Source organism: Capra hircus, chromosome 25 (assembly GCF_001704415.2).
Source record: "Capra hircus breed San Clemente chromosome 25, ASM170441v1, whole genome shotgun sequence".
NCBI lineage: Eukaryota > Metazoa > Chordata > Mammalia > Artiodactyla > Bovidae > Capra > Capra hircus.
In genome coordinates this window covers 13,588,186-13,731,968 of record NC_030832.1, presented here as the reverse complement: position 1 = coordinate 13,731,968, position 143,783 = coordinate 13,588,186, and the positions used below count along the sequence as shown (strand labels likewise).

At 43.7% G+C, this 143,783-nt stretch overlaps 3 protein-coding genes and 1 long non-coding RNA gene across 9 annotated transcripts; 1 reads left to right on the top strand and 3 right to left on the bottom strand.

Moving 5' to 3' along the window:
- On the bottom strand, positions 41,561-48,116 carry MPV17L (MPV17 mitochondrial inner membrane protein like). 2 transcript variants are annotated; one of them, XM_005697521.3, is made up of 4 exons: positions 47,722-48,116; positions 44,021-44,091; positions 42,527-42,556; positions 41,561-42,445 (listed from the first exon to the last, which is right to left on the bottom strand). In XM_005697521.3, exons 1-4 carry the CDS (start codon positions 48,029-48,031, stop codon positions 42,266-42,268), a joined length of 591 nt encoding a protein of 196 aa, XP_005697578.3. In that variant the 5' UTR covers positions 48,032-48,116; the 3' UTR covers positions 41,561-42,265. The 2 variants fall into 2 exon arrangements, with proteins under 2 accessions (XP_005697578.3, XP_017896555.1); XM_018041066.1 differs by lacking the exon at positions 44,021-44,091.
- Positions 63,892-73,085, bottom strand: LOC108633921. Of its 2 annotated transcripts, none has more exons than XR_001917292.1 (3): positions 73,018-73,085; positions 71,617-71,830; positions 63,892-65,852 (listed from the first exon to the last, which is right to left on the bottom strand). It is a non-coding gene; the product is annotated as an uncharacterized LOC108633921 (long non-coding RNA). The 2 variants fall into 2 exon arrangements; XR_001917293.1 differs by having other exon boundaries at positions 71,634-71,830.
- On the top strand, positions 73,251-128,120 carry PDXDC1 (pyridoxal dependent decarboxylase domain containing 1). Of its 2 annotated transcripts, XM_018040591.1 has the most exons (24): positions 73,251-73,451; positions 75,308-75,365; positions 91,197-91,270; positions 91,778-91,843; positions 94,309-94,389; positions 96,313-96,459; positions 97,866-98,055; positions 100,426-100,494; positions 102,076-102,154; positions 106,573-106,657; positions 107,714-107,762; positions 107,902-108,003; positions 108,865-108,990; positions 112,144-112,194; positions 117,064-117,127; positions 118,304-118,392; positions 119,464-119,569; positions 122,137-122,308; positions 122,891-123,009; positions 123,288-123,409; positions 124,533-124,625; positions 124,713-124,809; positions 125,558-125,662; positions 126,335-126,655. In XM_018040591.1, exons 3-24 carry the CDS (start codon positions 91,221-91,223, stop codon positions 126,586-126,588), a joined length of 2,316 nt encoding a protein of 771 aa, XP_017896080.1. In that variant the 5' UTR covers positions 73,251-73,451; positions 75,308-75,365; positions 91,197-91,220; the 3' UTR covers positions 126,589-126,655. The 2 variants fall into 2 exon arrangements, with proteins under 2 accessions (XP_017896080.1, XP_017896079.1); XM_018040590.1 differs by lacking the exon at positions 75,308-75,365 and having other exon boundaries at positions 73,319-73,451; positions 126,335-128,120.
- NTAN1 (N-terminal asparagine amidase) lies at positions 128,465-143,404 on the bottom strand. 3 transcript variants are annotated; one of them, XM_018040592.1, is made up of 10 exons: positions 143,223-143,404; positions 136,235-136,337; positions 136,093-136,158; positions 135,700-135,808; positions 133,892-133,965; positions 132,664-132,717; positions 132,071-132,124; positions 130,752-130,849; positions 129,209-129,322; positions 128,465-128,814 (listed from the first exon to the last, which is right to left on the bottom strand). In XM_018040592.1, the coding sequence occupies exons 1-10, from the start codon at positions 143,301-143,303 to the stop codon at positions 128,635-128,637; spliced, it is 933 nt and encodes a 310-aa protein (XP_017896081.1). In that variant the 5' UTR covers positions 143,304-143,404; the 3' UTR covers positions 128,465-128,634. The 3 variants fall into 3 exon arrangements, with proteins under 3 accessions (XP_017896081.1, XP_017896082.1, XP_017896083.1); XM_018040593.1 differs by lacking the exon at positions 136,235-136,337 and having other exon boundaries at positions 143,223-143,354; XM_018040594.1 differs by lacking the exons at positions 136,093-136,158; positions 136,235-136,337 and having other exon boundaries at positions 143,223-143,353.

Below are 143,783 nucleotides of genomic sequence, written 5' to 3'. Positions count from 1 at the left end.
GTGAGGAGTATGCTCAGCAAATCGATGAGATGCACCCAAAACTGCAACATCTGCAGCTGGCATCGATCAACAGAAAGGGCCCAGATCTTCTCCATGGCAATGCCCGACCACACATCGCCCTACCAACACTTCAAAAATTGAACGAGTTGGACTATGAAGTGTTGCCTCATCCGTCGTATTCACCTGAGCTCTTGCAAACCAACTGCAACTTCTTCAACCATCTCAACAACTTTTAGCAAGGAAAATGCTTCCACAACCAACCAGAGGAAGAAAATGTCTTCCAAGAGTTCTTCAGATCCCAAAGCACAGATTTCTATGCTACAGGAATAGACAAATTTATTTCTCATTGGCAAATATGTGTTGATTGTAATGGTATCCATTTTGATTAATAAAGATGTGTTTGAGCCTAATTATAATGATATAAAATTCACCATTCAAAACCACAATTACTTTTATACCAACCTCGTAGAAAATCAAGGAGTAGTAGAGAGGATGTGTAACTGACAAGCTGATTCCTTTGGGGGAAAGAACTATTAAAGAAGGTAAACCATCTGAGACTCATCAAACAAAGCATTCATGAGTAATAAGAAGAAAAGGGAGGTGTAATACGAATACAGAGAGATTTTGAAAACTTAGTGGAAATGGGTGATTCTCAGGTATTCCCCAGCAGTCCAGTGGTTAGGACTCCGTGGATTCACTGCTGAGGACCGGGCTTCAACCCCTGCTCAGGGAACTAAGATCCCACATTCCATGGGGCAACTCAGCCCATGTGCCACTGAAGCCTGGGCGCCACAACTAGAGAGTCCATGCATGGCAACGAAAGACCCACATGAGACAACTAAGGCCCCACACAGTCCAACAAATTCTCTCTCAAAAAGTAAACCATCAAAGTGCAATTAAGAAATACAAACGCAAACCGATAACCACTGCAAAACCTGAATTGTTAATGTAGAAACTAATTTTTCTCCTCAGTCCCACAAAGGCAACAGGGTCAAATCATTTACTGGTGAGTTTTACCAAATAACAGATCATCCTTATTTTATAAAAATTGTTTCATACCTCATCTTATGAGGACAGTATGACCTTGATATTAAAGCCAGATTAAAATGCTATGCTAAAAAATCCCAAAGTGATCTCACCTAGCTATAAGAATTCTAAATAAAAATACATCATGAACAAATAGGGTTTATTCCCAAAATGGAGTAATGACTGATAGAAAAAATCTGTTGATATGATATATCATATTAACAGATCAAAGGAGAAAGCTGTTTGATCATCTGAATGAATATAGAAAAAGCATCTGAAAAATTAGCAGTCACATGCTTGTTCTTGTGCTTAGCAAATGAAGAATAGAAGACCATTTCCTTAACTTTCTAAAAAATAACTATCATAAATCAATAGCAACCATCACAATTACTGTTGAACCTCTAATAGCATCCTTATTAAGGTCAGGGACAAAAGAAGGATGCTTATAATCCCCACTTCTGAGAGGTCCTAGCTTGGCACAAAATAAGAAAATAAATGAGGTATAAGAACTGAAACATGAAACAAAGCTTCTTTTTCAGACAGTATAATTATCTATATAAAAATGCAAGCAAATCCACAAAGAAGCTATTAAAATGAATAACAGCAGGTTTAGGGGACACAAGACAAACAGTAAAGCATAGTCGTTGTCTGTAATTATTAATCAAACTTAAAATATAATCATAATACCAAAAACATCATTGAGAGGAAAATTACTATTTCATGTAACCAGAGACAATTAACTTTTTTTATCTGGTACTGTTAAGCAAAATAAAAATGAACTGAAAATAAATGAAGAGATAGGTATGCCACGTTCAAGGTTACAAAAGATTAGGTATCAAAGAGATGACAATTCTCTTCCGTGCCATTCGGTTGAAATCTCATTAGGGGATAGGATTTTAAAATAAACTTCGACTTCTAGATTGGCTACAGTGCCCTGGAACAATATAATAGAAAGCAACTTTTATTTTAATCCTTATCACTTCGTAATTTTGGCCCCATCCTTTTCTGGCCATCTTTGTTAATAAATATCACAATGTAAAAAATAAAACATAAACTTTGACAAGCTGACCCTAAAATTATGTGAAAAAATGAAGGGCGAAGAATAGGCAAGGCAATGACAAAGAACATGGGACAGAGAGCATTTAATTCCCAGGTAGTTGAACCTTTTTAAAAAAAATCATTTACTTGTTTGGCTGTGCTGGGCCTCCATTGCTGCACTCGGGCTTGCTCTAGTTGCAGTGAGCAGGGGCTAGTCTCTAATAGCATTGTGTGGGCTGCTCTTGTTGCGGAGCATGGGCTAGGTAGTTGTGCACAGGCTGAGTTGCCCCATGTCATGTGGGATCTTCCCGGACCAGTGATTGAACCCATATTCCCTGCATTGGCAAGCAGATTCTTAACCACTGGACCATCAGGGAAGTCCCAGTTAAATTTAAATTATTGTCTTAAGGCCTAAAAAGAAAATTGAGAGCCCCCATCTGGACCCGCACATATTTGGAAAGTTGATACATGACAGAGGAGGCATTACAAATCAATACAAAAACGATGAATAAATGGTGCTAAGATATTTGCCTACGCAAATGGAAAACTAAAATAAATATCACATTTCTTCCCCGGGTGGCTCAGATTGTAAAGAATCTGCCTGCAATGCAGGAGATCTGGGTAGGATCCCTGGGTGGGGAAGATCCCCTGGAGAAGGAAATGGCAGCCCACTCCAGTATTCTTGCATGGGGAGTCCCACGGACAGAGGAGCCTGATGGGATACTGTCCATGGGGTCACAAAGAGTCAAACACGTCTGAGTGATTAACACTTTCACTTTCATAATTCCCATCACACATACGGAGAAATTCCAGGTTGATTAAGGACCAAAATGAGAAAAGCAAAATTTTTTAAATTTATAATGTAGAAGAATACCTTGATTATTTTGCAACGGAAGAATATATTAAGACTCCCCCCCCCAAAAAAAACACAAACCTTAAAGAAAAATATTAATAATTTGACTATGTTAAAAGTTTTTGAGGTGAAATTCACAAAACATAAAATTAATCATTTTAAAGCAACCAAGTCAAGGTATCTTACCTTCACAGTGTGGTATAACCACCACCTCTATCTAGTTATAAAACACCACATGACCTTTAAGAAAACCGCCATGTCCTTTAAGCAGTTACCCCACTTTCCCCACTCCCTTCAGTCTCTGGAAAGTACCAGTCCTTTCTTTTTCCATGAACTTACTTTTTCTGGGTAATTCACATAGCATCATACATGTGACCTTTTGTATCTGGCTTCTTTTACTTAGCCTGCTACTTTTGAGGTTCATCCAAGTTGTAGCCAGTATCAGCGCTTCACTCTTTTTCATGGCTGAATAATATATCATTGTATGAATGAATATATCTTAATTTGTTTATCCATTCATCCATTGATGGATGTTTGGGTTTCTCCACCTTTTGGCTACTGTGAACAGTATCCATGTGAACATTTGTATACAAGTATCTGTTTGGGTATCTGTTTTCAATTCTTTAGGGTATATACTGAAGAGTGGAATTACTGTGCCATGTGGTAAATTGCATGTTTAACTTGTTAAGTACCCTCGAAACTGTTTGCCGTGGTGGTTGAACTATTTTCCATTCCCACCAGCAATGTATGAGCGATCCTACATCTCCACATTCTCACTAACACTTTTATACTTCGTTTTTGAGATTATAACCACAACAGTGGGAAAGGTCAAACTGCTACCAACAAAATGGATGAATCTTACAGGCTTAACATTAAACAAAAGAAGTCAGATGCAGAAGAATTCATACGAAATGATTCCATTCATATAAAGTTCAGAAACAGGTGAAACTTATCTTCATTGATAAATGTCACAATAGTACTTACTTTTGGGGTGGTACTGAATGGGAAACTAAATGAAGGGGAGCTTATTGAAATGTTAGAAATGTATCATCTGGTCGATGGTGTACTGTGATGTGTGTACGAATACATAGACTTGGGGGAGGGGGAGGAAGAAATGACATTTAAGATATATGCCCTTTACTGTGTGAAAATTATAACTTAATACAAAAAACTAAATAAAAGTTTTGGGGAACTTTGTCATGTTACGCTCTTTACTCTTCTGTAGGTTGAAATAGTTCATGATTTAAAAAAAAAAAGAAAGAAAGAAAGAAAAGAAAAGCTAGCCAGACCTATTGGACTCCATAATTCAACCCCTGAGAATTTAACCTAAGAGATATATGATTTTTCCAGTAGTCATGTATGGTCGTGAGAGTTGGACCATAAAGAAGGCTGAGTACCTTCTTTTGAACTGTGGTGTTGGAGAAGATTCTTGAGAGTCTCTTGGACTGCAAGGAAATCAAACCAGTCAATCCTAAAGGAAATCAACCCTGAATCCTCATTGGAAGGACTGCTGCTGAAGTTGAAGCTCCAATACTTTGGCCACGTGATGCAAAGAGCCAGCTCTTTGGAAAAGACCCTGATGCTGGGAAAGACAGGCAGGAGAAGGAGATGACAGAGAATGAGACGGTTGGATGGCATCACCAACTCAATGGACATGAGTTTGAGCAAGCTCTGGGAGATGATGAAGGACAGGGAAGCCTGGCGTGCTGCAGTCCATGGGGTCACAAAGTGTATGAAACGACTGAGTGACTGAACCACAACAGCAACAAAAAATACCAGTAAGATATTTCTGACAATTTATGTAAAATGTGGGAAAACTAGGACAAGTCTAATATCCTACAAAAAGACATGGCTAAATAAATTATGGAATGCATGCAATGGAATATGGTATACTTTAAAAAAATGATATTCACAGAGAGTTTGAAATGTCATGGCAAAAAACTATTATAACACAATGTTAATCAGCATTAGAGGAAAATCAGAATACAAGTTGTAATAGAAAGGATGCACTGTTATTCTTGATCTTTGGTTAAAGCTAAGAGTACACTGTGGTCTTGATCATACTAGTATTTCATAAAAGGGGTATAAATAAAATGAAACAAATACTTTGATCCCAATTTTTTAATGTGTTCATATACACACACATATATACATGTCTAATAAAACACTGAAATGACATATACCACACTGTTGATACTATCTAAGAACATCCAGGTAACAAATAATGTTTTCTTTGAATTCTCCAATACCACTACAAGATATATGTATTACTTTTATAATCAGGGGGAAAATCAATATGTTTCTAATTCATGAAAAATAAAAAGGAATAAATGCATGAATATGTTAACAGGGGTTGTTTCTAAGAGTTGAGATTTGTAGGAGATGTCTTTCTTCTTAATTTTCTGAATTTTCTAACCACCATACACTCAGTTAGTGTATAGGCGGTTGGAAAATTCAGAAAACTCATACTGTGCATTTTATCATTCAAAAAGAAATAAATTCCGTCCCTAAGACTGTGTGAGTAATGCAATTCTGTAATCTTAGAGGACAAAACCGTCTGTGCCACAGTGGTGCCTAGAAGCCTGTCTGTTTGCATTAGTTCAGGGTGATAATGCTTCAAGTTCAATAACTGGCTGAAGTAACCATCTGCATGGAATTAAGTGGCTATTCCAGCCCTGGCTTCTCATCCTGGCTTTGTGCCTTGCTCTGCTGGGAATGCCAAAGACTCAGAGGGATGCTAGATGATTACAAAGAGCCAGGGCGGCAGGGGCCAATGCAGCATACTTTTGCAACTGTCATTTAGGTTGATTGAAAGAGAAAATAATGCAATATCATCTCGATAATCTGATACTTTATCCAGCATGTTGACAGCTTCAAATGTTCAAGACACTGAGCTTATGGTTTTCAAAAATACAGGCTTTGAAATCTGGAGGATCTCAGCTCAAGCCCTAGCTCAACCACCTGCCAGCTGTCCGACCCTGTGTGACATGCCACAATCTCTCTAAGCGTCACTTTCTTCATCTTTAAAATTCTAATGACGTTATCGAACCCATGATGATGTTGTGATGACAGTACAACGTTGTTATTATTGTTATTATTATTGGATTGTGCTGGCTGATGTTTTGAGCCCTGTTATCTTGGGTATTTACCGAATGAAGTGTCCAAGCCCAAAGTGGAAACCTATCAAAACGACACTTGAGTGGAGAAACTGGAACCCTCATACGCTGTTGGTGCATATTACAATGGTGCAGCCACTTTGGAAGACAGTCTGGCAGTTTCTCAAAAGGATGAACGCAGTTATCACATGACCCAGCAATTCCACTCCTGGCTATAGACCCATGATAAGTGACAGATACATCCACGCAAAAACTTGTTTGAGGGCTTTCCTGGTGGTCCAGTGGTAAAGAATTCATCTGTCAATGTAGGAGACACACGTTCAATCCCTGATTAGGGAAGATCTCCCATATGCTAAGCCCATGAGCCACAACAATTTAGCCTGTGCTCTAGAGCCCAGGAGCCACAACTTAGCCCATGTGTCACAACTACTGAAGCTGGTACACATAGAGGCTGAGCTTCTCAACGAGAGAAGCCCCCAAAATGAGAAGCCCACGCACCACAGCTGGAGAGTAGCCCCCGCTTGCCGCAACTAGAAAAAGCCTGTGCAACAATGAAGACCCAGCACAGCCAAAAGTGAATGAATGAATAAAATTGTAAAAAACAACAAAAAAAAAACTCGTTTGAACAAATGTTCACGGCAGCATTATTTACAATAGCCCGAAACAGTGAAAACAACCCCAATGTCCATCAACTGATGAATGATAAATAAAATGTGGTGTATTCCTGCAGGTGGAATGATATTTGGTAATAAAAAGGGATGAAGCACTGATACGTGCTGCAACATGGATAAATCTTGAAAACATTATGCTAAGTGAAAGAAAGCACCCATAACACACCATAAATTATATAATGCCATTTATATAAGTTGTCTAGAATCTATATCTACAGAGAAAACACTATCCGTAGCAAATCTATAGAGAAATAAAGTAGGTTTGTGGTTGCTTAAGGCTGGGGGCGAGGGAGAATAGGTGAAGATAATGACTGCTGAAGAGTACAGGGTTTCTTTGTAGGTGAAAATATTCTAAAACTGTGATGTTAACAGGACTTTCCTAGCAGTCCAGTGGTTAAGATTCCAAGCTTCCAATGCAGGGGGCAAGGGTTCGACTCTCAAGGGTCAGGAAACTATGATTCCACATGCTGCCAAAAATAATTTAAAAAAAAATTTTTTTAATAAACCTTATGGGATGGGGAAGTCTGGAAGAAGAATGGGAGCCATCTGGTCTATTCCAAGCCCTGGAAGGTCGAGAGCGTGTTTTACCAAGGATGGCAGCATTTTAAAACAAACATTGCATTATTTCAAAGAAGTTCCATTTTTCACTGTGTTCTAGTGTGCTAAGTTGCTTCAGTTGTGTCCAACTCTTTGCAGCCCTATGGACTGTAGCCCACCAAGCGCCTCTGTCCGTGGGGATTCTCCAGGCCAGAACACGAGTGGGTTGCCATGCCCTCCTCCAGGGGGTCTTCCCCACTCAGGGATTGAACCCACACATCTTAGTCTCCTGCACTGGGAGGCAGGGGTCTTTACCACTAGCCCCACCTGGGAAGCCCTCCATTTCTCACACTAAAACAAAAAGTACTCTTGCATAAAAAATAGAAGGGTATTATTTGCAAGAATTCAGAGAATACATGCTACATATTTCATATAACTTGTAATACAAATTTACATGTCATAAGTGTATAACTTTTAAGTATATGATTTATTTGAATTTAATAGATATTAATGTATTTTACATTACTGGGGCAAGAGTAAGGAAATTTCTAGACAATTTAATCCTAAAATAATTGTTTTTTGCATAGTTTTAAACTAGTTCTACAACTGAAGAGCTATTTCACAACATATAAGACATGTTTTGTCATTTAAAAATGTATCCAGAGTAACTATAGTAAAGGCTACTTGGCAGTCTTTTAGATGAGCTTCAATATTACTTATGGTGGAAGAATAGTGTTTGAGAAAATATTTGAGAAAACCAACCTTAAAGCAAGAGAGAAAAGTTTACTATTCATAAAAGTTTGATAATCTTTACTTAATAACGTGTTACCCTGTACTGTAGAGAATATACAGCATGTATTCTCTGAATATTTGCAAATAATACCCTTCCAATTTTTATGCAAACCAAACAATAATAATAAAATTGTTACAATGGTTGCATAACTCTAAGAATATACTAAAAACAACTGAATTATGTAAGCTATTATCCAAAGAAATGACATTGAGTGGGATTTAACCATTTAAATCACAACACATTCAGTTCAGTTCAGTTCAGTCGCTCAGTCGTGTCTGACTCTTTGCGACCCCATGGACTGCAGCACGCCAGGCTTCCCTGTCCATCAACAACTCCCAGAGCTTGCTCAAACTCATGTCCATTGAGTCGGTGATGCCATCCAACCATCTCATCCTCTATCATCCCCTTCTCCTCCTGCCTTCAATCTTTCCCAGCATCAGGGTCTTTTCCAATGAGCCAGTTCTTTGAGCCAGCATCAGGTAGCCAAAGGATTGGAGTTTCAGCTTCAGCATCAGTCCTTCCAATGAATATTCAGGACTGATTGCCTTTGGGATTGATTGATTTGATCTCCTTGCAGTCCAAGAGACTCTCGAGAGTCTTCTCCAACACCACAGTTCAGAAGCATCAATTCTTCGGTGCTCAGCTTTCTTTATAGTCCAGCTCTCACATCCATACCTGACTACTGGAAAAAACCACAGCTTTGACTAGACGGACCTTTGTCAGCAAAGTAGTGTCTCTGCTTTTTTAATATGCTCTCTAGGTTGGTCATAGCTTTTCTTCCAACAAGCAAGCGTCTTTTAATTTTATGGCTGCAGTATTTTGGACCCCAAGAAAATAAAGCCTGTCATTGTTTCCCTTGTTTCTACATCTATTTGCCATGAACACACACATTGTCATGAGGTTAATGAAATGACTAAGGCCAGCCTGTGCAGCCAACCAGTGGAGAATTCCGGGGATTTGGCCACACAATCCAGATCTGCCCTGGTCCTACCTGATATTTGGCCTTACCCGACAGTGTTTGCCTTTTCCAGCCTGTCTGGGTTTTCTTCACATTCTTTTCCATGATGTTACAGGACCGTGACTATAGTTCTGTGCTGTACAACATGACCTTGTTGTTTATCCATCCTATACGTAATAGTTAGCATCTGCTACTCCCAGATGCTAACTCCCACTCCATCCATCCCCAGTCAGCTTGTGTACTGATGGACATCACTTGAGGTCCTTCGGCAACTGGAATTTCCAAAACAATGACAGTGATTCCAGGACAGTGATTCCCCCAGTTAGTGGCTTAATTACAGGCGCCTGATTCAGAAAGGCTGGGCGGACACCTTCCCACCTGCAACATCCCACCCCTTCAACACTTCTGTGTCCCACTTACTCTCTACTTTGGCCAGCATTATTCTGGGGTTTTAGTGAATTAGCTGTTTTACTACTAGCATATAGGTTATATGCCAGGAGGACAATAGCTATACTTCTGCATCTGGCGGAGAGAATAAAAGTTTCAATTGTACAAATGAATACGTGAAAGAACATTAGGAGGATCATTTCCTGTTCCCATGATATGTCTTTCATTCCATTTCAAATCATGGAGAAAGTGGGAAGACATGGGCATGGAGATGCTTTCATATTGTTTAAACTCTTTTCATTCACAGAAAATGGGTTCCCCCCAATAGCCCCAGTTTCTCCTAATGGATCAGTCTTTATTAAAGCATATCATTTATCAGCCTTGTCTCTCTTGGATTCCTGGAAAACATTCAGAAAATCAGAAATACTTCAAGGAAAGAAATTACTAGCCATTTACCATAACCGGTATGGTGCTATGCCTTGTATTCCGGCTGAATCATATCCTGTTGGTCACACACTGTGATTATAGAATCAGCGGAAGAGCCAGAGAGGAATGGATCTGTGTTCCAGAGAAAAGAAACTCTCCCAGGGTCTCAAAGAAATAAAAGAGTTGCTTCTAGAATGTGAGAAATCTGGAAACTGTGATTTTCATGAGAAGAAATAAGATTCAGAAAAGAAAGTGCTAGAGGGCTTTTCTGGTGGTCTAGTGGTTAAGAATCTACCTGCCAATGCAGGGGATACAGGTTTGATCCTTGAGCCAGGAAGATTCAACATGCCAAAGGGCAACTCAGCCCGTGAACACCAAGTACTGAAGCCCACACTCCGCAACCACTGAAGCCGAGTGTCTAGAGCCCACGCGCTGCAACAACAGAACCCACCGCAGTGAAAAGGCCGTGCACTGTAACAAAGACTCAGCACAGACGAAAATAAATTATTCTTTTTTAAGAAGAGAAAAGAAAGTTCTAGAGGTTAAGGCCATAGCTGGAAGTCAGGCTGCCTGAGTGAAGATCCTGACTCCAGGTTTGGTAGCTACTTACATTAAACCAACTACAGAAGCACTCCAAGAGACTGTTTGCTTTCCTATAAAATAGGGTTAATTATGAAACATGCTTAGCACAGGACATGGCATGGAATAAATATTCAATAAAGTCATTTATTACTATTAATGTTATTGTTGTCATTACCTGAAGTTAAAAGTTGGCTTCCGTGTAGTGCTGTGTTCATTAAAATATCAAGATCATCCTTACATAAATGCTAGAATATGCAGCTCTAGGTAGTCATTACATTTGTCATAATAATATTCCTAAGTTTACAGACTCCTTCCAGGGATATCAGTGTTAATCAGTATTAACACTTTCCTACACTGATGGCTGGGGCTTCCCCAGCGCTCAGAGGTAAAGAATCCACCAGCCAATGCAAGAGACGTGGGTTTGATCTCTGGCTTGAGAAGATCTCCTGGAGAAGAAAATGGCAACCTACTCCAGTGTTCTTACTGGGAAAATCCCATGGACAGAGGAGCCTGGTGGGCTATAGTCCATCCATAAGGTCACACGACTAAGAGTTAGACAAGCAACTGAGCACACACCCACCCAAACACACATACACACAAATTGATGGTTAGCAAATATCTTGGAGTTCCACAGATGAGGAGCCTCAGAAAGCACTAAAAGAAATTCACAAAGAAGAGCTGGAAAATGCAACAGTTAGACCACATTGCACAACTCCTGCACAGCCCAGGAGCTACCCCATGCCAGCTGTTTGGCAAAGCAGCTGTCACTTACACAAGCAAGGCAGATTCCCAGGCAGAATCAGACACCTCATCAAGCAGAGCTGGGATTAGCACCGCTCCTTCTCTCATCAAAACTGGGGTATTTTATTGGCTTGTTCCATTTGTATATTTCTTTTCTTTTTGATTTGTTCCATTTGTAACATCTGTGATCAGTATCTTAAGATGGCATCATTGGGACTTCCCTGGTGGTCTGAGATTCTGTGCTTCCAGTGCTGGGGGCCCAGGTTTAATCCCTGGTTGGGAACCTGGATCCCACATGATGCGACTGAAGATCCTACATGCCACAACAAAGGTCAAAGATCCCACATGTTGCAACTAAGAGCCAATGCAGCTAAATTAATTAACTAATTATGTTTTTAAAAAGAGGATATCACTTTCATAAAGCAAATCTGGGATTTTAGTGTTTCATTTCTATAACAAAATTATATGTCATGAATTTCTAATACACATAAACACAAGACACACTTGAGACATGTCAGTGGGCAAGTAAAGAATATTACCTGTAGGGTAGAGTGGTGAGAAACATCAACAACCTCAGATATTCAGATGATACCACTCTAATGGCAGAAAGTGAAGAGGAAGTAAAAAGCCTCTTGATGAGGGTGAAGGAGCAGAGTGAAAGAGCCGGCTTAAAACTAAGTATTAAAAAACTAAGATCATGGCATCTGGCCCCAATACTTCATGGCAAATAAAGGGAAAAAGATGGAAGTAGTGACAGATTTCCTCTTCTTGAGCTCCAAAATCTCTGTGGACAGTGACTGCAACCATAAAATCAGAAGAGGATTGCTTCTTGGCAGAAAAGCAATGACAAACCTAGACAGCGTGTTGAAAAGCAGAGACATTATTCTGCCAGCAAAGGTCCATATGGTCAAGGCTATGATCTTCCCAGACATCACGTATGGTTGCGAGAGCTGGACCATAAAGAAAGCAGAGAATCAAAGAACTGATGTCTTCAAACTGTGGTGCTGGCGAAGACTCCTGAAAGTCCCTTGGACAGCTAGGAGATCAAAGCCCAGTCAATTTTAAGGGAGATCAACCCTGAATTTTCACTGGAAGGACTGATGCTGAAGCTGAAGCTCCAGGATTTTTGTCATTTTATGCGAACAGACGACTTATTGGAAAAGTCCCTGATGCTGGGAAAGATTGAGGGCAGAAGGAGAAGAGGGCATCAGAGGATGAGATGGCTGAATGGCAACACCAACGTAATGAACATGAACTTGGGCAAACCCCGGGAGACAGTGAGGGACATGGTGGCCTGGTGTACAGTCCATGGGGTCACAAAGAGTTGGACACGACTGGGTAACTGAACAACAACAGAGTAATAAGAAACTTGAGTGCTGTCATCCTAGCTCCACCACTTACTAGCTACATGACCTTGGGCAAGTGCTGCTAAGTCGCTTTGGTCGTGTACGACTCTTTGTGACCCATGGACTGTAGCCCACCAGGCTCCTCTGTCCATGGGATTCTCCAGGCAAGAATACTGGAGTGGGTTGCCATGCCCACCACCAGGGGATCTTCCCAGCCCAGGGACTGAACCCACGTCTCTTGCGTCTCCTGTATGGACAGGCAGGTTCTTTACCACTAGAGCCACTTATTCCCTCTTTATTCTGCTGGAAATGCTCTACGATCCCCGACAGCCTTTTTTGCTCATGTCCAATAGCTTCTTTCTAGTTGTCACCCTATTTAATCTCTCCAAAAATATATAACGTTGTGGAGCAGACCCTACTCAAACTCTCTCCCCACCCAGCTTTCAGGACCTGCTCCCTCATGGTCTCTCTGGTTCCCATTCCTGCTGTTCCAGCCCCCTACTTCTGGTCTCCTTTATAGGCTGTTTCCCCATCCCGAGCTCCCTTAGTTACGGTTCCCAATGTTTATTCCTTTGAATCTCACTCTTCACCTCTTCCCAGTTAAACCTGTCTTTTGTTCAGTCTCCATCTCCAGCCCCCTAACTTCTCCCTTATATTTCTACCCTCCTCTTGGAAATACCAAGCGGTCTTGGGAAAATAGATAAAAGAGGGAAATGGATTTGGAAGAGAAAATAGAGTTCAAGAGAGTTCCAGAAAGCATGCTGTGTATTCCTTTTAAAGGAGGTTTGCTGTTGTTGTTTAGTTGATAAGTCCTGTCCGAATCCTTTGCAACCCCACGGACTGTAGCCCACTGGGCTCTTCTGTCCATGGGATTTCCCAGGAAAGAATACTAGAGTAGGTTGCCAGTTCCTTCTCCAAGGGATCTTCCCAACCCAGGGATCAAACCCACATCTCCTGCATTGGCATGCTGGTGGATTCTTTACTACTGAGCCACTAGCAAAGCTGTACTGGGGGAAGGAGGAGTCTGAAAAAAAATTCACTGAAATGTGTTGGAACTCCCTCTCCACTTCTGTTTTGAGAGCAGACATTTATTGAGTGGTATTATGTATTAAATTAAAAGACACTTGCTCCTTGGAAGAAAAGCTATGACCAACCTAGGGAGCATACTAAAAAGCAAACACATTACTTTGCCGACAAAAGTCCGTCTAGTCAAAGCTGTGGTTTTCCAGTAGTCATGTATGGATGTGAGAGTTGGACTATAAAGAAAGCTGAGCACCAAAGAATTGATGCTTTTGAACTGTGGTGTAGGAAAAGACTCTTGAGAGTCTCTTGGACTGCAAGGAAATCAAACCAATCAATCCCAAAGGAAATCAGTCCTGAATATTCATTGGAAGGACTGATGCTCGAGCTGAAACTCCAATCCTTTGGTCACCTGATGTGAAGAACTGACTCATTGGAAAAGACCCTGATGCTGGGAAAGATTAAGGCAGGAGGAGAAGGGGACGACAGAGGATGAGATGGTTGGATGACATCACTGACTCAATGGACATGAGTTTGAGTAAGCTCCGGGAGTTGTTGATGGACAGGGAAGCCTGGCATGCTGCAGTCCATGGGGTCGCAAAGAGTCAGACACGACTGAGCGACTGAACTGAACTGAACTGACGTACCAAGCACTTTAAAAGACTCACCCTTAACTTTATACTCTGAACAGTGTCCTGTGAGATCAGAGCTTGCAGCTACAGAGAGGTTGTAGCTTGCTAGTAAGTGGTGGATCCTGCATTCAATCTCAGTTGGCCAGTCAGAGTCCAAGGACTTAACCACAATTCCACATCCCCTCTCAAAGCCTTCCTTTCTTCTCCAGGAATCCATAGCAATAGCTGGGAGAGGGGATTTATAACCTCCAACCAAAGAAGTTCAAAACCAGACTTGCTGTATTTCCCCCCAAACCCCCACCTCAATTATAAATCTCAGATTTAGCCTCAATACCTTACTCTTGAGGGTTTTCCTGGTGGCTTAGACAGTAAAGAATCTGTCAGCAGTGCAAGAGACCTGGATTCAATCCCTGCGTCAGGAAAATTTCCTGCAGAAGGGAATGGCAACCCGCTCCTGTATTCTTGCCTGGGAAATCCCACGGACAGAGGAGCCTGGCGGGCTATAGTCCACTGGATCGCAAAGACTCAGACATGACTGAGCGACTAACACATACACCTTACTCTTGAGTACTCCACACTCTTTCACACATAGTCAATCAACAAATCCTGAAGATTCTACCCCGGAAATCTCTCCCAAATCCAATTTCCCCTTCATCCTCACTGCCTTGCTCTAGCTCTAGGCTGCATTGCCTTTTTCCTTGACTATTGCAAAAAAAAAAAAACATCTTTTCTGGGTTTTTCCCCACTGGAGATCATTATCCACATTGCTTCTAAAATTATCTTTAAAACACACACACACAATACCACTCTTATGCTTAAAAACCTCTAGTGGATTTCTGTTGCCTGCAGAGTAATTTATATAGCAATCTCCTTGGTTTTGAGGACAATCAGGTTATTCCCAACTTCTGAGATTATGAAGAAAACTGTGAGGAGAGACTTGGAGTTACAGTTCTATGTTGTTCAGTCGCTCAGATGTGTCTGACTCTTTGCTACCCATGGACTGCAGCATACGAGGCTTCCCTGTCCTTCACCATCTCCTGGAGTTTGCACAAACTCATGTCCATTGAGTCGGTGATGCCATCCAACCACCTCATCCTCTGTAGATGTCATTTATTCCCTTAGGATGAATTCCTTAAAGTGAAACTGCCAAATCAAAGGATATGCACATTGTCAAAAGCATTTGATACCTGTCATTAAGCTGCTCTCCAAAAATGTCATACTTAAGTTATACTCACCAGAAGTGTGTACTACAACTTACTAGAATTCACATGTTTTCACAGAGTAGAAATGTGTTCTGTTCATTTTCAAATCATCAGAGCTGGAATACTGAATGGCACATGGTACTCAGCAAATGTTTGCTGAATGAATGAATGAACTGAATAAACAGAAAAGTCCATTAAATGCTCCCTGATGTATGTCTAGTTTAAACTAAATATATCACAACTGCTAGATGCTATCTAAACCTGTTTCATGTAGGATTGATCCAATAGCATCCTTGTCACATGGGACTGATATTTATGGGATGCTCGACAATTGTACTTCATCCAAGGAACAAATCCTTCCATCCCATTCATATACATTACATATATCCAGACTCGATCTTTATTTCTTCAATTTTCTATCATCACTTATGCAGGTTAGATGCTATCTGGAAAGGAGTTACCCTAAATGGTAAAATGAGTTAAAAGGATGCTGAAAGTTCACAGGGGCATCCCTGGTGGCTCAGTGGTAAAGAATCCACCTGCCAATGCAGGAGACTAGGGGTTTGACCCCTAGGTCGGAAGATTCTGTGGAGAAGGGAATGGCAACCCACTCCAGCATTCTTGCCTGGGAAATCCCATGGACAGTGGAGCCTGGCAGACTATAGTCCATAAGGTCGCAAAGGAGTCAGACCCGACTTAGCAACTAAACAACAAATAAAATTTCACAAATTTGTATTTCCAGATGGGTACACTCAACCCTCTGTGCTTGTGGGTTCTGCAGATTCAACCAACCGCGGAATAAATATACTTGGCGGAAAAAGTTCCCCAAGGTCCCAAAGAGCAAAATGTATACTTGCTGCTCAGTGGCAACTATTTACACTGTATTTACAGCTATTTCCATATTATTTATATTGTGTTAGGTATTAAAAGTAATCTAGAGATTATTTAAAGTATACAGGAGGATGTGCATAGGTTATAAGGAAATCCTGCACCATTTTTTATAGAGGACTTGAGCATCTGCAGATGTTGGTATCCAGGGCATTCTAGAACCAATAGCCCAGGGATAGTGAGGGATGGGGCTTCCCAGGTGGTGCTAATGGTAAAGAACCAGACTGCCAATGCAGGAGACACCAGAAACGTGGGTTTGATCCCTGGTTCAGGAAGATCCCCTGGAGAAGAGAATGGCAACCCGCTCCAGTATTCTTGGCTGGAGAATCCCCTGGACAGAGAAGCCTGGAAGGCTACAATCTACAGGGTCACAAAGAGTCGGACACGACTGAAGGGACCGGACACAGAGACAGCATGGGATGCATCCCTCTGTTATACAGCTCCACGAGAATAAATGTCTCCAAAGCACCTCAATTTAAATCCCTTCCGTGGGTGGTTACAGTTTTGTTCCAGCCAGTCAGCCAAACCAGAAAATGTGTATTGTGTCCTATAGATCTTGCTGATGTTACCTAGGAATATCTAAATTTATTAACCTAGACTATCCCTTCCTCTCTACTTCTACTCCCATTGAACTAATTTGGACTCAAATGATTGCTACCCTTGGACAATTATTTTCATCACTGATTTTTAGCAGACTGAGAAACAGTATTACTCCTGAAAGGCCATTTGATGGTCCTGGGGAGAATGGAACAGAGGAGTGGAAAGTGAAAGTGTTAGTCACTCAGTCGTGTCCAACTCTTTGCAACCCTATGGACCATAGCCTGCCAGGCTCCTCTGTCCATGGAATTCTCCAGGCAAGAATACTGGAGTGTGTAGCCATTCCCTTCTCAACCAAGGGATCTTCCCAACCAAGGGATCAAACTGGGGTCTCCTGCACTGCAGGGAGATTCTTTACTGTGTGAGCCACCAGGGAGGAGTGGAAGTGGCATAAAATTAGAGGTAGAGATATCAGTTGGGAAAGTCTAATTGTAAAATACACAAATACTTCCCAAATTTTAATGTGTGTAAAATCCAGATGGTCCAGGGTGAGGGTCTGAGAGTCTTAGATGTTCCCAAGTGATGTCAAGGTCCTGGGACCACACTTTGAGTAGCAAGACTTTACATGAGAGAGAATGAGGGCTTGAAACAACAGCAGCAGAATCAATAGGAAGACATTAAAGAGAGATATTAGAGAGACAAGACTTGTTGACTGAGCTACCGAAGCAACTTGAGCATGAGGCAGCCACACTGAGTTGACATAGCTCCTGAGAATGGTGCAGAAGGAATGTTTGAATTAATCGGTGCAACTTTGCTTTAGAATGATAGCTTTTTGAAAATAACTCCCAGATAACTAACCCTTATGTTATCTTTAAGAAGATCCATGGAGATATCGGAACCCTCCAGTTAAGATTCTCTGGCAATACAAATTTTTCTGAAGCACAAAGTAAGGCGAAATACAAAGCATTTCCTCAGCATATACTATGAGCCAGTCACTGCATGCCTCTGCATGTTATTCCCTCTCCTGAAATATCTCCATGCCCACATCACACACACACACACGTACTGACCATTTCTTCCTTTCTGTCACTGTTGTATCTTTCATATACTTCTTATCACACTGCTGAGGGCAATTCTATTCATACAATCCTAGAAAAAGTGTGGGTTTTGAAATGAATCAAACTACAGTTCAAATTGGGCTTCCTTGGTGGCTCAGCTGGTAAAGAGTCCGTCTGCAATGCCGGAGACCAGGGTTCGATCCCTGGGTTGGGAAGACCCCCTGGAAAAGAGAAAGGCTACCCACTCCAGTATTTCGCCCTGGAGAATCCCCTGGACTGTATAGTCCATGAGTCGCAAAGAGTTGGACACAACTGAGCGATTTTCACTTCACAATTCAAATTATAGCTCTGCCATGTATTGGGTTGATGATGAAGACAAGTCCCTTCGTTTCCTCAGCTATAAAAATGGGAGTTCCGGGGATTTCCGTGGTGGTGCAGTGGCTGAGATTCCGTGCTCCCAAAGCAGGGGGCCCGGGGGTTTGATCCCTGGTCAGGGAACTAGATCCCACATTCTGCAACTAAAAGACCCTGTATACCGCAATTAAAGATCCCATGTGGCCAAATAGTTATTGTTAAAAATGGAGGCGCTATCTACTGTGAGGTCACGTGTATCCTTTAAGATGCTTTCTTTCGAATAATAGGAGATCTAATTCACCATGGTTTGAATAATAAAGAGAATATATCAGTTATTGAAACAGAAAATCTCAGAGGTAAAGCAGGCTTTGAAACAGGCTGGTGGAAAGATTAGGAAATCATCAGGGTTTTCCTGAGATTCTTTCAATGATACACCCCTCTTCCTGCGCCTTTCAAGCTAGTAAAAATGGTTACAGCAGTTCTAGGGTTCACATCTGTATTAATATCCCAACCGGAAAATGAGAGAATGCCTTTGTTTGCTTTTTCCAGCTAAGTGAGCAGTATCACTCTGCTAACATCGAATTGGGCCACTGCAGGTCACATGACCACCCCTGAACCAATCACTGTAGTCAGAGGCAGGAAATGTGCTGATTGGCTTCCCCTTGATCAGGTGCTCCACCCTTTGGGCTGAGAGTGGAACCACCTGCCCGGAAGCTCTCCACTCGGAAGTTGGGAGCTATGGGGAAGGGGGGTGGAGAATGGATGCTGGAGAGGCTGCAACTATTCACTACACCACGCCCATTAGTACATTATATAAAGGACATGGCGCAGACCCATGTCTGCAGTTTGTGGGCACACAGTAAGTGGTAGCTGTAATTCGCTTATAAGTCTGTCTATTGGGCCATAAGCAGGCTGCAAATGAGGACCTTCTCTCACCTCAAGCATCCCTCATACCTAGCACAGCACCTGGGACACAGCATAAATATTTGTTAAATTAACGTTAATGATTGGAATGAGAAATACAAAGTGATAAATTATAGAGATTATAGAAATTATAAATTATAGAAATGATTTCAACAAGGGAAAAAGGATTGCATGACTTCAGGAAATATGAAAACACACACTCTTGTTGTTCCACAGCATTAATAAGATAATGCTGGATATAGTTGAATTACAGACTAGAGTTAAAACTGGAATATATTCCAGTACATATTTTGTGTATGCATGCTCAATCGCTCAGCCATGTCCAAATCTTTTGTGACCCTATGGACTGTAGTCTGCCAGGCTTCTCTGTCCATGGGACTTCCCAGGCAAGAATACTGGAGTGGGTTGTCATTTCCCTTTTACCACTGAGCCACCTGGAGAACTGGTACATATTTTAGGGGCCTGCTATAATTTTTGGTCAATTCAGAAAAGAATGCTAAGTAAAGGGTCATTATCTGCTTACAGGAAAACAAGTTTCAAGAGGATGGCTGATCTATTTTATTATTTTGCAGATCTTCAGAATCAATGTCAATTAAGCAGATACTAACATTGATTAATCCCACTATGTGCCAGGAGCTATCCTTCAAGCTTTCACAAATGTGATCTCATTTAATCCTGAGTAAATTGAGGCGGTGAAAGGTAATCTCCTAACCCAGGATCACACAACTAGTAAATAAAGACCCAGGTGCTGAGAGGCACATGCCTCAAAAATCATTCTACTCATTACCAGAAAAGAGTTCCTTGTATAGACCTCAGGGACTTTACAAAGGAAATATTGGATTACAGCAATGTGACTCATCAGCCCAATTTAATATTACCTATTCATTATAATGCAATGATGCTTGCATAACAGAGAATGCTGTTGTATTTCTGCCTGTGGCTCTGTAGCAGCAATACGTAGATCACAGGACCCCTGAACATAGGCTAATTCCATGACCCACAAACGCAATCAATATTAAAAGCAGTTTTAATTGTTCATATTTATGTGTTGCAAATACACAGTCTAATTTTGGTCAGTGGTAGCATCTAGGTAATGCTGACTCAGAAGGGACACATTTGTTGTTGCCATGAGAAGTGGAAAAGCTGAATCACAGTGTACCACAGAAAATGTTACCACTATTAATATAACATGTGCTGAGCAGTGAGCAAGACGGAATCAGACCATCTCTGACCAACAGGTTCATCCTTCTACCAGGAGACAGATCCAAGAAACGTCACGGTCCTATGTCCCTATGCTGTATTATGTTCTCTATCAACTAAGCTAATAATTAGTGTGTGGTTATCCGGTCAACGGGGCTTCCCAGGTGGTGCTGGTTATGTTATGTCTCCTGCATTGCCTGCCAATACAGGAGACAGCATGCTGAGCGATTGAGCATTTGTACACGAAATATGTACTGGAATATATTCCAATTTTAATCCCAGACTGTAATTCAGTCTGGTTCGATCCCTAGGTCAGGAAGATCCCCTGGAGGAGGGCATGGCAGCAACCCACTCCAGTATTCTTGCCCGGAGAATCCCATGGACAGAGGGGTCTGGTGGGCTACAGTCCATGAGGTCACAAAGAGTCAGACATGACTGAAGCGACTTAGCACACACGGCACATTGGTCAACATCACCAGTGTGGTGTACCATCTAAAAAAAGGATTGCAAACTCAGGGCCTACAAGGGCCTGCATTGGGCAGGTTGTAAGAGAGTAGAAAATGAAGTCTATAGTGAACTGTCTAATGGAAGCAGATACTGTATACTGTGCTCAATAGAGGACTATAGCAATCAGAGGACCACATCTCCCAGGAGATGCCAGAGACCCAGATTTTTAACATGAAAGTTCCAAAGTCTCCAGACCTTGTGATTGCCATAAAAAGCACTCTTGTGGACAAGATTTGTCCATTTTCTGCTGCATGCCTCTGTTAAAAGACTTCTAGTTCGCCTCTCATTTCTTCTATCTTGTGGAAAGCTGAACTTGGTTGGGTTCCAGTTTTTATGTATTTACTTATTATTTGTTGCCTACACTGGGTCTTTGTTGCTGCAGGTGGGCATCTCATTGCAGTGGCTTCTCTTGGTGTGAATCACGGGCTTCAGTAGTTGTGACTCCCAGGTTTAGTTGCCCTGCAGCACATGGAATCTTCCTGCAGGAGGGATCAAACCCATGTCCCCTGCGCTAGCAGATGGATTCTTAACCACTGGACCCCCAGGAAAGTCCCCAGTTTTCTTTTTGAGATAAGAGGATCATGGAAAAAGCAAGAGAGTTCCAGAAAACCATTTATTTCTGCTTTATTGACTATGCCAAAGCCTTTGACTGTGTGGATCACAAGAAACTGTGGAAAATTCTGAAAGAGATGGGAATACCAGACCACCTGACCTGCCTCTTGAGAAACCTATATGCAGGTCAGGAAGTAACAGTTAGAACTGGACATGGAACAACAGACTGGTTCCAAATAGGAAAAGGAGTACGTCAAAGCTGTATATTGTCACCCTGCTTATTTAACTTATATGCAGAGTACATCATGAGAAACACTGGGCTGGAGGAAGCACAAGCTGGAATCAAGATTGCCGGGAGAAATATCAATAACCTCAGATATGCAGATGACACCACCCTTATGGCAGAAAGTGAAGAGGAACTCAAAAGCCTCTTGAAAGTGAAAGAGGAGAGTGAAAAAGTTGGCTTTAAAGCTCAACATTCAGAAAACGAAGATCATGGCATCTGGTCCCATCACTCCATGGGAAATAGATGGGGAAACAGTGGAAACAGTGTCAGACTTTATTTTTCTGGGCTCCAAAATCACTGCAGATGGTGATTGCAGCCATGAGATTAAAAGAGGCTTACTCCTTGGAAGGAAAGTTGTGACCAACCTAGATAGCATATTGAAAAACAGAGACATTACTCTGCCAACAAAGGTCTGTCTAGTCAAGGCTATGGTTTTTCCAGTGGTCATGTATGGTTGTGAGAGTTGGACTGTGAAGAAGGCTGAGTGCCAAAGAACTGATGCTTTTGAACTGTGGTGTTGGAGAAGACTCTTGAGAGTCCCTTGGACTGCAAGGAGATCCAACCAGTCCATTCTAAAGGAGATCAGTCCTGAATATTCATTGGAAGGACTGATACTGAAGCTGAAACTGCAATACTTTGTCTACCTGATGCGAAGAGTTGACCCATTGGAAAAGACCCTGATGCTGGGAAAGATTGAGGGCAGGAGGAGAAGGGGTCGACAGAGGATGAGATGGTTGGATGGCATCACCAACTCGATGGACATGAGTTTGAGTAAGCTCTGGGAGTTGGTGATGGACAGGAAAGCCTGGCATGCTGCAGTCCATGGGGTAGCAGAGTCAGATATGATCAAGCAACTGAACTGAGCCATCGAGAAATTAAATCAATTCATTTTATTATTTTTATACAATGTTAAAGGTTACACTTAATTTACAGTTATTACAAAATATTGACCATAGTCCCCATTTTGTACAAGGCATCCTTGTACTCTTCCTTACATCCAATATTTTGTACCTCCCAGTACCCAGGTCCTATGTTGCACACCCCCCACCCTGGTAACCACTAGTTTGTTCTCTGTATCTCTGTGTCTGCTTCGTTTTTGTTATATTCACTAGTTTGTGATAGTGTTTAGATTCCACATATGAGTGACAGCATACAGTATTTGCCTTTCTCTATCTGACTGATTTCACTTAGCATAATGCCTTCCAAGGGCTTCCCAGGTGGCTCTAGTGGTAAAGAACCCCCACCTGCCAATGCAGGAGACATAAGAGACACAGCTTCAATCCCTGAGTCAGGAAGATCCCCTGGAGGAGGGCATGGCAACCCATTCCAGTATTCCTGCCTGGAGAATGCCGGGGACAGAGGAACCTGGTGGGCTACAGTCCACGGGGTCCCAAAGATTTGGAACATGACTGAAGCGACTGTGCAGGCACAATGCCTTCCAAGTCCATCCATGTTGCTGCAAATGTCAAAAGTTCACTCTTTTTTCTGGCTGAGTAGTTTTGCATTGCATACCACACCTTCTTCATCCATCTGTTGATGGACACTTAGGTTACTTCCATATCTTGCCTATTGTAAATAATGGAATTTTAAAATTAAATACTTCTGTTTATGGTCTTCATTTATTTACTCAATCACAGTATCTATTTAGTACCCATGGCAGAAAGCGAAGAGGAACTAAAAAGCCTCTTGATGAAAGTAAAAGTGAAGAGTGAAAAAGTTGGCTTAAAGCTCAACATTCAGAAAACGAAGATCATGGCAGCTGGTCCCATCACTTCATGGGAAGTAGATGGGGAAACAGTGGAAACAGTGTCAGACTTTATTTTTTTGGGCTCCAAAATCACTGCAGATGGTGACTGCAGCCACGAAATTAAAAGACGCTTACTCCTTGGAAGAAAAATTATGACCAACGTAGATAGTATATTCAAAAGCAGAGACATTACTTTGCCGACTAAGGTCTGTCTAATCAAGGCTATGGTTTTTCCTGTGGTCATGTATGGATGTGAGAGTTGGACTGTGAAGAAGGCTGAGTGCCGAAGAATTGATGCTTTTGAACTGTGGTGTTGGAGAAGACTCTTGAGAGTCCCTTGGACTGCAAGGAGATCCAACCAGTCCATTCTGAAGGAGATCAGCCCTGGGATTTTTTAACCAGAGTGGTAGGGGTAAACCTTATTGAGAAGATGCATTTAAGCAAAGAATGGAAGGAATTAAGGGAGTTGGCCCTGAGATTATCATAGAGACGAGCCAGTGCAAGCGTCCTGCAGTCTCCAGCCTCCATTAGGGTGACGCCTGCCTCCTGGGGTTCACGCCCTTGAGGGCTGGATTTAGAAGAGAGGAGAAGAGAGTGCGGCAGAAGTAAAAGTGTGCGACTTGAAAGCTAAGTTACAAAAGGCCTGTGTTGGGGTTTTCTCGAGTGTTTTTTCTCTGTGTTGGATCTCACTCGAGCGAAAGCCATGTTGGGAGCTTCCCAACGGAGGGGTTTATGTGGTGATGAACCGAGGCTCCCAGCCAACAGCCAGCTGAGTGAGTTTGGAAGCGGGTCCTCCAGCCCGTCAAGACTTCTTCACTGATGGCAGCCCCAGCTGCCATCTCGACTGTAATCTCGTGAGAAATATGGAACCCCCACTACTCAGCTAAGCCACCCCCAGGTTCCTGAGCCATGAAAACTGTGTGAGATAATGTATGGTTTTTGTTTTAATTACACTTTGGGGTAATATGTTACATAGCAGCAACTGAGTAATGTAGACCCTAAAGCAAGACTCTTCCTGGAGAACGTGAGGCGGAGAGGGAAGTGGCGGGAACTGAGCGCAGAAGGTCAAAGTCAAGGTCAAGGTCTGGTAGGATCTCCAGGCTTCTGTAAGAATCCTGATTGTTCCCCAGAGTGGGATGGAAAGCCACTGACAGGGTCATTCTCAGAGGAGTGACATGCGATGACTAACTGGTTTGACCACTGAAAAAGAAGGTACGATTTTTTTTTTTAGCACTGTATAATAAATTATTTCATATTCATGATAATTCAGGAAAACTCTTCTTTTTTTTTTCTCCCTTGCCTCCAATTTCTGACCTTGATTATCCTGTCAGTGCTGTGTTTTCACTCAGGTCTTCCTTGGATTTTTCAAGTCGGTCTTAGATTCTAGCATCCTCCATGTCTGGAAACCACATCCTTCTCCCTTCAGGCACGCATCCAGAAACAATATTTTGGATCCTGCCTGACATCAGCAGAGCTATTTTTAAACCTTTGTAAAATCCAGACACTCTTTCTTTTAGAGGATTACCCTACAGTATATCAAACATATTGAAATGCACCCACATCCCACATTTAATATAAATGATATACTTAGGAAAATTGAGTTGCAAATGACTGACCAACATTATATTCCTTTTTAAAGACATTTAAAATTATTCATTTTGATTTACTAAGATTCTTTTTTGTATTTTGAAGCCTTATCTATGTATTTATAGACATATATGTATATATACATGCATGTATATATGTATACAGACACACACACGTTTCAAAGATCTTTATACACCCTTAAAGTTCAAAGACCCTAACCGCTGTGCTTGTGTGTGTGTGTGTGTGTGTGTGTGCGCGCGCGCGTGCACGTGCTAAATCATACTTCAGTCATGTCCAACTCTTTGCAACCCTGTGGACTAGAGCCCGCCAGGCTCCTTTGTTCATGGGATTTTCTCCTTATATTGGAGGGGGTTGCCATGGGAACCCCCAGGGAATCTTTCCTACCCAGGGATCGAATCTACATCTCCTGCATTGGTAGGCAGATTCTTTACCACTGAGCCATCTGAGAAGCCCTAAGGTGTATGATACTGACTATAAATCCTCTGAGAGTCAGGGAGAAAAAAAAGCATGATAAAAGCCAGAACTGGAAGAGATGGCTTTATGGCAAGGTGTCTGGGGTGGGGCTTTGAAAACCAGCTTTAAAATAGAGCAGGTGCTCAGTTCAATTGTTGAATAAATGGATAAATGAATGAATGAGCAGTAAGTACTATCGTGAATTTTTAGTCCCCTACCACCGTTTATTGTACCCATGGCTCTACCCTGTGCCAGCAGCTCTGAGGAAGTAAAATACAGTTTTTTAAAAAATGCTGATAACCCAGAAGTCAGTCAATTATTAGCTTTTGGATTTCAAAACAGTCTTTGGAAACCAATCATAGAAGGATTTTCAAAAGCTCTTACAGTCCAAAAACTAACTTCTGAGTATCAAAAGTCAAGTCCCTAAGGGCTCACAGCATAGTTTCTGCAATGATTGATAGATTTGTGAAGAACAAATGAAGAGTCAGATGACCTTGCCCTGGGAGATAGATTCCTTAACAGAGGGAGGGCTGCAGGGGCCCCTAGGAGAGGAGTCCCTCAGGTTGGAGAGACGGCTTGGAGGGTTGAGTCAGCATGGAAAGGCCTCCAGCCTCTCTGGGGTAAGCACTGGACCTCATCGGCAAAGGGGCGCCAGGTCAAGGCTCACAAATCACCCAAGTTACTCCCTAAGCCAAGTCCAGCCTGGGTCCATACCCAGGAGCTCTGCGGTAGCCCTCCCCAATGCCTGCATGTCCATTTTCCAGCCAGACAGACTCATCTGCAGCTCAGACGGAATCCAGCCCTCTAAATTATCCTGTGTATAGGAATTCCTTGGCAATCCAGTGGTTAGGACTCCACACTTCACTGTAGAGGTCAGGGGTTCGAACCCTGGCTGGGGACCTAGGATCCCACAACACAGCAGCATGGCCAAAATAAGTAAATGAGTTGTTCTGTGTGCATAAGCCTGTTTTCCTTAATCTTGGGTAGAGAACGGAAGGGAAAGCCTTGCCATTCTGATTGAAGCCAGGATGGGGATAAATATGAACCTAGGAAATAGGAAAAAATACTTTTTTTCAACTTTGATTAACAAGTAGAATTTGGATAAAAAGAAGGCAAGGACACAGCATCCTATGATATGACCCACGAGCAAACGGGACAACATAGAAGCCAGTCTGTAGCAGGGAAAGCACAGTGGGGAGTAACAGATAAACTGGTTTTCGCTTTTACCATTTGTCTGTATTGCTCATCATTCTTTCTACACATTTGCATTTGGGACTTCTCCGGTAGTCCAGTGGCTAAGACGAAAGGCCTGCAAGGCAGGGGGCCCAGGTTCAATCCCTGGTTGGGGAACTAGATCTCTTCACATGCCACAACTAAAGATCCTGCATGCTGCAGCTAAGACTCAGTGCAGCCAAATAAATAAATATAAATAAAATCTGCCTCCTCTAACTTTTGCTTTACAGTGGAGTATTTTATACACCTTTTTCCTTCTTTTTATTTTTTACAGAGTGAAATCATTTTCATTTCTTCAGAGAAAAGCATAATTGCTCCAAACTGTTGAGAAATTACTCTAGATGTATATATTGCTCCTTAAAATTTCTTCCAGAGGGTAAAATAAATTACTTTTGTTCATTAACTCTTTTCAGAGATTTCACACATCACCTGCAGGAGATTCTCTAATAGTCTTCTCACAGATTCATTATTGGCCAAAAGCCTGGAAATCTCAGTTCACTTTAGTAATACTTATCATTATAGAGCAAAAACAGTCTGCAAAAACTTGGCATGTTACCATTTTTGCCTAGTGGGTTTTTATCTTATTGTTCAGAATATTAATACTTCTTGTCCCTTTATTAAGTCCTCTAAATATTATAAAGCATTTTTTCTGGCATTCAACTCATGTATAAACTGACTTTTCCCCACTTCCTTTTAGTAGCAAAAAATTAAAGTAAAACTGGCCAAAACGTGCAAGAACCTTTAATGACAGACACACCATTCCACCCCCTAAGAACATTCTTCTAATCTTCCATTTAGAGACCTGTGATTGAAGAAGTCAAGTGAACAGGGAATATTTTTACTTTGGTTCAGTAGCTTCCTTTTCAACTTTCCAATTTATTAATATAACCCTTACGCAGAAGACATTTAGAAAGAATGACCTGTGAAAATTTAACAAACCTGAACTTTTACATGTAACTTGATTTCATCTGTTCTATAGCTATTCAAATTCTAGAACTAAAAGCTAAGTGCTGGGTACAAGGAAGGGAATTCCATCTCCTACCTTCCAAGTTACCTTCCTATATTTTAGGAATCTAAAATATATAATATAATCGAATATATTTATATTAATTTTTATATAAAATTAATTTATAATATTATATATATAATATAATATAATTCCTATTATATTCACAACAGTTTGATTATAATTTTGAAAAACCTAAAAGGATTTGATGGGAATGTAAATCAGTACAGTCACTGTGGAAAACAGTATGAAGTTCCTTAAAAAAGAAACTAAAAATAGAGTTACTGTATGATCCAGCAATCCCACTCCTGGACATATATCTGGAGAAAATTTAATCTGAAAAGATACATGCACCCCAGTGTTCACAGCAGGACTGTTTCCAACAGCCAAGACATGGAAGCAAACTAAGTGCCCATCCACAGAGGAAAGGATAAAGAAGATGTGTTTTTGTTGCTCAGTCGCTAAGTCGTGTCTGACTCTTTGTGACCTCAATGGACTGAATACTGGAGTGAGTAGCCATTCCCTTCTCCAGGGAATCTTCTTGACACCAGGATCGAACTGAGGTCTCTTCCATTGCAGACAGATTCTTTACCATCTAAGCCACCAGAGAAAGAAAGAAAGTGAAGTCGCTCAGTTGTGTCCGACTCTTTGCGACCCCATAGACTATAGCCTACCAGGCTCCTCTGTCCATGGGATTTTCCAGGCAATAGTACTGGAGTGGATGCCATTTAAATTCACGTCCATTCCATTGTGTATGGGATACCACTCAGGCATAAAAAAAGAATTAAATAATACCATTTTCAGCAACATGGATGGACCTAGATATTATCCTACTAAGTTAAATAAGTCAGATAGACAAAAACATCACATCATATCACTTATATGTGGAATCTAAAATATAATACAAATGACTGTATTTACAAAACAGAAATAGACTCACAGACATAGAAAACAAACTTATGATTACCAAAGGGGAAGGGGTGGGAGGGATAAATTAGGAGTTTGACATTAGCAGATGCATATTGTGCTGTGTATGTGCTTAGTCGCTCAGTCACATCCAGTGCTTTTCGACCCACTGGACTGCAGCCCACCAGGTTCCTCTGTCCATGGGGATTCTCCAGGCAAGAATACTGCAGTGGGTTGCTATGCTCTCCTTCAGGAGATCTTCCCAACCCAGGGGTCAAATCCAGGTCTTCCACATTGCGGAGACACACGCTACTATATATAAAATAGATAACCAATGAGGAGCTACGACATCACACTGACTGCATAGCACAAGAAACTATATTCAATATTTTGTAATAAATCATAATGGAAAGAATATGAAAAAGAATATACATATATGTGTGTATATATATGTATATAAATGGAATCACTTTGCTGTATATAAGAAACTAACACAGCATTGTAAATCAACTGTACTTCAATGAAAAAATATATGTTTTAAAACAAAAGCAGGATACAAATTCTGTTCAAGTTCCCATAGGTTATAAACCAAGAGACACTGGAACATATCCGGGGACATAAAACAAGGTGCAAAAATTTATTGGCCTAAAGGTATTGAAATCATATAGACTATGTTCTTTTATCAATGTGGAATTATGTTAGAAATCAATATCAAAAGGTAATTTAAAATAACCTACATATTTTCAAGTGCAATGTGACATTTACCGAGAGAGATCTTTGACTTAGCCATAGTAGAACTGTTAGTCACTTAGTCATGTCCAACTTTTTGCAACCACACAGACTGTAACCTGCCAGGATCCTCTGTCCATGGGGTTGTCCAGGCAAGAATACTGAAGTGGGTTGTCATTCCCTTCTCCAGTGGATCTTCCTGATATAGACATCAAACCCAGGTCTCCTGCACTGAAGGAAGATTCTTTACCATCTGAGCTACCAGGAAGCTCTGTAGCTTAGCCATGGAAAGCCTCAGTAAAGCTAAGACTGGAAATACAGAGGGCGATTGCAGAGAAGAAAGCATTTAAATGAGAAATTAATAGCAAAGACACTTTAAAAACCCCACATATTTGGAAAGTAAATGTCCACTTTTAAATGGTGGTTGTATCTAAGAAGCCATAACAAGGAAAATTAAAAAATATTTGTAACAGAATAAATATGAAAAGAGCATTTATCAGAATTTGTTGTATATGGCTGAAGCTGCTCAATGCTGCTAAATACAATGTGGAATCTTGAATGAGGTATGAAAACAAATAATGGATACTAGCATAAAATTCTGTGAAATTTGAACAAAATCTGTACTTTAGTTATAATACTATACCACGTTAATTTCCTGTTGTTTTTTTTTAACAACATAGCCATTTCTTTATATTCTCAGAATTGGATCAGAAGTTTCAAGCCTCATTCAAAATCTTTAAAAATCTTTTAAGATAATAATCTTTCTAGACTTGTAGCAATAATACTAGATACCAGAATAAATGGAACTATATCAAAGTTTTGAGTGAATATAAACATCTATTTACTCAAACAAGTGGAACCAAAATGTCATAAATGTTTAGCTAGGCAAAAATTCATAAATTTTCTGAAATATATATTCTATTATACATGCTATTTATATATGATAAAATCTTGAGAAAGAAAAAAAGAGAGATGGGGAAATTGGAAAATAAGGACCTACGACATAGCACAGGGAACTATGTTCAATATTCCGTAATAAACCATAATGGAAAGAATATGAAAAAACATGTGTGTATATGTATATAAACTGAATCACTTTTATGTATGCCAGAAACTAATACAGCATTGTAAATCAACTATACTTCAATAAAATAGTTTCAATAAAGAATAAAGTTTAAAAATAAAACAATATGGTGAAGAAAGGGACCTGAAAGGAAGGTGCAGTGATACAGAAAGGGGAGCCACGGAAAAATCTACTGTGACCCCAAGGCACACACACGTTCACAAATAGCATAACTGTATACATTTGCTGAAATCAACTCCAGAACAAAGCAACATATTTTTCAGATACATACTTGCAGTTCCTTCATGGACTGTGTTCAGGGAAATCTATTTCAGTCAACACAGTAGGAAAGGATTTAAATCAGGAAAAAAGAAATGAGTGGGGGGAAAAAAAAAAAAAGAATGAGTGGACTCCAGGCCAAAGGAGCCACAAGAACATGGGATTGTAGTTTCAGTAATTTTCCAGCTGAAGCTCAAGTTGGCCTCCATAGTATTAATAAGAGGAATCTTAATAACGCATTCCCCCCTATTTAATACTCAAAAAGAATAGCTCTTGAGAAGTCAGTTGGGAACAACACCAATTCTAAATTTTCAGCTCTATCAGAGTACATACATTCATAGGATGTAGACGAAACATTTGGAAGAATTCAGTAAGTGACAAAGAGCACACGTTAGATAAGGACAACCTGTATCTCAATCCAGAGTAAAGACATAAATCTTATATTTGCAATAAAGACGATTAGGAAAGATTACAGGATGTAAATCTCATTTCCTTTACATATTTCCCAGAATATGCATACCACCGATAACACAAAAGAGTAATTTTCTGTAGTTAACTAAAATTCATTTATTTTTCGTATACATTAAATCACAATTACCCTAAAAATTTAATATACATAAAATTTAAATTTAGAAATGAAGCAACCGGTGGTGTTTTTGCAACCCGTTCCACACAAAATATGAAGAGTACTCTGGCTCCGTGGGGGTAAGACACTCACACGGGTGTGAGAAGATGAACAAATAGTTCTTCCTTATGAACATTAAAAAGGCAATATTCAGACGCAGCAGGTGTCTGCCCCGCTGTCTGACCTCAGTACTGAGGTAGGTTATCCATCATATTGACCGAGTCCTTCACTAGGAAGCGTCATCAGACACTGTGATACTCTCAACTCTGAAATGGCTTTTAATCGAACAGCAATCAATTCTCAGTCTCCCAAATTCACAGAATTCACAACATACATACTCCATCCACTGTCAACCTAACTGAAAATGTAGTCAGTTCTGCTCTTTGGCAATTATTTGGTGACCTGACTGAATTTCCATTTCCAGGTCATATATGGAGGCTGGGGAATAGGAGTGTATAACCACCTATGCTCAGTCGCTCAGTTGTGTCCCACTCTTTGCAACCCCATGGACTGCAGCCCGCCAGGCTCCTCTGTCCATCGGATTCTCCAGGTAACTGGAGTGGGTTGCCATGCCCTCCTCCAGGGGCTCTTCCCAACCCAGGGATCAAACCTAGGTCTCCCACAGTGCAGGCAGATTCTTTACCACCAGAGCCATCAGGGAAGTCCAAGAATACTGGAGTGGGTAGCCTATCCCTTCTCCAGGGGATCTTCGTGACTCAGGGATTGAACCAGGGTCTCCCACATTGCAGGCAAATTCTTTACCAGCTGAGCTACCAGGGAAGCCCCTATATAACCACCTACATATTATGATTTCAGGGGCCCCAGAAATTAATGTCCAGAGTAAATCTGTAACAGTTGTGAGCTGGGTGTCAGCACCCAGACAACCATACTGCATGAGCCACAAACTATGAAATATTCACATAAATATTCATATACGTAAACAGGAGGCATTATGCAGGGTTCTCCGGAGAAAGAGAACCAATAGGATTGTGTATAGAGCAAGAAAAGGAGATTTATGAAAAGGAATCGGCTCACATGATGATGGAGACAGGTCCCAGACTGCAGGGTGAGTGAGCAAGCTGGAAACCCAGGAGAGGCCACACTTTAGTTCCAGCCTGAGTCTGAAGGCCTGAAAACAAGGCAAGCCAATGTGAAGCTCTCATCTGGAGGCTGACAGGCTCCAGACATAGGAAGAGCCAACGTTTTGAGTCCAAAGGTAGCAAAAAGGTCAATGTCTCAGTTTGAAGGCAGTCAGGCAGTAAGAATGCTATTACTTAGGATGAAGCCAGGCTTTTTGTTCTATTCAGGCCTTCAACTGATGGGACGAGGCCCACCCACATTAGGGAGGGCAATCTACTTGACTTAGTCTATAATATACATGTCACTCTCATCCAAAAACACCTTCAGAGAAACACCTAGAGTAATATTTGACCAAATATCTGGGCACCTCATGGCCCAGTCAAGTTGACACATAAAATTAACCATCACAAAAGGGTTTCCCTCATAGCTCAGCTGGTAAAGAATCTACCTGCAATGCAGGAGACCCTGATTCAATTCCTGGATTGAGAAGATCCACTGGAGAAGGCATAGGCTACCCATTCTAGCATTCTTGGGCTTCCCTTGTGGCTCCGCTGGTGAAGAATCCGCCTGCAATGCAGGAGACCTGAGTTCAATCCCTGGGTTGGGAAGATCCCCTGGAGAAGGGAAAGGCTATCCACTCCAGTATTCTGGCCTGGAGGATTCCATGGAGTGCATAGTCCATGGGCTTGCAAACAGCTGGACAAGACTGAGTGACTTTCACTTTCTTTCAATGGTAGTCTACTGGTTTGAAGGAGGCCAAACTACCTTGATTCTACCCAGTTGTTTTTCTTTTTCTTTCTTTATTTTTGGCTGTGTTGGGGCTTTGTTGCTGTGCAGGCTTTCTCTAGTTGCAGTAAGTGGAGGCTACTCTCTACTTGCTATGCACGGGTGGCTTGTGGTGGCTTCTCTTGTGGAGCATGGGCCCTAGGGCATGGGCTCAGTAGTTGGGGCACATGGGCTTAGTTACTCCAGGGCGTGCGGAATCTTCCCAGATCAGGGACTGAATCCATATCTCCCACACTGGCAGGTGGATTCTTAACCACTGGACCACCAGGGAAGTCCTACGCATTTCTTAAAGACAAACAATCCAATCTTCAGAGAGTTATATAAAGAGATGATTTTCAGAGGGTGTGTGCAAGTTGGACCAGGGGCATCAAAGCCTTCAAGTCCTCACCATCTCTAAGAAAACACAATTTTCTGGGCCTGGGACCAAAGTAAGTAAAGGTCTGAGCTGTATCCAGCTTAAGACAGGACAGCTACCTGCACACAGGGATGAAAATGAAAGGGTCATCCATCCAGACTGCTCAGCAGCAGTGTAGAGGCAAAAAACAGGAGAAATCCACAAATTACATTCATTCATTCAACAGTGTTACAGAGCTTCTGCTCCATGCCAGACACTGTGCTAGACATTTCAGAAACAAGTATAAATAAGAACTATATTCTTCCTTTCAGAAGTTCATTTCAGTAGGGATTATAAATATGCAAACAGATGATGATCATACATTGTGAAAAGTTCACAATAAATTGCAATGATCTCTGCCCAGCTGGTTTTAATTCAATGGGAAGTAGACCGTGTAATGTAAAGTATATCAGAAATCTGCCAAAACACACCTTCTCTCCACCCCCACCCACCCAGCAATAGTTCCCTAAAACTCCATCCAGAGATACGCTTGCATTAGTAATTTAAAAAGCAAAGCAAAACTCAACTAGAAAGGCTGTCATCCACATCTTAGTAAATTAGTTTAATAAACCTACTCTTCTAAATGTAGCTGAAATCAGTCACATGAAGAGAATGGGAGATTTGAGAAATGAGGAAAAGAAATGAGAACTGATTTGGAAGATACAGCACTAAGCCAGAGAGAACGTGGGCTTCCCTGGTGGCTCAGCAATAAAGAATCCTCCTGCAATGCAGGAGCCACAGGAGATGTGGGCTCAATCCTTGGATCAGGAAGATCCCCTGGAGAACGGCACGGCAACCCACTCCAGTATTCTTGCCTGGAGAATCCCATGAACAGAGGATGCTAGAGGGCTACAGTCTATGCATCGCAAAGAGCTGACACGATTGAATCAACAGGACGCACGCACAGAGACAATGCAGAGAATAGGCATCCAGAGATAGAAGAGGATTTCAGAAAAGAAAGGGGATGCTGCAAGGTCGAAGTCTTTGGGCACAAGAACCTATTAAGTTTTCAATACTTTCAGAAGATGAATCTAATTTCGGATGGAACGTGCCTCCAAAATGTTTCAGTTTAGTTCAGTCGCTCAGTCGTGTCTGACTCTTTGCGACCCCATGAACTGCAGCACGCCAGGCCTCCCTGTCCATCACCATCTCCCGGAGTTCACTCAAACTCTTGTCCATCGAATTGGTGATGCCATCCAGCCATCTCATCCTCTGTCATCCCCTTCTCCTCCTGCTCCCAATCCCTCCCAGCATCAGAGTCTTTTCCAATGAGTCAACTCTTCGCGTGAGGTGGCCAAAGTACTGGAGTTTCAGCTTTAGCATCAGTCCTTCCAAAGAAATCCCAGGACTGATCTCCTTTAGAATGGACTGTTTACTCACTTCAAAATTCTCCCAAGGGCTGAACTTCCTCCTTTTTCTTTCTCCAGGAGGAAGAAGAGACCCACAGAGTAAGCTCTGCTTCCATCTCTGAATCATGGCTGTCTTGTCACTGAACTGTGTGGGCTCTAACTTCATCACAGTTTCCGTCCCCTAGGAATATCTGGGTGGTCAGGTTTGTGGAGGAATGAAGGACAGAAGAGGGCTTGTTATGGCCATTTGACAGAAAGAGGAAGGTATGGATAAATAAAGATTTAAAGAAAGACAGACTTACAACAGAGAAGCAAACTAAAAAAAGATAAGCTTCTGATATATGCCCATAATGTTAATCAGTTATTAACTATACACTTGGTTGACTACAGTTTATAATAGCTTGAAATCCCAAGTACATCATTTATTGTTAAACCAGATTTCCCATTTCACTTATTCCCATGGACAATATTAAAAGAAAATTTTTCAATAGGTTTAAAATTGCATTTTCTATGACTTGGTTTCTTCAGATTCTAAGCACTGTAGGCAAAACTAGATTAAGTATAGCCAATGCAAGGTCAAGATCTTCAGGCACAAAAAATCCATTAATGTTCTAATACTTTCAGAAGATGAACCTAATTTCAGATGAAAGCTGCCTCCAGAATATATGGTTAAGTATGTTCTGGGTATAATTTGTTTTGGCAAACAGTGTAGAAATTCATATGAAACTCTACTGAACTAACAGTAAATTGCCCACCTAGAAAAAAATAAATTTTCAATAGCTTCAAAAGAATTCTAAAGGATGACAATCCTCGGAGGAGAAATAAAACATGGATGAGTTAGAAACTGTAGTTCTGGGCTGTTATTTAGTTGCTAAGTCATGTCCAACTCTTTTGCGAGCCCATGGACTGTAGCCCATCAGGCTCCTCTGTCCACGAGATTCTCCAGGCAAGAACACTGGAGTGGGTTGCCATTTCCTTCTCTAGGCCATCTTCCCAATCCAGGGATTGAACCTGCGTCTCCTGCACTTAGACACAACCTGAAATAGCAAAGTTAAATTTCTACATCTACATGTTTCATGGTGAAAGAAACAGAACAAAATTTTCTTAAAAGTATTAATAAATCCAAATTGCAATTATTAATGAAGTATTAGAATGTGAAAAAATGTTTTCTACCTTGAGTTATCTTTTAGTAGCTCTGGGTTTCTCTGGTGGCTCAGACAGTAAAGTGTCTGTCTGCAATGCAGGAGACACAGGTTTGATCCCTGGGTTGGGAAGATCCCCTGGAGAAGGAAATGGCAATCCACTCCAGTATTCTTGCCTGGAAAATCCCATGGACAGTGCAGCCTGGTAGGCTACTGTCCATGGGGTCACAAAGAGTCGGACACGACTGAGCGACTTCACTTCACTTAGTGGCTCTAATTCCTTTCCTCCACTGGACAGTTTTCTTATTCTGGATCCCAAAAAAATCAGTGCCAATAAGATAAAGTTTTCCTAAAGCACTCTTCATTTTTATGAACCCCTAAGTGCCAAATTTCACTCACAGTATACTGGGCAAATCGATCACTTTGTCTATTGAATCTCCTTAGTGATAGATTTTGAGGAAAACATTTTTCCATGCCACTGTCACACATGGCTTCAGAAAATTTTCAATTCAGTGCACTCAGTCCTGTCTTAAGTATATGACTTACTCTAATTTAATAGATATTAATGTATCTTACATTACTGGGGCAAGAGTAAGGAAATTTCTAGACAGTTTAACTCTAAAATAATTGGTTTGCATAGTTGTAAAGTAGTTCATATAACAGAAGAGCTATTTCACAACATGTAACACAAGTTTTGTCATTTAAAACAAAACTATAGTTTTAGAGTAACTATAGTAAAGGCTACCAGAGTAACTACAGTAAGGGCTACTTGGCAGCCTTCTAGATGAGCTTCAATATTACTTACGGTGAAAGAATAGTGTTTGGGAAAATATTTGAGAAAACAAACCTTGGAGGAAGAGAGAAAATCTCCAGTTCAGTTCAGTTCAGTCGCTCAGTCATGTCTGACTCTTTGCGATCCCATGAATCGCAGCACGCCAGGTCTCCCTGTCCATCACCAACTCCCGGAGTTCACTCAGACTCACGTCCATTGAGTCAGTGATGCCATCCAGCCATCTCATCCTCTGTCATCCCCTTCTCCTCCTGCCCCCAATCCCTCCCAGCATCAGAATCTTTTCCAATGAGTCAACTCTTCACATGAGATGGCCAAAGTACTGGAGTTTCAGCCTCAGCATCATTCCTTCCAAAGAAATCCCAGGGCTGATCTCCTTCAGAATGGACTGGTTGGATCTCCTTGCAGTCCAAGGGACTCTCAAGAGTCTTCTCCCACACCACAGTTCAAAAGCATCAATTCTTCGGCGCTCAGCCTTCTTCACAGTCCAACTCTCACATCCATACAAGACCACAGGAAAAACTATCATTCATCAAAGTTTGATAATCTTTACTTAATGTGTTACTCTGTACTGTAGAGAATATACAGCATATATTCTCTGAATACTTGCAAATAATATGCTTTTAATTTTTATGCAAACCAAACAATAATAATAAGATAAAACTATACAAAGTACAATTGTAAAATTGTAAAATAAATGTAAAATTGTAAAATAAAATTATACAATGGTTGCATAACTCTAAGAACATACTAAAACCCACTAAATTATTTAAACTCTTATCCAAAGAAATGACATTGAGTGGTATTTAACCATTTAAATCACAACACATTCAGTTCAGTTCAGTTCAGTTGCTCAGTCATGTCTGACTCTTTGAGACCCCAAGACTGCAGCATGCCAGGCTTCTCTGTCCATCACCATCTCCTGGAGCTTGCTCAAACTCATGTTCATTGAGTCAGTGATGCCATCCAACCATCTCATCTTCTTCTTCTTTTTTTTTTTTTTTCCATCTCATCTTCTGTAGTCCCCTTCTCCTCCTGCCTTCAATCTTGCCCAGCATCAGGGTCTTTTCCAATGAGTCAGTTCCTCGAAGCAGGTGGACAAAGGATTGGAGCTTCAGCTTCAGCATCAGTCCTTCCAATGAATATTCAGGACCGATTTCCTTTAGGATTGACTGGTTGGATCTCCTTGCTATCCAAGGGACTCTGAAGAGTCTTCTCCAACACCACAGTTCAAAAGCATCAATTCTTTGGTGCTCAGCTTTCTTTATGGTCCAACTTTCACATCCATACATGATTACCGGTAAAAACCATAGCTTTGACTAGATGGACTTTTGTCAGCAGAAAATTTTTAAAATGTGCAAACTCTCACATTGCCTAATTCTTTCTCACCAAACCAACTATGATAAAGATAAAATGGAGTAACTGTCATTAATTTTCCTACAAATGAAAGAGTGATAGGTTGCAAATTATGTATGATTTTCAATTATAAGTAAGCTAGACAGAAGTATCTACATTATTCAAAGTTGAGGAATGGTTATGGACATTTCTCTCTATGTTAGAAGCTACATGCCTTTTTTTTTTTTTTTTCTCCTTTGCTCTCTCCTTCAAGATCACATCTCATCCTGGGACTTCCTGGTGGTCCAGGGACTAGGACTCTACGCACCCAATGCAGGGGGCCCAAGTTCAATCAATGGGCAGGGAACCAGATCCCACAGGCTGCAACTAAGAGTTTGCACGCTGAAACTAAGGATTCCATATGCCTCAACTAAACAACCCAAGTGCTACAACTAAGACCAGTGCAGTCAAATAAAAAATATTAAAAAAAAAAAAGATCTCATCTGATCCTACCATTACCACTCCAGTTCACAGACCCTCAGTCTTTCGAATCCATCTTTCAACATCCAGCTGTGGCATCTCCTCTATGGAGCCTCCCCAGATTGCTCAGGCACCATGATTTTAAAAACTTATGTGCTTCCCTGGTGGTTCAAATGGTAGAGTCTGCCTGCAATGCCGGAGACCAAGGTTTGATCCCTGGGTCAGAAAGACCCCCTGGAGAAGGAAATGGCAACCCACTTCAGTATTCTTGCCTGGAGAATCCCATGGACAGAGGAGCCTGGCAGACTACAGTCCATGGGGTTGCAAAGAGTCGGACATGACTGAGCAACTTTATTTTCACTTTTTACTGCTTATGTCACCAGCCTATGTCTGGGTGGCATTATTACATTAACAGTCAAGCTTTCTATTGACCACTTGTCATGGATGCTGTTCAGGTACTGAATGGTGAACTGGATTAGATCTCCTGAGAACCTGATTGTCATTTTTTTAATACTTATACTTGCAACTAGATCAAGGACTTCTTTTTTAATTTTTAAAAAATATTTATTTACTTGGCTGCACTGGTCTTAGCTGTGGCATGTGGGATCTTTGTAGCATCGTGAGGGATTTTTTGTTGTGGTGCATGGACTCTCTAGTTGTGGCACGCAGACTCAGTAGTTGCAGTGCTCAGGCTTAGTCGCTCTGTGGCTTGTGGGATCTTTAGTTCCCCAGCCAGGGACTGAACCCAAGTGCCCTAAATTGGTAGGCGAATTCTTAACTACTGGACCACCAGGGAAGTCCCCAAGACCACGGACTTCTTTTAACAGTTGTCACATGCTATTTATCTTAATAACCTTTTAATAGCCATTTAATAACCTTTACTATTTACGTGAGGGTTATAAAATGTTATCTAAACAGTTATCCTAGTGGACTATAAGATGGGTTCCATCCACTCATGTAGAAGGAAAAGATCTCTTCTGAATTGAGAATTCATTTTTTAGTTATTTGAGTAAAAGGCCTATATCTGAAACTGGAAACGGAAACCAGGAAAGTCAAGACTGGGTACCCTTGATTTTAATGGTAGCAGGGCCAGGAAGACAGCTCCCTGGGGGTGGTGGCCAATGGTATTATTACAAGGTGACTGTTAAAGAGCCAGAAAAGGAGGAAAACTGGCTAAGTGCCATCATAGCTACAGGGCAAATGGACCCAGGATCAGGAAGCAGTAGTCTGTGAGCTTTGAAAACAAATGTTTTGACATCCTCCAAATTTCCATTTTGTTTTCTACATGTATTAGGTGAAGTTGTTTTGAAAATCCAGTCTTCTTCAGCTCTGTCATGGGAAACGAATGAAAGGTTTTACCTTTGCCTGAGCAACAGGGGGCCAGAAAGGAGGGCCAGGGGGCAACACACAAGCACAAACCCTATGGGGGGTTTCCCTGATGGTCCAGTAGTTGGGACTCCACACTTCCAAAGCAGAGGACCCTGGTTGGAGAACTCAGAGTCTGCACGCTGCGAGGCACTGCCAAAAGTAATGATTGAAAAAACAGACAGAGAAGAAGAAGCCGTATGGAATGGAGAAATTTGGAAGAATAGCATCCATCTGGTCTGTTCTAAACCCTGGAAGGTCAAGAGCGTGTTTTACCAAGGATGGCAGCATTTTAAAACAAACATTGCATTATTTCAAATGAGTTCCATTTCTCACACTAAAGCACAAAAAGACTCTTGAGAAAAATTAAAATGGTATCATTTGCAAAAATTCCGAGAATACATGCTACATGTCTCTGGAGTACAGAGTAACACATTATTGAGTCAAGATTATCAAACTTTTATGAATAATAAGCTTTTCGCCCTTCCCCCAAGGTTTGTTTTCTCAAATGTTTTCCCAAACACTACTCTTTCACCATAAGTAGTGCTGAAACTGATCTAGAACAGTGTCAAGCAGTCCTTACTATAGTTACTCAGGATATGCTTTTCTTTTTGATAGATAAATTGATTGATTGATCTCTAGTTGTGGCATGTGGGCTCCAGAGCATGGGCTCAGTAATTGCAGCACAAGGTAGGGCTTAGCTGCCCCTCAGCATGTGGCATCTTCCCAGACTGGGGATTGAACCTATGTCCCCTGCATTGGCAGGTGGATTCTTAACTACTAGACCACCAGGGAAGTCCTGGATATATTTTTTAAATGATAAAACATGTCTTACATGTTGTGAAATAGCTCTTCTGTAATATGAACTACTTTTAAAACTATATGAAAAACCAATTATTTTAGAATTAAACTCTACCTTACTCTTGCCCCAATAATGTAAAATATATTAATATCTATTAGATTCAAATAACTTATGACATATAAATTTAAATTACAACTTACATAAATTATATGCTTAAATATTTAGGCAAACAAGCTTAAATTAATCTTAAATATAAAGTCTCAAGATAAATATATTAATATCGCAATGTTCAACATCTTTAAATTTGTGAAACACTCCATTGGAAACAACTGAATAGTGATGCAATTCTTGGGTGAAAATTGCTAAAACTTCTTAAAATAATCACATAATTTTTAAATCCACTGACTTTGAAGATAGAAATGAAAAATTAGATTGAGTTTCTCATGTCAACCTTAAAAATTACCTATAAAGACTTACGTTAAAGCAGTAATTTAAAAAAATATATCATCAGTGTGAATTTTGGGATAAATATTTTCCCTGAAACTTTATGGAATTGAGTTCTTTCTTCCAGAAGGAAAGTTTTTTTTTTTTTTAGGAACTTCATTCAATATATTTCTTTTTAAAACCAAATATTTTATACATTTCATACATCTAGGAAATGGGATATTTAACCAAGTGAATATACTAAAAACTAAAAAACATTAACCAAAAAAAAAAAAAACCAAAATAGAAAACATCAATAAAATATACTCTATTCAGGACCACTGATGATACACTATTTTTAATATATAAAATGTACTTGCAGAGTTTTCATGTTAGCATAACAATAAATTATTATACAATATTTGGGGGGTAACCTGTTTATTCAAACTTTCTGATTGAATGTGGTGTAAAGAAACATTTACTGTAAGGACTATTTTTGGTATAAAAAAAAATCTGATCCAAAAGTGTTTGGGAGACAACTTGAGATTTTAGAAGAGATGTATACCATCAAAATGGGGGTTTTCTACATCAACTGGCAATAAAACATTAGACCAGAAATAGTAATGATTATAAAATGCCACTTTGGCACTATCATTGATATTAACCAAGGGAGTAGAGGTGTAGGAAATGTGGTCAAAGTGGTGTAGGAAACGGCAACCCACTCCAGTATTCTTGCCTGGAAACTTCCAGAGAGAGGAGCCTGGCAGGCTACAGTCCATGGGGTCGAAAAGAGCTGGACACAACTGAGCACCAGCATTAGAGAGGTGAAAACATTAGAGATTAGAAGTAGGGAGGAGAAGGATATTTGGATAAAATTGAAAGTTAGCATTGCTAATTAAAAAGCAGTCAAGTCTATAGGAAAGTAAATCTTCAAAACGGAGCATGTAACTGGTAAGCAGAGTATTTTATCTGCAGGCAATTCACTGTGCTTACTTAAGGGGAAGAAATGAGTCCCTTTCAGGGAGTTCTTGACTTGTCATTTCTCTGGGGGCTTTTCAACTTCATTTGTCCCCTTGATACGACGGAAAGTAAAAGCTGATTTGAAGGTGCCATCACCTTCCTGTTGAGAAAAACAGAGGAAGGTGGCCCACAGAAAACCACAGAGTCCAGTGTAAGCTGTTCGCCAGCGAATGGGAATGAGGCTGAAGTTGGTCAGCTGTAACAGAGAGAACACATCTGTGAGAGCTCCGTATAAACCAAACCCACGAATTAGCATTCTCAGTAGTTTGAAACTCACCTGTACAAAAGGCCAGTACATCAGACCACTCTGGAATAAAGGAAAACTTTATTAGGATGCTTTTAAATAGCACAAAGTAATCAGACAGTTTGTTCTATAAAGCATTAAAAAAAAAAAAAACCACAGACAACAAAATAAATAAATAAAAACAAAGATGAAACAATGGTTTAAAAAAGAAATACCAGACAGGAAGAATGTGGAGGTGGGAGTATATTTCAGACTAAGCAGATTAAATTAGACTACTTATGGTCTCTCGAGTGGAAGAGGGTGGGAAGTTGTACAGAAAGCTGTTAGGCACAGGAATAAAGATTTTTATTAGTTGTAGTCATAGACCTAGACTATAGAAAAGTCTACCTGAATGAGGACCAATTCTGGAAGACAACTACTTTCAAATCATTGTTAACAACATATATTTATATATTGCAGTTTTCCTGTTTGCTCATGCAAATGATTCAGGGAAATACCGATAAAACACAGGATCGTCAATGAATTTTTGAAACTATAGACCAAACCCACTTTATGGTGATTTTCTAATAATGTAGTCTAGCTACTTCATGCTAGAGAATAAATTTAGCTTTTAAGATGGATTTATTTTAACAGGCTTTAACCTGTTGGTTCGGGTTTTCCAGGTAATAGTGGTAAAGAATCCGCCTTCCAACGCAGGAGAGACAGGTTCGATCCCTGAGTTGGGAAGACTCCCTGGAGAAGGAAAAGGCAACCCACTCCAGTATTCTTGCCTGGGAAATCCCATGGACAGAGGAGGCTGGCGGGCTACAGTCCACGGAGTGGCAAAAGAGTCAGACATGACTTGGTGATTAAACAACAACTGAGTATACAGGACAAGAGGTGACTTGTTTCAAGCCCTGGAATAACCCTGAGAAAGTTTCCTTTTCTGTAAATACCATTGTGATGTTAAGAAGGTTCATTTCACGGGGACACAGCAGAATGCATACCTGGAAACATCAGCTCTAAAAGTGGCAATGATTCCATTAAGCCACTCATATTCTACAATTCTTATTTTGCAATAACCTCTTTGACTCCAAAAATCACTGTAATCACTTACAAGAATAAATACAAGAATGTCAGAAATCATTGTGAACATTGAATAAAATTCAGAGACACATATAGACATTCTTAACGCTTCTCCTTTAACCATTAAAACAAATTTAAGAACTGTCAAAACATTGTACCCTTGTGTCAACCATCTGGAGCCCTAATTTAAGAATATTTTTATTTAAATGTATTTTATGTTAAAAAGATACCAAAAAGGACTTCCCTGGTGGTCCAGTGGTTAAGAATCTGCCTTCTAGTTCAGGGACGAAGTTTCGATCCCTAATGGGGAACTAAAATCTCACATGCCTTGAGGCAACTAAGCCTGCACACCACAGTGAAAGATCTCGTGCAGAAACTAAGACCTGACACAGCCAAATAAATAAATATTTTTTTTAAAAAAGATACAGAAAGATCATGGTTGTATTTTCAAGTCTGTCTTACCTTATATGTATTCCAGAATTTCTGTCTCATGTCCAAAAATATGTCATCCTTTCCCTGGAGAATACTCATACCTATTTGCAAAAACACATACCAAAAGAATTTTAATAAGATTCAATAGGAAGAATACTGTGTAACAGTTCACGTTAGTTTTCTATTCCAATATGCAAGGTGACCACCGCTATCACTCACTCAGTATGTCCCATCTGACCCAACAGTGAAAACAAGACAATCTGCATTCTAAAACTGAGTGCATTTTAAAGTGATGATTAATATGAAGTGACAATATGGGTATGAGGTTATAGCAGAATTATTTTAAAAAAACTGTAAGAGAATTCACAAAAATATAATTCACTCAATATAATCACAGTGGGACTATTGGTGACATTTTTCCTCACCTTTCAAAAGATTTTTTGAAATTCTTAAATTTTTAAAAATTAATTTCCTCCTTTTACAGAAAGGCTGCCAGACCCTGGATGTTCTAGCAACTTCAGATTTCCCATCTAAAGAGGCTTTCAAATTGGAATTTGAAAGCGGAACATCAATTCAATGCTCCTAAAAACATGTGGAAAACTTTGATATTCAACAACCCTGGAAAGGAAGTTAGGGGAAAAGAACAAAACCCTCTTATTTTAGGAAGGGTGTAAACATGCTGCTAAGTCACTTCAGTCGTGTCTGACTCTGTGCGACCCCATAGACGGCAGCCCACCAGGCGCCCCCATCCCTGGGATTCTCCAGGCAAGAACATTGGAGGGGGTTGCCATTTCCTTCTCCAATGCATGAAAGTGAAAAGTGAAAGTGAAGTTGGTCAGTTGTGTCCGACCCTCAGCGACCATAAAAGACCGCAGCCTACCATAAGAGTGCTTTAAAAATTTTCCCCCAACTCTGATTAGGAGGAAGGGGAAATAAAATATTTTAAGTCAATTGCAGGGGATTCTTAGAACAGGACTTACAAGAAAACTGAGCCCAATATTGGTAATACTGTACTCAACTTACACAGCAGTAACTAAGGGCTAAGTATTTTCTGTGCTTTCTTTCATAACCCTGGGCTAAGGATGGTCAAGTTACAAAGGAGGAAAAGCGCTCAGGGAGGCTGATAGTGATCCAAGAGCAACCCAGGTGTGGATTCTGAACCAGGTCTCATAATCACAGCTATTCTAGCTTCCAAGGGACGCCCAGCACAAAGGATCATCTAAGACAGGCAGTTTCCAAGCCTAAAGAGCCTTGAACAGACATCCAACCTACCCCCCTCCTACCTCCCCAACTTCATTTTTACAGGAGGAGAGGGAAGCAGGGTCCAGAAATGTGAAAAGAAAACCAAGCCCCATGGGCAGGAATCTGTTTCAGGGTCCTTGGGCTTGACTCACAAGCCCCAGCAGCCCTGTGACTGTAGCATCTTTCTGGTTTCAGGCATACTGACATTCCCCAGGGAGATGAAAACCATGCCATGAATTGTGTTTGTTTCGGGCAAATCATTTTTTCTCCTATGAGCCTCAGTTTCCTCGTGTGTGTGTGTGTGTGTGTGTGTTAGTCACTCATTTGTGTCTGACTCTTTGTGACCACATAGACTGTAGCTCGCCAGGCTCTTCTGTCTATAGAATTCTCCAGGCAAAAATACTGGAGTGGGTTGCCATTCCCTCCTCCAGGGATCTTCCCGACCCAGGGATCAAACCCAGGACTCCTACATTGCAGGCAGGTTCTATACTGTCTGAGCCACCAGGGAAGCCCCTTCCTCATATGTAACATGGGAATAATGGTACCTGCCTTGCTGTTTAATTTTGAGAATTAAACAGGAATCTGATTCCCAAAAGCCAACACCACCACCCTCCACCCCATCACCATGGTACAAGGCCACTGCTGCAGCAGGCACGAGGAAACTTCACAAACCTGGCCTGGACGTCACTCCGGGGATAAGGCACAGATTGCTGATAAACCAGGCAGCTCCTGCTCTCAGGTCCTCTAGGCCCAGACCTCATGGACCCTGTCAGCTTTGTGGCTGGCACTGTATCAGGCATGATTCCTGTGCAATTTGTGAGCAACTCTGGTCCTCGAGAAGGCGATGGCACCCACTCCAGTACGCTTGCCTGGAAAATCCCATGGACAGAGGAGCCTGGAGGCTGCAGTCCATGGGGTCACTAAGAGTCAGGCACAACTACACGCCTTCACTTTCACTTTTCACTTTCATGCAATGGAGAAGGCAATGGCAACCCACTCCAGTGTTCTTCCTGGAGAATCCCAGGGACGGGGGAGCCTGGTGGGCTGCCGTCTATGGGATTCCACAGAGGTGGACATGACCGAAGTGACTTAGCAGTAGCAGCTGGTCCTCAAAATGAGATCCATGGGGCAGTGTAGGTTCCTTCAAAGTGGTAACTTGATCACTTCGACCTGTTTAGAAGAAAGTACCAACAGGCACTGGCGTGACCCTATGGGGGGATCTGTGACCCCCAGTGCCAAGGCCTGGCCCAGAATCCTTGAATTTTCTTAATGGATGGGTACCCCTCCCCTGATCACTCCTTTCCAGGTGATAGAAAACGCTATGAAGATGAAGACCACAGAGCCCTCTCCACTGTTTTAGAATTTTAGGGAGCTAAGGAAGGTTCCCAAATGTAGGCCCTCAGGCTCCACGGTGCACTTTCTGAAGAGTGGGGCTCCCTGCACCCTCACGGGTACAGAGTCCTCTCATAACAGGGGTCCAAGGTCTTCTCACATTTTTCTGTGGGTTTTGATGTGGGGATGGGACTCCCTTCAGGTAAACCTTTACAAAAGCAGGAAAATGGCCCTAAGCACACATTCTGGGGGGAAACAGGTGGGACCCGGAGGCTCAGATGGTATAGAATCTGCCTGCAATGCAGGAGACCTGGGTTCGATCCCTGAGTTCGGGCAGATCCCCTGGAGAAGGAATTGGCAACCCACTCCAGTATTCTTGCCTGGAGAATCCCATGGACAGAGGAGTCTGGGGAGCCTACAGTCCATGGGGTCACAAAGAGTCAGGACACGACTGAGCGACTAACTCTTGAATACTTAGGCGGGACTTCAGATTCCCCTGTCTCTGCCCCGACCATCCTGAATCCCCTCACATTTTTTTTTTTTCGTGTTGGAAAGGCTTATCCCTCCAGTGGAAACGAGGCCCCCAGGCCCAGGCGTGAATTTTCCCAGGAGCGGGACCGCCTCCCCCCACCTCACCCCGGACCGTCCCCCCCCCACCCCCACCGGCCCACAACCTAGTCGCTGCGGCTATGGTAACGAGCTGGGGGTCTCTTTGATATTCCCGTGGATCTTTTTTTTCAGGGGAAAAATGGATCTCCTTTTCTGTCTCCCCCAATTCCGGCCTGCGTACACCCCAGGGCCCCCTGAAACTTCCAGCCCCAGACTGTTTGCAACCCCAGAGTCCCAAATGCGCCCCTCACGCCCTAATCCCAGGCCTCTCCAGCAACCACGCCTCAATCGCTTTCCCCTCAACCCCCTTAATCCACGGTCCCCAGACTTCCCGGTCCTCACACCTCGATCTCCCGCTCTCGCCCCGACCATCCCAGTCTCCTAACCCTTGGCCCCCATGGGAGGGTTTCCAGCCCCGGCCCCGTTCCCACAGAGCCCCAGGCTTCTGCTCCGTCCCAGCCCCAGGAAGCCCCTGCCTCCAGTCCTCCAATTCCTGATGCGACCCCGTTCCCCAGCTCCTCCTCCAGGTCCCCCTCCCGGCTTCTCACCGGCATAGAAGGTAGAGACGTACACCGGCCCGCCCAGAGCCTGGTCGCACAGCACCTTGGCCAGGATGGTGCGCGGCGCGCGCCCAGGCAGCGCGCGCTCCAGCAGGCTCAGCCACACATAGTTTAAGTTCGCGTGGAAGGCCACGGCCACGGTAGCCACGTGCCGCGTATGTTGCCAGTCGGGCTGGCCGCCCCGCAGCAGCTGCTGCAGCGCGTCGCCGCCCGAGAAGAACCCGGCGTAAAGCAGTACGTTCGCTGGCCAAGGGTAACGCCCGGCGGCGCGCGTGAGAGCCTGCCACCAGCTCACCATGCCGGTTCCCAAGGCGCCCCACGAACGCAGGCCGCTGGCTCCCGGGCCTTCCCGCTTCGCCCTCCGCCCCGGCAGCCGGCGCGCCGCCTCCAGCCACTTGCACCTACCTCCTTCCGATGCTCGAAGGCGATTGGGCGCCCCGCGCACACCCAACCCCCGCCGGCCAATCCCGTGGCCCCTGGCGATCCTGGGGCTGAGCTTTTGATGTGCGGTGGGTCCACAAATGCTTGATCCCCTTGCAAGAAATACCCAGAACAGGCAAATCCATTCAGACAGTAGACTAGTCAGTGGCTGGGCGATGGCGTGGGGGCGGGTGGGGGTGCGAAGTGACTGCTAACCGGGTGTGGGGTTCTTTTGTGGCGTGATGAAATATCTAGTAATTAGGTAATGGTAGCGATTGCCTGGTAACGAAAACCATTGAATGAATCGTGAACTGTGTGGTATGTGAATTATACCTCAAAACAAACAAACAAACAAAAGTTAAAAAAAGGAAAAACTTGGGGAAAAGTGGGCATACCAAAACTCTATTACCAAGGTGGCCGTGTATTTTAAATGTTTTTACATGCAAGAGATTCACAGTTTCAACACATACAGTGCACTGACTATGTACCAGTCTTTGGAGACAATGTCAGAAATTAACCTCTGAGGTCTTTTCTGAATGTGAGGTGGGATTCAATCCTCTTCAGAGGCTATGCCTCAATGAATATTACCTCCCAAAACATACGCTGAGTTCCCAGAAGCAGGGGGTCATTGGAAACCCAAACAGCAGGTGTAACCTCTGACCTCATGGAAATCACTTTCTCTTTGCTTCTTTTTCTCCATTTTTCCTTCCTCCATGGTCACATCCAATTCCATTCTCATTTTCTCTCTTTCCCTCTTCTGTTTACCCTATTTGGTTAATTATTAATTTTTGATTTTAACTTTTCATTTTGAAATAATGCCAGACTTTTTGAAATGTTGCAAAAGTAGTACAGAGTTCCCCTATACTCTTCACCCAAGCTTTCCCAGATATTGACATCTTACATAACCATAGTACAATCCTCAGAACAAGGAAACAGGCACTGATGTAATAACCTGCCTAGAGGCCATGTTCAAATTACTGCCAATTGTCCCACCAAAGTCCTTTTACAAGGACTAGCATTCAATCCTGGGTCACTTTGCATTGCATTGAATTGATACAGAGCACCTTAGTCGCCAATTAGGAGCATTAACCAGTTATTTTACAGTTTGTTCCTCAATTTGTCAGCCCTATTTTATGGGCTGAACTGTGTCCCCACAAAATTCATAGGTTGAGGCTCTAACCCCTAGTACCTCAGAATGTGGCTGTCTTTGGAGAAAGGGCTTTAAAAGAGGTGGTTAGGTTCAAATGAGGCCCTTAGGCTAGGCCCCAATCCAATCTGACTGGTGTCCTAAGAGGAGGAAATTTGGACATAGGAAGAGACATGAGCAGTGCATGCATGCACAGAGGAAAGGTCATGCAAGGACCGGGTGAGAAGGGGGCCACCTACAAGCAAAGGAGACAGGCTTCAGAAAAAACTAAGACAGCTGACATTTTGACCTTGGACTTCCAGCCTCCGGAACTGTGAGAAAATAAATTGTTTAACCCACCTAGCCTGTGGTATTTTCTTCTGGCAGCCCTAGCACACTAATCCACCCATTCTCTTCACTTTTTGGGATTCTGCCAATTTCCGTGTCCTTTGACCTTTGCTATCTGCTCATGTACTGATCTTCATCCCTTCGTGCTCGTCGTCCTTGTTACTGGTTGCAAGTAAATCTTCTGTCAGACTTGTCTCCACTAGGCAGGTTCCTGGCACACACCTTTGTTTCTTTATTACTTAAATTCCCCTTGTATTATTCTTTTCCTATTGTTGCTGTGACAAGTTACCACAAATCGGTTGCCTTAGGTTTGGAGGTCAGAAGTCTAGAATGGACCCACGGACTGCCTTCCCTTCAAAGGCCCTTGCCCTTTCCAGCTTCTAGAGGCCCCCTGCATCCCTGGATGGCTCCTTCCTCTGTCTTCAAAGTCGGTTTCATAGCATCTTCCAGTCTCTCTCTGTCATTCTATCACCACATAGTCTTTTCTGACTCCAACCCATCTATTCTTCCTCTTAGAAGGACCCTTGTGATCACATTCATCCTACCTGGATAACACAGTGTAACCTCCACGCCTTGAGATCTTACCTGTTTGACTCTTTGCAACCTTAGGGACAGTAGCCTGCCAGGCTCCCCTGTCCATGGGATTTCCCAGGCAAGAATACTAAACTGCCATTTTCTACTCCAGGGGATCTTACTGATCCAGGGATCAAACCCTTGTCTCTTTCATCCTGAATTGGCAGGCGGATGCTTTACCACTGCAACACCTGGGACATCTTTGCAGGGCTATGGGGCTTCCTGTGTAGCTTAGTCGGTAAAGAATCTGCCTGCAATGCTGAAGACCTGGGTTCGATTCCTGGGTTGGGAAGATCCCCTGGAGAAGGAAATGGCAACCCACTCCAGTATTCTTGTCTGGAGAATCCCATGGACGGAGGAGCCTGGGGGGGCTGAAGTCCATGGGGTCACAAGAGTCAGACACGACTTAGTGCACGTTGTCTTACTTCTCTGTAATCCTTTCAATCGCTAACTGCAATTGATCACATCAGCTGAAATAAAAGGACCCATATCTCAACAAACTGCGATAGGACCAGCTGTTAACTCAGGCAATCTTTCATTCATTCATTCAGTTGATCAGTATTTACTGAGCAGTTATGGGCCGGGCACTAAACTATGGGCCTGTGGCATGGATTTGTGTTCAAAATGATTTTTTTCTAAAAAAAAAAAAAAAAAAAAAAAATCTAATTCCTGCCTAAATTAGAGGAAATTGTGATCTTCAGTAAGAAAAAAAAAGGAAATCATCCTAATGCCTCCTACACAATTCCCTTAACCAAATTTGTTAGAGAGAAAAATAGAGCAAAATTGGGAAAATTTTCTGAAAAGTAGGGTAGGGGAGGGATTAGGGTTTCCTGGTAAAATGTTCAGTTCAGTTCAGTCGGTCAGTTGTGTCCGACTCTTTGTGACCCCATGAACTGCAGCACACCAGTCCTCCCTGTCCATCACCAACTCCCAGAGTTCACACAAACTCTTGTCCATCGAGTCAGTGATGCCATCCAGCCATCTCATCCTCTGTCGTCTCCTTCTCCTCCTGCCCCTAATCTCTCCCAGCCCCTAATCCCTCAGGGTCTTTTCCAATGAGTCAGTCAACTCTTCGCATGAGGTGGCCAAAGTATTGGAGTTTCAGCTTTAACATCAGTCCTTCCAAAGAACACCCAGGACTGATCTCCTTTAGAATGGACTGGTTGGATCTCCTTGCAGTCCAAGGGACTCTCAAGAGTCTTCTCCAACACCACAGTTCAAACGCATCAATTCTACGGCACTCAGCTTTCTTCACAGTTCAACTCTCACATCCATACATGACCACTGGAAAAACCATAGCCTTGACTAGACGGACCTTTGTTAGCAAAGTAATGTCTCTGCTTTTCAATATGCTATCTAGGTTGGTCAAAACTTTCCTTCCAAGGAGTAAGCGTCTTTTAAGTTCATGGCTGTAGTCACCATCTGCAGTGATTTGGGAGCCCCCCAAAATAAAGTCTGACACTGTTTCCACTGTTTCCCATGAAGTGATGGGACCAGATGCCATGATCTTCGTTTTCTGAATGTTGAGCTTTAAGCCAACTTTTTCACTCTCCTCTTTCACTTTCAAGAGGCTTTTGAGTTCCTCTTCACTTTCTGCCATAAGGGTGGTGTCATCTGCATACCTGAGGTTATTGATATTTCTCCAAGTAATCTTGATTCCAGCTTGTGCTTCTTCCAGCCCAGCGTTTCTCATGATGCACTCTGCATATAAGTTAAATAAGCAGGGTGACAATATACAGCCTTGACGTACTCCTTTTCCTATTTGGAACCAGTCTGTTGTTCCATGTCCAGTTCTAACTGTTGCTTCCTGACATGCATATAGGTTTCTCAAGAGGCAGGTCAGGTGGCCTGGTATTCTCATCTCTTTCAGAATTTTCCACAGTTTATTGTGATCCACATAGTTAAAGGCTTTGGCATAGTCAATAAAGCAGAAATAGATGTTTTTCTGGAACTCTCTTGCTTTTTCCATGATCCAGTGGATGTTGGCAATTTGATCTCTGGTTCCTCTGCCGTTTCTAAAACCAGCTTGAACATCTGGAATTTCACAGTTCACGTATTGCTAAAGCCTGGTTTGGAGAATTTTGAGCATTACTTTACTAGTGTGTGAGATGAGTGCAATTGTGTGGTAGTCTGAGCATTCTTTGGCATTGCCTTTTTTTGGGATTGGAATGAAAACTGACCTTTTCCAGTCCTGTGGCCACTGCTAAGTTTTCCAAATTTGCTGGCATACTGAGTGCAGCACTTTCACAGCATCATCTTTCAAGATTTGAAATAACTCAACTGGAATTCCATCACCTCCACTAGCTTTGTTTGTAGTGATGCTTTCTAAGGCCCACTTGACTTCATATTCCAGGATATCTGGAATGATATCGTAGGTGAGTGATCACACCACCGTAATTATCTTGGTTGTGAAGATCTTTTTTTGTACAGTCTTCTGTGTAGGATGCCCATTTAATTTTGAATTTCATATGAACAATGAATAATTTTTAGTGTACGTATACCCTGGTGCAGTATTTAAGCATGCTTACACTAAAAAATTTTAACTGTTCATCTGAAATTTGAAGTGAATTGAGCAGCCTGTACCTTTATTTTTAATTTTTGGCCACACCCTGTCGCTTATGGGATCTTAGTTCCCTGCCCAGGGATTGAACCCAGGCCTGGAAAGTGAAAGTGCTGAGTCTTAAACACTGGACCTCCAGGGAACTCCCAAGGGCATCCTGCTTTGGTTTTTTAAATATTTATTTATTTACTTGACTGTGCTTAGTCGTGGTATGTGGGATCCAGTTCCCCGACAAGGGACTGAATATGGGCCCCCTGCGCTGGGAGGGCAGAGTCTTAGCCATCGGATCAGCAGGGAAGTCCAGGCATCCTGTATTTTTAAAATACAACTATTGGGATTGACATTCTTGGAGAGCGCGCTGCATGTGGCAGTTTTCTACTAACCACTTTAATACATGAATTCTTTTTCTCCTCACAGAAAGCCAGTGAGGCTGAGGATTGGTAACAACCTATATAGAGGCAAATATCCTCCAAAATCTATGGTGATGTTTATGAAGGAGCTCAACATATTTACTTAATGGGAGTTGAAAGGAAGAGCAATTAATATTTTGAAAGTTGAGATGGTTTTATGTAGAGTGGTATATACTTGTCTCTTCTTAAAGGCAATAAAAAAAATGCAGCAGTTAAAAACAATCTAACTCAGTAAAAATGCTAAAGAACCTGCCTGGCCTTCAAAGGAGAAGAGATGCTGTGAGATAAATTAATTTATTCCATTGATGCTTCATCATTTGTGCAGGCTGTGATTTTGAGCCCTCTAGCAATAAGGAATTAACAGTTTTACAGGACATTAATATCCCTGAACAATGGAGGATAACCAGGGAATGTAGTGCTGAGTTAAAATGGAAAAGAGTTTTGTTAGGAGTTCTTTCAGCAGGGAGTAAAGTACTAATGTGGGAACTTAGCTTCAATTTACAACTAAGGATCACATTAAACACACATTAAGATGATTACACGGAAGCTTATTGTAACCATTATTATTTCATTTTATTTAAATGAATGGGGACTTAATAAGAACCATCATGTGGGCTGCAATGTCTAAAATCTTCTGTCTTCTTTCACTAATCTGGAAATTTCTACTGACAAAAGTTTACTGTGCTGAATAGGCTCCAAGACCAACAGGTCTGTTTTCCAATGAACGAAGGAAGCAATCAGCTTCAAAAAAAAAAAAAAAACCATGACCTTCAGAAAAGGTCATGGAAGTTCCTCCTGTCCCTTCAATATCACCTCTGAGACGTCTTTTGTTTCTGAGGGTGTGGGTACTAAGCCAGAAACCGACTCCTTGTCACCTGAAATGAGGTTGGCAACAAAAGCTCCAATATAATCCTCTTTCTCGTAACATTTTCTCCCCCACCCACCCCTTCAGCCCAGACCCCTTCATTATTAAAAATTATTATTTATCTATTTCTGGCTGCACTGGGTCTTCATTGCTTCAGGCTTTCTCCAGTTGTGGCAAGCAGGGGCTACACTCTAGCTGCCATGCTCTTCTCCTTGTGGTGACTTTTGCTGCAGTGCAAGGGGTCTAGGGTGGGTGGGCTTCAGTAGTCATGGCTCAAGGGGTTAGTTGCCAGAGGCACGTGTCATTTCCCCAGATCAGGGATGGAGCCCATGTCCCCTACATTGGCAGGTAAGTTCTTAACTACTGAACCACCGGAGAAGTCCGTTCTTTTTTCTTTCTTTCTTTCTTTATTTGACTGCAACAAGTCTTAGTTGCAGCACACGGGATCATCAATCTTCCTTGTGGCGCACGGGATCTTTTAGCTGAGGCATGTAGGGTCTAGTTCCCCGACCAGGCATTGAACCCAGGCCCCCTGCATTGGGAGCACAGAGTCTTGGCCACTGGACCACCAGGGAAGTACCCCCAGAGGCCTTCTTTCTTAATGGAATTTCTCCAGCCTTGATCTGAATGGAAGGGGGTGCTTTGATTTGAAGCTAGGTATGCTTAGTAAACACAAGGTTTTTGTTTAGTGTGGTTACAGATGAATAAAAAGAGCTATGCTTTATGTAAATGTTAATATCATTTTCTTTTCTAAAAATTACTTTTCTTTGGATGGGTTCCAGTGGGTGGGGTTGAAATGATGGAGGTGGGGGTAGGAGGTACCACCACTGCTGACGCCCTACTATTACCGAAAGGTATGCATGGGGGTCTGGTTGCTGACCGCTCAAAAGCCAGTAAACAGGCCAGGCTGACGGAAAAGAAATTTTGTTTTATTTCAGATGCTGGCAATTGGGGTGGGGGAGGAGGAGGGGGAGGGTGGCAGACATATGTCCAAAGGCTGATTCCCCCTGCAACCCCCACAAGCAGAGGGTAAGAGCTTTCATAGACAGATTTGATGGGTGGGGCGGAGGTTATATGCAGAAACAGCACAGTGGCCTGACTAGCATCATCTTGGTTGCTTTAGGTACAGTTAATCGTCAGTTTCAGGGTGCACTTGTTCCCATTTCTTTTTGGCCAGCCCTCAGACTTGTGCAGCTCAAGTCCTGGGTACAGTCTGGTCATCATGTAGTTACCTTCTCCACCTGGTGTTCTCGTTATCCATAAGACAGTTCACAGGATATGGCTCAGAATATTATCTATAGCCCTTGAGAAAGAACTGAAGGTCCCTGACCATACTTAATGACAACATTGTTATTACTTAGTCTCCTTTGACTGTTTTTGTTTCAGCATTTCTCACTTCTCGGATTAAACTTGTTCTTTGACTCAAGTTTTCTACAGGCAAAAGGCGGACAGAAGACATGGTGAGGGGGAAGGATCATAGAGTCCCGCTCTGTTTCACTACATGAATGTCCATAGGAGAGAAAGAATGGGTACTCCAGCTGAAAAAGTTCCAGAGAGGAGGTTAGAAGGAAGAAAATACAAGCCTAGTTCCAACCAGAGCCTTAATTCCTCCTCTTAGCAGCAATGATACGAAGCAATCCCATCAGGAAATCGTTGCATGTCAGCTCTAATGTGGAAAAACCACACCTAAGAAATCTGTTTCGGACTTCCCTCGTGGTCTGGGGGTTAAGAATCCGCCTACCAATGCAGGGGATGTGGGTTCAATACCTGGTCTGGGAAAATTCCACATGCCTCGGGGCAACTAAGCCCAGTGCTCCACAACTACTGAGCCCATGCACTGCAACTACTGAAACCCATGCATTCTAAAGTCTATGCCCCACAACGAGAGGCCACTGCAATGAGAAGCCCGTGTACCGCAAAGGAGAGTTGTCCCTGCTTGCCGCAACTAGAGAAACCCCATATGCAGCAACGAAGACCCAAAACGGCCAAAAATAAATAAATTCATATATGCATAAAAAGAATTCCGTCTCTATGACCTAGGCAACTCTTACTCCCTTGACATTGGCACCAGTTATCTGAAAGTGCTGGGTTCCATACGATCGTTTTCAGACCCTCTTAATGTTGTTGTATGGATGGATATGAGAGTTGGACTATAAAGAAAACTGAGTGCCTAAGAATTGATGCTTTTGAACTGTGGTGTTGGAGAAGACTCTTGAGAGTCCCTTGGATTGCAAGGAAATCCAGCCAGTCCATCCTAAAGGAAATCAATCCTGAATATTCATTGGAAGGATGGATGCTGAAGCTGAAGCTCCAATACTTTGGCCACCTCATGCAAAGAACTGACTCATTTGAAAAGACCCTGATGCTGGGAAAGACTGAAGGCAGGAGGAGAATAGAGGATGAGATGGTTGGATGACATCACCGACTCAATGGACACGAGTTTGAGTAAACTCCAGGAGTTGGTGATGGACAGGGAGGCCTGGCGTGCTGCAGCCTGTGGGGTTGCAGAGTCGGACACAACTGAGTGACTGAACTGAACGTTGTTGCTGTTGTTGTTCAGGTGCTCAGTCGTGTCTAACTCTTTTGCATCCCCATGGATGGTAGCCTGCCAGGCTCCTCTGTCCATAGACTTCTCCACACAAGAATACTAGAGTGGGTTGCCATTTCCTTCTCCAGGGAATCATCCTGACCCAGGAATCAAACCCATGTCTCCTGCATTGGCAGGGGGATCCTTTACCACTAGGCTACCAGGGAAGCTGGTGGCTTAGTTTGGGCTGGAAGTAAAACAAAGTGCTAAGGTGAGAGCTGTATCCATCCCTTGCTCTTGTTGAGAAGTTTGGAACACTTTCCACTTTCCATCCTGCCCTCAAGAGAATACGTGCTCTTGTTGAGAAGTTTGGAACACTTTCCACTTTCCATCCTGCCCTCAAGAGAATACGAAAATGGGGCCATGGATTTCTTAATAGGGATGGTGGACATCAGAGAGTTCACCTGAGACTTGGTACTTTGTGCTATTTGAAAGAAATATTTGAAATAGAGGGTTTCTCTGGCACAGGAACTGTTTTCACCAGCTTTGTTTTCAGTGACTATTCTGCCCACATTGGTGTGGAATAATAGGGCAGCCAATTAAATTTATATCATTAATATTTCATTTTTAAGCTTTGGAGAAAGAAATACCTTTTTAGTTCTCCTAAAATATGTCAAGAAGAGATTTTTAAAAATCTGAAATTATGAAAAATCTAACACTAGAGGCAGCTTTAATGATAGTGCATATTCAAATATGCAATTAAGAATTTCCATATAAAAGGTGGAATTCATTTCAGAGAGTCCTCTTCTCCAATTATGCTTTTTTTGAACCTCTGAAACTTCAATTACTTTCAAAAAAAGGTATGACTCTACTAATATGTGAAAGAAATAATTAATTAGTGGAATAATGGTTTAAAGATGATGTTAGTGTTCTGAATGATTCAATCAGGAGAGAGAAATCACACTGTAATTAGAACAGGGAAAGTTTGATACAGTCGATTTTTATTACTCGAGTTAGTTACAGTCTATAAAGTTGCTATAAGCACTAAACTAGCAAATGCTAACCCTTCCTCCTAGAGGAATTACAGAGTTAGGTTCCTTTCAGCCTCTGGTCACATTTCATCAATTGATCAATACAAAGCCTTGCTTTGTGTTTCTGTTGAAACACAAGGGACACTTTATTGAATATGCATTGTGGATGTGTTAACACTGAACTCTCAACCCAATAGCTTTATAACTCCTGCCTGAACAAAACTAGGTATTCTCTACAGAGGGCACATCACGGCCTTTTTGCATTTAGGAATACTAGACAGCACTGTAGAAGTAAGCTCAGCCATTTAAAACAGTGAAATTCCTAACAAAAAGCATAAAAATGCAGGAATCACTGTGAAAAGGATACTTGCAGTAGGAGAGACAACCAAAAGGTCAAGCATCGCCTTGTTTGACTGTAGCTGGGAACATGCAAGTTAGAAGATTCAAAGTTTTTGCTTCTCTGAGCACGTGCGTGTCTTCAAACGATAGCAAAAGCATTAAGAGTATTGGTTGTGGGGCTTCCAAACAAATTTTAGTAAGTAGGTGAATTTGCAAATATAGAATCACCAAATAATGACTATCTACTATATAAAGAATTGTTAATGGTAAATTCAAATGATGAGGGATTGAATACAAGAGAACCCTAAAGAATACAGAAATAGCAGATATAAGGACCAGCCACTACTCCTAGGACTGAGATAAAACACTCAAGAAGAACCCTCCCTACCGTTTAGGGCTGAAATCCTGGTCTTATTGGGAGGGCACATGGCAGAGAAGTCAGCTGCTCTAAGGACCTGCCAGCCAGTGGAATTTGCTGGAGATCTGCCTTCTAGGAAAACTGTTGTGGGACCTCATTGGAGGTTTGTTGTTTAGCTGCTCAGCTGTGTCTGAATCTTTGCAACCCCATGGACTGTAGACTGCCAGGCTCCTCTGTCCATGGAATTTTCCAGGCGAGAATATTGGAGTGGGTCAGGCGAGAATATTGGAGTGGGTTGCCATTTCCCTTCTCCAGAGGATCTTCCTGACCCAGGGATGGAACCCATGTCTCCTGCATTGCAGGCAGATTCTTTACTATTGAGCCACCAGGAAAACCACCAGAGTGAGTACCAGGGTGTGATACAGTGATTTTCTTGCTACTGCTAATTCACTTCAGTCATGTCCAACTCTGTGCGACCCCATAGACGGCAGCCTGTCAGGCTCCTCCGTCCCTGGGATTCTCCAGGTAAGAACTCTGGGCTGAGCATTAAAAAAAGTTATTTATGTAATTTGGCTGTGCAGCATATGGGATCTTAGTTCCCCAACTAGAGATTGAACCCCACCCCCTTCATTGGATGAGTGGCATCTTAATCACAGACCTCCAGGGAAGTCCCAATGATATAGTGATTTATAATAAGAAATATTTATTTGCTCTGTGTCCCATTTCTGGCACAGAGCTCCTAAAATGCTTGGATTTTCTGAGCAATAAGAGCAATGGGAGCATCACTTTGTTATAATATTTGGTCTACAGTTTTGTACTCTGCCTGAAATAGCTTCCGAGTCCTCAATCTGAAAGGAGGAGTGTCTAGTTATTTGCAACAAGTTTAAGTGTTAGTCCCTCAGTCATGCCTGACTCTTTGCGACCCTATGGACTGCAGCCCACCAGGCTCCTCTGTCCATGAGATTTTCCAGGCAAGGATACTGGAGTGGGTTGCCATTTCCTTGCAACAAGTCCCTTTCAACTACAACTGAGTTTATGTTAATGAGGCAACTTTTGGGCTGCCTTTAAGGCCAGACTTGTTACCAGGGGAAACCAATTGCGACATCAGAGGGTTGGGACTTTTAGTCCTGCTCCCACCACCAGGGAGGGGGGCTGAGGACTGGAGACTGAAGCAATCACCAGTGATTTAATCAACTGTGCCTTTGTAATGATGCTTCCATAAAACCCCGAGAGGATGGGATTCAGAGAGCTTTTGGGTTGGTGGACATGTGGCGATCTAGGGAAGAGGGCCTCCCCTCCCAGGGCATGGAAGCTTCAAGCTCCATCCCACATACCCTGCCCTATGACCCTTTTCCATCTGGCTATTCCTGAGCTATGACAAACCTAGATGGCATATTAGAAAGCAGAGACATTACTTTGCCGACCAAGGTCCATCTACTCAAAGCTATGGTTTTTCCAGTAGTCATGTATGGATGTGAGAGTTGGACCATAAAGAAAGCTGAGCACTGAAGAATTGATGCTTTTGAACTGTGGTGTTGGAGAAGACTCTTGAGAGTCCCTTGGACAGTAAGGAGATCCAACCTGTCAATCCTAAAGGAAATCCACCCTGAATATTCATTGGAAGGACTGATGCTGAAGCTGAAGCTCCAATCCTTTGTCCACCTGCCGCGAAGAACTGACTCATTGGAAAAGACCCTGACGCTGGGCAAAACTGAAGGCAGGTGGAGAAGGGGACGACGGGATAAGATGGTTGGATGACATCACCGACTCGGTGGACATGAATTTGAGTAGGCTCCAGGAATTGGTGATGGACAGGGAAGCCTGACATGTTGCAGTCCATGGGGTCGCAAAGAGTTGGATGCGACTGAGCGACAGAACTGAACTGATTCCTGAATTATATCCTTTTATAATAAACTGGTAACCTAGTAAGTAAAATGTTTCTCTGAGTTCTATAAGTCACTCTAGCAAATTAATCAGATCCAAGGAGGAGGTTGTGAGAAACTCCGATTTATATCCAGTTGGTCAGGAACATAGGGAAACAATCTGCATTCGTGGTTGGCGTCTGAAGTGGGAGGAAGTATTGTGGGACTGAGGCCTTAACCTATGGGATCTAATACTCAAAAGGTAGTGTCAGAATTAAATTATTGGACATCACACCCAGCTGATGTCACAGAACCGCTAGGTGAGTGGCAAACCCTTACATCTGGTAGAAGTGGAGTCGTGTAAAGTGTCGAGAGTAGAGGAGACATAGGAGTGAGTTTTTCCCTACATCTAAGGAATCCTGCTCCTAGCATTAGAGAGGCCACCAGTAAGAACCTAGAAGCAAAACTCTTTCCTCCTGTAATGTCTTTCCAGCGCCCTCTACTGACAAAATGTAACATAACATTATGCCAAGCTGTCAAAGGAGACATATTTGTAAAGGGCCCAGATCCATCTTTGCAAACCAGGCAAAATGAATGGATTTGGAGCAAGGAGATTATAAATTAACAAATAGCACAAATATCTGGGCTTCCCTAATAGCTCAGTGGGTAAGGAATCTGCCTTCAATGCAGGAGACCAGGGTTTGATTGGTGGGTCGGGAAGATCCTCTGGAGAAGGAAATGGCAACCCAATCCTGTAGTCTTGCCTGGAGAATTCCATGGACAGAGGAGCCTGGCGGGCTACAGTCCATGAGAACGAAAGAGTCGGACACAACTTAGCGACTAAACCACCACCACCACAACAAGTACTATTTAATGTTCTCCTTTTAAGTGACTCTACATGTGTGGAAAACAAATCAAATTAAGAAAATAAACATTCTACAGCTAAGCAGTTTCCGATTTTAATTAATTTTAATAACCTTTTCCATGTATTCATATGTTGCTGCTATTGTTTAGTTGCTAAGTCGTGTCCAAGTCTTTTTCAACCCCAAGGACTGTAGACCACCAGGCTCCTTTGTCCATGGGATTTCCCAGGCAAGAATCCTGGGGTGGGTTGCCATTTCCTTCTCCCTGGGGATCGCACAACCCAGGGATCAAACCCACATCTCTTACGTCTCCTGCATTGGCAAGTGGGTTTTTTTTACCACTGAGCCACCAGGGAACCCCGTGTATTCACATACTTTTCCTTAAAAAAATAGGTTTATAATATACATGATATTTTCTTAGATATCTTTTTGAGGCAACATATCATCTCTCCATGTCAATAAGTAGGTTATCTACATCATTGTTTGGAAAGGTGTGTTTCGACCAAGTTTACCATAATGACCAATTTTTCATTATATTATGGAACATATAGATTGCTTAAAATACTTCATCATTATAAACAATGCTGATATGACATTCTTATAGCTAAACCTTTAACAATGATTTTTTAGTTTAAATTTCTGGGAGCAGAATTTGGGGGACAAAAGATATGTATATTTTAGGTTTTTCTGTTGTTATTACTGAATTGCAAACTGCACTCAGTTGAATGTAACTGAAATCTATAAAAGGTGTCATAACAATTTGAAATTCAAGCAGCAATGCATGAGATTATTTCTTCTACTCTAAGTAACAGCAGATTAACATTATTAGCAAAAAAAAACCCCCAGTTAGTTTGACAGGCAAAAATCTCACTTGATTTTTGCACTTTTTAATCACTAGTAATGTTGATACCTTTTCATGTGTATCAACATCTACACATGTTTTTCTTTTTTTATATTGTCTGTTAATGTCGTTGTTCATTATTCTTTTGGGGTATACAACGAAAGAGTTGGACATGACTTAGTGACTGAACAACAATAACAAATGTTAGAGAAGACCGAATTCTTTCATAAAATATAAATGTGAGACACATGAAAGGTAAAATTACCATTTTATACTATTTCACCTTTTTACAATGTCACCTAAAACTTCAATATACTCTAAAATCCTGCTTAGAACATCTTAAACAAAAAGAAAAGAACATCTTAAATGTTCTTTTAACGTAGTTTAAAATCTTAGTAAAGGGACTCTCCCCTGGTGGTCCAGTGGCTAAAATTCCATGCTCCCAAATGCACAGGCTTAATCCCTTGGACTGCAAGGAGATCCAACCAGTCCATTCTGAAGGAGATCAACCCTGGGTGTTCTTTGGAAGGAATGATGCTAAAGCTGAAACTCCAGTACTTTGGCCACCTCATGCGAAGAGTTGATTCATTGGAAAAGACTCTGATGCTGGGAGGGATTGGGGGCAGGAGGAGAAGGGAATGACAGGATGAGATGGCTGGATGGCATCACAGACTCAATGGACATGAGTCTGAGTAAACTCTGGGAGTTGGTGATGGACAGGGAGGCCTGGCGTGCTGCAATTCATGGGGTCGCAAAGAGTCAGACACGACTGAGCAACTGAACTGAACTGAACTGAATCTCTTTTAAGGACTTCCTGGTGGTACAGTGGATAAGAATCTACCCACCAATGCAGGGGACACGGGTTTGACCCCTGGTCTAGGAAGATTCCACATGCCCCAGAACAACTACACCCGTGCTCCACAACTACAAAGCCCAAGAGTTGCAACAACTGAAGCCCCTGTGCCTGCAGCCTGTGCTCCACAAGAGAGGCCCCCTCTTGCTGCAACTAGAGAAAGCCCACTCACAGCAATGAAGACCGAGTGCAACCAAAAATAAATAAATATATTTTTAAAAATCTCCTTCAATCATTGTATTCCTGATTCCTGGAATACTGCCTGGCATATAGTGGACTCTCAGAAAATATCTGTTGAATCAAGGCATTCAGTAACTACTCATTGAACACCCACTCCATCCTAGACATTGGCCTGCCCAGACTTGGGAGGTAAAAATCGCCACTTGGAAGATGAAGTGTCTTTACGCTCCAGGGGACAGTGAAAGACAGGGAAGCCTGGCAAGCTGCAGTCCATGGGGTGCAAAGAGTCGGACACAACTTAGAAACTGAGCAATAAATAAACCCATTAAAACCAGATTGAAAATAATGGAAATGTCTAGAAATAAAATCCACACATCGTGCCATATAGATTCATCATTCATTCATTCATCCATTCATTACACAACTTTTTTTAGAGCTTACCTGCTAGTCCTTAAGGACAAAATAAGATTAAGACAGACTCCATCTTTACAGAAATTGCATTTGTAGTCTATCAGGGGAGACAGGCATTAAATAACTAATTAATTACAGTTATGCTAAGTACACTGAAGGAGACACATAGTTGCCTGTAAGTACTGATGACATTGCCCAAAGAATGACAGCTGAGACCAAAGAGGTTGAAAAGGGTAATACCACACCTTTGGGCCATGTGAAGGACATACACTTTATTCTAGCAACAAGGAAGGCTTATAAGCAGAGGATCCAGTTTCTCTTGTTTAACAGAGAACAGAATTGTTAACAGAGAACTTGTTACTGATGGCAAGTTTGAGTATCTGCTGCACAGTGAGGCCAAACAAACATCAACTTCAGAGTTTAGATCAGAGAAAAGTCTATTGCAGGGCCAAGCTTGGAGACAGGGGGGCTCATGTCCTCCCTCAAAACCTGAGTTCCCCAAAGGGTTCAGGGAAGCCCCCACCCCTATTCCCCTCACCCCCCTCACCTACCCCATTCACCCCACCCCACCCCATCCAACACCATTCAGCTTGCAGGATCTTAGTTTCCAGATCAAGGATTGAACCCTGGCCCTCAGCAGTGAAAGTGTGGAGTCCTAACCACTAGACCAACAGGAAAATCCCTCAGTAAAGCCTTTTTAAAGGCAAACTAAGGACTTCCCTGGTGGCCCATAGGCTAAGACACCTCACTACCAATGCAGGGGCCCAGGGTTTGATCTCTGGTCAGAGAACTAGATCCTGAATGCCACACTAACGATCCTGCAAGCTGCAAGTAAAAATATTCAGCATGAGGCAAGTGAAAATATTTGGAGTGCTGCAACTAAGACCTAGCACAGCCAAATAAATCAATTTTTTAAAAATACAGAACATTTCTATCACCCTCAAAAGTCCCCTAATACCCCCATACATTCAATTCCCTTTGACCCCTTGTTGTTATTCAGTTGCTCAGTCATGTCTGACTCTTTTGTGACCCATGGACTTAACCCCCCAGGTTCCTCTGTCCATGGGATTTCCCAGGCAAGAATACTGGAGTGGGTTGCCATTTCCTTCTCCAGAGGATATTCCTGATCCAGGGATCAAAGCTGAGTCTCCTGCATTGGCAGGCAGATTCTTTTACCCCTGAGCCACTGGGGAAACCCTTTGACCCCTGGCCCCAGGCTTTCTGTCATTATAGATGAGTTTGCATTGTCTAGAATTTCATATAAATGAAATCACAAAGGACATATTTAGTATCTGTATTAATTTGGGTTTGGCTTCTTTCACTCAGCTTCATGTTTTTGAGATTCATCTATGGCAGTGATCAGCAAACTCTAGCCTATGGGCCAAATCCTGCCTATTGCCTGTTTATTTAAAGACCCAAGAGATAAGAATGGCTTTATATTTTCAAACAACTTTAACAAATCAGAATAATTAAATTCAAAATTCAGTGCCTATAAATAAAGTTCTATTGGGACACTGTCATGACTCATTTCTTTATGTATTATCTATGGCTACAGTCATGCTACACAGAGTTGAGTAGCTGCAACAGAGACAAATGGTCCACAAAGCCTAAAAACTTTCTGTCTGGCACTTGACAGAAAAGTTTGCTAATCCCTACTTTGTGCTATTCCATATATCAGTGCTTTATTCCTTTTTACTGCTGTATAATATTCCACTCCATTGTATGGCCAAACCACATTTATTTCTGTTGATGGACATTTGGTGTTTCTCCTTAATATTCTTATTCCATATACCATGTGGTTCTGATGTTTTTTATTCCATTTGATTTTTTAAAAATTGCTAGATATGACCCAGTAAACTGATTTCACAACCCATTAATGAGGTGACTCTCAGTTTGAAAAACAAGATGTTGAGATGTTAAGTGAATAATGGAGACTGAGAATGTATAGAGTAAGAAAAGGACTTTAGGGATGAGTGTTGAGGAAATCCAGTGGTTATATGTTAGGTAGAGGAAGAAGGACTGAGCAAGGGCAGAGAGGAGAGGACAACCAAGAGAGTTTGATACTTTAGGAAGCAAGAAAAGTCTCAGTTGCCAAAGGAGGGTGATTATCTGGATCCGGTGTAGCTGGGACATGAGGTAAAATGGATTGAGAAGATTCTATGGGTGGATGAGATTCGCTTGGGGGAAGGCAGCTGCAACTAGACTGAAAGGAGTTGGCTGGACCTCCCTGGTAGTCCAGTGTTTAAGAATCCACCTGCCAATGCAGGTGACATGCGTTCCATTCCTGGAGCAGGAAGACTCCACACGCTGCAGGGCAAGTAACCCCGAGGGCCACAACTATCGAGTCCACGCTCTAGAGCCCACAAGCCCCAACAAGAGAAGCCCACGCACTGCGACTAAGGCCCTCACGCAGCAACATAAGACTCCACGCAGCCAAAAACAAACAAGAAATGAAATGAGTTGGTGGTGCTTGTGTCACGAAAACTCCGACCATGAGAGTAACTGGAAGGGAAGGGGGTCCAAGGAGAAGTTCTTGTTGACATGCTTCTCGGCTGAAAAAAAAAAAAAAAAGCATACAAACGTATGCTAAAGCACACCGAAAGGTTAAGTATAACCTGGATTTCACAGATCAGTAAACTAAACATCATGAGCTTAAGCAACTTGTCCAAGGAGCTTTCACTTGCACAGCTTTAAAACCCCAGACTGACTTGGGTCTAGAATCTGAGCTGTGAAAATATGCTACAGAACTAATCAAGGCAAAAGCTGGTCTGGGCATAAGTCAATATTTACACCTTTGATTTAAAAGTCTACCATTGAAAGAATAGTTTGTAATCTTTTGCAAGCTTCTGGGGAAGAAAACATGATTATTCACTACCTGAGATTTGTGAACAATAAGACATTAATCTATTTTTATATCAGGTGAGGCTCTGGACATTTGTATGAAGAAAGTCACTTCGCATTTGAAATATCAACATAAGGACCTTCTAAAAGTAGATGGAAATCTCACACTGATGGACATTCTGCAAAGTATCTGGCCTGTACCCTTCGCTGTTGTGAAACACAAAGTCGGAGGAACTATTCTAGAATGCATTATTCTAGACTTCTGCCTTCCTGGATTTTACTGGGACAATTGTCAAGATCTGAATAGAGTTTATTGATTAGAAACTATTGTAGTATCAATGTTAGTTTCATAATTTTGGTGCTTGTATTGTGGTTGTGAAGGAGGATGTCCTTCACAAATATACGTTAAATTGTTGAGAAACCAAGGGTAGCATCTGCAACTGACTATGAAATGATTCAGGAAAAAAAAATGTGTGGGTTTATTTAAGAAAGAGAGAACAATGAAGCAAGTATGGTAAAATGTTAACATTTGAGGAATTTGGGTGAAGAGTTTTCAAAAATTCCTTGCACTTTTCTTGTACATAAGTCTGAAGTTATATTAAAACAAACATGACAGACTTCCCTGGTGGTCCAGAGGTTAAGAATTCACCTGCCAATACAGGGCACACATGTTTGATCCCTGGTCCGGGAAGATCCCACATTTCTCAGGGCAACTAAACTCGGGCGTCACAAGTCCTGAGCCTGCACTCTAGAGCTGGAGAAGTCCTCCAGCAAGCAAGTCCTCACCCGACAACTAGAGTAGCCCCAGTTTGCCGCAATTACAGAAAGCCCACATGCAGCAATGAAGACCCAGTGCAGCCAAAAACTTAAACAAAATTTAAAAATAAAACAAAAACACAAGAATCTTAAAAATGGAAAGTACGGTGACATGAAATCATAGCTTGGATTTATACTCTTGAAGAACCTTCCTCAGATGTAAAAATGTATATGGTATTTTAAAAATTCATAGCTCTTTCATTAAGGTTAGAATTAATATAAGTTAAAGAATCGTGGATCAGCTGGTAAAAGCATCTGCCTGCAATGCAGGAGATCCAGGTTTGATCTCTGGGTCAGGACGATCCCCTGGAGAAGGAAATGGCAACCCATTCCAATACTCTTGCCTGGAAAATTCCATGGATGGAGGAGCCTCGAAGGCTACAGTCCACTGGGTCGCAGAGTTGGACATGACTGAGAGACTGGACTACTTACTGCCTTCTAACAACACAAAAAGACAGAAAACCAGATACTGAGTGCCTCTTGGTGAAGAGAACAACACCATCTTTGAATTCTTTTCTGCAGACTTCAAATCTGAATCTGATTAAACGTAGATTCAACAGCCAAGCTGCAGGAAATATACCGAACAGAGGAAAATCCAGACTAAGGAAAATCTGGAACAATAATCTGGTGTCTTCAACAATTAAATTGCAAAGGAGGAAAAATATATAGGAAAACCTGTAGATTAAAAGAGATTAAAAGATACAGATATGAATAGGTGTTTTGTTTTTAAAGATGAAGCTAAACTGTAATGGTTAGGGGTGCATCTTTGGGTGATAAAACTGCAAAGAAAATGTAAGTGAATGATTACTATAAATATAGGAAATGGCAATTTTTTCTTGGGAGGGAACTAGGACTGTTTGAGAAAGTGTGATTGTTTATAGGGTGTCTGAGAAGGCTCCTTTCATTGGGGGTGAAGCTTACAGGGTATTAGTCAATGACAATTCACTTCTTTTAAGTTGTTTTCTATATTTTGACAATAAGATTTTTTAAAGAAAAACTTTCTTAGTGAACTTGATGTAACCAACGAAGTAAGTTAGGAATCAAATAGTCTCAGGGTCGCCAACTCAAGTCGCCTTTAGGGACTGCAGACTTCTCTCTCAAATTTTTAAAGTAGTAAAAATGATTTGAATCTATTTTTTTACAGGCAATTTCAGTTCAGTTCAGTTCAGTCACTCAGTCATCTCTGACTCTGCGACCCCATGGATTGCCGCATGCTGGGCTTCCCTGTCCATCACCAACTCCTGGAGCCTACTCAAACTCATGTCCATCAAGTCGCTGGTGCCATCCAACCATCTCTCACCCTCTGTCATCCCCTTCTCCTCCTGCCTTCAATTCCTAGGCCATTCAGGTATGACCTAAATCAAATCCCTTATAATTATACATTGGAAGTGACAAATAGATTCAAGGGATTAGATCTGAAAGACAGAATGCCTAAAGAACTATGGATGGAGGTTTGTAACATGTATAGGAGGCAGTGACCAAAACCATCTCCAAGAAAAAAAAACGCAACAAGGCAAAATGGTTGTCTGAGGAGGCCTCACAAATAGCTGAGAAAAGAAGAGAAGCTAAAGGAAAAGGAGAAAAGGAAAGATATACTCATCGGAATGCAGAGTTCCAAAGAATAATGAGAGATAAGAAAGTCTTCATAAGTGAACAGTGCAAAGAAGTAGAGGAAGACAATAGCATAGAAAAGACTAGAGATCTCTTCGAGAAAATTAGAGACACCAAGGGAATATTTCATGCAAAGTTGGGCACAATAAAGGATAGAAACCATATGGACCTAACAGAAGCAGAAGATATTAAGAGGTAACAAGAATACACAGAAGAACTATACAAAAAAGGTCTTAATGACCTGAATAACCATGATGGTGTGATCAGTCACATAGAGCCAGACACCCTAGAGTATAAAGTCAAGTGGGCCTTAGGAAGCATCATTATGAACAAAGCTAGTGGAGGTGATGGAATTCCAGCTGAGCTTTCAAATCCTAAAAGATGATGCTGTTAAAGTGCTGCACTCAATATGCCAGAAAATTTGGAAAACTTAGCAGCGGCCAAAGGAAAAGATCAGTTTTCATTTCAATCCCAAAGAAGGACAATGCCAAAGAATGTTCAAATTACTATAAAATTGCACTCATTTCATATGCTAGAAAGGTAATGCTCAAGATCCTTCAAGCTAGGCTTCAACCATACGTCAACCAAGAACTTCCAGATGTACAAGCTGGTTTTAGAAAAGGCAAAGGAACCAGAGATCAAATTGCCAACATCCGCTGGATCATAGAAAAAGCAAGGGAAATCCAGAAAAACATCTACTTCTGTTTCATTGCCTAGACTAAAGCCTCTGACTGTGTGGATCACAATAAGCTATGGAAAATTCTTCAAGAGATGGGAACACCAGACCATCTTACCTGCCTCCTGAGAAACCTGTATGCAGGTCAAGAAGCAACAGTTGGAACTGGATATGGAACAACACTGGTTCCAAACTGGGAAAGGAGTCCGTCAAGGCTGTATATTGTCACCCTGATTATTTAACTTATATGCAGAGTACATCATGCAAAATGCCAGGCTGGATGAAGCACAGCTGGAATCAAGATTGCCAGGAGAAATATCAATAACCTCAGATATACAGATGACACCACCCTAATGGCAGAAAGCAAAGAGAAACTAAGGAGCCTCTTGATGAAGGTGAAAGAGGAGAGTGAAAAAGTTGGCTTAAAACTCAACATGCAGAAAACAAAGATCATGGCATCCGGTCCCATCACTTCATGGGAAATAGATGGGGAAACAGTGGAAACAGTGTCAGACTTCAATTTTTTGGGCTCCAAAATCACTGCAGATGGTGACTGCAGCCATGAAATTAAAAGACGCTTACTCCTTGGAAGAAAAGCTATGACCAACCTAGACAGCATGTTAAAAAGCAGAGATGTCATTTTTCCAACAAAGGTCCAAAGACAAAGTCTATAGACCAAAGGTCTATGACTTTTGACATAGTCAAAGCTATGGTTTTTCCAGTAGTCATATATGGATGTGAGAGTTGGACCATAAAGAAGGCTAAGCTCTGAAGAATTGATGCTTTTGAAATGTGGTACTGGAGAAGACTCTTGAGAGTCCCTTGGATTGCAATCTTTGGATTGCAAGGAGACCAAACCAGTCAATCCTAAACAAAATCAACCCTGAATGTTTATTGGAAGGACTGATGCTGAAGCTGAAGCTCCAATACTCTGGACACCTGATGCAAAAAGCCAACTCACTGGAAAAGACCCTAATGCTGGGCAAGACTGAGGGCAGAAGAAGAAGGGGGTGACAGAGGATGATATGGTTGGATGGCATCAATGACTCAATGGACATGAGTTTGAGCAAACTCCAGGAGATGGTGAAGGACAGGGAAGTTTGGAGTGCTGCAGTCCATGGGGTCACAGAGAGTCAGACATGACTGAGCAACTGAACAACAATGATGAATAATAAATACATATTCCATATATGAAACTTGCCTGATTTTAAAGACTTAAAAACTACAGTATAATGTATATGTGTTAGTTGCTCAGTTGTTTCTGACTATTTGCAACCCTTTGTCCAATAGTCCAATAGTCATGGACTTTATTGACAGTCATGGACCTGCCAGGCTCTTCTGTCCATGGAATTCTCCAGATAATAATACTGGAGTGGGTTGCCATTCCCTTCTCCAGGGGATCTTCCCAACCCAGGGACTGAACCGAGGTCTCCTGTGTTGCAGGCAGATTCTTTACCATCTGAGTCACCAGGAAAGCCCATGTTGTGGGTATGTAAATATTATTCAGGGTATAACAAAAACCCAAAGGGAAAAATAACCACAAACTTCCTTTGTTTGGTTTGCTTTTTGTCTATTAATCAGGAAAAGTCTATATCAGAATGTATAAGCTCAGTTTTCCACACAGTGAGTGGTTTCATGTTCTGACTTCCTACAACATTTTTCTCATTGGACCCTCTCTTCATACTAGCCCATAGAATGCTGTATTATAATTTAGCTGTCTATCTATAGGCTAATGGTTTTGTTTTTCCAGGTGTGTGTGTGTGTGTGTGTGTGTGACTTGAGTATAAAATGAAAGCTATGCTTATTCTCTCCAGAAAAATGCACTCGTGCAAAATTTGGGGCATAGTTTCAGGAGTTTCAGACCTCCCGCTAGGTCCCAAAGTAAAAATCTCTGCCTTAGTATTTTCTTAACAGCAGGATCTTGCCTTATTCTTGTATGTCTAGCCCCTGACTGTCCAAGATGGTAGTCAATAAGTATTTGGGTAAATACTGAATGAACCAATTATTCCCATTTTTTCATGTTGCGTTTTAAAGTCTACTTTTAAAATAGATAATGTATCAATAAATTTCACATCTCTATTATTTGTTTTGTAGACTCTACTTTTTAATATAATCCAGATACTTGGAGGTGGCTTTAAAAATTAGGAGTTTTTAATGATATCCAAAGGATGAGGTACTAAAGGGTGAAATGTATTGAGGTCTGCAACTTTGGAATGTATCAAAACATAAGGTATTCGCATGTACACCCGTGGTGGATTCATGTCAATGTATGGCAAAACCAGTACAGTATCGTAAAGTAAAATAAAGTAAGAAACAGTGGAAAAAAAAAAAAACATAAGGTATACTGATGGATAGAAAGATGGATTGCTTACTCAGTCTGTTTGCTTACTTCAGACTGCTTGAGACCGAGGCCAGCCAGGCTCATCTGTCCATGGGATTCTCCAGGCAAGAATACTGGAGTGGGTTGCCATGCTCTCCTCCAGGGGAACTTCCCAACCCAGGGATCACTCCCATCTTCTGTGTCTCCAACACTGCAGGCAGATTCTTTACCACTGAGGCACTGGAGAAGTCCCAGATAGATGGATACTGATGTAAATACAATATTAAAGCAAATATAGGTAAATGTTCACTGCAGAATAGGCATATAGGTGTTCATGGTATAACAACTTTTCTGTTTGATAACACGTTTGAAAAGGAGAGTTGTTTAGCTCAAGCAGAGGTACATTCCACTTTTAACTCTTGCAGAAATCTATCATTTTTTTTGTTTGCAGAGCTGTCTAGAGAACCTTAATGGTTCCCACTGTACACTCTAAATCTACACACAAGACATCTTTTGGTAGAATATAATTTTATTAACATAACTGGCCAATTTATCTGATGCAAGTTAGAGAGCTCAAACAATGTAATTACTACACTGAAATGTGACCCAGTCATTTACACATGTTTCAGAAGAGGTGCACAAAACGAGAGAAAATGAATGTTTCTGTGGTCGTAGTATCATCGGTGTTCTAGTGGTGAATTGTTTTACGGACTGCAACAGCAATAGACTAGTTCATTTCAGTTTCTCTCGTTTACAGGGAAAAATAAGGACATTTATGTCCTCCCTGATTCCCTGGAAATACCTTATGATTATACAGCAGGGGTGGGAGTGGTTATAGCGGCAGTACGTGCAGCATACAGGCGCTGGGATCCTACCTAGATTGGCACTGTGAAACTGGGATAATGATGATCTCTACATCACAGGGCTGCTGTAGCATAAAATGGAAGAGCAGCCGCTGATCTATTATTATCATTATTATCTAACAAGTCATAATTGTGCCCCGACGTGAAGAAAGAGACTGTGCCGGTTGCCTCAGAACGTCTAAAATTCTGCGGGAAGATCTGAGACAAATTCCACAGCTCTGCTGCTAAGTAACCTCAGTCGTGTCCGACTCTGTACGACCCCATAAACGGCAGCCCACCACAGCTCTGACCAGGGCCTTTTCAGTGCAGCCGGTACTCTCGATGGAGTCCGATACTTGAAACCCGCGGAAGCCCTTAGCATCTAGGAAACCACCGATGCTGCGCCATTCTGTGGTGGAATGGCCTGTTCCATTCCTGGGCGATGTTGATAGTGGGGGAGCTTGGGAGACTAAGCCCGGAAGTGCCGGTGAGTTTACTAGCATCTCCACCATTTTACTACCTGACTGATATCTTGTAATTATCACACTTCTACCCTGACGCCCGCGACAGGCTTTTTGAGGAGCGTTTGGAACGGCGCCACAGTCTCTCACCTGGGACCATTTGAGCTAGCCGGCGAGACGGCCAGGAACAGAAGCCTGGAGGGCCCCGCCCCCACGCAGCCCCGCCCCGCCCCCACGCAGCCCCCGTCCTTTCAAGCCGCCCCCCGCCTCCACGCGGGCTCCGCCCCTCCGCGCCGCGCCCCGCCCCTCCGCGCCGCGCCCCGCCCCACAGGCCCCGCCCCACTTCGCCGCGCCCCGCCCCCGCCCCCACCTCTGCACCCCGAGACCCGCATTCCCCTCCCAGCGGCGCTGTTGGGCAGCTCCACCTCATCTCGGCCCTGCCCGCCGCGGGCGCGCTGGACGTCAGCGCTGCCAGCGTGGAAACGGCGGCGGGGCGCGGGAGGCGGAAGTAGCGCCTGGGACTGCCGAGCCTCCTTCTGGCTCCACCGGCCGCCTCAGCCATGGACGCGTCCCTGGAGAAGAAGGTCCGTAGCTTGGGGATGGACGCGGCGCGGCGACCCGAAACCCCCCTCCTCCGGGGCGACTGTTTGCCGCTCGGGAGCTGCCATTGTGACTCGGGAGGGGACCGGGGTCTAACGGGCCCGCCTGAGGTGGTCTGGCTGCGAGGGCGTCCGTCTCGGCCCTCGCGGCTGGGCCCTGGTCACGTCACGGGGCCCGGGGGTCTCTAGGGTCCCCGTGGACCGGGAGGGGTCTTCGGGGCCGGGTTCTGTGCGGGGGCTGCGAGCGACCCAGAGCCCAGTCGGGGGCCTCGGGGCCGACCGTGGCGCCTGCCTCCGCTCGGCTCGCCCTCTCGAATGACAGAGCCAGCAGTCTGCGGCCCCAGAAGCGCCTGGAATGAAGCCCCAGTTGTTTCGAAGCCAACTGCAAACCTGTAGGTTGTCTGCGGTCTCCGAGTTTGCTTTCTTTAGCGTGCTTTGGAGTCACCTGGGGCCCTTGGTTAAGGAAAAAAAATCCAGATTTTCAGCCTCGAAGTCCGAACCTCAGGGGGGCGAGACTGGGATTTGTGGGTTAAACAAGGTCCCCACGTGATTCTGATGCGGTAGTTTAAAGACCCCTGAGGTCCAGAAAGGGGCGGGGCTTCTGCAGATGGTGACTTTCGTTCCGGGCGATGCTGCTGCCGCGCAACTTTCTGGCTCCCCCTTTTTGTGGCCAAGGGAGACCCTGGGGTCAGTCGGAAAACCACTGGAAGGAGCGTTTTCCTCTGGTCTCCTCTTGGGAGAACAGCAGCGTGGTGTACCTAGCTGACCGCTCTGGCATGTGAAATGGATTCTAATTGTCCCGGATTTAGGGCGGGTAAACGAGAACCAGAGCTTAGGTTTCTTCACGGATCCCTACCTTCAGACCTTGACTTTCTGCCCGCCTCCGGAGTCCTTCCTTGGGAGTCTGCTTGTCCAGACCGGGTTTTTCAGTTATGTGGTGTTCAGGAGCGATGGTAGTGTTTTAAGACTGCTTTATTTTAATTTTGAACTGGCAAATATTTGGTCATTTTTTTCAGTGCAGCAGCTGCTATAGATTTATTCAGTTGTCACTGGCGAGTTGAAGGGAGTTAACTACAAGTTGAGCCAGAGGTCTTCACATGCGATTTAGCCTACACGTTGGTTATTTCTCATAAAGTGGGTGGAAGGAATCAAGAAAGGGCAAAGATAATATGTTTTTATTCCACTGCCTCTGTGGTGAATGTTTCTGCCTAGGAACAGCCTTCCCAGGCTTTTGATGAACACAGTGTCTATCTTTTTTTGGAGTTTTCAGTCTAAATCAGTGTTTCTCAACCACCAGGCAGTTTTTCCCACCCCGGGGGATATTTGGTCAACGTTTGGATACATATTTTTGTTGTCACAACCAGGAATTAGGGAGGGGCCTCTGGTTCCTAGTAAGTAGAGGCCAGGGATTCCGCTAACATGCGACATTGCTCGGGACAGACACCATGCCAGAGATGATCAGTAGTGCCGAGACCCAGAACCCCAGGTCTACAGCGCATGTGGACCAGTGGTTGAATACCAAATGATGCTAACAATTTCCCCTCAGTGTTGTTTCCTTTCCAGTTTCATAAAGAAGATGGGAGCAGCTTTGTGTCATTTCCGTTAGAAACTGAAAGAACTGGAGTGTTTTCCTCCAGGAATAGTTCATTACAGGCAAATCTAGGAAAGAGTGAGTTGTTTACATACTACTTTTTGGGTATTTGATCAGTATATCACAGTGTTTGGTCCCTAAGAGTTAATTGATAATAAAAGATCTAAACTCTTCAAATGAAGATCTGAAGAGGTACTGAAACTCCGACATGCTTAAGCCTGGCGCATTCACAATTACAGTGATCTTTTAGGAATTCAGAACGTGTGGGCTGGAAGTCTCTGCCTTTGGCCAGTGTGGAAACTTTGAATGTAAGTTTTTCAGAACTAGTACTGTGTCTTATTTTTATATTCCTTGAAGCGATAGAGGGCTTTCCTTGTAATGAACAGTTTCTCTTGGTGCTAAGTGGGCAGAAAAGAAAAAGCATTGCTGTAATATGAATGTTGAGGATTTTGTGTTCTGAAAAATAGTTTGCATCAAAGTAAAACATTGCATTGTGCCCATTATTCTGGTTTCTTTGAGGAACAGACGATTCTGTGTTAAATTCTACATTGCTAGTATGTGTAAATTTAAGAACCTTTTGAGCAGTTCTGAATAATCCCCTTTAAACTGATCCCTGCATGATTAATACTAGCTACAGAAACCACAATGTTATTTAATACCCATCCTCTAAAATTTCAAGTAATCTCTCTCACTCTACACTGTACTGTGCCATCGCTGTTTAATAGGATCACTCAGTACATTTCCTTTGGTCCAAATGTCATTTTGTACCCTTGCTTTTTCTTTAAGTAATATTCAGACTGCAAACCTGTGATGACAGAGCCTTTTCCTTGCCTTGATTTTTCTTTCACAATATATCAGTTGTCTTTTTGTATTCAAAATTATTGTCCGGAAAAACTAGAGATAGGGTAATTAAAGTGAAAGTGAAAGCCGCTTAGTCATGTCCAACTCTTTGCGACCCCATGGACTGTATGGTCCATGGAATTCTCCAGGCCAGAATACTGGAGTGGGTAGCCTTTCCCTTCTCCAGGGGATCTTCCCAACCCAAGATCAAACCCAGGTCTCCCACATTGCAGGCGGATTCTTTACCAGCTGAACCACAAAGGAAAGGGAAAGTGAAGTCGCTCAGTCGTGTCTGACTCTTTGCGACCCCATGGACTGTAGCCTAGCAAGCTCCTCTTTCCATGGGATTTTCCAGGCAATAGTACTGGAGTGGATTGCCATTTCCTTCTCCAGGGGATCTTCCCGATCCAGGGATCGAACCTAGGTCTCCCGCATTGTAGACAGATGCTTTACTGTCTGAGCCAAAGGAAGCCCGAGCCACAAGGGAAGCCCAGTGTAATTCAAGGGGCAAGAAATTCAAACTAGAAGAGTAGGAGCCCCAAACCATCAATACTGTATGTCCAACTCATAAGGAACGAGTGTCACAGTGTTTACTTATGTTTAAGTAAAATGTTGATCCAAGTTTAAAAAATGCCACAGGAAGTAATAACACTGGTGCTGAAGATCTTAATGAGGTATTCAGCACACCTACATACACCTGTTAGTAAAAACCTGCTACTTTAAACTTGTAGAACAGCCCAGACCTTTTCCTGTTGCTTGGGGAAAAAATCTCATTCTTCCTGGGTATTATGTTTAGACAAGGTGTATTGCAGTTTGTTTTGCATTTACTTTAATTCCAGCCTTGAGTAAACTTAGAGCAGATGTCTCCTCCTTGACACCCCTGACATTGGGCTGGGTCGTTCTCTGCCGTGGGGGCCATCCTATGCACTGTGGGGTGTTTAGCTGCATTCCTGACCTCCACCTGCTCAATGCCAGTAACATCTCAAATTGAGGCAGTTGTCCCCTGGGGTGAGAGGATCCCCTCTGGTTGAGAACCACTGACTTAGAGAATCTAGAGCTGTACCATCCATCAGCCATATTTGGCAGTTTAAATTTAAATCTAATTAATTAAAATTGAGTAAGTTTAAAATTCAGTTCTTCAGTCACATGAGCCACATTTCAAGTGTTCAGCAGTCACAACGTGGTTTGTAGTGCAGCACAGACAATAGCACATTTCCATCGCCACAGAAGTTCTGTTGGACAGTGGTGTAGAGCGGGGCCAATTTACTTACTGTATATCTAACTCTTGGTTCTAAGAGAGGCAACTTGGAGCCTGTTTCTAACCTAAATAGTTACTACCAAGCCCATTTTTGATCGTTGTGCTCATCCAGAGCTAGGTGTCCCCTATCCCCTGGACTTGATTTTGGAAAATTCTGTTCCCACCTCACTGTTTATGAGGAGCAGCAGGAGCTGCATGGTGGGAACGTTGCTGACCATTACTGATAAGAACTATCAGAATTTTTATCCCTGCTCTTTACTTAAATGCTCACAGAAAGAGCCCCCATGAGCCAAACTTGAAATGAGTAGTTTCTGTGATATGCCTTTGTGGATCCCACTCTTATAGGAAGTCTTCTTAAAGGAAGACTTCCTTGAGGAGATGAACATCTATAATGTTCATTTAAAGCTGACCTCTGCATTATTGTGATGGAGGGTTTTGCATGTAGGCGCATGGTGCCTAGGGCAGTAAGTGATTCTTAAATGCTAGGTGTCAGGGAAACATGGCAAAGTTCCTGATCCCAAACATTTGTGACATCTGTGGTTCTTGGTTTATTCAAGATTTTAGATGCAATTTATTCAAGATATGCAATAGTTAACAGTAGAGCTATTGGTGTTCCCCAGGCCTGGGTATTCCATCTTACCTAGGATTTTGAGTTATAATTATAGATAGCAGTTGCTTGAGCTTACCGTCATCTGTTTTCACCCAGAGCACTTTGACTTCAGGTTTTTTATTGCTGGTCATCTACAGTCAAAGCCCTGTGCTGAGTTCAGAAAGAGACACAAGATGCATAAGATACGATCTCTGAAAGAGGTTACAGTAGGGGGCATACAAGTTTAGGCAAAGCCTTGTATAGCAAGTCAAAGTTCGCTCAGTCATGTCTGACTCTTTGTGACCCCATGGACTGTACAGTCCATGGAATTCTCCAGGCCAGAATACTGGAGTGGATATCCTTTCCCTTCTCCAGGGGATCTTCCCAACCCAAGGATTGAACCCATGTCTCCCCCATTGCAGGTGGATTCTTTACCAGCTGAGCCATAAGGGAAGCCCAAGGATCCTGGAGTGGGTAGCCTATCCCTTCTCCAGGGGATCTTCCTGACCCAGAAATCAAACCGGGGTCTCCTGCGTTGCAAGCGGATTCTTTACCAACTGATTTATCGGGGAAGCACTTTGTATAGCGAAGAGGGATGAAAAGAAGCACAGGAATTAAGAAACAAAGGGCATTGAGTGAGTGGTCGGAAAGTTTATGTGGAAGAGATTCTTTAGGTAGAATACTTAGTTCAGAATCACGACTTTTCTAGGTTTGTTCTAAATGTAAATATAATGCATTTTTTTGCTTTATATTTGTGCCTAATGTTACTGCTTAAGTGTGTGTTAGTCACTCAGTTGTGTCCGACTCTTTGCCATCCCACAGACTGTAGTCTGCCAGACTCTGTCCATGGAATTCTCCAGGCAAGAATACTGGAGTGGGTTGCCATTCCCTTCTCCAGGGGATCTTGCTTACCTAGGGATTGAACCCGGGTCTCCTGCTTTGCAGGCAGATTCTTTACCAGGGAAGCTCCCAGTGTTACTGCTGTTAGAATATAAATTAAGAGAAAAGAAGCCATTTGTCTCTTGATGTTAAATCAGATATTAAAAAATATGTATATTTATATGCCTCCAATCACATTGAAAGTATCCAGAACTTCCTTTCAGAAATTTATCTAGCTAAAATCGAATCCATTCTCTCCAAACAATATTTAAGGGCTATAAAATTATTCTGAGTTTAATATTTGTTTAATTTCTGTTACTATCACAATAGTTTTTGTTTTTGTTGTTTCCTTTGTGGCAAATGTTAAGTGTTTAGCTTTCTTAATGTTAGATAGTTCTTGAGTCCAGCCTGGGGCCCTATCTACTTTCTAATGCCCGTGGAAAAGGCATGACTGAGGGGCAGTAAACTTTTCTAAGATCTTTTTTCTATATGCATAAAAAGTAGAAACAGCAAAATAAAGTCTTCAATTTGAAGGTGCAACTCAGTGACACTGAGCATGTTGCTGCAGTAAGGCTTTCAGTAACCTAGTGAGACTGAATTGCTTATTAGACTGGGCATTGTATTGGGTGGGGTCCTATGAAACTGCTGGTTTTGGCCCCTGGAAATAGCTGAATATTAGCAGAGTCACAGTTTTGCTCAGTAAAGGCCTAAAGATACATAGAGGCTTCAAGAATTGACGGTTTCCTTTCCTGAGAATTCTTATTAAGATAAGGTTGACAACATTAAATCTGCATAATTCCAATTCAGTTTTGGAAGTAATTGTATTGATAAGGGCAATGGATATCTTTATCTTTCTGAATTGATCCCCCCACCAAGTTCTAGGAAACACCTTCTTAAAGAAGCATGTCTCAGTGACTTATTTTTTCCAGTGACTATAGCATGCTTTACTTTAGGCGGTTTTCTTTTTTGTTCCAGAGTCAAGTATGTGGTTCTATGTGATTCCAAACAAACTAGTAAACATTTTAGAACTAGAGCTTGCTTGTTGTGGTATTTTTCCTTCCTTGTAGTTATTGGCACTCATGATAAAATGTCTAAGTGAATTGATACTCCAGAAGTAGTAGTCTCTTGGAATATACAGGTTTTGAAATTTTTGGATCCCTGGTCTTCCCAGCATGTATCTTAAAACAATTTTTTTAATTTATTTTTGGCTGTGCTAGGTCTTCTTGCTGAGCGGGCTTTTCTCTAGTTGCACCGATAGGGGGCTGCTCTCTAGCTGTGCTGTGCGGCTTCTTATCTCAGTGGCTTCTGTTGTTGCAGAGCCCGGGCCCTTGGTGCACAGGCTTCAGCAGTGGCTCACAGGCTTAGTTGCTCTGTGGCATGTGGGATCTTCTCAGACCAGGAATCGAACCGGTGTCTTCTGTTTTCGCTGGGAGATTCTTTACCATTGAACCATCAGGGAAGCCTGCCCAGCATGTATCTTATGGCAATGAATTGATGGCCCTTTTTCCTTGTGATGCCAGATTTGATCTGGTGCCACTAACTGTGTTTCATCCCTACTGATAACCAGATTTTTCCCCTCTTTTTTGTGTATTTTTGCCCCTTCTTTTTCCTGTCTGTTCTTTTCTGCCTCTTTTCTTGAGGGATTTGTAAGGTTACATACTAACACCTTATGCCACATTTGTATATCCCTTTTCAACTAAAATATTTTGCTTAATAAGCCAGTAAGTACAGGATGTCTTCATGTTCTCAAACACTCACGCATAGAGTCTATGATAGTTAAAAATAAAAGATTTTCCAAGAGTGTCCAATTTTTAAAAGACAGACAGATGCGAGTGCCTGGTTCTTAATTAAATTCTTTTCTGTTGGCACTACATAAAAGTATTTAGACATGTGGAAACTGAGGCCCCAGTGAGAAAGTCAGGTTTGCAAGGTGCTCTGTCGGCTTGGAGGGTCCCTGTCATCTCTCATGGTTAACCCGAAAGGAACAGCTGTGTTCATGCAGCAGCTGCTGCTGCTGAGAAACTCTGCTTCTCAGAGATGCGTAGTATTTGGGGTACTTGTTTAGTGCTAGACAGCAGGCATTCTCTATGTTTTCTGCTATGTTTTCACCTGGTAGGAAAATGTATGGTGTTTGGAGAGTTGATACTTGCATGATTATCACTATCCAGGATTAAACCTGCTTAGAAAGCTGTGGAAAGCTGAAGAGTAGGTGGAATGTTAAAAACATCAATTCAGAGCTTTATTGATTGCCTTGAAGAGTAGTGAAGAAAGGTAGTGATTTGTTTGTTTGTTTGTTTTTAATTGAAGTATAGTAGATTTGGGCTTCCCTGGTGGCTCAGCAATAAAGAATCAGCCTGCATACACGAGACCCAGGTTTGATCCCTGGGTCAAGAAGATCCTCTGGAGAAGGGATTGAGGATCCACTCCAGTATTCTTGCCTGGAGAATTTCACGGACAGAGGAGCCTGGCAGGCTACAGTCCGTGGGATTGCAAGAGTTGGACATGACTGAGGGACTAAACCACCACCACCATACTTGACTTATGATGTTGTGATAATGTCTGTGTACTGACTTTTTTATGTCCAATGCAAATGTTGAAGGTTTAGGTCTGCATTTTTAAAATAGCCATTATTCATATACCGTTTGTGAACTTTGTTACCACTTGTATTGTTATTTGCTGAATATTTCTTTTCAGTCGACTCAATCAATTTGCCCTCCTTTTTTAAAAATTAAGGAACGATTTATATGCACTAAAAACACACAGTTTGAGTTTTGGCAGTTGTGTATAGTCACATCGGTTCAGTTCAGTCATGCAGTCATGTCTGTTTCTTTGCAACCCCATGGACTGCAGCACGCCAGGCCACCCTGTCCATCACCAACTCCCGGAGCTTGCTCATCATGTCCATTGAGTTGGTGATGCCATCCAACCATCTTATCTTCTGTCATCCCCTTCTCCTCCTGCCTTCAATCTTTCCCTGTATCAGGGTCTTTTCAAATGAGTCAGTTCTTCACATCAGGTGGACAAAGTATTGGAGTTTCAGCTTCAACATCAGTCCTTCCAATGAATATTCAGGACTGATTTCCTTTAGGATGGACTTGTTGGATCTCCTTGCAGTCCAAGGGACTCTCAAGAGTTTCCTCCAACACCACAGTTCAAAAGCATCAATTCTTCAGCTCTCAGCCTTCTTTATGGTCCAACTCTCACATCCAAACATGACTACTGGAAAAACTGTAACTTTGACTAGGTGGAACTTTGTCGGCAAAGTAATGTCTCTGCTTTTTAATATGCCATCTAGGTTGATCATAGTGTTTCTTCCAAGGAGCAGGCATCTTTTAATTTCATGGCTGCAATCACCATCTGCAGTGATTTTGGAGCCCAAGAAAATAAAGTCTGACACTATTTCCACTGTTTCCCCATCTGTTTGCCACGAAGTGATAGGACCACATGCCATGATCTTACTTTTCTGAATGTTGAGTTTTAAGCCAACTTTTTCACTCTCTTTCACCTTCATCAAGAGGCTCTTTACTTCTTTGCTTTCTGCCGTAACGGTGGTGTCATCTGCATATCTGAGGTTATTGATATTTCTCCCGGAAATCTTGATTCCAGCTTGTGCTTCATCCAGCCTGGCATTTCACATGATGTACTCTGCATATAAGTTAAATAAACAGGGTGATGATATACAGCCTTGACATACTCTTTTCCTGATTTGGTACCAGTCTGTTGTTCCATGTCCAGTTCTAACTGTTGCTTCTTGACTTGCATATGGATTTCTCAGGAGGCAGGTCAGGTGGTCTGGTATTCCCATCTCTTTCAGAATTTTCCACAGTTTGTTGTGATCCACACAGTCAAAGGCTTTGGCATAGTCAATAAGGCAGAATAGATGTTTTTCTGGAATTCTCTCACTTTTTCAATGATCCACCAGATGTTGGCGGTTTGATCTCTGGTTTCTCTGCCTTTCTAAATCCAGTTTGAACATCTGGAAGTTCACGGTTCATATACTGTTGAAGCCTGGCTTGGAGAATTTTGAGCATTACTTTGTTAGCATGTGAGATGAGTGCAGTTGTGCAGTAGTTTGAACATTCTTTGGCATTGGTTTTCTTTGGGATTGGAATGAAAACTGACATTTAAGCCCTATGGCCATTGCTGAGTTTTCCAAATTTGCTGGCATATTGAGTGCAGCACTTTCACAGCATCATCTTTTAGGATTTGAAATAGCTCTACTGGAATTCCATCACCTCCACTAGCTTTGTTCGTAGTGATGCTTCCTAAGGCCCACTTGACTTCAGACACCAGGATATCTGGCTCTAGGTGAGTGACCACACCATCATGGTTATCTGGGTCATTAAGATCTTTTTTGTATAGTTCTTCTGTGTATTCTTCTGCTTCTGTTAATTCCATATCATTTCTGTCCTTTATTTCTGTCCTTCATGTGAAAGTGAATAATATAATTTTGGGTCACACTTTGGTGGGCTGGTTTAATTGAACAAAATGTGTTCAAGAGCTCAATTAAACACCTTGAAGGCTGAAAACCTTTTAGTGTATGTCGAGCTGTGCTGTGCTTAGTTGCTCGGTCATGTCTGGCTCTTTGCAACCCCATGTAGCCCACCAAGCTCCTCTATCCATGGGGATTCTCCAGGCAAGAATACTGGAGTGGGTTGCCATGCCCTCCTCCAGTGGATCTTCCCAACCCAGGGATCAAACCCATGTCTCCCACATTGCAGGCAGATTCTTTAACATCTGAGCCATCAGGGAAGCCCTGGAGAGCAGTGGTTCCCAAATCTTTGGCCCTGGATTTTATTCTTCTTCTGCTGTAGTGTCCATTTTTGAAAGGTTATTACAAACAACTTCTCAGTTAATAAAATATGTCTATTAACAAATTATTGTTTATTCTGTTATTCTGTTATTCTGTTTATTCATAATTACCGGGTATGAATTTTCAGTGACATCCATTAAAATGGTGTGAGTCCCCATCCCCTAAACTGCAGGTTACATCCTATATATGAGATGTCAGATCAATTTAGCAGATCATGACCAGCAGTTTTTCAGAAAAATGAAATAGAATAAAATGATAAATGTAATATAATCCAAATAATAGGAGTATTACCTCATAACTGAGTTGATATAATTCTAGCCAAAGGCAAAAATAAGTATTTTTCCCCCATTAATTCAAATAATTTTTCTTCCAAATAAATTTAGTTTCCTACAACTTTGAAAAGTTGAGAGTTACTTCCAGACCTCCTTTACTATGTTATCTTGCATTTGAGTTTCAATTTTTTTTCCTCTAACATTTATGTTGTGGGAATTTTAGTGATATTTTAACATTACATATATACTATTTCTTCTTTTGATAGTGGCAGACTATTTTAATATCCCACATGAAAGTGATGTAAATCCACTAGTATAAAAGTCATTGTTAAAAAATGCTTATAAAAGAATGAATGGCAGGGCTTGTTTTACAAATTGAGCTGTCTGGTTCTCTGACATTACCATATGAGCAATTAAATGGTTCTCCTTAGGAGCTTCGAAATTGCATTAAGCCATGCCATGCATCTCTGTTAGACATAATTGAAGCAAAAATATGGAATCCACTTCATTACACAGAATCAGCCGTGAAATATAATTTACAAATTTGCAGTCTAATGACTAACAGTTTAATAACGGATTCTGAATTTTCAGTAGTGTACATGTGGTTTTGTAATTAGAAAGTGAGCCAGTGGATGTACACACTCTGTATATGCTTTGTTGCACATTTGGACTCTGTTTTTAAACAGTATAATTGCTCCAAGCCTCTTGAGGGCTGAAGGACCCCAGTTGAGTGGAGACCCTAGGAGTCCAATGCAGAAGTGCGTGTTGGCTGCAGGGCCCTTTCCTAGAAAAGCATCTTGAAACACCACATTCATGTTCAGCCTGGGTTGGCTTGCTTCAAGACAGCAGAAAAGATGATGGAAGGGAAACAGACTAAATGCCAACTGACTTCAAAAGGGATGGTTAGATAGTCCATGGGGTCGCAAAGAGTTGGACACGACTGAGAGACTTCACTTTCACTTTCATGTATGGATGTGAGAGTTGGACTGTAAAGAAAGCTGATCCCCAAAGAATTGGTTCTTTGGAATTGTGGTGCTGTATAAGACTCTTGCCCTGGAGAAGGAAATGGCAACCCACTTCAGTATTCTTGCCTGGAGAATCCCCATGGACTGAGGAACCTGGCAGGCTACAGTACATGGGGTCGCAAGAGTTGGACACAACTTAGCGACTGCTACCATAAGACTCTTGAGAGTCCCCTGGACATCAAAGATATCAAACCAGTCAATCAAACCAGTCAATCCTAAGGGAAATCAACCCTGAATATTGTTTGGAAGTACTGATGCTGAAGCTCCAATAATTTGGCCACCTGATGTGAAGAGCTGACTCATTAGGAAAAAACCCTGATGGTTGGATAAGATTGAAGGCAGGAAGAGAAGGCAGTGATGGAGGATGAGATGGTTGGGTGGCATCACTGATTTCATGGTCATGAGTTTGAGCAAACACATGAGTTTGAGAGAGTGAAGGACAGGGAAGCCTTGCTTGCTGCAGTCCATGGGGTCGCAAAGAGTTGGACATGACTGAGCGACTGAACAACAACAATAAGGAGTCTAAAAAACCTCAAGTGTCTTCTTGCCTACTAACCTCCTTCATCCTGAACTCTGTCTTAGAGACAAGATATCCCTCTCTTGTCCAGGAAATTCATCTACGTGATAAACTTTTGGAGGAAGCAGCCCCTTTGTGTAAAAAAAAGGGGCGGGGGATGGTTTGACTCTGTTGCTTTTTTTGTTAATAAAGGGGCCTTTTTTCAGGAATTGTTTCTAGTTAGCCCCCAATTTTTAATCAGGCCCCTGTACTCAAGATTTAAATGAGAGAAAATATATTGTTTATAGGGAGGAAAAGATGTCTCTCGTAACAATACTGTGCGATCTTGAGCATTGAGAAAAGTACCATGGGCAGTACCTGCACTGCAGTGCACTCCTTTTGAATTATATGTTGTCTTTGGTTTTATCTTATAACTCATGAACAGCCAGCACTGCAAACATTTGCCCGGCCTTCACTCGGTGGAATACTGATTTAAGATAGGAAGTAAACACTGTAGTGAAGGCTAGGGTAACTGTACATCCTGGTTTGCCCAGGACTGTCCCAGTTTGTACCTGCTATCCTGACTTAATTATTAATAGTACTGCCTTGACTCTTAAATATGCTCTGGTTTGGGTAATAAGTTTATGATCATCTAGTTGAGGCTGTTGTAGAATAGAAATTTTACCCATAGGGAGAGTCTTCTGATAAACTAACATTTATCTAGGTGAAAACATCAGTCAAACAAGGATTATGTTTAAAATGAGACCTTAGCTCTAATTATGATTTTGAGACAAGAGCGTTTTCAAAGTGTAAGTTGCTTTGTTTTCTTATTTGATGAAATTGAGGGGCAGTATTGCCTAGTGGTTAAGAGCAGTGGTTCTAGAGTAATTCAGACCTTATTTTATTAAAAAAAAAAATTTTTTTTTGGCCACACCTCAAGGCATGTGGGATCTTAGTTCCCTGACCAGGAATCAAATCTGCACCTCCTGCATTGGAAGCTTGGAGTCTTAACCACTGGAGTGCCAGGGAAATCCTCAGACCTTGGTCTAAATTCTGGCTCTGAAGCCTGCTAACTCTGTAACTTTGAGTTTGCTAGGAAGTAATGTATGTAATCACTTCATGGCAAATCGATGGAGAAGAAATGGAAGCAGCAACAGATTTTAATTTCCTGGGCTCCAAAGTCACCGCATATGATAACTTCATCCATGAAATTAAAAGATGCTTGCTCCTTGGAAGGAAAGCTATGACAAACCTAGACTGCGTATTGAAAAGCAGAGGCATCCCTTTGCTAATGAAGGTCCGTATAGTCAATGATAAATGGTTTTCCCAGTAGTCATATATGGATGTCAGGACCATGTGTGGACCATAAAGAAGACTGAGTGCTGAAGAATTGACGCTTCTGAACTGTGGTGCTGGAGAAGACTCTTGAGAGTCCCTTGGACAGCAAGGAGATCAAACTAGTCAATCCTAAAGGAAATCAACTCTGAATATTCATTGGAAGGACTGATGCTGAAGCTCCAATACTTTGGCCACCTGATGCGAAGAGCCGACTCATTGGAAAAGACCCTGATGCTGGGAAAGACTGAGGGCAGGAGGAATAGGGGACAACAGAGGATGAGATGGTTGGATGGCATCACCGATTCAATGGACGTGAGTTTGAGCAAACTCTGGGAGATAGTGAAGTACACAAAAGCCTGGCATGCTGCAGTTCATTGGGTCACAAAGAGTCAAACTGACTTAGCGAATAAACAACAACAATGTATATAAAGGTGTTAATTAGATGATGCCCGGAATATAGAGAGCAATTCAGTAAGTGTTAGTAATGAGGGATCACAGTAAATTAAGGATCACAAATCTCATTGAGTCCTTTTTCTGCTCCAGGCCCTGTGTTAGGTGCTAAGGTTTGAAAAATATGACATTTTTCCCAGGAACCTGGCATAGAATACTATTTTTTTTCTTCCCTGAATAGTGTAAAACAGTCTTCTTCTAAATACTGAATGATGGACATCTTTATTCAACTTAATTCTTTGCTCATTTTGGTTTGTGTCTGGCTGTTGCCCTGCTATTGTTTTTTAACAGTTATCACATAAGTTCTTTGTCTGGCCCTGTAACAGGTACTGCGGTTGGGAAATGTGAAGAAGAAAGTAGTCACTGTCCTCAGTAGAAGTGTATGGAGGCATGGCTTTTAGTTTTAAGTAACCAATTGATAAATATTTTTCTTAGAGCATTCTTTGACTTAAGGCCTGATATCCTGCAGCTGGGTAACATTTTATATTTTGGATTATCCTGTTAACAGAACAAGCCCATGTGGGTCTATAGCACTGGAGTCACATTCTATTCACAGTTAACTAAACGTGCTATTTTCCTTACCCATCTGCTACCCCACCCCCTGCCCCCACTTCACTCCCTAAAAGAGAGTAGGAGCAAGAACAATTTAAATGTCAGTCTTTCCACTCAATGAGTGTGTGCTCTTGAGAGAGAGACTCAGATGGGGAAATACGAAGCTGCACTTCCCTCCTGCCTCTTTCAGTGTCAGCGTCTTGTCATCACATGTGATTCTGGTGTTTAAAAATAAGTAATATCATGTGAAGCAGCTTCTTAAGTCAACTACTTTGTCTATTCTTAACTGAAAAATCTGTTCAATCTTATAGGAAAAGTTAGTTGTGTTGAACTTAGAGCCAATATGTTGATATCCAGTATGCTGTGCCTTCCTGGGGGGTTTCAGAGGCAATGTGGCAGGCAATCCAAGACTCAGGCTGACTTTAGACATTTTAGGCCTGTTGTTTAGCTGCTCAGTTGTGTCTGACTCTTGCGACCTCATGGACTTTAGCCCTCCAGGCTCCTCTATCCATGGGATTCTCCAGGCAAGAATACTGGAGTGGGTTGCCATTTCCTTCTCCGAGGGATCTTCCTGACCCTAGGATAAAATCTGCATCTCCTGCCTTGCAGACAGATTCTTTACCAGTGAGCCACCAGGGAAGCCCTTGAGGCCTATAAGAGAAGGCAGAATCAGTGGGAGTCTGAATGGCTGCCTTCAAGAAGCATATGATCTTACTGGGGAGAATACCTGTACTGGGAAGGCCACCTGTAACACAGTTCACAGTGAGGGATGTGAGAAATTGGGCAGATACATATTAGAATGGCCTTGGGTTGAAGCCTTCCATCCTGCTGTCCCCGTGAATATTAGTACAGTCATTTTTCAGGCAGTGAGTCCAGATGTTTGATTTAGAAAAAAATGATATCAATATCATTAGAGGGGATGTGAAAAAGTGAAAGCGATTTTATCCATAAGGATTTCTTGAAAGTAGTAGATCCTGATTTAATAGGTGGTTAGTGGTAGATAAAAGGCACAGAGACATTTCAGACAGGACAGATGTTATAAGCACGAAACAGGAAAGAGTAATTGATCAAGCAAACTGTTTGTCTTTGCATTTGGCCAGATGCTCAAAGATTGGAGTGTCACAGGAGATGTGGGTGGTAAGGACCTTGACCAGCAGACTGGGGAGCAAGATCACTTCTCTTGACAATTATATTGTTCCTCCTACTCAGAATTGTTAAGGAAGAACAAGGAGACCCTTTTAAATTGCTCTCTCACTCACCTTGTGGTTACATTTAAATTGTGATTTTTATTGGAAACACCTGTTGTTTTTTAAGTGATTTTTTTCTATCTTTTGTAAAAATCAGGTCGGATATGGCTAAGTGATTCTTTTCTAATCCCTTGTAGAATCAGTGTGGTGTAATAGAGGCAGAAACAGATCAGGAAACCAGGGTTCTGGCAGCTCTCTGTCTTTGATTAGTTCCATGAGCCTAGGCAAGTCACTGTCCTTCTCAAAGTCTTAGTTTCCTCTCGGAAGTGTGACATCAGGACTTTCCTGGCCTGGCGGTCCAGTAGTTAGGACTCTGCACTTCCCCTGCAGGGGGCACTGGTTCGATCCTTGGTTGGGAACTAAGATCCCACTTGCCGTGCAGTGCAGGCAAAAATAGGTAAGTTATAAATAATTAAAATGTTAGACTGGAAACAGAGGCTTTCATGCTATACTTTTCCTCTTTTGGAAACTTGACTCAAAACCCTGTTGTTAAAAACAGAGCTGATCTCCTTAAAGGGGAGCGGAGCTGGAAGCTCCAGGTGGCTGCCGAGCCCCTTCTCCCTAAAGTTCTTCCCAAGAGTCTTAAGGCTCAAAAGAACTCAGGTTGGCAATTCCTAGACTAGACCCCTAAGGTCCCTTCTTGATTTAACATTTTCTGATACTTACACTGGGATTTCCCTGGTGCCTCAGACGGTAAGGAATCCGCCTGCAATGTGAGAGACACAAGTTTGATCCGTGGATTGGAAAAACCCCCTGGAGAAGAAAGACTACCCACCCCGGTATTCTCACACTGGTAAACAGTAGAATTTCTTTAAGAAAAAGAACGCAATTTTGAGGAGGTAATGCAACACTAAAGGTAACACTGATTGCACATCTACATGAGATAAACTATTACCAAGTACAGTAGACAACAGGAGGAAGACGCAGATAAATACGCTTAAAGTACACTTAAGAGGGGAACAAAAGAGAGCTTCTATAATCGTTTATAACTCAACTCATGCTACATAGAGATTCATGGCAACAAGGCTGTCTCCCTAAAAATTGTTACGGAGATATAAGAAGAAAGAGTGAATGTTTTAAATCTGTGAGAATTTAAAAAATTTAGTTTCATCTATGTTTTGAATGGGAGGTAGATGTACACTTGGTACTAAAATCCAAAAGGATATGAATGATAAATTCTTTGGAGACGTCAGTATTACGAGTTTGTATAAGTGTCCGGAGGTTTTAGAAGCACTTGCAAATTCTTGAATGTAGGAGTTTCATGTGATTGCTGTAACCTGTTAACACGAACTGGGTAGCTCGGAACAACAGAAATGTATTCTCTGTCAGTTCTGGAGGCCAGAAGTTTGAAATCATTGTCAGTGAACTGACATCAAGGGATGGCAGGGCGCACTCCCTCCAGAGGCTCTGGGGTGTCCCTTGCTTTCTTGTTCCAGCTTGTTGCTTGCCAGCCACCCTGCCTTTATTGGTGGCAGTTCTAAGGGCAGCATCTTCAGATCTCTCTCTGCTCTGGGAGCACAGCACCTGCTCTCTGTTGTGTGTGGTCTCCTCCCAGTTCTCTCATGTTGGTTCATGCTAGTGCACTCCGGGCTCACCTGGATGACCACTGTTTAATCACATCTGCAGAGACTTTGTCACATGAGGGACACATTCACAAGTTCTAGGGATTAGGATATGAACATCTTTTGGGGGGCTAGTTTTCAGCTTGGTGGTGGTGATTTAGCCGCTGAGCAGTATCCGATCCTTGCAACCCCATGGACTATAGCCCTCCAGGCTCCTCTGTCCATGGGATTTCCAGGCAGGAACACTTGGCGTAGGTTGCCATTTCCTTCTCCAGGGGATCTTCCCAACCCAGGAATTGAACCCACATCTCCTGCATTGCAAGCAGATTGTTACCACTGGGCCACCAGGGAAGCCCCATCTTTCAGCCTGCTACAGCTGTAAAACAAATAGTATGCTATTCATACTTCTCTGGACTTTCTTCTAATAGTGAAAAACTCGAGTAACCTAACAGGTCCATTAATTCAGGACTGTTAAACTATAATACATCCATCAGATGCAAAAAGGTGTAACCGCTAAAGAGAATGAAGCGGACCTACTGATGGGGAACGGTACTCACTGTAAAGCAGGAAAAAAGCAGTGTGGAGAAGCGCACGTGAGGAGAGGGAAGCTTGGAGAGGCACATGCCAAAAGCAGCCTCCCCGGGGCTGGGACTTTGTACTGTTGGAATTCTGACATCAAGCATGTGCTTCATAACCCAAGTATGTTATAATAAATCCAGAAGAAGATGGACTTAACATTTAGTTTTTTTCGTGATGAACTCTGTTGTGGAAGTATTAGGAGGTTGTTAACATTTAACCTTTTGAAAAATTTTTTCCAGATAGCAGACCCTACTCTAGCTGAAATGGGAAAAAACTTGAAGGAGGCCATGAAGATGCTCGAGGACAGTCAGAGGTGAGCCTGCGGAACAGACATGACCCCATTAAACGTGCTCAGCCTGCTGCGAGACTGGTGGCACTGGTTTCCTGCTGTTGAAGACACCTCTTGCTTTCAGAACGTCATGCTTAGCTGCAGCTGACTTTAAAACTCGTGTTTGTCTTGAGTGGAAGGTGCTTTATCATTAAAGGATTTTGAAATTGAGGGGCAGGACTTACAATTTTCACTTCTGCCTATTAAAATTTACTTAATATATTAACTTGACTCTAGAAATACTTCTTACTATATATTCAGGTCGTATAGTATGTCAAGTAAACAAGAAAAGGGTTGAAGTATTATTATTTTTTTTTAGTATTCTTTTCCTGATATTAAACTATAGCCCAGCCTGGGGGGCTGGGATGGGGTTGGGGTGGGGGAATATGTGTTTCAAATCCCACATCAGTTACTAGAGTTTATGAGCAATATTATCACATGTTCATGCTCCAATGTTATAAATATAACAATTTTTTATTTCCTTTAATTTAGAAGAACAGAGGAGGAAAATGGAAAGAAGCCCTTATCAGGGGATATTCCAGGGCCACTGCAAGGCAGGTAGGTGGCAAGGAAGAGAACCACTTTTTCCTACTGTTTAGCACAGTTGCTCAGTGTTATGGGAAGGGAGTTTGGGGCAGAATGGATACATGTATACGTATGGCTCAGCCCCTTTGCTGTCCACCTGAAGTTATCACAACATTGTTAATCAGCTGTACTCCAGCAGTAAATAAAAGGTTTAAAACACAACAACAGATAAGCACCTTTACGTGGGGTGTACATCTTCTTTAAAGCAAGATTTTGCCATCACTGATTTACAGTTTTAATGAACACAAAGCAAATTGAGATTTCTATGCAGTGTAACATCAGAAAAGTGAAATGCTGTTGGCTGGTTGGTGATGCTGCTATACCTACTGTTTCTCCCCCTTCCCGGTTCCGAGTTTAACACAGCCTCTTAGAGGCATATAAGACTCATAATATAACTCAGCTATCGTACTTGTTTCATCCTTGAAACCAGCAATCTGGTAGACTGAGCTTTATTGTGAGAGTTATCTTAACTTGATAAGATTTACCATTGTATTGTATAGTAAGGAAAAGAAAATGAAAGGAAAGCATCAGCTCATTTATTAGTAGAGTGATTTATTTTTTGGCAACTAAAGGAAATCTGTCCAATATTTGTGGTTTGAAGTAGCAGGGAAAATATTAGGAAAATAAGCAGATGTTCAGCCAAGTTTTTACAGGATGTTTGGAGAAGGCAATGGCACCCCACTCCAGTACTCTTGCCTGGAAAATCCCATGGGTGGAGGAGCCTGGTAGGCTGCAGTCCATGGGGTCGCTGAGAGTTGGACATGACTTAGTGACTTTACTTTCACTTTTCACTTTCATGCGTTGGAGAAGGAAATGGCAACCCACTCCAGTGTTCTTGCTGGAGAATCCCAGGGATGGCGGAGCCTGGAGGGCTGCCATCTATGGAGTCGCACAGAGTCGGACATGACTGAAACGACTTAGCAGCAGCAGCAGCACTTAATTTGGATTTTAAGTCCTGGCCCAGTTTCCTTCGGACAAACATTATTTTTTTTATAACCAGGAAATTGTGCATAGGTAAATAGTGCAACTCCCTTAAGCCGTCCTGTGACCCGAATATAAATACGTTCAGGGTTGCAAAAGAACAGAGGAAGGATCCCAATGGATGGAGGAAGTCGTCTATGGGTGAAGTTCATTTTCCAGCTGAGAACAGGAACCAGATCTTCTAAGTCTCCTCACCCAGGCCTGCTGAAGGGAATTATAGGGTTCTACTCATCCTGCAGAGGTTTCCCTAGAAGAGATACTGCCAGGAGCATCTGTAATTCAGAGTGGGAGTGCATTAATGACACCAATCCAGGGTGTTCACACTAATAATGCTGATAGCTGCATCCGAGATCCCACTTCCCAGGTGCAGAGTTCAGTGCTTTTCATGGACTAATGGCGTCCTCACAGCTCTGTAACAGGGTTTCCTGAAGGTCCCCTCGCTTCATTTCTGCATAGAGTCCAAGGACCAGAGTCCTTCACATGTGAAGGTCAGCACCTTGAGGAATATGGGTTTGCGGACATTGCTTTTCAAAAGGGAGAACTTTTTATGTCACCTTCTCCTTAATAGAGTGGTAGCGTGTTGACATCACATGCATTGCAAGTCACCTTGCCATTGCTAACGAACACCCCGCTCACATTCTTCTCGTATGTTTCCACCTCACGTAATGAGCATTTAAAAACATATCTTGGACAGAAGTAAGTCTGTTTATACTCTAACCAAGTCTCCAGTTTCTCCAGTTTGGGGAAGAGGTGGTAATAAGCGATGCCTGCATTTCATGTTTAACTCTGTTAAAACAAACAGACAAGAATCCCACATGGAAGGAAACTTAGATACACCCAGTGGTATTATAGTATTCTTGCTGCTTTTGTGATCTTCCAGCAGCTTATAAGGACTATTTTGACCCTTATAATATGCTTACTAAGTAGTCTCCAAGACTCCAGTGAACTGGTAGAGAAATACTGCTAAAGCTAGTGAAGTTTTTAAAAATCAAATTTACATTCAGGTAGAAGATTTAATTAATCACAAGTAAGGGGCTTCCGTGGTGGCTCAGATGATCAAGAATCTGCCTGCAGTGCAGTAGACCCAGGTTCAAGCCCCGGGTGGGGAAGATCTTCTGGAGAAAGGAATGGCTACCCACTCCAGGATTCCTGCCTGGAGAATTCCATGGACAGAGGAGCCTGGCGGGCTGCAGTCCATGGGGTTGCAAAGAGTCAGACACAACTAAGCAACTAATACTTTAATATATGTATGGTTATATTTAGAATTCAGTTGGTAACTTATGGTTTATTTTTAAAAAACAAGATGGTGTATACTATATCTCAAAACACATTATTTCTGTTGTAACAGAAAGACATCAAAGCTAGTTGAGACAAGAGAAATAGTGAGAGAGTGGTGGTGAGGGGAGGGAGTGGCGTGTGCTATTTCCCCGTCTATCAACTGTTTTTCTGTTCCACAGTGGACAAGACATGGTGAGCATCCTCCAGTTAGTTCAGAATCTGATGCACGGAGACGAAGACGAGGAGCCCCAGAGCACCCGGTAATGGAGAACGGTTGGCAGCTTCTCTTTGAGAGTATCTGTGTTCTTGGGTTTGATAATGATTGCATTCATACAAGTTGCTGCAGTGATAAGCCTTATTTCATTCCAGATTATATATGAAGTTACAACAACATTCACTTCCTTCAGGGAGACGTTGACATGTTTTAGATAATGTATTTTATAAAAGGAAATCATTTACTAAAACCTTGTCATTTTTATGGTCTTGTGCCTTAGGGAGGGGCTGGCGCAGGGGCCAGAGGGTAGCTGCTGTGTGCTTCTGTTTCTGGCTGTTGCTGTTCCTGGGCTTTTGATTGCTGAGAAGTACTGCAGCTGAATTCACTGGTGGCAAGCCATGCCATCTGTGAATCATCTGCTTATCTTATTTCCATTTATGCATCTATCAAGCAATTTATCTAGTTTTCTCTTAAATTGTTTTAAATACAGTGGTTTTTAGAATAAGTAATGCATTCTTCTGGTTCAGATTTCAAAAGATAGAAAAGGTATATATGCAAAGGCAGTATCTCTCTCTTCCTAGCTTGTTCTCCTTCCTAGAGATAAGCTGCCAGTTTCTGGTGTATTCTTCAGAGATACTTCATGTATACGTACACCCAAGCCAGATGTTTACGCTTACTGCTTCCAGGACCTAAATTCTCTGCACATTGTTCTGTGTCTTCCTTTTTTCCTTTATGTCTTGAAATTCCTGGAATAGCCGTACACAAGGCACTTTCTCCTTTTAAGAGCTGTTTGATGTTGCTCTGGGCATTCCCTGGTAGCTCAGCAGTGAAGAATCCACCTGCAGTGCAGGATACGTGGGTTTGATCCCTGGGTCGGGAAGATCCTCTGCAGGAGAAAGTGGCAGCCTCCTCCAGTAGTCTTGCCTGGAAAGTCCCATGGACAGAGGAGGCTGGTGGGCTACGGTCCTTGGGGTCGCAAAGAGTTGGAAATGACCGAACATGCACACGGTGTTAATGGATGAGCCATATTTTATTTAACTGGTCTCCGATTCATGTTTTACTCTTACAAACATTCCTGCAGCTAGTAACTTTGTACATGTGTCATTTCCTCAAAGTAGTGTTTCTGGAGATTAAAGTCCTAGAAGTGAGATTGCTAGACCGAGTAAGTTTGTATATTTATAAATTTGACAGATATTGCCAAATTTCCCTGCATGGACTTGTGCCTGTTCACATTCCCACTCTGTGTGTGTGTGAGGACCTTTTTCCCCACACACTTACCTACAAGGGTGTTAGCAAACTTATGGATTGTTGCCAGTCTGATAGGGAAGAAATTATATTTCAGCATGGTTTTAGTTTGCATTTTTCTTAAGAAATCAGGTTAAGTGTCTTTTTTGTATGTGTTAAGGCCCATTTATATTCCCTTTTCTATGAACTGTCTTTGCCCAGAATCCTGTTGAGTCTTTGTCATTTTCATTACTACATTTATTCTTTATAAGGGAAATTAGTCCATCCACTTTAATTATATGCAAAGCAATACCTAGTTCCCCTTGAATTTGCTGAGTTGTTATACGTAGCTGTTTAATGCAGGGAATTGATCTTCATCTATTAATTCTTAAATTGTTTTCTGCGCATTTTATCTCAGCTCTACTCTCTATGGTTCTTACAGCTAGTATTTAATTTAAAAAACTTATTTGGAGAAAATTATTTAAAAACAGTTTGTGTATTTAGTTGGTATTCAATAAAAAGGATATTTATCTCCTAGCACTTGAATTCAGAAAGAAAATTTCCCCCTAAGCTATGAATACCTTATTACACATTGAATTTTCTAAATTTATCTGAGTTTCTGCCTTCTAGGCCATTAAGTGGATTTCAAATGTGACAAATTTTTGTGGAATACTGTGTCTCTAAGTTTTATTTATTTATGCTTAGACTGATACCTTTTAAAAAATCTAATATTTTTGATTAACAGAATTCAGAATATTGGAGAACAAGGTCATATATCTTTGTTGGGGCATAGTCTGGGAGCTTACATTTCAACTCTGGATAAAGAGAAGCTGAGAAAACTTACTACTAGGATACTTTCAGACACTACCTTATGGCTCTGCAGAATTTTCAGGTAATAAGTTTTTAGTTTCTGGTAAAGGCATTTATGAGTTGGATCTAGACTGTGAGAAGTCTCTTTTCTGGAGCTGTGCTACCTAGATTCAGATCTGCCTCTTCCCTTTCGGAAGAGTCACTCAACCACTCTGCGTGCTTCAGTCTCCCTGTCTGTGCAGCAGAGATAGACTAAATATCCATTTGATGGCATTGTTGTGAGGATTAAATGAACAATGAAGTAATACGTGGAGGATCTGAGAACATGAGCCTGCACTGCTGAACAATGTCCACAGTTTCTCATTTGTCACTGTATATAGCAGGACTATATGTGATCTTGCTCTGTATTTTCTAAGTCTCCTGTAAATGTGTCATCATACCCATGATTTAAAAAAAAATAAAGATACGGAAAGAGAAAGAAGATTCCTAGTTGGCACATGTTGATAGAAGATGTAGCAGTGAAATGGAGGCAGGTTTGGGGGAGTTTTTCTCTTTTTTTTTTTTGCCATGCTGTGTGGCATGCTGGATCTTAGTTCCTCAAGCAGGGATTGAACCCATGCCCCCAGTCTTAACTACTGGACCACCAGGGAGGGCCCTGGATTCGAGTATTTTTATTTAAAGTATTAGCCGTGTTTTAGTAGAAAGGAAATGCTGTCATAAGGAAGATGAGTATGTGTTGGGAAATTGAAATTTGCTTTATACAGTGGTAAATACTGTCATTATTAAGGAATTCTAGCCGAGTAAGGAATCAGTAGAAGATAAAGACCAGTGGTATTTTGTGTTTATTTATGCTGTTACTTTTATGGAAAAGGAATGTTTACCTAACGTTAGAACGTTTAATAACTTGGGAGACTCATTTTCAGATAGTGGGAAGGAGCTTGGCCTGGCGAGAGTATGAGTTTGCCTGTGTGGCAAAGGAGAAATTTTCTTCTAATAAAAATCCAACACCTGTAATTGTAATTCTCTCTCTTTCTCTTTAGAGATGGAGAAGAATAAAAGTTTCCAAGCAGATAATAGTGAAAGCAAAACTTAGCCTGACTAGCATTATTGACAGTTTTACTTAACTTTGGATGTTTTAGGGCTGACACTGCAAAAAACCATGCCTACATTACCCAGTGCTGATTTTCTGGTAAAGTAAGCCAATCCATGATCTTCAGCCTTTTTATATTGGAGGCATTCCTGTTTCCTACTGGTTTTCTTAGTTCCTACTCTTCCAGGAGCTCAGTGTGGATAAAGGGTCATTGCCTTTGTTCTTTATAACCTCCAGCTGCCGTGAGTTTGCAGCCATCTGAGACGAGGGTGATTCCTATCTCCTTTGATCTGGGTGACAGTTTCTAGGTTGAGAAAAGATTTACTTCCATGGTTATAAGACTGGGACTTATAAACTCAGAGGTAAGAACATACTGACATGTGAGTGTCTCTTAACAGGTATGAAAATGGCTGTGCTTATTTCCACGAAGAAGAAAGAGAAGGACTCGCAAAGATCTGTAGGCTTGCCATCCATTCCCGTTACGAAGACTTTGTAGTGGATGGGTTCAACGTGTTATATAACAGGAAGCCTGTGATCTATCTAAGTGCTGCTGCTAGGCCTGGCCTGGGCCAGTACCTCTGTAATCAGGTAATGTGGCATAAGGGCGATCGTTTAAGGAAACGATGCTTTATTCTGTCCTAGAAGTTTCTGAAGTGTGTTGACCTATTTCTTTAGCCGCTTTTTTTTTCAAGTGAAAAGGAAGATGATTTTCTTACATGCGTCTGTCATTTTTAGATGTAAATGTGTATTAATAAGTTTAGAGAGAGATGTATGTCTTTTTTAGTTGCCCAAAGGCAACTGTAGTCAACATTTTACTTTATTTCTTTTCAGACTTTGATTAGTCAGAGGGCATGTACGTTTTTACATGGCTATACATGGCTTTTTTCACTTACTGTTGTAACAGGCGCATATCATGTTTCATCAGTTCTTCAAAGTAAAGTATATTTTTAATGCCTTCGTGACATTCCTTCAAGTAAGTGTATAGTATTTAAAATTTTTTTTTTCTTTTTGGACAGTTAGTGTTTTTATTCTTTGGCTTTTTATGACCATTTTTGGGAAATTTTCTTTGTATAGTGCTGTTATGGACATCTTTGTGCATAAAGCTTTTTCTATACTTTGGGTTATATTCCTCAGATGGATTTTCAGAGCCAGTCTAGAATTATTAGATCAAAGAGCATTATCCTTTTCTGGAGTTTAGGAAAGCTTGATTAGGGTGCTACCTTGAGTCAAGAACCTGTTAAGCCTCTTGGCCAAGAACATTTTAAAGCAAAACCCATAGAATTGGAGGGATTGTCTTCTGTAAGATGGAGAAGTCCCCGGGAGAAACAGAGGAGAGACTCGGGAGTTAAGTTATTTCTAAGCCTTGGTCACTGGTGGCAAGAAATTGTGTCCTCTTCTTCTCTGGAGGAGGAGAAGTATTCTTGCCTGGAGAATCCCATCGACAGAGGAGCCTGATGGGGTATAGTCCATGGGGTTGAAAAAGAGTTAGACATGACTTGGTGACTAATCAGCAACAACAAATATTAACCTAAGTGGACTAAATCAGGTCGGCAATACAGAGTATTTTTACCCGTTTTCACATCAGAATGAAATCATGCCCTCTTCTTAAGGATATACAAAATGAGGAATTTTGTAATACCTCTGTAGAAACATGAAACCAATTACTTATTGGGTACTTGCTATGAGCCAGGCTCTTATGGGCTCAAAGCTGTTTTGGAACAGCAATCGAGTCTTCAAAAAATATGTGAGGATGTTAAGTGGGAAAGGCAGGTGGCAGGTGTTCATGTTTTAAAAGTATGTACATGCTAATGTGCATATTTTTTTATACCTGGAAAAATATATAAATACATTATATTTTTGCCTAGAAAATATCTGGAAAGTTCTATGCTAACCTATTAACAGGGGTAATGTTAATCACTCAGTTGTGTCCAACTCTATGACTCTGTGGACTGTAGCCTGCCAGGCTCCTCTGTCCATGGGATTCTCCAGGAAAGGATCCTGGAGTGGGTTGCCATTCCCTTCTCCAGGGGATCATCCCAACCCAGAGATCAACCCTGGGTCTCCTGCATTGCAGGTGGATTCTTTCCTGTCTGAGCCATCAGGGAAGCCCAACAGTGACAAATTGTGGCTTAACTGGGGGGCCTGAGGGGTGGGGGGAATGGGATGACATTTTCACTTTTAATTTCTGTAATTATTTATTGTGTGTTTTACTTGGGTTCACTTTCATAATTTAGAGCAAAGATTCTTTACAGGAAAAAAATGTGAATAAAATGCTCGTTAAATTTTTGGTCTATAAGGCTTACAAGTCTTAGTTATATAGAGCAATATGCTCAAATGTTAAAAAATTCCTAAAACATAATCTCCTTAAGGATTTGGAAGCTAAAAATGAAGAATATAAAATTTATTTGACAATTACTGTCTTCATAACACTTCGTTTCTCTTGAGATACGTACATCTGTTGCTCCATATTTATTGTTTTTTGAGAATGGATGGGACATTTTGTTCCTTGAATACCTTTAGGTGGTGTTATTTACCACTAATCCTTGGAGGGAAGATCCTAAATTACCCCCAAAAATGCTAAAGGCTCAGCTTGTTTCTCCATTTGGAAAAGTTTTTTGGTTTTTTATGGCATATTCTAAAATACAGCAAAGAATAGGTATTCATTTAGAAGATGAGTTGATAGTTGCTCATTCAGTTGACTCATTTAGAAAATTTTACATTGTCTGTATCCTGTTAGAAGACAGCTCCTGGAAATTTACCACCCCACCCTCCTCCACCACTTGATTTTTTTGGCTTGACTCTCTAGATATACTTTAACATCTATATATTTATATTAAGTATTCCTAAGGAAGGGATTGTTTTAAAAGAATAATTGTGACTTAGAACCACAGTCTTTCGGGGATGTAAGGGGATGGAGACAAAGATCCTTCTTGTGAAATTGCACGCTTCTCCCCACAGCTCGGCCTGCCCTTTCCCTGCTTGTGTCGGGTGCCCTGTAACACTGTGTTTGGATCCCAGCATCAGATGGTAAGCACTGATGGTAAAGTTTATAATGGTAAAATACAGTGGTAAGCTCTGATGGTAAGTTTATAAAATAAGAAAGAATTTTGTTTTGAAACTGTATCTTCCTTTCAACTGTGGCTCTGTTCGCTGGCTTCCAGATAATTATTAGCTTATTCACGGGGTGCTTAGATCTTCCCATTGCCTAATACATGCTTCCAGGTTTGAATGTCCACACAGGTTGACTGGCAGAAAGGTGAGCAGCACCTGGCTCTTAAGGAGTCTTATAATCACTGTATCACCTGCTTTAAGTAGAAACATGGAGTTCAATTAAGCATCAGAAATTCCTTCTAAACTGTTCTTTCAAATGGTTATCACTGTTAACCTGGATTTATGAATGGGCAGATTTTGAAAGTAAGGTTGTTTTATCATAATCCTTGGGATTGGATTCTGCTTATGTTCAGACATACAAGTGGTGAGGCTTTCCATACTGAAGTCAGAAGCAGAAGGGATAGGTTTTAGGATTGTGCATTTCTTTTTCTAGGTAGTTAGGTTTTCTGGTTTAGATACATCATTGAATAGCATTCAGTTCAGTTCAGTCACTCAGTCGTAGTTGTGTCCGACGCTTTGTAATCCCATGGACTGCAGCACCTTCCCAGGCTTCCCTGTCCATCACCAACTCCCGGAGCTTGCTCAAACTCATGTTCATCGAGTCGGTGATGCCATCCAACCATCTCATCCTCTGTCATCCCCTTCTCCCACCTTCAATCTTCCCCAGCATCAGGGTCTTTTCCAATGAGTCAGTTCTTTGCATCAGGTGGCCAAAGTATTAGAGTTTCAGCTTCAGCATCAGCCCTATCCAATGAATATTCAGGACTGATTTCCTTTAGGATGGACTGGTTTGATCTCCTTGCAGTCCACGGGACTCTCAAGAGTCTTCTCTAGGGGACTTCCCTGGTGGTCCAGTGCCTAAGACTTCATGTTTCCAATGCAGGTGGCCTGGGTTCAATCCCTGGTCAGGAAACTAGATCCCACATGCTGCAGCTAAAAAAAAAAACACGTGCTGCAACCAAGACTGCAAACACGTGCTGCAGGAAAGAAAATAAAAAGTTGTAGAGGGGGGAAAAAAAAGAGTTGCAAAAAAAAAGTCTTCTCCAACACCACAGTTCAAAGGCATCAATTCTTCGGCACTCAGCTTTCTTCATGGTCCAACTCTCACATCCATGCACAACTACTGGAAAAATCATAGCTTTGACTAGACGGACCTTTGTTGGCATAACATTAGAGATACATTTTTGGCTGTTTTTGTGGCGACAAGGGGGACAGTTTAAGAGAATTTTTTAAATCATAAATGTTTTAAAGTAGAGAAATGTTGGTTTTGTGTATGTAGTTTCTAACTTTAATCTCATTTAACTGAGTTTTTTAGTTAATCTTCAAGTAAAATGATTTTGTTTTCTCATCTATAATTAGAGGGATAAAACGGAAAATTGTCTAGAAAAGAATTGGTAAATTTTGAGAGTATCTGCTTCATTCAGAAGTTATCATTTTTCCTTGTATAGCTTTTATGTTGGTTGTCTCATGTTTTTGTGGTTTGTCTTTCAATCCCAGGATGTTGCCTTCCTGGAGAAACTGATTAAAGATGACATAGAGCGAGGAAAACTGCCCTTGCTTCTTGTTGCAAATGCTGGTAGGTGTCATGAAAGAAGATTGGTGCTTAGCCTAAAAGAGATCAAGTCTTAAGAATGTGAGGTAGACAGTATCAGTACCATGGTGAGAATTATAATAGTAAAATATTGGTTTGTTTTGGGAGTTCTTATTTGTGTGTATATACTTTTTCATTTAGGATGTAAGTGCTTTTCTACTCCATCATGTGCTTCCTTTCTAAATTGAATTTTTAAATGTCACACTTAAATCTCCCCATTTGAGATAGCAAGTCAACTACCGCTTTCTGCTATGCTCACCAAATTGTATTCAGCATTGTACTTGAAGCTCTGGACAGTGCAGTAAGGCAAGAAAAATAATTACATGACACATACATGACATGACAAAAATAGTTACATGACAGATTAGAGAGGAGAAATAAACTGTCTTTATTTATAGATGGAATGATTGTAAGATAGAAAGTCCTAAGGTAACCACAAAGAACAGCCATTGGAACTAATAAGCAAATCTGTCAAGGTTGCAATGAACAATTGAAATTGAATTTTAAAGGCCATTTATAATAGCATCAAAAAACCCTTCATGGATAAATGTAACAAAATAATGCAAGATGTATACACTGAAAACTATAAAATGTTGCTGAGAGAAATTCAGGAAGACCCAAATAAATGGAACAGTGTGCCATAAACATGGGTTGAATGGCTTGATATTATTGTCAGATCTCTCCCAAATTAATTTATATATTCAACTCAATCCATATCAAAATTGTAGCAGACTTCCAATTTCTTATAGAAATGGATCAATTCAGTTCAGTCACTCAGTCGTGTCCAACTCTTTGTGACCCCATGAACTGCAGTATGCCAGGCTTCCCTGTCCATCACCAACTCCTGGAGCTTGCTCAAACTCGTGTCCATTGAGTCGGTGATGCCATCCAACCATCTCATCCTCTGTAGTCTCCTCCTCCTCCCACCTTCAATCTTCCCCAGCATCAGAGTCTTTTCAAATGAATCAGTTCTTCACATCAGGTGGCCAAAGTATTGGAGTTTCAGCTTCAGCATCAGTCCTTCCAATGAATATTCAGGACTGATCTCCTTTAGGATGGACCGGTTGGATCTCCTTGCTGATAGAAATGGATAAGCTGATTCTAAAATTTATATGGACATAAAATGGTCTACGATGAGTGAAAATCACTGTGAAAAAGAGCAGCATTGGAAGACCTACCTTGTCTGACTTCTAGAGTTACTGTACAGCTGCAAGATAAGAGTGTGAGCTTAACCAGAGGAAAGAGAGCTCAGAAATAGACTCACCTATAGAAATATGGTCACTTAGGTTTTTTTTAACAAAGATGCCAAAGGTAATTTAAAGGGAAAAGGATAGTCTTTTTCCATCAGTGGTTTTGGAACAATTGGATATCAATATAGGAAAACTTGAACCTCAATCTTTACCTCACTCTACATGCAGATGTTAATTGTAAATAGTTCGTAAGCCTGAACATAAAAGCCAAAGCAGTAAAATTTCTGGAAGAACATGTAGAAGATCTTTATGACCTTGACTGAGGACAGATTTCTGGGGACACAAGAGTCAGAACCATAAATTGGGCTTTATCAAAAATTAAAAGCTTTGCTGCCCAGGGAACTATATTCAGTATCTTGTAATAACCTTAATGGAAGAATCTGAAAAAGAATGACTTTGCTGTCAGGTAGCTGAGTGGCAAAGAATGCCAAGCAAGAGACAGGTGTGATCCCTGGGTCAGGAAGATCCCCTGGAGAAGGAAATGGCAACCCACTCCAGTATTCTTGCCTGGAAAATCCCATGGACAGAGGAACCTGGCGGGCTGCAGTCCATAGGGTCACAAGAGTAGGACATGACTTAGCGGCTGAACAACAACAATACCTGAAACGAACACAACATTGTAAATCAACTACAATTTAATTAAGGGGAAAAAAAGCTTTTGCTATCCAGAAAACCATGTTTTAAAAAAAAAATGGAAAGGCAACTAACAGACTAGGAGAAAATAATGGCAAAACATTTTCCTGACAAAGAACTCTATCCAAAACATACAAGGAGTTTTTATAAATCAGAATTACAGATATAAATAATACCGTGTTTAAAGTGAACAAGAGATTTGAGTAGACACTTCACCAAAGAGATACATGAATGTATAAGCACTGAAAAAATGCTTAATATCATTAGTCATTAGAGAAATGCAAAGTAAAACCACAATGAGCTACTACTATACATCTGTTAGAATAGAGAATATAAAAAAATACAGTGCCAGACACTAGTGAGAATGCAGAATAAGTGAAACTCCTAGGCTGCTGTGGAGATGCAGTGTTCTTGCCTGGAAACAACCCAGATGCCCCTCCCCTGGTGAATGAGTAAATTGTAGGATAAACAAGTCATGGGTTACTAAGCAGTAAATGAAAATAATTACTGATACACATATCCACATGGATGAATTTCAGAAGCATGCTAATTCAGTGCCAAAATCCAGACATAGAAGAAGTTACATAGTCTATGATCCCTTTAAATGAAATTCTAAGAAGATAAAATGACAGCAAAGAAAACAGATCACAGTTGCCTGGGGCCAGTGAGGAGTGGAGAGAAGAGTGAAACGTCAGGGGGAGATGAGGGAACTTTTGGGGTCATGCTATGCTGGTTACATGCCGTATATGTTTGTCAAAATTCATTGAATCGACTGAAGCAACTCAGCACGCCGCACGCGCATACATGAGTGGATTTTATTGTACATAAATTATACTTCATTCAGTAAAGTTAATTATTAAAAAACAATAATAAACAAAAAGCATCCATCCACCTTGTTGCCACCAGAAAAACTGTCTCTCCTGCCTGATTTAGTGTTTATATATTCAAATAGAAACAGAACCAATGTACTATCAACCACTTAACAAATGGGAGGGGCGTCAGTTTGCACGCGGTTGGTTGTGTGACTTACCAGTGTGACCACACTGCGCTCCCCAGACCCCGCATCCCAGTGCTCAGACAGCTGACACTGCCACAAGATGAAGAGAATGTGAGTGTGGCCTCCAGTTGCTTAAACACAGCATTGTGCCTTGTGTTTTGATGGCTCATGTGACCCAACCCATGCCTTGGCCTTTGATTTTGTTCTAGCTAAACTTAATGTGGCATTTAAGGTTTTTTTTTTTTTAATTTGAGATGGGTTTGGGTTTGGGAGGTGGAGTTTTCAGCCTTTTCCCTGGCATAACCTCTGCAAGAGAAGCACTTGTCTTAGTTGTGTTCATTGAATCAGTTGGTGAAGATCTGAAATCTTACTAGGTGGCTTCTGCTAACTGGAAATTTAGGACAATTGGGAGCATGCCGACACTTCATTTTATTCATGTTCTGTAAAGAGGGTCTTCCCAGCAAAGCCTGCCATGTAAATGTCACCAAGGGGTTGGGTCAACGTGTGTAATGTGTTTAAGCTGACTTTAGAATGCTTTCTAAATTTAAACAAAGAGCCCCTCATATTGGGTTAAAAAAATTATATTATTTTTTATAGAAAGTGAAAGTTCCTCAGTCGTGTCCAACTCTTTGCGACCCCATGGACTGTAGCCTGCCAGGCTCCTCTGTCCATGAAATTCTCCAGGCAAGAATACTGGAGTGGGTTGCCATTCCCTTCTCCAGAGGATCTTCCCAACCTAGGGATCAAACCGAGGTCTCCCTCTATTTTTTATAGAGGACACATCTAAATAAAAATAACCCAGAAAGTGACCAAAAGTAAGGGATATCTCGGGCGAGGGCTTTCCAGCTGGTGTAGTGGTAAAGAATCTGCCAGCCAGTGCAGGAGACACAAGAGATGAGTGTTCAGTCCCTGAGCTGGGAAGATGCCCTGGAGGAGGAAATGGCAACCCACTCCAGGATTCTTGCCTGGAGAATCCTGTGAACAGAGAGGAGCCTGGCGGGCTACAGTCCTTTGGGTCACAAAGAATCAGACATGACTGAGCACACACACACATCTTGGGCAAATGCTGAGAGAACAAAAGTACTATAGCAGGGTTGCTGTGAGATAAAATAGACTTCATAGTAATAATTCATGGCATCTACTCAGATATGTATAAATGCTTATGAATATAACTGAAATATATAAAGGAAAAGTTGACAGAATACTGGTATAAATTGACAAACCCACACTCTTGGTGGGAAACTTGAATATATTCTGAAACAACAGATCAAGTACATAGAAAATTAGTGTATACAGATATATAGAGAGAGGATTTAAATTGACAGCGAGCTTGATTTTTTATTTTTTAAAACTTGAATAATCCTTGAATAATCAGCTTGCAGTGGTTGATTTTAAGCCAGTTTACAAGGAAAATCTCAACAGATATATTACTTCTCTCAAAGGGAGATAAAGTATATAGAAGCTTTTATCATGCTGTAAAGACTCAGAAAAATGTGTGTCCTTTCTTGTGTGTTTTATCCTAGGAACTGCAGCAGTGGGGCACACAGATAAGATTGGGCGTTTGAAAGAGCTCTGTGAGCAATACGGCATATGGCTCCACGTGGAGGGGTGAGTGGAGGGGAGTGTGGGTCCAGAGTGGGCCTGCAGAGTGCCTGGGAAGAGCTCACTCTGTCGTCACATTTATCGCTAAGGACTCCGGTGAAGTGATAGTGAAGGTGCAAGTCGCTCAGTCATGTTCTACTCTTTGTGATCCCATGGTCTATACAGCCCATGGAATTCTCCAGGCCAGAATACTCTAGTGGGTGGCCATTCCCTTCTCGGGGGATCTTCCCAACCCAGAGATTGAACGCAGGTCTCCCACCTTGCAGGCAGATTCTTTACCAGCTGAGCCACCAGGGAAGCCCAAGGACTCTCTGGGTTGCAGATAATAAAGAGATCTTATTGGCTCCCGTAACTCAGGCCAGTGTTAGGGTCGGCAGTAGGCACCACGTCACCAAGTCACTTGGCTGAATGTCCTGTGTGGTGGCTCCGGCTGGAGGTAGATAGCCTTTCCTGTTCTGGTGCAGAGTGGCTGCAGCAACTCCAGCCGCCTTTCCAGCTTTGTGTCCAGAGGGTCAGAGATCCTGCTAGGAGTCGCATGCTGAGCCAGTCACTGTGGCCAGGGAAATGTAATTCTCTGATAGTTCAGGTAATTTCGAGGCTGAGGTCTCACAGAGGAGGTGGGGGTGGATTCCCAGAAGGCCGCTGGAGTGCTGCAAAGACAAAAGGCGAGGAGGATGTGGGGCAGCCCTGGGGGTCCATTTCCAGCACGTCATATATACATGGTGTGTTGCGTCTTAATATTGTCCCTCTGGGAAGCGTGATGACTTGGATATAATACTTACCAAGATAGAAAGTACGACACTTACTACACTAGATAAGTAGAAGCCATCCCCCGAAACATTTTACTTAAAATGCATTTTCCAGGCTTTCCTGAACTTTGTATAATATATGTACCACACTTTATGTTGCTGTTGCAAATGCTACCAGCGCAGCTGAAAGACATGTAAACGTCAGCAGGGAACAGCACAGCCGTTTTGTTTTTCTTTTTGGGGGGGTAAGTACATACTTAGCAAATAAGCAGCAGTAAATAACTAGTTCTCAGGTCTGTGTTTTTTCTTCCAGTGTGAATCTGGCAACCTTGGCTCTAGGTTATGTCTCCTCTTCAGTGCTGGTATGTTGTTGATTTACTAGATGCTGTGTTTTTAAGGAATTTAAAATCACTTAATCCCTGATGGTTTTTATGAATGGAAGAGGGTGCTGGGTTGACTGGATCCTGATAGTCTAACAGGAAGTTGTTCTCTCTGTGGTAGGCTGCAACCAAATGTGATAGCATGACGCTGACTCCGGGCCCATGGCTGGGTTTGCCGGCTGTTCCGGCCGTGACCCTCTATAAGCATGATGATCCTGCCTTGGTAAACTTCCTCTCTCTGGGAGGGAGGAGGGAGTGGCTAGTAATCATTGAGTCTGGGGGCAAAATACAGAAAAAGGAAAAAGTACATCTTTTCCTTAATGCTACATCTGTGATTTTTCATTAAAAAAAAATCTTTTTTTTACATAAGGAAAACTATGCCATAGGTTTTTTTTTCTATTTATTCTCCCCATACTTCCCCATGTGTATGAAAAACTTTTATCACTGTATAATATTCCATCATTTAAGTACCACAGTCATCCTCCATTTGTGAACTTTTAGGCTGTTTTCACGTTTTTGTTACTGAAATAATGAGTATCACTCGTGTTTCAAATTACTCCTTAGACTGGATTCCCACAGTGGAATTAATAATTAAGATTATTTTAAGGCTCTTGATCTTCCACATTGTCTAAAAAGTTACAAAATGATGTAATTCTTAAAAGCGTAGTGATGGTTCTTGTTAGTGAACCACTTAGTGATAGGCAACTGCAAAATAAGTTTTCAGTGATTCTTAAACAGTTAAGCCTTGCTCATGTGTTTCTGGCCAAGTATTTGAGGATGCTCAGAACAGCCTTGGAAGGGGCTACCTCTTGAGTGGCTAAGAGCTCCTGTTCTGGGATGAACCTGTCTGGATTCTCATCCCTCTTTGCCACGTTACCTACGAACCCTTGGAAAAAGCAAGGTCTCTGAGCCAAGTTGCCTAGAATATTTTGCTCGTGGAGTTGCTTGATGATCAAATAAATAATGCAAGCCAACTGCCTGCATAGCATCTGACACAAACTAAGTGCATAGTAAATGGAAAGTGGTTAGTTCTGCTATGTGATTTCATTGGCTTTAAGTAATAAACCTATATTGACTTTTTTAGACTTTAGTTTCCGGTCTTACATCAAATAAGCCAGCAGACAAGCTCCGTGCCCTGCCACTGTGGTTGTCTTTACAGTACTTGGGACTTGATGGGATTGTGGAGAGGATCAAGCATGCCTGTCAGCTGGTGAGTGGAAATCTGAAGTTCGCACAAGTCACAGATCCTCCATGGCAGAAACAGACAGAAAAATCCTTCACTGATTTACCCTGCCTTCAATACCTCATTGTCTGGATTTCCCTTCTCATAAGCAAGCAGACTAATTGCCCTGCATATATAGGTTTCTTGTTCAAAGTTCTGGGAGAGACTGCTGGGGCTGTCCCAGCATTTGTGTCCAAATGAAATCAGATTAAAATGAATGTCGGTGTCAGCATGGGGGAGGAAAGAAGTCACGGTGATGGCCAAGGAGTGGAGGAGGATGCGGAGGCCGGGATAAGCGTTCCACTTGACTGACCAACTCTTGAGGGTAAAAGAATATGATGGCTGGGGGGAGTAAGGCTGGCTTGGATATTTTTAACACCCGCTGGCTTGGGCTCCCAAATTGCAAAGCTTTTGGGACAATTCTAATTCTCTGTTTGAGGTGTTCTAATTGTGAAAGCTATATAATTATGTTGTAGTTCAGAAAACAAAAAATGCCTTATGTATGCAGTTTTTGAGAGCTGAGTTCTACCTAAGTCTATAGCATGATGTCACCTTTCTATCCCTCTGATTTCCCACCTGTAAAATAGAAGTGATGATGTAATGAAAGATTGTCATGAGGACTTAGTGAGTTCGTACATGTAAAGCTCTCACAGTAGGGCCTAATCATATGGTAAGGTATGCAGATAGTTTTAAAAATAATTCTTTGTTTTCCCTGGTTGAGGAGCTAAGATCCTGCATGCTGCATGGGTGCAGCCAAAAACAAGAAAAAATAAATCTTTGTTTTAAATATATTACTGGAATGCGAACATCCTTGTGTCATTTTTCTATTTAAGAAAAATTAGTATTTTCGTATTACTGTAATAGGGGGTCTTGTTATAACAGGATATTTTAACATGAGTTTCTAATGAAATATAAACATTCTAAATTAAGTAGTTTCATTTTTACATTAAGTATTCTTAAGATTCATGCTCATTATGTTTACAGAAGCACATTTTTTAAAACATTTTCTCATGGGGCTCTTGGCCCTCATCTTGAGGTTTGGTTCTTTGGAAGGAGAAGGCTTCATTGCCATGGTAACTTAGTTTGGGGAAGGTTGGGGCACTCCAGGGAGAGCTGTTCGGCTCCCTTTGGTTTACAGAGTACAAGAGAATAATGATGAGATTAGCCACCAGACACTTGAGGTCCCTGCGCTCTGGCATCTACCTGCCAGCAGACACCACAGTGGATCGCAAACCCTCCTGAGGCCTGGCCTCCGCTGCTGACTCACGCTGCTAAACGCACATGTGAAAAGCCCATAGAGGTTCAGCAGGTATGGCCTGCCATGTCCCGTCCTGCCTTGTAGTCCACACCAGGCCTCACGTTCCCTGAGCAAAAATCAGTGTCCTCTTTTTCTTCCTTTGTCTCCTCTTGGGAAGCAGTTCCAGAGCGTTTACACTCAGTGCCAAGCACTGTGCAGCACCATGGGGCACCATGGATGCAGGCTCTCATTTGGTCTTTGCAGCTCCCCCAAAGTATAAGATCCAGTGATAGCATATTAAGAATTAGTTTCCAGGACTTCTCTAGCTGTCTGGTGGTTAAGATTCTGCGCTTCCACTGCAGGGGGCCTCAGTTTCGATCCCTGGTCAGGGAACTAAGATCCTGCATGCCACTCACCATGGCCAAAAAAAAAAAAAAGTTACTACAGTAATATTCACTATATTCCCCATGACTTATTTTTTAATAATTGCAAGTTTGTGCTTTTTACCTTTTGAGTCCCTTCACCGACCTCCCCCAGCCGCCACCTCTAGCAGAGACCAGTCTTCTCTGTAACTGTCAGCTTTGTTTTGTTTTAGATTTCACATGTGAGATCATATGGTATTTGTCTTTGTTTGAATTATTTCACTTGGAGTAATGCCCTTCAGGCCCACCCATGCGTGCATGCTAAGATGCTCAGTTGTGTCCGACTCTTTGTGACCCTATGGACTATAGCCCTTCAGGCTCCTCTGTCCATGGGAATTCTCCAGGCAAGAATGCGGCAGTGGGTTGCCATGCCCTCCTCCAGGGTATCTTTCAACTCAGGGACTGAACTCTTTCTGTCTCCTGCATTAGCAGGTGGGTCCTTTATCCCTAGCACCAGCTGGGAAGCCCTCAGGCCCACCCATGTTGTTGCAAATGACAAGCTTTTGTTCTTTTTTTATGGCCGATTATTTCCCATTGTGTGCGTGTGTGTGTATTATTATATGCCCTAACGTCTTAACTCATTCATCCTTTGATGGACGCTTAGGTTGTTTACGTGTCTTGGCTATTGTAAATAATTCTGAAGTGAACATACCTCGACAAATTAGTATTTTCCTGTTCTTCAGTGCAGATAACCCACGTGGAATTGCTGGTTCTATTTTTCATTTTTTGCGGAAGCTCCATATGTTTTCCACAGTGGCTGCACCAATTTACATTCCAACCAAGGGTGCACAAGGGTTCCTTTTTCTCCGCATTCTTGTGAACACTTGTCGTTTCTTGTTGTTTTGATGACAGCCATTCTCCCAGGTGTGCAGCGACATCGCATTGTGGTTTTGATTTGCATTTCCCTGATGATTCTCAGTGTTGAGCATCTTTATCTTTCCGTGTGCCTGTTGTCTGGGAAAATGTCTATTCAGATCTTCTGTCCATTTTTTAATTGGGATTGTTTGGGTTTTTGCTATTGAGTTGTATGAGTTCTTCATATACTTTGGATTTTAACGCCTTATTAAGTAAATGATTTGCAAATATTTTCTCCCGTGCCACAGGTTGCCTTTTCATTTGTTGATGGCTTCCTTTCTGTGCAGAAGCTTTTTAGTCTGATGTAGTCTACTTGTTTAATTTTGTTTTTGTTGCCTTGCACTCAGTATTTTTTTGAATGACTGAAAGACCTCTGTATTGCTAACATGACAAATTCACATATATCTAATTAGAAAAAGCTTTTCTGGAATCACTAAATGTAATTGTAACTGGCATATTGGGGAATATTTGCAGATGTTGACATGCAAAAATTGGCAGCCAAATTTAGAAATCAAGTCGCAGATGGCTTTATCTGCCCAAGATCCTTGTTTGCAGACTTGCAAAGACCCTTAGGAAAACTACTTCTTAATATGAAATTACATGAAACTGTTCTTTTGTCATTTGCAGAGTCAACGATTGCAAGAAAGCTTGAAGAAAGTGAACCACATCAAAATCTTGGTACAGTATATAATTTGGTCTCTTACAGTCAGTAACTTTTACCTTCAGTGACTTAGCATGATTTTCTCCAGATTTGGTGCATGTCCATGGAATTGCAGCAGCTCCAGTTAACCACCATTCTTTGGGAAAGTCATACATGTCCTGATGACCTAATTCTGCAGTTAGCAGAAAGCCTAGAAATTGGCCCCATACACTGTTTGAACACCTACAGTGCTTTTCACATAATCCATTCGCAGTTTTTATTCTAAAATTGCACAAAGATGTAATAAGCACCATTGATTTCACCTTTCCAGGGATTTTTAGAACACCCATCTTCCTCAAGTGGAAAATTGTTTTGTCTCTCAGAGTGCTTTGGGCCACTCTTTGTGAAGCCCTCTGATCCCAGAGAGCATTTGCATGAAGGGGTGTTTCTTTGACAATTCTACAGGATATAGTTAACTTTAAAACTAACATTTGAGTTTATTTGGGGTTCAAGTGAGTGCAGTTTGTGTCCACTTTGGTACATGGTTCGGTTTAAGTGCCTGATCAGGGGCTGCTTCCCTTAACCGCCTTCTGAGTAGGAGCTGGGAGCTACTCACTTGACCTGAGGTGACTCCACTCCTAGCTTGGAAGGGGACAGTGGCCCCACCAGAGAAGCAGAGGATCAATGTAAGTCAGGAGACTTGGGTTCCAATTTCAGCTGTGCCACGGGGCCCCTGTGACACTGACTCATTCTGTTAGTGAACTCAGCTGTCGGTGAAGGTATGTTGGTTGGACACTCTTGATTGCAAACAGAGAGACTAAATTATGGACTGGAATGAGCACGCCAGTGGGGTGCAGGCAGTGCTGGGCCTGTGTATTTCCTGTCGCTCCTTTGCTGAGCCCTCTTGGGCTCCTCCTCACTCCTCTCCGTCCTCATTGTCCTGCAAACCAAGAGGAGCTGATGTTGCTCACTAATCGACAGCTGGTTTGGACTTCTTTGTAAGGCCACATACAGCCCAGGCATAACCCTGCTCCTTCCCTCCTTCCAATGGCTGCTTTACTCAGTAGAGGGGACAGTTACTGGTAAACACCATGAGGCACTGTGGCCTGGCAGTAATCCATCCACGCCACCATCAGCATCTTCCTGTCAGTAACCCACCATCATCATCGTCACCATCGCCACTGCAGCTGCTATTCGTGACATGCTTGCTGGGTAGCACGCGTGATACTAAGTCCCCCTTCCATGCCTGTTTCATTTAACCATCACACATCTCCTTTGTACATGCTGTTCCCCATACCTGGAAACACTGTTCCCCTTAATTCTTCTCATTACCAGCTTCTTATCCTTCAGATCTTAGTTCCCACATATCACCTCTTCAGAGAGGCTTTCCCTGAGCCCCCACCCCACCAGAGTAACACCCACCAGCCTCCATCACTCTCTGTGCTCTGGGTTTTTTCCTCCATCATTGTCACTGCCTGAAATTGTGGGCTGTATTTGTTCCTTGTCTGTTTTTGTCTGGAGAAGCCTTGTAAAGGCTGCAGACTCTTGTCTGTTCGTGACTTTATATCCTACACCCAGTGTGGTGCCTGGCATACAATAGGTGTTCAAGTGTGAATAAATACTCAGACTCTGTGAGTTGGACACAGTGGTTATTCCCTTTTTTTTACGTGAGGAGGAAGCTAAGGCACAGACAGGATAAGGAAGTGCTGAGGCAGCCCAGAACTGGGATGCACTCTCAAAGCCTTGTCCTCTGCCAGTGGACCCTCTGTCTCAGGGTAGTTAGAGGAGAATGGATCCGTCTGCCTCGGTGGCTCGTCGGGAGGGGCGCATCAGCTAATGTGTGGGAAGGCAGAATGGAGGCCGTCAGGCACCATAAAGTGGAGGTGATTATTGATTGCCTTTTGCTCCTTGCTCCAGCCTTTGTCTGGTGCTTTCATAGGTACTGACTTGTGAACCCTCACAGTAAGCCTCTGGGGTCGAGTGGCAGCGTCTCTGTTTCTGTGGCTCAGGTGAGCTGTGTGTCCAGAGTCCCAGAACTAGTATGTGGCAAAGCCAGGACTTGACCCCAGGGTATCTCAGAAAAGCTTCCCTGCTGCATAGCCGCTCCCTTCTCCCAGCGCCCGTGACCTTCTTCCTTCCCACCTGGAGGGCCCTTCAGGAGCCTCTCCCATTGCAGAAACAAGGACCCACTTCCCCAGCTCAGCACCTCCAGTGCCAGGGCCCGGGGTGGCACCCGCGACCCGCTTTCGTAGGGTGCCAGTTCAGTCTCCTCAGCAACTGCGTTCTGATAAGGCTGCTGTTTTACTGGACTCTTACCAAGCACTTCGAGTGGATTCTAAAGTCGGCCTGTGAGGGGAAGCTCTAACACTGTCACCATGACACCCGAGAACTCCAGAATGCCTCCGTGGGACAGTGAGCATGGCTTCACGTTTATGTCCTTGTTCTGCCATTTTGACCATGGTACATCTAAGTGAGGATTTTTTTTTCAGTCCTGTTTGGGACTTGTGCTGATTTAACATGAGGATTCTTCTTTTTTTTTTTGTTAATCCTGTAAAGTTAATTTTTTCAGATATGTCATCCCTTCAAGAACACCAGCGAGCTGCATACTGAACCTGTCATTCCGCCCTCCATCACTTTCTTGGACGCCTCCATCTCTTTCTGCTGCCTTCTAGAGCCTCCCTTCAGATCCTTCTTTGAGTGCAGTCATTTGTTCTTGAGCAGCATCTCATCTGCTGTTTAACCCATTCACTGAGCTTTTTACTTCCAGTGACCTCTTTCATTCTGCGATATTCTCTTCAGTTCTTTTTCAAGTTATTCTGTTTTATAATCATCTTTTTAAAGCAAGGATTTCTGGTCCTTTGTCTGTCCGTTTAAACACAGTGATCGCCATGTGTTTCCGAGGTTGTTTCAGTCTCAGTTTTGGGGGCCACAAATCGTCCTCTCAGTTGTGTCTGCTGACTCTTGCTTCCTGTGTTACATAATTTTTCTGTTATAAGTGAGATTTTTTTCTCTTGTATGACTTGCCAGGGTCCATTTATTTATGTTGGTTTCCCAGCTTTAGGAGTCCTACAGAGGACGTCACACACAGGTGCAGAACACAGCTGATGTTTTCTTCTCATAAAAGAATTTGTCTCTCTCTGCAGAGCCTTAGGTAGAGTGAAGCTTTCTTACTGATCAGTGGGTGAAGTTTTTCTCTCTTTTCGTAAAGACCATTTTTCAAGGGTCCTGGCTTTATGTAAACTAAGCACTACCCCTCACATGGGCTTAAAAACCCACAACCTTAGATGTTAATGCAAAGTTCCAGGCCCCATGTGTGCTCCCCTCCCCCAGACCCTGCAGCTCAGCTTACAGTATTCTTTCTGTTCTCTTTTCTTTCCGGATTCACCTTTTTTATGAGCCTAACAATGCTTTGAACCTTTTTTGGTTATTGATTACATTTAATCAAGCATTTCAGGTATTTAGAATTGATGACTTCAGTATTAGCGTGGTCTACCATGTGGCCAGAACCAGAATTCTACATATATAGCCCTGTACAGTATTTCTTATATACACTGACATTGAGACCACAGAGCTCAAAAAAGTAAGAAACAGAAGACTATAGAAGTCTTGGCACTCAAATTCTACCTTGTTTTGAAAATAGGAATATAGAGTTTTGTCACTTTGTTACCATTTACTTTTTTATGCTTACTCCATTCTATATATTAAACCACTCTGACTTTAAAGATAACTAATAGATTTATTTATGTGAAAATTAAAAGAGATAGTAGATATGAAAGCACAAGAATTGACTCCATAAATAATTGGCAGATTCAAATCTACCTGTTGCTTAATCAGACTCACACACATTTGTTCCTTTGAACAGCTTAGTGGGAAAGATCTTGGGCCTGTCTCCCCAGTTGGCATGTCCTGGTGTGGCCCTACCAGTGCCATGGGAAATAGGTTTCAAGACTAGAATTGTAGTGCTGGAGTTGTTGAATGCTTGGAGAGCCCCTCTCCCTCTATCCCCACCTCCTTCTGCAGCACCATCATCTATCGAGGGCATTGACACTCCCTCTGTGTCCTGACCCCAAGGGGAAGCTGATGGCTGACTGTACATTTGTTCAGTGGAGAACAGGGAACCTCGGGCTGGGCAGTCTTAATGCAGTGGCCGTCTTCATCTGTTAGGAAATCTGTTAGTGAAGATGGTTTTCTGATGCCTGTCCTGAACGTAAGTGCTGCTTCGGTGATTTAGAGAAACACAGCCTCAGTTCTAGACTGTGGTTATGCACACGCCAGCAGGACTTGCCTTCTGCTCAGCGAGTTTCACACAATGAGTAGAGATGAGTAGGAAAGGCTCCAGTCAGTCCTGGCTGCAGGGGCCTCACTTCTGGATTCTTGAAAGCCTGGACTCTCAACGCTGATTCCAGTGCCACTGTTTTCTTGCCTTTCTTGATCTTTCGTGTTGGACCCATGTTTATCCAGAACTATCAAAAATTTCCTTCTGCTTCTCAGGGTACCAGTGTCACATATTATAATGTATTCTCAGGACTGGCTTATAATTATTTCTAAGAATTTTACTAAACCTTTGATTTTTGTTTCTCCAGCAACTGAAATTAACCTTTGAACTTGATGTGGTTTTTTTGCTGTGGCGGCAGTGGTGGTGGTTGGGTTTTTTGGTTTGTTTTCTTGGTTTTGGTGTTTTGGTTTTTTTCCTGCTGCGCAGCTTGTGGTATCTTAGTTCCCTGATCAGAGACTGAACCAGGCCCTGGCAGTGGGAGCACAGAGCCCTAACCACTGGGCCACCAGGGGATTCTCTGTGTGTGCTTACTAAGGGCAACACCTGCAGCCTAGTTTCCAGGCTCGCTGTTTGACTTTGTAGGTGTTTGGAATTTACTGTCACTTGGTAATAACTGGATTCCATGTTTCAGGTGGAAGATGAGCTCAGTTCCCCAGTGGTGGTATTCAGATTTTTCCAGGAACTACCAGGCTCTGGTAGGTGATTTTTAAATGAGGGTTATTTTTCTGTGTGTAAGGGCTTTGAGTGTTAAACCACTTCATGTTAACTCGGTAGTCCAAAATATTTTGATTGCTAAAATCTTGTCATCATTGCAAAAAAATGTAATAACGTTCACAAGAATTCCAGGCCTATTTGCCTTAGCACTTTACTGACAGTTTGCTGTGATTAAACCAGTGGTTTCCAAACACCAGTCCCTGGACTACTGCTGGAATGAATGAGAGAGTCCCTTGAAAACAGAATTTGGGGCCCTCCTTCCTAAGTGTTTTGATTCAGTAAGCGGATTCAAGAATCTCTATTTGTAAATATGTCCCAAAGGCGCCCTGCTTAGTCCAGGGCTCTCACGTTTCACCCAACAGCCATGGATCCCATTCCAGACCATTCTCCACATCCTGTCACCCCCTTGCCCGTAGCCCGCGTGTCTTCCCGTGCCCGATGGATGCGGTCCAGGCTCTGGACCAGGCCTCACGCGGCCTGTGGGTCCAAGCCCTCCCCTTCCCCCCATCTTCCTCTTCTTGCTCACTGTGCTTCAGTCAGACTGGTCTCCTCTGAGGCACCACTGCCCCCCTCATCCTCCTGGCACCTGCCCGCCTTCGGGTCCCTGCAGTGCCCACCCCCTCGTGGAGCCTTCTATGCCTGTCCTGTCTGAGGTGACCGACTCCTTCATATCATTTCAGAGCCTCACCTTCTATCAAGGCCCTGACAACAGTATTTAGTGATTTCATTTCTTTATGCTGTTTCTCCCATAGAACATAAGCGCCAGCCTGACAAAAACCTTGTCTGCCTCATATCCTAACCCCAGGCCCAGCACAGTGCCTGGCACGAGCTGGCGCCTCGACAGTTAATCGCGGGAGGCCGGTTGCGTTGTGAGGCCTGGCGTGCTGCTGGGCCGACCCCCCTGTACAGGGCTCGGTGCTTTTGGACTAGTTGGTGGCTTATAATTTTTATGCTTTGATTTCTGCTCAGAATTCCTTGAGAGAATGTTTTAATGAAATTAAGAATTATATTTGTATAAATAGATGTAAGCATATTGATCTTCATAATATTTGAGACTTTTCTCTCAGGTTCACATTGGGCACTAAGTGAGACGGGTTGGGGGGTTGCTGTAGTTGGCTCTATTTCTGGGAGGCAAACCTCTCTGTGTTTTGTGTCAGATCCAGGACTTAATGCCATCCCAGTGCCCAGCGCTGCCCCCTCAGCTGTTGGCCGGGAGAGGCACTCCTGTGATGCCCTGAACCGCTGGGTAAGAATGCTGTCACGTGCCCTTCCTGCTGCGTCTGGATGGTTGGGATAATGCATGGTCACCTCTAGGAAGGCAGAAACTCACGGGGCAGCCCCTGTGAAGCGTGGGCTTTGTCCTGGGCTTCTTAAGCAAAAACCATGGCCCCAGAGGCTACACGAGTTCCGCAGGTCCTCTCAGCACTGTTCCTGCAGGTTCTTCACAGAACCGTTTCTCTCCTGCCCTGTAAGGCTGAATGACAACAAGCCAAGCATGGCCTGCAGTCCCGGCACTGTGGAGCTCTGCTGATCGCGGAAGGCACATGAACCCTCCCCTGCATGCCTTCAGTGGAGGGGCACTTTGCTTTGGCTGTCTTTTGACACTGAAATCATGGCATGATCAGTATAAAGAATATTCTAAACAATGTAAAGGTGTTCACCAGAGCAGCACCAACCCTAGCAAAACCTTGGACATGCCCCCAGTGGTTAGGACTCAAGAGCTTCCACTGCATGGGGCCCAGGTTCAGTCCCTGGATGGGGAGCTAAGATCCTGCATGCTGCAAAGTGTAGCCTAAAAAAAATACCTGGACATGCCTAACCTAGGTATTTGGGTGAATAAGGTACACCCATGCAGTGGAGTTCAGAACAGCCAGTATAAACCGTGTAGCTGCGTGTTCATGGCAGAAGGGAAATGGTCACTGTGAATTGCATGGGAAAATGCAGCTTGCTACGCAGCATGTAGTATATCCTGTTTCACAGCAGCAACGGAAGAAACAGACTCACATGCACAGAAGATGGGGGAGGGTTATACCATATGTCAACAGTCAGTAGGTGTTTCTCAGTGGTGTATTGTGGGTAAGTTTTTGTTTGGTTTGGTCTACCTGTATTGCCTAGATTTTTCTACAGCAAACATTTTTGTAGTAAGAAAAAATGTAAAATTTACTTTTTTTAAAATGAAGGTGCCATAAGTATTCAAAGAAAATCACAGATGAAAGGAAACTCACCTCCAGGACCCTCTTGGGTCTGGGCTGAGTGGATGAGGAGACACGGGTGCCCTCCTTGCTGGAGTGCGTTCATTCTGCCCCTTTCCCTGCAGCTGGGAGAACAGCTGAAGCAGCTGGTGCCCGTGAGCGGCCTCACGGTCATGGATCTGGAGGTTGAGGGCACATGCGTGCGGTTCAGCCCTCTGATGACAGCAGCAGGTAAGCGATCTCCATGGGGCACCCTCGGTGTTGTTCTGAGGGCACCGGTGCCAGGTTGTCAGAGTCTGGGCTATAGACTGATCGCTTTCCCCTATAAGGCTATCTTCTCTCCCTGGGGAGGCTTTTACTTTTCATTTGGCTGAGTTTAGGTAGACAAGCCCCTTTCCAGGGTACCTCCTCACAAAGAGAGATCTGTGAAGTCACTCGAATTCCTGTGTCTTGATGTCCTCTGACCTTTTGTTTTCTGTTCAGTGGTTCTCAGTCCAGAGTGACTTTAGAATCCCTGCAGAGCTCTGAAAACCCCCAGTGGCCAGCCCCACCTGCAGAGATTCTGGTTGACCGAGTGTACTCGGAATGGAGCCTGGGCACCAAACAGGCCGGTAAAGGTTGAGATCACTGTCGTAGACCTCTTAGAGAGCAACAGAGCTGAAAGCATGTGGACTTTGATGACAGAAAGTCCTGGGGGTTCTTGTCCCTCTTCAGCCACTTCATACCTGTGGGACCTGGAGTGAGTTTCTTGTCTCCAGACCTGTTCCCACCACCTCACAGTGGTGATGTGAAGACCAAACTGAGATTGTGAACGTGCAGTGGCTTGGGTAGTGCTTGGCATATTTTATAGTAGGTGCTTAAAAATAAGCTGTATAGAGATGCATCAGAAATCTGATTGTGCTTTTTTCTGAGATGATCTGTGTTCAGAGAATGCTTGATGGTTTTTCATGAGGTGTTTTCGGCATTTTTTGGAAAGGTATTTTTCCCACAGACTTCAGAGTAGGGAAGTGCAGGCACCTGTCCCACATGTCGTGACTGTGGCCAGAGGCCTCGGAACATTCTGGGAGCCTTCGGTCCTGCTGAGCAGGGCGTCTGGAACTGGAAAAAGTAACTGTGGACACCCCATGCTGCACGTATTGAGGCTGATATCACACAAGCTTTTGAATCAGTGGAAGCGAGGGTGCAGTGAACCCTGAGACTCTCAGGCTCTGACCTTCAGAAGCACTTGGTACTGTCACCATCATCACCCTGCCCTGCCGCCCCTCCCCCACCCCCTAAAACCTCCCCCCTCCATGTCAATAGAGTGAGAACTGCGTGGCTGTCTTCTTGATTCCAACCTGATACAACATTTATCACCTGGCTTAAGCAGAGTCTTTCTTCAAGAAGAATCTGATTTCTATGGTAGGATTTCACTGTGTGTTAAATCAGAGGGGCTAATCACAGTCCAACTCTCACATCCATACATGACCACTGGAAAAACCATAGCCTTGACTAGACAGACCTTTGTTGGCAAAGTAATATCTGTGCTTTTTAATAGGCTATCTAGGTTGGTCATAACTTTCCTTCTAAGGAGTTAAGTGTCTTTTAATTTCATGGCTGCAGTCACCATCTGCAGTGATTTTGGAGCCCCAAAAAATAAAGTCTGCCACTGTTTCTACTGTTTCCCCATCTATTTCCCATGAAGTGATGGGACCAGAAAGCTGAGCGCTGAAGAATTGATGCTTTTGAACTGTGGTGTTGGAGAAGACTCTTGAGAGTCCCTTGAACTGCAAGGAGATCCAACCAGTCCATTCTAAAAGAAATCAGTCCTGGGTGTTCTTTGGAAGGAATGATGCTAAAGCTGAAACTCCAGTACTTTGGCCACCTCATGTGAAGAATTGACTCATTGGAAAAGACTGATGCTGGGAGGGATTGGGGGCAGGAGGAGAAGGGGACAACAGAGGATGAGATGGCTGGATGGCATCACCGACTCGATGGACATGAGTCTGAGTGAACTCTGGGAGTTGGTGATGGACAGGGAAGCCTGGCGTGGTGCAATTCAATAGGTCGCAAAGAGTCGGACACGACTGAGCGACTGAACTGAACTGAGTCGGACACGACTGAGCAACTGAACTGAACTGAATACTATCTTCTATGTAAGAACAAAATGTGTCTACACCTAGGCCGTCAGCTATGTGAATTTTTAACACCTGCTTCTTCCATATCTGGGTTTGTAGTTCAGTCGTGTCCGACTCTTTGTGACCCCATTAACTGCAGCACACCAGGCTTCCCTGTCCTTCACCATCTCCCAAGTTTGCTCAAATTCATGTCCATTGATTGAGTCGATGATGCCACCCAACCGTCTTATCCTCTGTCATCCGCTTCTCTTCTTGCCCTCAATCTTTCCCAGCATCAGGGTCTTTTCCAGTGAGTCAGCTCTTTACATCAGGTGGCCAAAGTATTGGAGCTTCAGCATCAGTCCTACCAATGAATATTCAGGGTTGATTTACTTTAAGATGGACTGGTTGGATCTCCTTGCAGTCCAAGGGCCTCTTAAGAGTCTTCTCCAGCACCACAGTTTGAAAGCGTCAGTTCTTTGGCACTTAGCCTTCTTTATGGTCCAACTGTCACATCCATAAATATCTCATATCCTCACGTATCTGGGTTTAGTGGGTTGTTTTTTTTTTTTTGACTCCTCATCTGCAACTGATTGGCTGTACTGAGAACTGCTCATGTTCTGCTGGTGGAAGTGAGAGCACAGCTCCCTCGTTTCCAGCCATTCCTTAAGCGCTTCCCTGACATTCTGTGCATGTGTCCAGTTTTAGGGATGCGGGGAGAGGATGTGGATCAGCTGGTGGCCTGCATCCAGAGCAAGCTGCCAGTCCTGACCTGCACACTGCAGCTGCGAGAGGAGTTCAAGCAGGAGGTGGAGGCAACGGCAGGCCTCTTGTACGTTGACGACCCCAACTGGCCTGGAATAGGAGTTGTCAGGTATGGTAAGACCATGAGCGGATCATTTTGTGAACCAGCTTAGAAATCTAAAATGAATTTGTGTAGTCACAGCACTCGGGTCTGATGCAGGTTCACCCAGACCTGGGCATTTAAAAGAGCACAGCTGGCAAGCGGCGCAGCATGCACTCAGGGAAGCAGGAGTTGCTGTGTTCTTTCTGCTCCAGCTTGAAAGTTACTAGCGCACCACTGACATGAACAGAGAGCTACAGCTCACCCCGGAGAACCACTTCCCAGTGGGGGCAGACCCTCCAGCCTCTGACTCACTGGGCATCTTGAGGCCCTTTGTCCCCTCTCGGGATGAGGGAAGCCTCCAGCTGGTCTTACGAGTGATGGGACTTCCTGGCCACGCCCCTCCTTGTACATTTCATGCACCTGGAGACTTGGGCTCCCCTGGGACATTCTTCAGGTTCGCTCTTGAGACCCTGTGAGCGGCTCCTTTGCCCTGTGTCTCCTTCCACACCCTTGGTAACTTCCAGCAGCTTCTCCTCCACCTGTCATCCTGTGTCTAGAGGGACACTTATTTTAGATTACTGAAGTGCTGTTATGTGATATTGTTTATAGGTATGAACACGCTAATGATGATAAGAGCAGTTTGAAATTGGATCCAGAAGGGGAAAAAATCCATGCTGGGCTCCTGAAAAAGTTAAATGAACTGGAATCTGACCTTACATTTAAAATGGGTAATTACTCCTATAAGTCAGCTGTGGACTTTGGAAGCCGTTTTCTAACTGGCCTAAAGGGAGTTGGGCTGTCTTAAGTGGTGTAACACTTCATAGCATGAGAGAGCTTCCTGCCCCTGCCACAGCCTCGCTGGGTCCTGAATCCGCAGTAGATCCATGCCCTCAGCCCCTAGGGGAGGCTGCCCTATGCCTGGCTGTGTGGTGTGCACGGAATGGCCTGTGTATGACTCGTGACAGCAGACTTGGGAACCAAGTTGGTCTGTTGTTTCTGCCCACAGGCCCTGAGTATAAAAGCATGAAGAGCTGTATTTACATTGGCATGGCGAGTGATGACATCGACGTTTCCGAACTAGTGGAGACCATCGCAGTCACAGCCCGAGAAATCGAGGAGAACTCAAGGGTCTGTAAGAGTAATCTGTGCCTCATTCTTTTTTTGGGTTTTCCCTGGACAACTAGGTGGAGTCACAAAGGAAGAAGCTTCCCTCGGCGATGTCTGTCCATTCATTCTTTGCCCAGGTGTGTAAAGGCCGCCTGTGAGCCAGGCGTTGAGCAGGTACCATGGCAGTCCCTGCCCTCGGTGAACTCATGAGCCAGCCTGGGAAAGACGTGAATGAGCAAGTGAGGTGGTGCATGCACGTTTGGGAAGATGTGTTCACATCATCTCTGCCCCGCAAGGCCAGGGGAGAGCTGGTCAGAGCTGGTCCTGGGGCTGGATGGGATGGTGCTTCGGGTAACAGAACTTCCCGCCCGTAATAGACCTGCTGCTCTTGGCCAGCTGGCACAGAGCACCAGGCTGTCAGGCTTACAGGACGCTCTCCACACCAGATATGAGTCATTAGGAATCCCTCAAAGGGAGGGAAAAGTGACCAGCGCGAGGCTGGCCTGAGAGGAGGCAGATGCCTGTGTCATGCAACTCACGTTTGGTAGGAGGGGTCCAGAAGAAAAGGGGTTTGAAATGGAGCCCAGGAGCCAGCTTTCTTGGGTAGGCATCTTCGTTCCTTTGGACCCCGCCTGTATCACTTCCGCCTCCGTTTCCGTGAATGTTGAGCACTGTGTCTTAGTTTTTCCCTCTGCCTGCACTGGGTCCTCCTGCAGTGCAGACTCTCCAGCTGTGACGCGCAGGTTTAGTTGCCCCAAGACGTGTGGGGTCTTAGTTCCCAGACCAGGAAACTCATGTCCCCTGCATTGGAGGCAGATTCTTAACCACTGGACCACCAGAGAAGTCCCTGTTGTGTCTGTTTCCTGTTGGTAGGACGTTCAGATCATAGGGGCAGTTCTTTCTCTTTCTGGCAAATGAGGCCAGTCACCGTGGCGCCAAACACTAGGCCTCCTTTAGCATCTTGATCTCTTCTATTTGATTTTCTGCTGTATTTTCACACTGACATGTTAAAGTACCATTTCCTAACACACTTTTTTTTTTTTTCCTAACACACTTTTGAAAAATATCCCCAGTGCTGTGTTTATAGTTCTAGAACCCCAGGAAGCAGCTTGGACAGATAATGCCTTTCTTGGTCTTAACACAGCTTCTGGAAAACATGACAGAAGTGGTTCGGAAAGGAATCCAGGAAGCTCAGGTTCAGCTGCAGAAGGCAAATGAGGAGCGGCTTCTGGAAGAGGTGAGGCTCCAGGCTGGGCCCCTGGCTGGACTCAGGCTGGGAGCTGGCCTCCGGATGACAGCCTTGAGCAACGGTTGTGTTTTGCAGGGGGTGTTACGGCAGATCCCCGTGGTCGGATCCGTGCTGAACTGGTTTTCTCCAGTACAAGCATCACAAAAAGGAAGGACGTTCAACCTGACAGCAGGTAGGACTACCTTCCTCCCACTTTCTCGCATCTGGATTATTTGGCCAGGTGTCCTGGGATGAGGAGCCGTGTCTGCGTCCCAGGCTTCACACCAGGCGCTGGGCCAGGACCTGAGAGGAGGCGAGGTTTGTCTGCCTGGACTCTCATCCTTCTCGCCTATCCTGACGGTTGCAACAGCGCGGGGGCAGGTGCCCGTGCCCCCAGCAGACTCCCCTTCCTGGGGTCCAAGCCCCGCAGCTGTCCGTTCGGATCAGTGTTAATATTCTTGCAGCTCTCCTGAGTGTTTTGCCCCAGTCAAGGGCTGCTTTTGCACGGGGCAAGTGAAAGGCTGTAGTCTGTAGCCTTTTTAGTTCAAACAGCAAGTATTCCCAGTTGCTGTTCTGCCATGGAGTAGGCTCCCCGAACCTGGGCCCTTCCCCAGGAAGTGATGACTACACGGTCAGAGGGCAGCAGGGGATAATCTGACTCTCCCCACCAGGCCTCAGCCTTTAGCCAAGAGGCGTCCACTCCTTGTTGCTAAAAGACATTTCCCACCAGGGCCTGGCTCTCCAGGCACGCTTGGGCCACACTGCAGGCTGGCTACACAGGCTGGCTGGGGAGTCAAGGCTGGAACACCCCACGGGGCCAGCATCTGGCTCAGGGGAGCTGGAGCCTTGGCAGGAAGCTCATGGGGAACGAAGCTGACGGGCCTCCACAGGGCCCCCTGCACTGGGCGCCTACCCCACACCTCCCTGCCCCCTTCCCGCAGGCTCCCTGGAGTCCACGGAACACACGTACGTCTACAAAGTACAAGGCTCAGGGGTCACACCGCCTCAGACCCCCACAGGCACTCGCGTTAAACAGAGGCTTCCAGGTACGTCAGTCCCCATGCCTGAGCTCACTGATACTGAAGAACGTTGTTCGTATTTCCCTGGGGAAAAGACCTTGGCCTCACATAACGCTTCTATGACCTGCATTCCTGTCTTCTTGGTTCTTCAACCCGAAGTTCTATTTCTCTTCACCTAAGAACAGTGGTCCCTGCCCCTGGGCTTCCCAGGTGGCGCTAGTGGTAAGAACCCACCTGCCAATGCAGGAGACTTGAGAGACAGGGGTTCAATCCCTGGGTCAGGAAGACCCCCTGGAGGAGGGCATGGCAACCTACTCTAGCATTCTAGCCTGGGAAATTCCAAGGATAGAGGAGCCTGGGGTGGCTGAGTCAGACACGACTGAAGCGCCTGGGCCCACGCGCACGTCTCTGCCCCTTCAGCCATCTCTGAGCCTTGGGGAGCCACCTGCGGAGCGTCACATTTTCCGTGTCCACTCTTCTGAGCTTCTCCCAGCTGGGGCTCCCTCATGGTCCCTGGCGCTGGGGGCATGTTAGTGTCCCATCAGCTTTCGTTTCTCGCCTCATCACTCAATGCTTCAGAGCCAGGGATCCCTGGGATTTCTGCTGTGATTAAATACAGATCGCTTAGAGCACAGCCGGCTTCTGCCGCAGGGGCGCCCTTTCCTGAACCATCAGTGCTGTTCATTGATCTTCCTCTAGGCCAGAAGCCTTTTAAAAGGTCCCTGCGTGGTTCGGATGCCATCAGTGAGACCAGCTCAGTCAGTCACATCGAAGACTTGGAGAAGGTGGAGCAGCTGTCAGGTGGGCAAGAGGCCTCAGAAGCTAACAGCCCTGAGCGGCACCCAGGGGCGCCTGCCCCTCTGGAAGCCGAGCCGCCTGGAGCCCTCCAAGACGGGGCCCAGGGCCTGCAACATGACCGCCCGCAGGTAGAAGAGCCAGAGAGCTTAAGATAAAACTCAGTGTTTGCCTGGAGACTGTACTGAATATTGTTTCAGGGAAATGAAGTTATTCTGAAAATGTGAACCGTGCCACATGCTGAGAGAAATTACTGTTATTTGTGCTTAACTGGGATGGTTGCACAAATGTGTGCCTGAGAGCCAGGCCCAGGCGGGCAGTTGACATGTCTGATTTTGTGGGTGTTGTAGAACAACCAACAACTACTGTTTCTGTCTACCCAACTGTAGTAACACCATTTCCCCCCCGTTACCATAAACACTTTTTATTCACAAAAAACATGAGAATTTTCAGTGCCCGCCACTTGAAATACTTGCGCTTCTCTTTCTAAACAGACACATGGAAGACTTTATAGGTTGCACATAGTACGTTCTTGGTGAGACAGCTTTCTAGAACTCTCCGGGTTCCCTGGGGCCCTGCTGCACAGACAGACGGCGATCTCTGCCATCTGTCTTACTTGGTGTTCAGTTGGATCAGGTTGCAATATGCAACTGGACTGTCTGGCTTGAAGGAGTGGGCATGATGGGGTTGTAACAGGAGCGTCAAAAGCCCTCTCCCGCACCCCCGCTGCTGCTGCCCCGAGACGTCGGTCAGGGCCGTGTCCGCTGAGCGGCAGCAGGTCAGGCTGGACCCGGCACTGCTTCTGGCTCGGCTCTGCCGCCAGCCCGTGTCTCCCTTTATATGCTATTTGTAAACAAATTAAAACTCCTCTATTCAGAGTAACTGTACAGACTCTTCTCAACCATATTATATATATATATATATATATATATGTATATTTTTAAATACTGGTAAAGCTTTTAAATTGGCACAGAAGTACAGACTGTACTCATTTCTATGTTTAATATCTGAAAACTCAACAGATGCTGCTCTTAAGAGCCTCATATTAAATATGCTGTGTAGCACCTTGTTATGTTGAAATTCTAAATTTAAGTCCACCTCTGACCTGTTCTCACGGGAACTTCTGGAGTGTCTGTTCACAGCAGCTCAGCCCTTTGGGCCCAACTCAGAAACCAGATCCAGAGGGGCAGCCTTTCTCAGGCTGATCAAGCCAGATGACTGCTGAAATAACTGAAGTGAACCCTTGACTACGGCCCATTTCTAAGTCCTGCGCCACTTCCTTTACCGTCGGCAGCGGCCCCTGTGCCTTTCAGTCCAGCAGTCAAGCTATGGGAGACCTTAAACGGTGGCAATTCACATTGGGTTTGGGGACTGTCGAATTGAAAGCCTTAGTTATACCATATTAAGCCTATAATTACACTCTGATTTGATGTGATTTCTGACATTTGGCACTTGTCAAAATGCAGTTTTCTTTTCTTCCTGGTGCAAATGATTAACAAGTCTTCCCTGTTTCTTTGGTGCAATGAAGTATAGCAGATAAAATGGGGGAAGGGGAAATTATTACCTTTAACAAGATTAATTTTTAAATGTTTTTATATATATTTGAAATTGTTAAATTGGTTTTGCTGAAACAATTTCACCCTTGAGATACTATTTGAATGTTGGTTTCAATAAAGGTTCTTGAAATTGTTCCCAGTTCTTCACTTCATAAATCTTGGCATTAATTGGGCACAGTGACTTCCTCTCGGATAGCAACTTCAAAAGAATAAACGTTTCTAAAAATACATAGTATCAGGTTTGAATCTGATGCTTCTAAAGTATTTTGAGGTTAAAAAACATCTGAGATGTATAAATTCTCGTCGCTGCATTTTAAACAAACTAAATGACAATTTTTCCTTTATTCACTAATTTAGCAGAATTAGGAAGACTTACCCAGACTTACCCAAGTATCTGAAATAGCTGCTTATAGAATAGTGAGAAAGCCAGCTTCTCCTCTGGCCTCTTAATACTAACCAAGAAGAAAACCTAAACAAATGCCTTTGCCAAAATAAGATTTTATTTTAAAGTCATCTGAAAAACAGGTAGGGAGTAAGGAGAGAGACCTCAGACTGAATGGAGGAAGATTCCAAGTTCACACTCTTCCCTGCCCCTGCCAGGGGTCTTTTGCTGTGTCAGAGAGGTGCTTTCTTTGGTAATTCCTATTTTTAGCTTCCTGAGGAAGAGATCTTTTCCCATAAGCCATCTTCATTTTTTTTGTAGAGTAGAGCCTTGTTCCCAGGAAACAGTGTGTTAGCTGGAGAAGGGTGTTTCTTTAAAAACATCAAGGTAGATCTGATATGTTCAACAAAGTGGGGGGGCTCAGCCAGAGGTGACGTGGAAAGGTTCTGGAAAAACAAAATTTGGGGTGTGAGAGGAGAACTGGCTCTGTTCCCTACTTTGATAAAGCTGTAAAGCTGTCAAGAGTGTCTCTGTGCTCCTTACACATTCATCAGGCTGTTCTCGGATCTCTGTATAAATATATAATTTGTAAAGTTACATAAGAAACAGGTGTGCTGGGTTAACGAGAACAAAGCAGATGGCTGCCTGTTGCTCTGCTGCGTAGACATCTACCCAGGATCCACTCACCCCCAACCTATATTAGGAGCAGCTCAGCAGGGTCTGCGAATGGTGCCCTCCACAGACACCGAAGGGAAAGCTGCTGTGGTCTCATCTACATTCTCTTCTTCGATAGATGAGGAAACCAGGGGCCAGAGAGGTGCCCAGCCTGTAGATGCTCACCTCTAGTATCTGCTTATCATCTTGCTGCAACCAGAAATCCACATGGGGAAATGGCGTCCAGGAATACGGTCCTATACGAAGTTGCTCTGTCTTTGCATCGTAAATGCTAATCATCTAAAAAAAGAACATTTCGGGCAGAATTTAAGGAGTGTTATCGGCAGAAATGCTGCCTTTACTGCAAGCTCCCGTGTCGTCTTGAACTTGAGGCATTTATCTGGTAGAGAAGCTTCTTTCAAGTTTTGTCTCACTGCAACAAGCTGCCGCTTAACTACTTCCCACCAGTCTAGTACTGCACTTGGTGGGCAACAGACATCATTTTGTTTAGTTCTGACAACAGTCCTGCAGGAAGGTGGTGTTTTTTCCATTTTGGTTGGAGACCTGAGGCTCAGAGATGGGCCTGCTGCCAAAGTCATGTGTCTGTAAGTGTCAGGGCTGGGCTGCAGACCCCGTTGTATCTGACCCAAGGTCATGCCCCTCGCTGCCTCCTTGTTCACACCCCTAAGTCATCTTGGAGATTAAAGCCACACATGCCTGTTGCCTCCTCAAGAGAAGGGAAAAGCCAACTCATAAAAATTTGCCAAATGATCAATTCCTTGAATTCTCAAATGTTGCCAGTGGTAGTTTCCAGCTTAACCAGCAATGTTCAATTTTGGTTACTGAGACTATGTCCTGCTGCTGCTGCTAAGTCACGTCAGTCGTGTCCCATAGATGGCAGCCCACCAGGCTCCTCCGTCCATGGGATTTCCCAGGCAAGAGTACTGGAGTGGGGTGCCATTGCCTTCTCCAAATATGTTCTGAATCTTAGCTAAATCAAGACTGTTCTGCTCCCTGAGAGACTGAGAAAGGAAACCTAACAATGTCAAAGGGTTGGCAGAACAGACCACTGGGTCCAGACGTTTCCAGTGAAAATGAAAGCTTTTCCTAAGCAAGCAGACTTCTTTTGGTTGCTCTGATGCAATTTCTGTTTTTTTTCACATTACGAGTTTTTAAAGGATTTTTTTCACTTGTTCCTCAAACAGCATGTCAGTCTTGTTTTTTTTCCCAACTTTTAAAATGAAGGTGTTAGTTAACTAAAAAGACCCAAAGGCAATCAGACTTTTAAACTGATCTGATTATTCTTTGGGGTCATCAATTCATCCCAGCAAACTGCTTTCCAGTGACCTCATCTAGGGACAGCATGACCTGCAGTAGAGAAAAGAAAAGCCTCTTCTCCCCACTTAGCTCTCCTTTCTTTGCAGTAACTTCACTGGTAAAGCTCTTACAAAGTACAAGGGGTTCATTTTGTTTGGATCTGGATGCAGGGAGAGTCACATATATCCCCAACATCTTCAGGGCACAGAACTGGGGTCTTGTGCTTCTAACCTAAAACATTCTTTCTTCTCTACGTGCTATGAGTGTGTGGTGGTTCCTGATCATGGGCAGCTTTCCAGAAGCTGTCAGAAACTTTTCATTTCCAAAGTGGATAAAGCTCAAGGCTTTGGAGTTTGATGGCCACCCCCCGCCTTTTCCCTTCACCCTGTTAAGACGATGCTGTCGGACTCACTGGTCCTCCTGTTAAAGCTCGGGCGGCCCGCAGCTCCTCCTCCGGACCTCGGTCTTGGAAGGAGGCTCTGTAGATTTCCGCAGTTTTGATGTTGACAGCTGTGAGGATGACAGGACAACTCTGATTGGCAAAAGGAGCTGGTAAGTCTCACACTCATACCATTGCCCGTGATAGGACTGAGCAAAGTTACATGTTGGTAGTCTCTCCCTTGCTGGGAAGGGAGAATGCAATGCTTTGGCCAGGCATCTCACTGAGAAGTGCTGAGGCCCGAGCTGGACCCAGTAAGACCTGGTTCCAGACCAAGGGCCGCCCCCACCCGGGAGACGCGCCATCTCTTCAGGCAGCCCGTGGCAAGGCCTCCCTGCTCAGCCCTGTGACAAGGAAGACAAGCCTTGACAAGACACGGCTGCGGACGTGGCCTGGGATCTGCGCCAGGGCTGGTGGTGTGTGTTGGTTATGACTATTTCTGACATACAAAGGATAGAGAATAAAGCAGTGAACACCCTGCCAAGCAAACCAAATGTTAGGGACATGGCAGAAGCCCCCTGCAGAGGCGGCCAGTCTCAGGACTCCCCTGGTGGCGCAGTGGTTCAAAACCTGCCTTCCAGTGCAGGAGACTCAGGCTCAGTCCCTGGTCAGGGGACCGAGATCCCACATGCGGCAGGGCAGGTAAGCCCTCACCTGCACTACTGAGCTCAGGCGCTTCAGCTAGAGAGAAGCCCAGGCACCGCAAGAAAGAACCCTACGTGCCACAACTAAGCCCAATGCACCCAAATACACACATAAAGTAAATAAATAAAGACAGCCAGTCCCAGCCTGTTAAAGCCTCAGGAGTCCCAGGGGCTGTCACAGGAGGAAGGGACACTCTGGCTTTCTTTCAGGCTAACCATCTTTAGCCTGATGGTTTCACTTTGCTTTGTAAGCTCTTTGTTCTCCATCAAAACCTTAATTAGTTCCCTGAGTATAAGAAGATTCAAATCGCCCCATTTCAGCCCCCAGAGTTCTGGCTAGAAAAAAGCAGAGGGGCCTCTTGGGGGAGCAGAGCCCACTGACATCGAGCTGTCCTCTAACCCGGCGAGGCCCAGGCTTTCTATTCACTACCTGTTTCCCTTCACAGTCTAGGACGTGGACATTGTTTCTCCCGTAGATATAAGGTCAGAGAAAGTAAGCTCCTTGCCCAGGCTCGCCCAGCAGATCCAGACAGGAGTCAGGACCCGGGCCCAAGGCTCTGCCACACTGACAGCTGCGGGCCCACCAGCTGCAGAATCTGCCTTTAACCAGTGTGAGATCACAGACCCTCCGCCCAGCATGCTACTTACCAATGCCGTAAATTATTGGAAAGTGGCTCTCATTTTCTTCCCGGTCATTTAATTCTAACACATTAAAAAAAAAAAAAGGAATTTTAAGATCTAATTTTAAAGAAATACTAAATAATTGCTTTCATTTTCTATAAACAGAGGCCAAGAAGGAGGCCCCCGCCTGCAAAGGGGGGGATCAGAACATGAAAGGGCCCGTGTCCTGTTTCCCAGCCAAGCCCGGGGCGGTCAGGTTGTTGGAACAAACTGCCCCTCCAGAGTCTGAGTCTCCGGTCACCCACACACATGGCGGCAGCTCCTCGTGGGACCGGCCCCAACCCTTCCTAGAAAACGGAAGAGGCTGCTGAGAATCCCTCAGAGGAGAGCCCTCAGGGGGTGGGGGGTCAGGATCTCAGCAGAGGCTGTGCGGGATCTGGATGAGGGAGGGCAGGGAGGGCCATGCCAGCAGATATGGGGAAAGCCAGAAGAGGGCAGCAATCCAACGACACGTGGTGCCGTCTGCAACTGAGGCACAGACGCAGGGTCCTGCCTTCAGGGCGAGGGCAAAACATCCCCCAAAGCTGCAGCTTTGCTCTGGGAGGAGTGGTGGAGCTCACCTGTCACACACAACGTCACCAGATGAATGTCATCTTCTTGTCTGTCAAATTCACCTACAGCGAGAATTTTAAAGCTCATGTCAAAAAAGTTCCCTTAAGCAGCAGAGCATACGCTGAACAAGTCAAGAGGGGGATGGAGGGTGGGATCCACCACCCTTAGACCACAGCCCGGCCTGTCCATCGGAGGCGGATACCCCTGAGCAGATGCCCAGCACCCTGCCTGCCAAGGGTCAGACGCGCGCCCAGCATCGGGCCCAGAGAAAACTCCCACGGAGACTTTCCTTTCTTCTCCCTATTCTGAGAGGCTGGCGGGACAAACAGTCATAAGATTTTAATCTTTCCCTAAAGAACGTTTTTTTCCTGATGGGTCATAAAATCTGACTGTTATGAAACATTTGGAAAGTATAGAAGAGTATAAGGAGTCTGTGGCTTTTGAAGGTGTAAGTGAATGGGCTTTTCCTGCCGATAATCCTAGCACTTAACAGTGTACTTCCTGCCGTGTTTGTCCGTGCACAGCTGAGCTCAGACACCGTGCAGGCACTGCCTGTCTGTACATGGTATTGCTTGTACATGCTGTTTTCCCATGCAGTGCAAACCTCTTCGTTACATATCTTTTAATGGTACGTATACCTATGCCTCTGCTGGTGGACAGTAGATTTCCTGCTGTAGATAATCTTTTGCCCACCTTCAGGTGTAAATCTCTATGCACACTTCAGATTAATTTTCTTAGAAAAGATTCTCAAAAGAGAAATTACTGGATCTGTGATGGACCATGATGCCAAAACGCTTTCCAGGTTCAGGTTCCACCAAAGTACTGCAGGGTGGAAGTATGCCCACCTTGCTGCTTCATGGTTAATCACAGAATGTTTTTTCTCATAGTAGTATTTGCTAATTTAACCAAGAAAAAATAGTATGATCAGGGTTATTTTAACTTTCTGCACATTAACAAGAACATTTCTGCAGGAGGGTGGTGTTTTTTTCCCCACACAATTCACAGGCTTACTGTGAGGCATCACCTGCTGTTTTGAAGGCAAACTATGTCCCCATCCCGTGAGTTCTATAAACGTTTAGCTCTTTGCTCTCCAGTGTTTATGGAAGATTTCAAGCTGAGCAGTTTGGGTGGCTCCCAGCAGGTGCGCCCCTCGTAGGTTCTGTACTAATTGAGATTTTCATCTAAGCAAAAATAGGTACACATTTTTATCAGATTTGAGGGGAAAAGTGAACTTACTAAGGAGCTGATGAGTCAGTTTCTGTGACAACTGCCTGTCGTCATTGAAGCCTCCCACGAGGTGTACTTCCAGCCTGGCAAAGAGACGAGAGTGGGAGCTCAGAGGCGGGACGGCTCAGCCTGGCAGGCCTGGGTCTGCCCTGAGCCTCAGCTCCTGGTTCCCGGCCCTGTTCACGCCATGGCGCACACACTGGGGCTCTGCCCGGGGGCCCAGGGGCGCTGTGTCTCAAACGTGATGCCACCGGGAGGCAAAAGAAAGAAAGGCTGGTCTGGAAGATAACGATTACATCACACTACTCACCCGCCCTGAGCGGGACACTTCAGAAACCTCTTAAAAGTCTCGGCCTGGTGCAGGGTCGGGGAGGGACGAGACTGACCCGGCCCTGCGTGGGGGCAACCCCGCCACCAGGAGGCCAGCATCTTGGAGAGACAGGGGTCTCATCTCCGTTTTACAGAGAAGAAAACTGGTTCAGCGTCTGACGCACATGCTTATCTATGACAGCAGCTTTTTCCTCAGTGCGTCCCCCGAGCACTGGCCGCATGAGACAGAAAAGCATTCTCGGGGTTCAATAAGCTTGGGAGGCCTTGCCCGCCCCCAGGGCAGCCACCAGGCACACAGCAGAGCACAGCAGCACAGTACAGCTCCCGGAAAACCTACAGCTGGAAAACCCGCATCAACTCTGTTAACCCTGCGTTTCCCAAGCTCACTTCTCTGCTAACTCCAGTCCTTGGCCTGTGACGACCTGGGGACCCGAGCTCAAGAGAGTGCAGCCACCTTTCACACTCCCTTCAACCAACAGAACCCTCCTGAGGAAGGCCCCAGAATCTTCCACGTCAGCAGCTCAGCGTGAAGCATCTGATGGCCTCGAATCCTCTCTCTCACAACCATGTGCTGAGAACCATGGTCCTGGGCCTGGAGCCCAGTCCAGCTATATACACTGCCGGGCTCAGTGTCTGACAGGACACAAGGTTGAGGCCAGCCCAGCCGATCACAGACCCGGCAAGGGGACAGTTAAACTTAAACACAGATCTGTGTTCCACTAGGGAAACTGCGACATCGAGGAGGCCTTCCTTAAATCCCTGGGATTTCGAGAACATGTGTATGACTAGACTAGTTCATTCCAGTGAACTGCTGCCCCAGACTTCAGATGAGAGCCATGCCTGCCAGGCCCGGTGATGAGAGAGAAAGGGGAGGCGACAGTGAGCACCAGCCAGACAGCCGGGCTGGGGCCACGGCTCCCTTAAGTAGCCACGTGGCTCCTGAGGGCCCACCCCGGGGGCCGCACGTGGGAGGCAGTCTGTCACTGGTGAGCAGGTGGGCGCTGTGCTGGGCGCCCAGGCGGGTGCCAGCTCTTGCGCACAGTCTGCAACACTGACCCCCTTCGTTCCCACCTTCCTTTTCCTCGCAGCCCGTCCACTACTTAACATCCTGCTTTGCTGGCGTCTCCTCCCCATGGACTGTGAGCCCCGGGGGCAGGGTTTTGTCTCCTCCATTCACTGCGAGGCCCCTGGCACCTATGAGCAGTTCCAGTTCACAGGAAACACTCAACAAACACCTCCTGAAGAAAGGGAGAGATTCCACTGCTGGGGTGCCACAAGGCATCGGCGGACACACAGAGGCCAAGAAAGCGCCACTGAGAACACAACTGCAGGTTCAAAGTCAGACCCTCCTTCTGGGACCGGCCCCGAGTCCCGTCGCCCACTCTGCCCTGAGCAGCTGCTGAGGCGAGGGTGGGCACCCCAGCAGCTTCCTCTACACGACGGGGCCACGTTCCCCACATGACGCAACGCAGGAGTGGGGCGCTCACCTTCCACATTGAGTGTGGTCGGAAAAGGATTTTATGGCGTTCATGATCAAGGGGACCTCAGCTTTGGTGTCACTTCCGTCACAGTGTGTCAAGCAGGTAGCCCCATTACCTGAAGAACAAGGGTGAAACGACTCATGTTATTCCCGATGAGAACTCGGGGTGCAGCCCAGGTCTACGCCTGTCCATTCGGACCACCTCATCTTTGAACGGCCTGCAAGAAGGAAAAACAGAGACGTCTGGGCTGCCCAGCCAACCCATCTGACCAGGGCCTCGGGGAGGGGCCATGCAGACGGAGGAGAGGTGAGCAGAGCCAGGAAACGCAAATTGAGACGCTCATGGTCCCACGCGGTGGGTCCAGGTAAGGAACAGTTTCCTGCGTGTCTCTCGTCATACCTGTGTGCCTCAGGACCACAATGTGACAAGTGGTGGCATCATCAGAACCCAGAATGGAGATGGAGCCTGTTTAAAAAAGAAATAAAATAAAATATCCACTAGCCTTTGGGGAGAAGGCCCAATTCACTGGTTCCTAACCTACCATCCTTTGGGGAGGTCACTGCAAGCTCTCTTTGCTGAACATACAGAAGGCCCTGGGGTCCCACTTGTTGAACAGACTGACCTCTGAGAAGTCTGGCTCTTTCCTGTTTAATTAAAAAAAAAAATAAAATAGTGATGGAAATTAGTGAGGATTGAGTAACTAGATAGATAGATGGAGAGAGCCAAAGTGCGCCCTAGGTGGAAACAGACCCTCGTGAGGTCTGAGGTGTGTGTATTATCTGACAGAAAGGCCAAAATAAAAACGCAGTGGGATAAATAAAAACACTACCATGTGGAACAGTGAAGAAAGCAAGGAAGTTCTGGGTTTTTTTCACCCTAGAGAACAACATTCTAAAACCTATGAAATAAGATGCAAAGATCCTTTTCTACAATTCTTTGCAACTATAAAGAGAATCAGATCAGATGGACTAGTGGAGTGAGTGGTTCAGAAATTACAGCCCTTCTTCACTTTCTTTAAAAATGAGGATGGGTCCAAGCCTTCCCTATGCCCCAACCTAGTAATCCCCCCTCTGGAAACCTGTACTGTAGGAATAACCCCAAATGCCAGTGCGCTTATCCCTGTGTTACTGGGAATGGCACGAAGCTGGGGACGACAACCGAAAAGGTAAGCAAATTATGCAGAACCGGCTCACAGCTGTTAACCCCACAGTCACAAACAATGAAGACCACGGGAAAGGAGCTTTGAGAAATGGAAAACTGAAGAGCGAGACACAAGAGTGGGAAAAGAAATTTAAGCTGTAAATATGCTATTAGTGCGACAATGCTGAAAACGTTACTACATATAAGGGAAAATACTGGAAGGAAAGCCACCGATATAACCATGATGGCGTTGGAACAAGGCCAACGCACGGCATTTAACTGTCCCAGCTGCCGTTCCTCTATTCTCCAAATGCCCTGTGAGGTAATTATGTTATTAAAGTAGAAAACCAGGGGACTTCCCTGGTGGTCCAGCGTTAAGACGCTGAGCATCCCATGCTGGGGGCAGGGGTTGGATCCCTGGCTAGGGAACTAAGACTCCACGTGCCACATGGCGTGGCCCAAAAGAAAGAAAAAGGCTACAGCAGAGAACCAAACAGGAGAACTCATAAATAAGCAAATTAACGAAAAGGTAGGGTAACATTAGGTGTCCACTGAGTGTCTGTATAAATTCTTCTGTAGTTAATCTGGAGCGGGGAAAACTCAGGTGGCCAGTTAATTCTTCGCCCAGTCGCTCAGTTGTGTCCGACTTTGCAATCCCAGAATGTAGCCCACCAGGCTCCTCTGTCCATGGGATTTCCCAGGCAAAAATACTGGAGTGGGTTGCCATTCCCTTCTCCAGGGGATCTTCCTGACCCAGAGATCAAACCTGGATCGCCTGCATTGCAGGCAGATTCTTTACTGTCTGAGCCACCAGGGAAGCCCAATTAATTCTTTAATGAGAATTAAATTTTTTTTTCAAAAATGTTCAAATTGATGCATCACTAAAATGTATCCTAATTTCCTTCTTACTTACAACAAATAAACTCCTCAATAAACAATTTCCTAACCACGTGTGCAAATACAGAGCATGTAGGTACTTGTCTAGACCAGGGAACATTTTTATAGACTTACACTGGCTGCTGGCCATTCCTCACAGCTGGGGCTAATTTCGGTTAGTGCTGGCTTACCAGACAAAATACAAGAGATAGAAGAGAACATGACAATCCATTCGATGAGTTATAAAAAGTTCTCTTCTAATAAACTTCCACTGATTAGAAGCAAGGCAGCAGTTACAGTGAGGAACTACAGCGAGAAACAGTGAGGAACCACTTCAGAAAGGAATTAAATTGGGGATCAGCAGATGCAAACTGTTACATACAGAATGGATAAACAACAAGGCCCTAACTGTATGCAGCACAGGGGACCAGTCAGTGTCCTGTAATAAATCATAATGGAAAACAATATGAGAAAGAACATAAATACATAAAACTGAATCACTGCTATACAGCAGAAATGAACACATCGCAGATTAACTATACTTCAATTTAAAATATTTTTCTAAAAAGAAAGCAACAAGGACTGAATGAAGCACAGTGTGCGACCCGAGGCCTGGAGTCAAAGAGAGAGAAATGCAGCCAATGGTGCAAAAACTCACACCTCAGAGCAGTGAGCGCTCTTCCTTTCCATACCACTTCTCACCTCAATTCAAGGCAAGATAATGGAGAACGCAGAATTTCTTTTTTTTTATCATTCCTTTAATACTCACCTCCTTTGGTTCGTTTCAGGGAGAGGGAGGGAGGAGTCAAGGCAAATTTTTACCGCTCCTTTTCACAACTGGGTCACCACCCAAAAGCAAAGCTATTTCTGAGAAATGAATTATCACTTGTTTACCTAAGCACCCCAAATCACAACGTCTCTGATCTACAGTGCCTACTGTTTCCCAGAGAAACAGAAGCGCGCTGATCGGGAGAGAGGACGGCCTGAAAGGGAAAACAGCGACGTGGGTCTGTCCCTTTCAAAAAGGAAGATTAGCTCAAGTTCTCCTCTAAGCAAAAACACACAGCCCTACTATATAAACTCGTATCCCTTCTGAAATAAAAGCAGCCCAGGTTTTTTTAATGTTCTGAACGCTCAGATTCACACACACACACCCCACCCCACCCCCAAAACCTCCTCCCTCAGTCTCTCTTGCTACTGCCCATCCTCATTTCTCAATTCCTATCTGAGGGCACTGTCCTCTTATCCCCAGGGTCAGTGCACTTGTTTCAGAAAAGGGCCAGACGGTAAATATTTGGGGCTTAGCAGACCGTGCAGTTTCAGCTCCTCAGTGTGAAATCAACAGAGGACACGTGACAAATGGCTGTGTCCCCAGAAAATATTTATGGGTGACAATGAACACTGAATTTCATGAGACTTCATGTGTCACGAAGTGACTTCATATTTCACATATCAGGAAGCATTCTTTTCTTTCCCCTCATCATTTAAAACTGTAGAAACCACTCTGGGCTGGTGGGTCATCCACCAACAGAACGCGGCCCGTGGCTGTAGCTGACTGTCCCTGGGTTCACCCATCACTGGGGTGCAACCCCAGAGGACAACTAAGTCCCCCTCACCCCTCTGCCAGACTCCGTCTTTCTTCCTTCAAAAACGGGAAAGCAAGTATGAAAGCACCGCCCGGCCCAGCCCTCGGGACTGAGCCTTCTTCCCCGCATAGGGCCCTACCCCATCGCCGTCCCATCTTCCCTCACACCTGCTGTGTAGCTGTGTAGTCTCTCGGTCGTGTCTGACCCTCTTTGTGACCCCATGGCCTGTAGCCCACCAGGCTTCTCTGTCCATGGGAGTTCCCAGGAAAGATTACTGCAGTGGGCTGCCATTTCCTCCTCCAGGGGATCTTCCTGAGCCAGGGATCGAACCTGCGTCTCCTGCATTGGCAGGTGGCTCCTTTACTGCTGAGCCACCTGGGAAGCCCAAGAAATGGGAGCACGATGGCACTCTGGCCAAGAACAGGGCCCGGGGCCTCCTGTGTGGGAGGTGAGAATTCTTCCACTGAACCCCATGCGCCTCTCACCTCAATTCCTGCAACTCGTGCCCCCAGCGAAAGGTACAAGGCATGACAATGCAGGGGGGCGGGGGGCGCCCCCCACTCACTCCTGGAGTGAGTGACCTGGGCAGAGCCTGAGCCCCTGTGCTTCATCCTGTCCTCTGGGAAACGAGGCCACTGCTTAGGGTGTGGGAGGATTAACTGGGAGCAGGCCTGCGGGGAGTGGCTGTCCCTACTCCCCACCTCTGCTCCCCAGTCCTGACCCCGAGGTCTCCCATACCCACTCTATCCTTGGGATGGCTGCCTGCATCCTTGCTTCAAAACACTGGTTCTGTTACAGGGTTTTTGTGCTCAAAAAGCCCTTCAATGGGATAATTACAGGGATTTATAAAGATTCAGCTCTGTGAATGTTCCTAAAGGGGAAAGAGCAGAAATGTCTCGCATGCTTAAAAGCAGGAACTACATTATGTGGAATTCCATGGGACCGTTAAGTCTTAAGATGCTGCAGGACCGGATTCTGAGCATCCAGAGGCTGGATAAGAGCGGAGGCTCTGGACCGCACCATCCGAGGGTGCTCTCTGCGGGGACGGCGGCATCTGCACCTGCTGTCTCATCTTGTAGCCGCTGTCACTCATGACTGTCGAGCACTAGAAACATGGGTAGTGTGACTGTGTGTGTGCTCACGATGCTTCAGTCGTGTCTGACTCTTTGCGACCCCATGGACTGTAGCCCGCCAGGCTCCTCGGTCCACGGGATTCTCCAGGCAAGGATACTGGAGTGGGTTGCCCTGCCCTCCTCCAGGGGATCTTCCCGACCCCACAACAGAACCCGCATCTCCTGCGTCTCCTGCACTGCAGGTGGATTCTTTAACCACTGAGCCACTTGGGAAGCGCAGTGTGACTGAGGAGCTGATTTTTTAATTTTATCGAATTTTGTTGCTAAGTCGCTTCAGTCGTGTCCGACTCTGTGTGACCCCAGAGACAACAGGCCACCAGGCTCCCCCGTCCCTGGGATTCTCCAGGCAAGAACACTGGAGTGGGTTGCTATTTCCCATGAATTTTAACTAAATGTAAACTGCCACCTGTGGCCAATGGCTACGGTACTGAGCAGCGCTGCTCCAGAGGCAAAGGCCAACCCGCCAGGGTTCACCTCGCACAGCATGCAAAACCTTGGGCAACTTACTCCACCCTCCGTGCCTCAGAGTCCCCAGCTGTAAAATGGGAACAGTATTAGTACCTGCCTCCTAGGGCTGGGATGCTTGGCGAGCTCCACAGCACTGCTATTACTGTTGCTGCTGTTATTATTATCCTACGCTAAACATAGCTATAGACGGGCTAGTAACTGCTGCTACTGCATACTCACAACCTACTGTCACAGGAAAAAAGACACCTTATAGAACAGAACATACAGTACGCTATCATGTAAAAAAGTACGTCATATACAAAGAAAAGCCTCTGTAAGGATATTCACCAAAGTGTGAAGCATGGTTGTGGTCACAGATTCCTTTTTCTTCTTTTTGAGACTTCTGTTTTCTTACCAAGGGGATACTACTTGCTATTAAACAAATAATAATTAAACCTTTCATTTCTCTACACTGTGTGTCAGCTGAATGACCCATCTAAACCTCTGCAACCTACGTATGACTGACCTCTCCCGGCTTGCCTCCCATTCTGCCCTCCTGCCCTCTGTGCCAGGGAAACCAGCCAGTTCAGCCGCCCTCGGAGCCCCTCCTGCCCTTCCCAGGGGCCGGGGGGCAGAGTCCAGTTGGCCCAGTGAGAATGCCTCCCCTCTCCCCTTAGGCCGCCGCATGTGGAAGCGGCCGCCCACCCCGGCCACACTCCTGTAAGGCAAACTGGTCCCCACTCTACAGCCTTTCTAGGCTGAGTCTCCCCAGAGGCCAAACCTCCCTTCTAGAGGTTCCCGGTATCCCACCTCATTCCCCTTCTCTCCACACTTAGGGTGCTGCCTTGGACTAACTTTTTCATAGAAACTTTCTAACAGACATAAAAATAGAGTGTCACTAAGTTCTTCAGGCAGCTGCAACTTTCTCCCCTTTGAGTTCCAGTCCCAACTTCAGCAGTTAAGTGACACAGCACAAGGAAGGAAAGTGCTTAACATGACGACTAGTGTCCGCTGGGCGCCCAGTACGTGCTGGCTGATATTACTACGGCTTTCTCGAAATGTAAGTTGAGAATCACAGAGTTGTCCCCTCTTCCCTTGTCAGTAACATCGCCTCATCTTTCGGGGGTCATTCTGCTCACTTGTTTGTGTAACACATATTTACAAAGCACAGATTCATGGCCAGGGTCTGCCCTAGGCTCTGAGGATACAAAGGGAAGATGCATACTCTGCCTTCAGGAAGCTTACGTTCTCGCAAGGGGAGGCGGAGATCAAGGGAAAATAAAACAAGCCTGCTGGACAAGATCATTACACACCACCCAACTGGTACAGAAGAAACCTCAAGAATATCTTTCCTAAGCCCACAGACTTGGCCAGATTCCTGAGCTCCACTTTGCCGAGTGAAAAGGGGCATTCTCCCCTGTACCGCACTTAATTAACAGTTAATGGTGTTTGAGCCACTCTGTGGCTAAAAAACATAAAAACCATCCCCACCCCATACATACCCTGACTGTGAGGAAAGAGGCAAAGGCCATAATCAAGGCACATGAGGGGCTCAGCGGGCATCTCTTAAATCCATGAAATGGGTTGAACTGGATCTGAGACAAGTGGGAGGTTTGGTTCCGATTTTTTTTTTTTTAACAGTAAAAACCGTTTTCTAAACAGTCTCTGCTTATGCATAGAATAAGGGTTCAGAGGTCTATCTAAGGACAAAAGCAGGAAACAAAACAAAAAAACCTTCCATAGGGTGTGGTCCTCAACACAGCCCAGCGGGGCGAAAACACCGAGGGCCCTTCCTTCCGTCTAAAAATACCCGGGAGCCCCACACCGCGGGGCTAGAAGCCCAGGGGACGCGCCGGGATGCCCCTGCCCACACCCGGAACAGCCTCCAGCTTCCTGAAACCCCCAGGAGGGTGGTACATTCACCGCGGGTGGGGATGCGCGGCGAGGGAGCGACCCAGGGCTCTGCCCAGATTCGCCTAAACGGGTCAAAATCCGGACTGGGGGGCTGGGGCCGCCCTATATGTGAGAGGGGGTCCCGGCGTGTCCTCCAGTCGCGGTGCTGGGCGACCTTGGGCAAGTCACCTAACCTCTCTGGGCCCCCGTCCCCTCCTCTGGAAAAAGAGGGGGGCCTCCGCAGATGCCCTGTAAGGTCCAAAGAAGGTAAAAGCCCCACAGACGCCTCAAGCCCGGGCTCCGGATGTGCCGACAGCACCTCAGCTGCGCCAAGTTTCGAGCCTGACTCCGGGTAGAGCTGGCGGTGCCGGCGGCGGCGGGCTGAGGACGGCTCTGGCCCGCCTGCGGGTTCCCTCGGGCCCGCCTCGTAGCCCCCCGCCCGGGCCCTGCTCACCTCCAGAAGCGGGTGGGCTCGGACCAGGTCCCCGGCGGACTGTGGCAGCCGCACTCGCCGCCCGTCCACGAGCAGCGGCATCGCGGAGGCGGCCGCCCGGGCAGGCCCTGGGAGGCAGCGGCCTCCCCACCCCGGGGCCGCCGTCCGCCCCCAGCCTCGGGCAGCCCCGCCCCGGCCCGCCGCGCCGCGCGTGCCTCCGGGAAATGGAGTCCGACGGAGGCGCAGTCCCCAGAGGCTAAGGAAACCTAGAGCGGGGTCGCAAGGCCCCATGGGAAACGTAGTACAAACCGGAGGGAGCCCCCTCCTCCGCAAGGGGCGCTGGGAAATGTAGTCCTGAAAATGTGGAAAGACACGCAGGATGGGGAGGAGCTGCGCTTCTCCAGAGGGCCTTTGCGCTCAGCTCCAGGATCACAAGGAAAAGGCGATGACACCCCACTCCAGTACTCTTGTCTGGAAAATCCCAAGGACGGAGGAGCCTGGTAGGCTACAGTCCATGGGATCGCTAAGAGTCGGACACGACTGAGCGACTTCACTTTCACGGGTTGGAGAAGGAAATGGCAA

What these genes read in the sequence shown, in the direction of transcription:
- MPV17L (XM_005697521.3), bottom strand. Translation starts at nt 48,031, where the DNA reads ATGGTGAGCTGGTGGCAGGCTCTCACGCGCGCCGCCGGGCGTTACCCT. An exon ending in AATTCTGGAATACATATAAG is followed by an intron (nt 42,557 to 44,020) that starts GTAAGACAGACT and finishes CCTTTATTCCAG; the next exon opens with AGTGGTCTGATGTACTGGCC. An exon ending in TGTACTGGCCTTTTGTACAG is followed by an intron (nt 42,446 to 42,526) that starts GTGAGTTTCAAA and finishes TCTCTGTTACAG; the next exon opens with CTGACCAACTTCAGCCTCAT.
- PDXDC1 (XM_018040590.1), top strand. Translation starts at nt 73,428, where the DNA reads ATGGACGCGTCCCTGGAGAAGAAG. An exon ending in GCTTCTTGTTGCAAATGCTG is followed by an intron (nt 102,155 to 106,572) that starts GTAGGTGTCATG and finishes GTTTTATCCTAG; the next exon opens with GAACTGCAGCAGTGGGGCAC. An exon ending in TCAAGCATGCCTGTCAGCTG is followed by an intron (nt 108,991 to 112,143) that starts GTGAGTGGAAAT and finishes TGTCATTTGCAG; the next exon opens with AGTCAACGATTGCAAGAAAG.
- NTAN1 (XM_018040592.1), bottom strand. Translation starts at nt 143,303, where the DNA reads ATGCCGCTGCTCGTGGACGGGCGGCGAGTGCGGCTGCCACAGTCCGCC. An exon ending in AGTGACCTCCCCAAAGGATG is followed by an intron (nt 136,159 to 136,234) that starts GTAGGTTAGGAA and finishes TTTTTTAAACAG; the next exon opens with GCTCCATCTCCATTCTGGGT. An exon ending in TCCAATAATTTACGGCATTG is followed by an intron (nt 130,850 to 132,070) that starts GTAAGTAGCATG and finishes TCATCCTCACAG; the next exon opens with CTGTCAACATCAAAACTGCG.